General features: G+C 43.6%; 3 protein-coding genes across 4 annotated transcripts; 1 reads left to right on the top strand and 2 right to left on the bottom strand.

The window, feature by feature from the left end:
- Positions 1-969: 969 nt before the first annotated feature.
- coa7 (cytochrome c oxidase assembly factor 7) lies at positions 970-2103 on the bottom strand (the record flags this gene model as incomplete). Its single annotated transcript, XM_084185419.1, is given in 8 exon segments — positions 970-1034; positions 1037-1052; positions 1054-1191; positions 1193-1363; positions 1367-1401; positions 1626-1641; positions 1645-1766; positions 1991-2103. Coding segments are annotated over 8 exon segments (669 nt in total). The 5' UTR covers positions 2097-2103.
- Positions 2104-13078: 10975 nt separating this feature from the next.
- zyg11 (zyg-11 family member, cell cycle regulator) lies at positions 13079-46063 on the top strand. 2 transcript variants are annotated; one of them, XM_084185978.1, is made up of 18 exons: positions 13079-13472; positions 13942-14107; positions 14289-14500; positions 14593-14910; positions 15594-15707; positions 16147-16263; positions 16373-16513; positions 16671-16847; positions 18138-18202; positions 26131-26230; positions 26334-26384; positions 42592-42753; positions 43381-43428; positions 43655-43852; positions 43962-44014; positions 44113-44210; positions 44330-44527; positions 44628-46063. In XM_084185978.1, the coding sequence occupies exons 1-18, from the start codon at positions 13449-13451 to the stop codon at positions 44642-44644; spliced, it is 2259 nt and encodes a 752-aa protein (XP_084042104.1). In that variant the 5' UTR covers positions 13079-13448; the 3' UTR covers positions 44645-46063. The 2 variants fall into 2 exon arrangements, with proteins under 2 accessions (XP_084042104.1, XP_084042105.1); XM_084185979.1 differs by having other exon boundaries at positions 13090-13472; positions 42595-42753.
- Positions 46064-46624: 561 nt separating this feature from the next.
- echdc2 (enoyl CoA hydratase domain containing 2) lies at positions 46625-79964 on the bottom strand. Its single transcript, XM_084185980.1, has 10 exons — positions 79359-79964; positions 77671-77738; positions 70064-70151; positions 69844-69930; positions 69402-69494; positions 49070-49126; positions 48757-48944; positions 48278-48328; positions 47861-47908; positions 46625-47783 (listed from the first exon to the last, which is right to left on the bottom strand). Exons 1-10 carry the CDS (start codon positions 79597-79599, stop codon positions 47706-47708), a joined length of 999 nt encoding a protein of 332 aa, XP_084042106.1. The 5' UTR covers positions 79600-79964; the 3' UTR covers positions 46625-47705.
- Between the last annotated feature and the right edge of the window lie 31510 nt (positions 79965-111474).

Genomic DNA, 111474 nt, shown 5'->3' with positions numbered 1-111474 from the left:
CCACTAGAGATCCTGGTTCAAATCCAGGCTCTGTCGCAGCCGGCCGTGACCGGGAGACTCATGGGCAGCGCACAATTGGCCCAGGGTAGGGGAGGGAATGGCCGGCAGGGATGTAGCTCAGTTAATAGAGCATGGCGTTTGCAACGCCAGGGTTGTTGGTTCGATTCCCACGGGGGGCCAGTATAAAAAAACAAAATGTATTCACTAACTGTAAGTCGCTCTGGATAAGAGCGTCTGCTAAATGACTAAAATGTAAATGTAATAATGGTGTTGATGTGAGCCATGACCAGCCTTTCAAAGCACTTCATGGCTACAGATGTGAGTGCTACGGGTCGGTAGTCATTTAGGCAGGTTACCTTAGTGTTCTTGGGCACAGGAACTATGGTGGTCTGCTTGAAACATGTTGGTATTACAGACTCAGTCAGGGACATGTTGAAAATGTCAGTGAAGACACTTGCCAGTTGGTCAGCGCATGCTCGGAGTACACGTCCTGGTAATCCGTCTGACCCTGCGACCTTGTGAATGTTGACCTGTTTAAAAAGGTCTTACTCACATCGGCTACGGAGAGCGTGATCACACAGTCGTCCGGAACAGCTGATGCTCGCATGCATGTTTCAGTGTTACTTGCCTCGAAGCGAGCATAGAAGTAATTTAGCTCATCTGGTAGGCTCGTGTCACTGGGCAGCTCGCGGCTGTGCTTCCCTTTGTAGTCTGTAATAGTTTGCCATAGAGTCCCCCATAGAGAGAAAACACATCTACATGTATTGCAGAGCCCCATATAAATCATACATATGCAGGTTAAAACACACACATTAGTGAATCCTTCAACCTTTCGCCAGCACTAAACAGACATGTCTATGTAGCATGTCAGGGCAAGAGGAAGCACCAACTGCCCCTGATATTCCTTCAAAACAAATTGCCCATTTGGAACAAAGATTTATCGAGGCGACTTCCCTCTGACCGACCCCTTCATTCCCCAAACTTGAGATGCCTCTCTTTCTCCTGGAAGTGCAGCTCTTTAGCTCCTCTGCTTACTTCTCATCCTTCTCCGCCACCATCCCCCAGTTTATACATACGGCTGGAATTGGAACAGCCCCAGACGTGACCTAGCCCACAGGCCCTCGTGGCATACCTCATGGCCAGGCCCATGTCCTTACTCGGCCCTGGAGAGTCCTCAATATACATGGCACTGGAGGTTGAAGCAGGAGGGAGTGAACCACCCGATACAGGCCTTCTCATAGTACTGCCTGGCCGCCCCCGGGTCAGGGCCGGCTGTCATGACTCGACCGTCGTGGGTGTGGAGACCCACGTTTTGACACGAGTCCACAGACTTCTTACAACCACTGCTGCAGGCCGTCATGAATCAGGAGTAGGCCATCTTCAGATTCTCTGCAACTTCCCCTGGTGGAGAGATTTAGAAAATGGTGAGCTTGACCACTTGGGGAATGGATTCAGGGTCTGTCTTATCACCCTTATTAATAAGATGACATGTCTGAAAACATGTTTTTGTCATGACATAATCTAATCTTTCAAATTACTTGTCTGATAAATGCAAATTGTTACAGACTTTGCTGTTGTAGTCTTCTAGTGAAAGGGATTACGTTTAGTGGAGTGGAGTCATGTACCTTTCCCTTGGACATCCTAAGCCCCAAGCTTGTAGCAGCCTTCACCATGTTTATTCATCTCACAGTTGTGTTTGAGCACCTGGGTGGTAGCCTCAACGTTTTTCTTCACTCCTTCCATGTAGTCAGCAAGCCTTTGACAACAGAATACATACATGCAGAATGAGGTTAGACACATTTATGAGGTGAAAGGTGGAAAGCTTATAGTACAAGTACACGAGGCATCAAAAAAAACTCAACACCAACCAGAATCAGTGGTTCAGCACTCCAGTTATGGGACAGTGAATGAGTAATCATGAGCTGAACACTGAGTGACCCAAACACTCACTTCAGCACCCGTGCATGAGACAGCGCACATCATGCCTTACCTTCAGGGTTCTTCTGTCTGTAACACTGGTAGCTGAATTCTACACCTATGTTATCCAAATACTGCTTTACCTCCTTTTCGTCCTCAAAGTTTATGAGTCCAGCCATGATTCGAATGGAGGAGCAGTGTCGTAAAAATCACACGTGTTGAAAAAAGGATTTCAGAGAGTCTGGTCCCATTGAACAACAATGTAATATTAAGAGATCACCTTGATTAAGGCTAATGTGACGAACATGCAGTGAATTACAATCTATTTTCAAATAGAAGTTAGCTAGAGATGCTTGTTTTAGCTGATATCTTCCTGCTTTTGTAATCCGCACTAAAGGAGAACGGGGTAGCTGCAGCATACTTGCACTAAAGGCCTTCTGTAGTCCTGCCCCCTTGCCCAGTGAGCTAGGAACATACCATAGAGAATGATAGAAGCCTCTAGTGGCCTAAAGGCCATATTCGCATGGGCAGCGCCATTGAGGGCTTCCACCATTTTATTGTAGTCAACTGGGTGGGACTTCCAACTTCATTGGCTGATCCCTGCTGGTGACGCTGTAGGAGTCATGTCCAACTGGGTCATCAGGAGGGATGAGCCAATCGTGAATTAGAACATTGACTACTTTACAATGGAGATAGCCTCAATGGCACTGCCCATGCAGTCACAGACGCTATAGAGAGAAATAGTAATGGCGTCTTTTTGTAGGCACTAACTTCGCCATGGTTCATTGGACAAAGCCTATGGGAAATTAATGGCGTTTTTGTAGGGTTTTTGGATAAACACAGAAAATAAAGTCTGTGGTAAACACAGGCTTAGGAGATCATATACGTTTTGTTCTTGTACATTTTAAATCAACTAACGTCACAGCTAACATTAATTTTGAAGCATTTACAGTGCATTCGGAAAGTATTCAGACCCCTTGACTTTTTCCACATTGTTACGTTACAGCCTTATTCTAAAATTACATTGTTTTTTCCCCCTCAATCTACTCACAATACCCCATAATGACAAAGCAAAAATCAGGTTTTTAGAAATTGCGGCTAATTTCAACAAAAAAACAGGAAATATGACATTTACATAAGTATTCAGACCCTTTACTCAGTACTTTGTTGAAGCACCTTTGGCAGTGAATACAGCATCGATTCTTCTTGGGTATGACACTACAAGCTTGGCACACCTGTATTTGGGGAGTTTCTCCCATTCTTCTCTGCAGATCCTCTCAAGCTCTGTCAGGTTGGATGTGGAGTGTTGCTGCATAGCTATTTTGCAAAAGCGCGAACCACCGCATTTAACCACGGCAAGTTGACTGGGAATATGGTCGAATACAAACAGTGTAGTTATTCCCTCCATAAGGCAATCAAACAGGCAAAACATCAGTACAGAGACAAAGTGGAGTCGCAATTCAACGGCTCAGACACGAGACGTATGTGGCAGGGTCTACAGACAATCACGGTTTACAAAGGGAAAACCAGCCACGTCGTGACACCGACGTCTTGCTCCCGGACAAGCTAAACACCTTCTTCGCCTGCTTTGAGGATAACACAGTGCCACCGACGCAGCCTGCTGCCAAGGACTGTGGGCTCTCATTCTCCGTGGCCGACGTGAGTAAGACATTTTAAGCGTGTTAACCTATGATCCCTAAATGACTATAGCCCCATAGCACTCACTTCTGTCATCATGAAGTGCTTTGAGAGGCTAGTTAAGGATCATATCACCTCCACCTTACCTGACACCCTAGACCCACTTCAATTTGCATACCGCCCCAATAGAGCCACAGACCATGCAATCGCCATTGCACTGCACACTGCCCTATCCCATCTGGACAAGAGGAATACCTATGTAAGAATGCTGTTCATTAACCATTAAGCTCGGGGCCTTGGGTCTGAACCCTGCCCTGTGCAACTGGGTCCTGGACTTCCTGATGAAGTGGAAACAACACCTCCACTACGCTGATCCTCAACACTGGGGCCCCACAAGGGTGCGTGCTCAGCCCCCTCCTGTACTCCCTGTTCACCCATGACTGCGTGGCCACGCACGCCTCCAACTCAATCATCAAGTTCGCAGATGACACAACAGCAGTAGGCCTGATTACCAACAATGACAAGACAGCCTACAGGGAGGAAGTGAGGGGCCTGGCGGAGTGGTGCCAGGAAAATTCCCTCTCCCTCAACAAAATGAAGGAGCTGATCGTGGACTTCAGGAAACAGCAGAGGGAGCACGTCCCTATCCACATCGAAGGGACCGCAGTGGAGAAAGTGAAAAGCTTCAAGTTCCTTGCTGTACACATCACGTTTTACAGCCCTCTAACCAATTGTACTATTATGTGTGTTTTTCCGCGTTATTTGTAATTTATTTTGTACATAATGTTTCTGCCATCATCTCTTATAACCAAAAAGAGCTTCTGGATATCAGGACAGCGATTACTCACCTCGTATTGGACGAAGATTTTTTCTTCAACGAGGCGGCCGTGAAGGATATCATACAGACACCCGACAAGGCCCAAATCCCCGTCATTCGCATGAGGAAGAGACGGAGATATCGTGGACGTAGATCGGGGTGCCTTGTAAGGATCCAACGGCGAGCGAGTAAACTGCCTCTTCCATCAATCCTATTAGCCAATCTTCAATCATTGGATAACAAATTGGATGACCTAAGATTACGGTTATCCTACCAACGGGACATTAAAAACTGTAATATCTTATGTTTCACCGAGTCGTGGCTGAACGACAACATGGATAACATACAGCTAGCGGGCTATACGCTACATCAGCAGGATAGAACGGCTGACTCCGGTAAGACAAGGGGTGGCGGTCTGTGTATATTTGTAAACAACAGCTGGTGCACAAAATCAAATACTAAGGAAGTCTCTAGGTTTTGCTCGCCTGAGGTAGAGTATCTTATGATAAGCTGTAGACCACACTATTTACCAAGAGAGTTTTCATCTATATTTTTCATAGCTGTCTATTTACCACCACAAACCAATGCTGGCATTAAGATTGCACTGAATGAGTTGTACAAGGCCATAAATCAACAGGAAAACGCTCATCCAGATGCAGCGCTCCTAGTGGCCGGGGACTTTAATGCAGGGAAACTTAAATCCGTTCTACCTAATTTCTACCAGCATGTTAAATGAGCAACCAGAGGAAAAAAAACTCTAGACCACCTTTACTCCACACACAGAGACGCATACAAAGCTCTCCCTCGCCCTCCATTTGGCAAATCTGACCATAACTCTATCCTCCTGATTCCTGCTTATAAGCAAAAACTAAAGCAGGAAGCACCAGTGACTCGGTTAATAAAAAAGTGGTCAGATGACGCAGATGCTAAGCTACAGGACTGTTTTGCTAGCACAGACTGGAACATGTTCCGGGATTCTTCAGACAGCATTGAGGAGTACACCACATCAGTCACTGGCTTCATCAATAAGTGCATCGATGATGTCGTCCCCACAGTGACCGTACGTACATACCCCAACCAGAAGCCATGGATTACAAGAAACATCCGCACTGAGCTAAAGGGTAGAGCTGCCGCTTTCAAGGAACGGGACTAACCCGGACGCTTATAAGAAATCCCGCTTTGCCCTCCGACGAACCATCAAACAGGCAAAGAGTCAATACAGGACTAAGACTGAATCGTACTACACTGGCTCTGACGCTCGTCGGATGTGGCAGGGCTTGAAAACTATTACAGACTACAAAGGGAAGCACAGCCGCGAGCTGCCCAGTGACACAAGCCTACCAGACGAGCTAAACCACTTCTATGCTCGCTTCGAGGCAAGCAACACTGAAGCATGCATGAGAGCACCAGCTGTTCCGGATGACTAGGTGATCACGCTCTCCGTAGCCGATGTGAGTAAGACTTTTAAGAAGGTCAACATTCACAAGGCCGCAGGGCCAGACGGATTACCAGGACGTGTACTCCGAGCATGTGCTGACCAACTGGCAAGTGTCTTCACTGACATTTTCAACATGTCCCTGACTGAGTCTGTAATACCAACATGTTTCAAGCAGACCACCATAGTCCCCGTGCCCAAGGACTCTAAGATAACCTGCCTAAATGACTACCGACCCGTAGCACTGACGTCTGTAGCCATGAAGTGCTTTGAAAGGCTGGTCATGGCTCACATCAACAGCATTATCCCAGAAACCCTAGACCCACTCCAATTTGCATACCGCCCCAACAGATCCACAGATGATGCAATCTCTATTGCACTCCACACTGCCCTTTTCCACCTGGACAAGAGGAACACCTACGTGAGAATGCTATTCATTGACTACAGCTCAGCATTCAACACCATAGTGCCCTCTAAGCTCATCACTAAGCTAAGGATCCTGGGACTAAACACTTCCCTCTGCAACTGGATCCTGGACTTCCTGACGGGCCGCCCCCAGGTGGTAAGGGTAGGTAACAACACATCTGCCACACTGATCCTCAACACGGGGGCCCCTCAGGGGTGCGTGCTCAGTCCCCTCCTGTACTCTCTGTTCACCCATGACTGCATGGCCAGGCACGACTCCAACACCATCATTAAGTTTGCCGACGACACAACAGTGGTAGGCCTGATCACCGACAACGATGAGACAGCCTATAGGGAGGAGGTCAGAGACCTGGCCGTGTGGTGCCAGGACAACAACCTCTCCCTCAACGTGACCAAGACAAAGGAGATGATTGTGGACTACAGGAAAAAAAAGAGGACTGAGCACGCCCCCATTCTCATCGACGGGGCTGTAGTGGAACAGGTTGAGAGCTTCAAGTTCCTTGGTGTCCACATCACCAACGAACTATCATGGTCCAAACACACCAAGACAGTCGTGAAGAGGGCACGACAAGGCCTATTCCCCCTCAGGAGACTGAAAAGATTTGGCATGGGTCCTCAGATCCTCATAAAATTCTACAGCTGCACCATCGAGAGCATCCTGACTGGTTGTATCACCGCCTGGTATGGCAACTGCTTGGCCTCCGACCGCAAGGCACTACAGAGGGTAGTGCGTACGGCCCAGTACATCACTGGGGCCAAGCTTCCTGCCATCCAGGACCTCTATACCAGGCGGTGTCAGAGGAAGGCCCTCAAAATTGTCAAAGACTCCAGCCACCCTAGTCATAGACTGTTCTCTCTGCTACCGCACGGCAAGCGGTACCGGAGTGCCAAGTCTAGGTCCAAAAGACTTCTCAACAGCTTCTACCCCCAAGCCATAAGACTCCTGAACAGCTAATCATGGCTACCCGGACTATTTGCACTGCCCCCCCCACCCCATCCTTTTTACGCTGCTGTTACTCTGTTAATTATTTATGCATAGTCACTTTAACTCTACCCACATTTACATATTACCTCAACTACCTCAACTAGCCGGTGCCCCCGCACATTGACTCTGCACCGGTACCCCCCTGTATATATAGCCTCCCTACTGTTATTTTATTTTACTTCTGCTCTTTTTTTCTCAACACTTTTTTTGTTGTTGTTTTATTTTTACTTTTTTTGTTTAAAATAAATGCACTGTTGGTTAAGGGCTGTAAGTAAGCATTTCACTGTAATGTCTGCACCTGTTGTATTCGGCGCATGTGACCAATACAATTTGATTTGATTTGATTTGACAATCTGAAATGGTCCACCCACACAGACAGTGTGGTGAAGAAGGCACAACAGCGCCTCTTCAACCTCAGGAGGCTGAAGAAATTAGGCTTGGCCCCTAAGACCCTCAAACTTTTACAGATGCACAATTGAGAGAATCATGTAGGGCTGTATCACCACTTGGTATGGCAACTGCACCGCCCACAACTGCAGGGCTCTCCAGAGGGTGGTGCCGTCTTACCAACGCATCACCGGGGCACACTGCCTGCCCTCCAGGACACCTACAGCACCCGAAATCACAGGAAAGCCAAAAAGATCAATAAGGACATCAACCACCCGAGCCACGGCCTGTTTACACCACTATCATCCAGAAGGCAAGGTCAGTACAGGTGCATCAAAGTTGGGACCGAGAGACTGAAAAAGAGCTTCTATCTCAAGGCCATCAGACTGTTAAATAGCCATCACTAGCCGGCTACCACCCATTTACTCAACCCTGCACCTTAGAGGCTGCTGCTCTGTGTACATAGACATGGAATCACTGGTCACTTTAATAATGTTTAAATACTGTTATACTCATTTCATACAGTTGAAGTCGGAAGTTTACATACACCTTAGCCAAATACATTTAAACTCAGTTTCACAATTCCTGACATTTAATCCTAGTAAAAATTCCCTGTCTTAGGTCAGTTAAGATCACTACTGATCAGTTTCACTTAAGGACCAAAGGATTGACAGCCGTCCCATATAGATTGCAAAATAGTTGGGAAGAGATTTTTGACGTACCGATCCCATGGCATAGTGTTTATGAACTGACACACAAAACGACACCGGATTCAAAAATTAGAATCTTTCAATTTAAATTATTATATAAAATTCTTGCTACCAATAGAATGTTATTTATATGGGGGATACAATCTTCCCAGCTCTGCAGATTTTGCTGTGAAGAGGCAGAATCATTAGATCATTTGTTTTGGTTCTGTCCATTTGTAGCGTGTTTTTGGACACAGGTCCAGGAATGGCTAAAGGATTGCAATATTTACCTGGAGTTAACCTTGCAAATAGCATTACTGGGTGATCTGAAAAGTCATAGTCAATCAATCAATAATATAATAATACTTTTAGCAAAAATGTTTATTTTTAATTCACAATCTGTAGAAGCAATGAGAATAGAAAGGTTCAGAACTTTTGTAAAACATCACAGTACGGTTGAAATATATATGGCAAATAGAAATCCTATATGGATGGTGTTAAGAGATAGATGGGAGGTATTGAATAGAGTTGGAGGATGGGACTAATAATAACAAAGATAGCTAATAATGTAAGCATACTGTGTCCATAATAAGTATATAGGTTGTATGTTGGGAGCTTTTGGGAAAGAGCACAGTTAGAAAGATATGGCATATAGAAGCAAACCGGATGGACATCATGAAAATGATCGGAGAGGTTGAGAGTAGAAGAAGTTCAGGAGCAAAAAAATAAAAAATAATAATATATAATAGAATTATTGTAAAATTAACTGTGTCCATAAGGTGTAGATAGTAAGTATAGACCGGAAGTAGAGGCCTGGGCATTGTTGTTCACTAATTAACTCCAAGTAGGGAAAGGATGGCGGGGTTGAAAAGTAATAAAGGGGAGTATATATATATATATATATATATATATATATATATATATATATATATATATATATATAAAACCATGGGGGATTGGAAGTGATGCAGACAATTACATTGATAGAAGATTCAATCTATCTGCAATATTAAGCTGATCCACCCCCCCCAAAAAAAAAAAAAAAATAACCACTTTATTTTAATAATGTGAAATGTCCGAATAATAGTCGAGATAATTATTTATTTCAGCTTTTTATTTATTTCATCACATTCCCAGTGGGTCAGAAGTTTACATCCACTCAATTAGTATTTGGTAGCATTGCCTTTAAATTGTTTAACTTGGGTCAAACGTTTCGGGTAGCCTTCCACAAGCTTCCCACAATAAGTTGGGTGAATCTTGGCCCATTCCTCCTGACAGAGCTGGTGTAACTGAGTCAGGTTTGTAGGCCTCCTTGCTCGCACACGTTTTTCAGTTCTGCCCACACATTTTCTATAGGATTGAGGTCAGGGCTTTGTGATGGCCACTCCAATACCTTGACTTTGTTGTCCTTAAGCCATTTTGCATGTCGCTCTGAATAAGAGCGTCTGCTAAATGACTTAAATGTAATGCTTGGGGTCATTGTCCATTTGGAAGACCCATTTGCGACCAAGCTTTAACTTCCTGACTGACGTCTTGAGATGTTGCTTCAATATATCCACATAATTCTTCTTCTTCATGATGCCATCTATTTTGTGAAGTGCACCAGTCCCTCCTGCAGGAAAGCACCGCCACAGCATGATGCTGCCACCCCCCGTGCTTCACGGTTGGAATGGTGTTCTTCGGCTTGCAAGCCTCGTTCTTTTTCCTCCAAACATAGCGATGGTCATTATGGCCAAACAGTTCTATTTTTGTTAATCAGACCGGAGGACATTTCTCCAAAAAGGACGATCTTTGTCCCCATGTGCAGTTGCAAACCGTAGTCTGGCTTTTTTATGGCGGTTTTGGAGCAATGGCTTCTTCCTTGCTGAGCGGCCTTTCAGGTTATGTCAATATAGGACTTGTTTTACTGTGGATATAGATACTTTTGTACCCGTTTCCTCCATCATCTTCACAAGGTCCTTTGCTGTTGTTCTGGGATTGATTTGCACTTTTCGCACCAAAGTACGTTCATCTCTAGGAGACAGAACGCATCTCCTTCCTGAGCGGTATGACGGCTGCGTGGTCCCATGGTGTTTATACTTTTGTACTATTGTTTGTACAGATGAACGTGGTACCTTCAGGCATTTGGAAATTGCTCCCAAGGATGAACCAGACTTGTGGAGATCTACAATTCTTTTTCTGAAGTCTTGGCTGATTTGTTTTGATTTTCCCATGATGTCAAGCAAAGAGGCACTGAGTTTGAAGGTAGGCCTTGAAATACATCCACAGGTACACCTCCAATTGACTCAAATGATGTCAATTAACCCATCAGAAGCTTCTAAAGTCATGACATAATTTTCTGGAATTTTCCAAGCTGTTTAAAGGCACAACTTAGTGTTTGTAAACTTCTGACCCACTAGAATTGTGATACAGTGAATTATAGGTGAAATAATTTGTCTGTAAACAATTGTTGGAAATATTACTTGTGTCATGCAAAGTAGATGTCCTAACCGACTTGCCAAAACTATAGTTTGTTAACATGAAATTTGTGGAGTGGTTGAAAAACGTTTTAATGACTCCAACCTAAGTGTATGTAAACTTCCGACTTCAACTGTATGAGGCTATGTATTTTTGCAGCAATTCATGGACAGTTTTGAAAAAGTCATACAAATAAGCATTGGATATTGAATGCTCCAGGCCTCATATAATTTTTGGACATTTTAGTATTTGTGCACATGCTAGGCAGAGATGGTAGGAGGACTCACAACTCATAAACGCATCATATTTTGTCTATGTAGAGTAAGATGATGGCAAGGATCTTCAACTAGTTGGCATAAACCACCTGAATATTCATTCGATTTTTCTTGAAGGTCAGGTGATTTAGAGAAATGAATTGTTAGAACAAGAAGATTTTCAAACACTCAGCACTTGGGAAACATAGATCAGGGGTGGCCAACCCTCCTGGAGCGCAAGCAGGGTTTACCCAAATTACAAAATGTTTGTGTCCTTACCTTGAAAACAATCTATGGACAAGGAGACTGCAATCTATGATTTGGTTACCCACTGCCATTAACCATTAATATTAGTATTTATTGATCAGAGCCTTGGTGAAGTGGTTAAACTCCCCGGCATGTGTCGCATAAAACTTTCCACTTGAAAACAGGAATCAATCCCTACTTCCAACCTTCCCACTGTTTCTCCCATTTGCATGTCTCCCCATCTCATTTCATTACTGTCTGAATAAAGTGTCAAACCACCTCAATAATATGTTTAAAAAATAATACTTTACATTTCATCACCCAAAAATCTCAAAGTAACAAAGATGTCAAATGTTGAGTATTCATTTAATGCTCAAAGCATCCTGAATACACCTTTATATTATTAAAATGTTCCACCCTGGACATAGGCCTAAGCCATGTCAAAATACATGGAATGACAGAAAATTAGCTTTAAAACAATACACATTTCCTTGGGGGGGGGGGGGGGGGGGGGACCATCAGACTGCCCATCTAGGGGTTGTGCAGTGGCGATTTTAGCATGTAAATCTTGGTGGGGCAAACAAAACAGTGGGAGGCCCTGGTGCTCAGTTGTGCACCAGGGCCTCCCACTCCTCTTTCTATTCTGGTTAGAGCCAGTTTGCGCTATTCTGTGAAGGGAGTAGTACACAGCGTTGTACGAGATCTTCAGTTTCTTGGCAATTTCTCACATGGAATAGCATTCATTTCTCAGAACAAGAATAGACTGACGAGTTTCAGAAGAAAGTTATTTGTTTCTGGCCATTTTGAGCCTGTAATCAAACCCACAATTGCTGATGCTCCAGATACTCAACTAGTCTCAAGAAGGCCAGTTTTGTTGCTTCTTTAATCAGCACAACAGTTTTCAGCTGTGCTAACATAATTGCAAAAGGGTTTTCTAAGGATCAATTAGCCTTTTAAAATAATACACTTGGATTAGCAAACACAACGTGCCATTGGAACACAGGACTGATGGTTGCTGATAATGGGCCTCTGTATGCCTATGTAGATATTCCATTAAAAATCAGCTGTTTCCAGCTACAATAGCCATTTACAACATTAATAATGTCTACACTGTATTTCTGATCAATTTGAAGTTATTTTAATGGACATAAAAATAGCTTTTCTTTCGAAAACAAGGACATTTCTAAGTGACCCCAAACTTTTGAATGGTAGTATATATATATATATATATATATATATATATATATATATATATATATATATATATATTTTACATTGTTTGCGAACTGATATGTGACATGACCCTGCATGACGGGTCGCCACTGGGGTTGTGCCAGGGGGCAATTAAATTTAAATAGCAAATCTCAATCCAAGCTTAATTCAAAAGTTGGCAGCCCTGAAGCTAGGTGACACTGCATGCTGCAGTTGGTGAGAAGCAACTGCAGTCATGGCCAGAAGGTCATTCATTACCTTTTGTCAAATTAACATCAGATTTGACTTTTCGTAGCAGGTTTGGAGAATTAACACAACAGATTAGGTTAAGGTTTGGGAAGGGGTTAGAAAAAAATCAAAACAAATATACTTGTGTGGTTATCTCATAAAAGCTGGATCCCTTCTAGTCATGACCAGCGATTTGAAGGCGACTTTATCAAAAACCGCATGACCTTTGATCACATCAACATGTAGGCGCAGTCGGACAATTTGTATCCCCATAATGCAACAACCTTTGAAACGGACTAGACAACATTTATCCTCTCGAAAGCGCCCTGTTCCTAGCATAGAATGTAAATAATAGGTTCCTAGCCGGTGATGTACTTCCTGTGTCATGACCTTTGTTTACTGTCTGTTAACAAAAATAGCTAGATCTATCGTTTTCCCCGGTGAATGTTTACGTTCAAACTGGCTGTATGTTGATTAAGAGAGAAGTGTCAGCCTTGTTGACTAACGGACATGGTCTGAAAATGAAATCGGAAAATGTTCACAACTATCCATCGTTGCAGGAACATCTATTTTCTATCTTCGTAACAACAAGTTACCTAGCAGCTAGCTAGTTGTTAGCTCCTCGCAACAACTATTTTCAGCTAGATTAGGCTATCTAGGTAGCAAGTTAACAAGACAAACCGAGCCTATAGCTATATTTATTTTTGGTCAGGTGTCAAGCCTTCCCGTCTGTTTCAACTATCACTGTGTGCATGATATGGCCTGCAATTTTTTTAACATGGTGAGTTTTTTATCGCTATCATTTTCTAACATTCAATCGTGCATTGTTCGAAAAATGCATACAGGTAGCTAGCCTATTCATAGACACTAACTAGCTACTTTGGGATAAGGCAGAATGCCTTGATTATAATGCCTTGTGTTTTCGAGAGCAAATCGGTAACTAGCAAGCGAGGTAACTATGTAACGTTATCTGCTGAAATGTAATCCACGACGATGGCTAGTTAAACCTTTCTTAGCTGGAGGTGCTCGTTATTTTAATTATTTTTTTATTTATTTTTTACAATTGACCATCACCAGACATTCTCTACCTCCTGGGTGTATCTGGATATCAGGTCTCATTGGCGACCATTTTAACTTAGCCATTATAACTATTTAAACGCTTGGTATGCGATTTGGGAATGCTGCCTGGAAGTGGCTGGGGCATAATTGTCTAATGGTGATCTCTTACTGTGTGTGCGCACTTGTTCCAGGATGAGGCGTCCCCTGCATCTCTGACGGACCTGTGTCTGTCCTATGTCAGTAGGAACCTGGAGAGGTTCTGTGTGAAGCATGCTGATGGATCTCTCTGTCTCAGAGACTCTCTGCTGTTTCCCCAGGAGCTAGCTGACCAGCTGCTGGCTAAGATGGCCACTGAAGGTGAGCAAGGAGGATGAAGTAGTCAACGGTCACAGATCCAAGCTCAGATCCTTACTTTGATAATTAGTAGAAAACACAAAACAGGCATTTAATTCAGTGTCTAGAGCAGTAATGGGCAAATTCCATTCCTTAAATGATTTTGTCTCAGCTCTAACAAAAAAGTGTGTGTGCATGTTTCCAGGTCTGTTGAATGACAGTACAGTAGGAGTGTTTCGTAGCAGTGAGTACCTCCGGCTGCGTCGTGCATGTATCCGTACGGCCCGTATCTCTGCCGAGGCGTTCCAGAGAGCTCTCTGTCCTCACCGCCTGCTGGAGCTGGACGCTGCCAGGGTCAACGCTGACCTCACCGTCTCTGACATACTACATGGCCTTGCCTCCAACAAACACTGCCGGGTAAACACACTAATAAGAGAGCCTCCAGCAGGTACAGACACCCACAAACACTCTCCTTCTCTCACTCTCCCCCTTCTCCCTCTCCCCCCCAGGAGAGCTTGCAGCGGTTGGTCCTTACAGGTCTGACCATGTCCTCTCTGGAGGAACCATCATGTCACTGTTTCAGCTCTCTCCAGGGGCTCCGCTCCCTCTCCCTGGCCAATGTGGATTTCTACGACTCTGGGCTGGCTGACGTGTGTTCCCTGTCCCGCCTGGAGAGCCTGGACCTGTCCAACACCTCAGTTACCAACCTCAACCCTCTACTGGGTCTCAGAGAGAGGCTGAGGTCACTAACACTACACCAGCTGAAGAGGCTGGAGATGAGCACTGCACAGCTACTGGCTGTCATTGGACAACTGGAGGCACTGCAGGTGGATGGGGACAGCTCTAATGCTGAAGTTCTGCATTGATTTGCTCCACTATAAAGAGCATATACACTATATATACAAAAATATGTGGACACCCGTTTAAATTAGTGGATTCGGTAATTTCAGCCACACCCGTTGCTGACAGGTGTATAAAATTGAGCACACGACCATGCAATCTCCTTAGACAAACATTGGCAGTAGAATGGCCTTACTGAAGAGCTCAGTGACTTTCAACAGGGAACCGTCATAGGATGCCACCTTTCCAACAAGTCAGTTCGTCAAAGTTCTGCCTTGCTAGAGTTGTCCCGGTCAACTGTAAGTGCTGTTTTTGTGAAGTGGAAACGTTTAGGCGCAACAACGGCTCAGCCGTGAAGTGGTAAGCCACATAAGCTCACAGAACGGGACCGCAGAGTGCAGAAGCGCGTAGCGCGTAGGAATCATCTGTCCTCTGTTGGGGTACCAACTCCATATTAATGCCCATGATTTTGGAATGAGATGTTCGACAAGCAGGTGTCCACATACTTTTGGTCATGTAGTGTACATTGCTGAGCCAAGTTTCTGAAACATTATTAGCGATCCGTCACTGTGATTGTTAGCTATCCCTGAACGTTACTTGCGGTGCTCTAATGGGTTTACTTCTGATACTCATGCTTCTGATACTTTTGTGTGTGAACCTACCCATGCAGCACCTGGACATCAGTGATGATAAACAGTTCACATCAGATGTGGCTCATCAGCTGCTGGGTGAGCCTGGGATCCTGCCTGCTCTGGTCTCGCTGGATGTGTCTGGACGCAAACAGGTACTGGAGACAGAGTATGAGTTTAGTTGACTAGAGTTGTGAGTGGGTGTATTGCAGACCTGGCTGTGTGTGTAGAGCAGGGTTCACCAATAGGTGGCCCCATCAAAAACATGTTATATATTATATATCTTTTTTTATTTTGTGGTTTTTGCTGTTGGACATAAAGACTGTAAAATCACAAAAGAATCAGCTCTAAGTGATTTTCATTTATGAAATCTGTTCCCAGGTATCCCCACTCATAAATACAGAGGCATCTGTTGTTAAATCAAATGTTAAATCTTTTGGGGACTCTTGCGGTCAATTTGCAGTTTACAAATTATTTATAACTATGTTCTGGCCCCCCAAACATCCGCTCAAGGAAAATTTGGCCCGCGGGTGAATGTAATTGGGGACCCCTGGTGTACCGGTAGATTGTTTACCTGTGTGTGTGTTATGCCAGGTGACAGATGCGGCGGTCAAGGCGTTTGTAGAGGAGCGTCCAGGGATGACCTTTGTTGGTCTACTGGCTACAGACGCTGGCTTCTCTAACTTCCTCAGTGGAAAGGGCAGCCTCAAGGTGGGTCTTGCTGTCTCTCTCTCTTTGTCTCTCTTTGTCTCTCTTGCTATGTTTTCTTTGTGTAGAGGAAGCAGCACACTACGTGTTGTGTGTATGTCTTCTGTGGCAGGTGACAGGAGAGGCCAATGAGACTCAGATCTGTGAGGCGCTGCGTCGCTACAGTGAGAGGGAGGGCTTTGTCAGAGAGGCTCTGTTTCATCTCTTCAGTCTCACACACGTCATGGAGAAACCACGCCCTGACATACTCAAGGTACACACACACACACACATTATGTCATTCTGTCTCCTCCACCCTTCACCTCAATCTAGATCTTACTACAGCCTGGCTCTTAGTCAGTGGTACAACTTTTTATAAAGTAATTTATTCTCTTCTCCCTATTTCTCTCTGCCTCTATCTTTCTCATTAGTTGGTACTATTGGGGATGAAGAACCACCCTGCCACCCTGAACGTCCAGTTGGCAGCCAGTGCATGTGTGTTTAACCTGACCAAGCAGGACCTGGCAGCGGGCATACCTGTTAGACTGCTGGGTACAGTCACTCAACTACTGCTGGAGGCCATGAGGACCTTCCCTAACCACCAACAGGTACACACACACACACACACACACACACACACACACACACACACGCACTCACCTTCTCCGTCATATTGTTTACACATACAGTGCCTTCGGAAAGTATTCAGACCCCTTGACTTTTTCCACATTTTGTTACATTAAAGCCTTATTCTAAAATTGATTAAATAGTTTTTTTCCCCTCATCAATCTACACACAATACCCCATAATGACAAAGCAAAAACAGGTTTTTAGAAATTTTTGATAATTTATCATTTAAAAACAACTGAAATATCACATTTACATAAGTATTCAAACCAGATGTGACGCTTGGCATTCAGGCCAAAGAGTTCAATCTTGGTTTCATCAGACCAGATAATCTTGTTTCTCATGATCTGAGAGTCTTTATGTACCTTTTGGCAAACTCCAAGCGGGCTGTCATGTGCCTTCTACTGAGGTGTGGATTCTGTCTGGCCACTCTACCAAAAAGGCCTGATTGGTGAAGTGCTGCAGAGATGGTTGTCCTTCTGGAAGGTTCTCCCATCTCCACAGAGGAACTCTAGAGCTCTTTCAGGTTCTTGGTCACCTCCATGACCAAGGCCCTTCTCCCCCGATTGCTCAGTTTGGCCGGGCAGCCACCTCTAGGAAGAGTCTTGGTGGTTCCAAACTTCTTCCATTTAAGAATGATGGAGGGCACTGTATTCTTGGGGATCTTCAATGCTGCAGAATGTTTTTGGTACCCTTCCCCAGATCTGTGCCTTCGACACAATCCTGTCTCTGAGCTCGACAGACAATTCCTTCGACCTCATGGCTTGGTGTTTGCTCTGACATGCACTGTCAACTGTGGGACCTTTTATAGACAGTTGTGTGCCTTTCCAAATCATGTCCAATCAATTGAATTTACCACAGGTGGACTCCAATCAAGTTGTAGAAACATCTCAAGGATGAGCAATGGAAACAGGATGCACCTGAGCTCAATTTCGAGTCTCATAGCAAAAAGTCTGAATACTTATTTTAATAAGGTTTTTCTATTTTTAATAGATTTGGTAAAATGTATTAAAACCTGTTTTCGCGTTGTCATTATGGGGTATTGTGTGTAGATTGCTGAGGATTTGTATTTATTTAATCCATTTTAGAATAAAGCTGTAACGTAACAAAATCTGAAAAAAGTCAAGGGGTCTGAATACTTTCCGAAGGCACTGTATCCTGTTTCTTCCCATCTGCAATCAGATGGGCTAGGGGCTATTTGAGGACCAGGCCAGAGTGTGTGTTTTGTTCTGTTTGGTCTCTGACCGCCATCTTGGATCCTCTCTCTCCAGTTGCAGAAGAATTGCCTGCTCTCTCTGTGCAGTGACCGGATACTGCAGGAGGTCCCCTTCAACAGGTACACAGTTACGTTGACTTACTGTAGATGCCTAGGTCAGCATCCCGGAGTCGCCTCTTCACTGTTGACGTTGAGACTGGTGTTTTGTGGGTACTATTTAATGAAGCTGCCAGTTGAGGACCTGTGAGGTGCCTGTTTCTCAAACTAGACACTAATGTATTTGTCCTCTTGCTCAGTTGTGCACCGGGGCCTCCCACTTGCGCTGTTCTGTGCAGGGAGTAGTACACAGCGTTGTACGAGATCTTCAGTTTCTTGGCAATTTCTCGCATGGAATAGCCTTCATTTCTCAGAACAAGAATAGACTGACGAGTTTCAGAACTGTATTTCTGATCAATTTGATGTTATTTTAATGGACAAAAATTGTGCTTTTCTTTCGAAAACAAGGACATTTCAAAGTGACCCCAATCTTTTGAACGGTAGTGTATGTAGCTATAGCCTACCATTGCCGTTGCCCGTTGATATGGCCAGTAGTGACTTTGCCACTTGAAATGTCAACAAACAGGCAAATATAGCCTAGAAGTGGATTCAGCACCACTGACAGCGATCGGAATTCGGTCCAACAGAGGAAAGTGGAAGATACATCATTTTGACGAAAAACAATAAGTGACTGACTGTATGTTATTGTTAATGAGGGATAGCTGGAGAAAATCGGACCTCTCTGACATGAAAATAGATGGCCCTCCCTTCAGTAAAATATACTTTTACCTGAACCTCCCATAACACTTTTTTTTAAAAACAAGTGACCCTACCCTATACCCAAAATAATAATGAAAACACAAAGTGCATAGCAGAGAACATGCCTAGAGTTTACCCTCACTCCTAGGACAGACCAGAACCTTAGATATTCCGTTTTTCATCGTTTTGTAAGCATTACATGGCAAAGTAGCTAGAAGGTTGTGGATTCGCAGACCACCGCAGACAAGGGTAGGGGTGAAAAGATCTCCATTATAATAAAAGCACTGCATGAATCTATCATCTTATTTGCTGTCTGAGAAAAAATAGCCTTTTATAAACGTATTTCATAAAATTTTATGTCATTTTACATGACTGGAGACAAGCAGAATCTTTTTTAATACCACAACAGAGGATGACAACAAATGAGCACATGTTGCAGCACCGGAGACATTTTGATTTGTATACAGGCTATTGTTAAAAAAGATGATAGACAACTTTAGCACCGTTCTTAGCTTAGACCAGGGGTGTCAAACTCATTTTAGCTCAGGGGCCACATGGAGGAAAATCTATTCCCAAGTGGGCCGGACCGGAAAAATCATGGTGTATATATAACTTAAAAACAACAACTTCAGATTGTTTTCTTTGTTTTAATACGATCAACATACAACATAAAGCTGGAGCCTGAGGACAGTGTCCAAAATAGTACAAGCACAACATCACTATTAATCATAAAACACGTCAAGTTTATTTGAAAATTCTAAAGAAAAAGAACACACAAACACACAATTCCTCAGTGATTAACAGAACTGTTTCACAGATCACAGAACTATATCAGGGTGTCATTTCTCAGGCAGAAATGTAGATAAAAATAATGAAATCCTGTTCCCCAAACAAGTGCAAGAACCACAGAGTCAAGAATAGGTTAAATATACAAATAAAATAAAATCAATTAAAAACAATAGCACATCAACATAAAAACATATAAACATAAAGCTGGAGCCTGAGGACAGTGTCCAAAAGCACAACATCACTATTAATCATAAAACACCTCAAGTTATTTGAAAGTTCTGAGGACAAAGAACACACAAACACACAATGCCTCAGTGATTCACAGAAGTATATCACAGATCACAGAACTATATCAGGGTGTCATTTCTCAGGCAGAAATGTAGATAAAAATAATATAATCCTGTTCCCCAAACAAGTGCAAGAACCACAGAGTCAAGAATAGGTTAAATATACAAATAAAATAAAATCAATTAAAAACAATAGCACATCAACATAAAAACATATAAACATAAATCTGAAAGCGTTGCTCAAACTCCCGTAACAGTCCCGTTATTTTATCTTTGAACCGCTTCATGTCTGCCACATGTTGGGTCGCGCACACATTTTTCAGACAGGGGAAGTGAGCTGCATCACCACCGGCAAGTTGCGTCTCCCACAATGACAGCTTCAACTTGAAAGAACGTATGCTGTCATAATACTGCGTGACAACTTTGTTGCGCCCTTGCAGCTGTTTGTTCAAGTTATTCAGGTGCTCTGTAACATCCACCATAAATGCAAGGTCCTGCATCCATTCTGCGGAATGAAATTCTAAAACTGGTTTGCCCTTTTCTTCCATGAACTGTTCAATTTCTTCTCATAAATCAAAGAAACGCCTCAGCACAGCACCTCGGCTTAACCATCTTACCTCAGTGTGGTATGGCAGGCCATAGATGTGGTCTTTCTCTCTGAGAAGGCTGTCAAACTGACGGTGATTCAGGCTTCTGGATCGGATGAAATTAACAGTTTGGATGACCACCTTCATGACGTTATCCATCTTTAATGACTTGCAACACAAAGCCTCCTGGTGCAAAATACAGTGAAAAGTCAAAAAATCACATCCTCCATTTGCAGATTGCACTTTCTCTCTGAACTTTGTCACAACGCCTGCTTTTTTCCCGATCATTGAGGGCGCACCATCTGTAGCCAGGCTGACAGCGCGGGACCAGTCCACTCCGACCCTGTCCAGCGCGCCGACGAGTGCGGTAAAAATATCAGCTGCTGTCGTTGTATCTGTCATCGGCACCAACTCCACGAACTCCTCGGTGACGGTCAATGTGTCATCAACTCCGCGGATGAAAAAATGGCCAGTTGTGCAACATCTGTAATGTCCGTGCTTTCATCAATTGCAACCGAAAACGCAATAAATGACTTTACTTTTTGCTTCAACTGGCTGTCCAAATCCACTGAAAGATCGGAAATCCTGTCTGCAACTGTGTTTCTTGTCAGGCTGATATTTGCAAAAGCCTGCCGCTTTTCAGGGCACACAATCTCCGCTGCCTTCATCATGCATGTTTTTACAAATTCACCCTCACTAAATGGTTTTGAAGCCACTGCGATTTCATTAGCAATGAGGTAGCTAGCTTTCACTGCAGCGCCACTGATGTCTCGGCTGTGAGTAAACACAGACTGCTGTTTCTTCAGACCCGCCAACAGTTCATTCACCTTCTCTCATCTCCGCTGTCCTTGAAAGTTGTCATATTTGTCGGCATGAAGACTCACATAGTGGCGACGAAGGTTATATTCTTTCAGCACTGCAACATGCTCTGAACACACCAAACATACAGCTTTCCCATTCAATTCCGTGATTAAATAGGATGACAATTTTTCTTGGAACACTCTGCACTCTGCGTCCACTTTTCTCTTTTTTGACAGAGACATATTGGGGCAATGAGGGTGCCAAAGCACATAATGTTAAAAGTAGAAGTCGTAATAAATATCGCGGGCAAAACAAAGTAGCTCATTGGCTGCACGTGCTTGACCTACTTGCTCTGCCCCGGTATAAACAGTTTGCTTGCTTAACACAATTGCTATTGCGCCATCCAGTGGACGCAATTGGAACAGCAGTTTATTTTATTGAAAAATTGCAGCGCATTTTTATACTTTACAAATTTAATAAAACAATTTTTTAATTTATTTATTTTAATTTATTTTTAAAAATCATCTCGCGGGCCGGATTAAACCCGTTTGCGGGCCTGATCCGGCCCGCGGGCCGTACGTTTGACACCCCTGGCTTAGACTATCAACTGTAAAAATGTAGCGCAACAGAACCAGTTACAACTAAAGTATCTGATCATAGTCATAGTCCCCTGTAGCTCAGTTGGTAGAGCATGGCGCTTGCAACGCCAGGGTTGTGTGTTTGTTTCCCACGGGGGGCCAGTATGAAAATTTATGCACTCACTAACTATAAGTCGCTCTGGATAAGAGCGTCCGCTAAATGACTAAAATGTAAATGTAAATGATCATCATTGAATTTGAGAAAAAGCCATTTGTTTTTTAACACTGCAGCCACATATCATCAGGTAGGCCTATATGCACTTGTAACGTTTTTTTCATTTGGGAAACTATCATTTTCTAATTGATTCTATTTTATTCCATGATATTGTTGTAAAAAAATGTTTTGGTGTTGACTGTGATTAGGGCATGGAAATATAAGAGCATCTGCTAGGCTAAATTAATAAACTAGGCATGCATAGCGCACAACATGATCCTCAAACTAAGGACTGGCCAAACTCGTGTTTCTAAAAGTGAATTCAAAGGCACTGTAGAAATTGTGTATAGCCTAATAAGGCATTTTTCGTTTCATTATTATTGATTTATAAGTAAAATAAAATAAATGTCATTTTATACAGCCTAAATGCGAAATGTATAGTCATGTTGTTGAAGTGCTGTTGTGTTGAAATGCTGAGCGCTCCTGCCAGCCTGTAGCGTGTCACAAGTGCTTCACTATTTATTTATTTATTTATTAAATCTCAGGCTATAGCCTTTAAATAATAATATAGCCTAAATAATTCAATTTCGTTCCTAGGCTACCTGGCTTGCTACTGACTGATTTTAGAGTTAGTATGTTGTTTAATAGCCTGTTGAAATGTTGAACGTGAATTGATAGTGACTTCCCAAACAAAGTTTAAAAAATGTGTCTCCTCGGCTAAAGAAGGGTTATAGTGCAGCCTCTTAATGTCATAGAGACAAACCAAAGATATCCCATTTACATCGGAGTCACGTCTTTCCCTTGCATTTTACAGCTTGTTTCTAGCATTGCGGACTAAAGCGTCATTATAGATCGCTTTATATAATCAGGTTCATTTGATTTTTAAGCTAACAAGGGGTAGGCCTATGCTTTTAGACATTTTCTTTAACATAAGCCACAATACCCTCACATGCCCCCCAATTTGAGCCCTGGGTTTAACACACCAAGCCCTTCACTGACACAGATATCTAAGGCTAGCATGGTGACGAATTGGCTGACAAAGTCTATGGATAGTAGACTATAATTTAGTCTGTCAAACAGGTAAGGCCTACCTCGTATTTCTTGAATAGGAAGAAATAGGCTCCAACACAAAGCCCTCTTGTTGTTAGTAGCCTAAAGTAAAATAAAAATGAAGACTACTTAAATGAATTAGGCTGTCTCAAATTAGCCTACTTTCAGCAACCCATGCACTGTCCATCTCCGCGGCTGCCGCTTCATAGTAATGTAAGTTATGTACATTACTCGAATATGGCTTATTGTGAGGTCAATAACTCTGATAAATACTGTAGCTTCATTATGGGCAACGAAACATATATTGTTTTTCTTAAATCAATTATAGCAGTAGCAAGCTTACCTCCGGTCCTCCTCATCTTTGCGCTTTCCCTCTCAAACTGAACAGGACATCAGTAGGTCTAGTCCGCACACACAGATATTGAATTTTTTGGCCAGGGCTCATGATTGGGATAGCCTATCCATTGCAGTGTGTAATGCATTGTAGCCTAGTTTTACAGTGCCTTCAGAAAGTATTCATTCATACCTCTTGACTTATTCCACATTTTGTTGTGTTACAGCCTGAATTCAAAATGGATTAAATCGTTTTTTTCTCTCTAACCCATCTAAACACAATACCCCATAATGACAAAGCCAAAACATGTTTTCAGAAATCGAATTTACATAAGTATTCACACCCCTGAGTCAATACATGTTAGAGTCAACTTTGGCAGCGATTACAGCTGTGAGTCTTTCTGGGTAAGTCTCTTAGAGCTTTGCACACCTGGATTGTACATTATTATTTTTACAATTCTTCAAGCTCTGTCAAGTTGGTTGTTGATCATTGCTAGACTGCCATTTTAAGTCCAAACTGTAACTAGGCCACTCTGGAACATTTAAATGTTTTCTTGCAACTCCAGTGTATATTTGGTCTTGTGTTGTAGGTTATTGTCTTGCTGAAAAGTGAATTTGTGTCCCAGTGTCTGTTGGAATACAGAACCAGGGTTTCCTCCAGGATTTTGCTTGTGCTTAGCTCTATTCCGTTTATTTGTATCCTAAAAAAAACTCCCTAGTTCTTGCCGATGACAAGCATACTCATAACATGATCCAGCCACCACCATGCTTGAAAATATGAAGAGTGGTACTCAGTGATGTGTTGGATTTGCTCCAAATATATCACTTGGTATTCAGGACATAAAGTTAATTTCTTTGCCACATTTTTTGCAGTTTTACTTTAGTGCCTTATTGCAAACAGGATGCATGTTTTGGAATATTTTTATTCTGTACAGGCTTCCTTCTTTTCACTCTCATTTCGGTTAGTATTGTGGAGTAACTACAATATTGTTGATCCATCCTCAGTTTTCTCCTATCACAGCCATTAAACTCTGTAACTGTTTTAAAGTCACCATGGGTCTCATGGTGAAATCCCTGAGCGGTTTCCTTCCTCTCCTGCAACTGAGTTAGGAAGGACGCCTGTATTTTTGTAGTGACTGGGTGTATTGATACACCATCCAAAGTGTAATTTATAACTTTACCATGCTCAAAGAGATTTTCAATGTCTGTTTTTTTTTTTTTACCCATCTACCAATAGGTGCCCTTTGTGAGGCATTGGGAAACCTCCCTGGTCTTTGGTTGAATCTGTGTTTGAAATTCAATGCTTGACTGAGGGACCTTACAGATAATTGTATGTGTGGGGTACAGAGATGAGGTAGTCATTCAAAAATAATGTTAAACACTATTATTGCACAGTCCATGCAACTTATTGTGACTTGTTAAGCGCATTTCTACTACTGAACTTATTTAGGCTTGCCATAACAAAGGGGTTGAATACTTATTGACTCAAGATATTTCAGCTTTTAATTTTTAATTAATTTGTTTAAAAAAACAATGATTCTTTGACATTATGGGTTATTGTGTTTGTGTGTAGGCAAGTGACACAAAATCTCAATTTAATCAATTTTATATTCAGGCTGTAACAAAACAAAATGTGGAAAAAGTCTAGGGGTGTGAATACTTTCTGAAGGCACTAGTATAGGCTACACCATCCCAGCAGCGCAGGAAGGAAGTACATTTTCTTCAAAATCTAACTTTGCCCTGTGCCTAGCTGAGCATCCTCTTCGTATAGCCTAGGCCTATAGCCAATAGTATAGGCTATGGATCATTTGATTGAGGCCACATTAGGCGCACTTGATATTGCACACCCAGCAGAGAATCAGGAATGACGGGCATTATCAGGCACACTTCGAGATATAATAAGCAACTCATTCTCAAATACGAAACAATACATTTAATTGATTACAAATTACATGACCCTCCCCTGGACAAAAATAATAATACTAAACCCTCCCCCTGACTGAAATTGAAAAAGCATGACCCTCCCATTTTCCTCCGTGTAACAATTGTGTACATTTATACCGCTCCCTAAGCTGTCTTTTTAAATAACTTCATGTTCCTAAACAGGCTTCCTACAGTCAGACACCGTTCATGCAATGGCATCGCATATAATGAGTCCAAATGTTTCACAGAAGTCCAATATTGATAAAAAAGGGGAATATATGTTTTGCTGCTCGTGATATTTTAATACAACATTGGTGATGACCATAAGGCTACTGTGTGCGCCTCCACTGGCAAAATCCATGCCATAACCAATTGCATTACCACTAAGACCAGCTTTTGGTCGGTCTTAAATATCCTGGCTCACGTTTTTAAGAACACACCTCAAATATTTTCACCCCTCCCACCTCAGCGCAAGCAAGCTGATGAAGTTAGACAGGGAAATTGCCGAACCTGGTATAAGGGCTGTAATGCCAGTGCGTCAGTTTTTACATGACGAAATTGCAAACTAACGTGCGTTTGACACTTGCGCCTTCTTACCGCCAGACGAAAATAGAGCCCTATATCTCACAAGAAATGTAGTATGTACAGTGTATATGCATATCCTTTGTACAGTGTGTGGTCTATATTTCAGGTTTGAAGCGGCTAAGCTGGTGATGCAGTGGCTATGCAACCATGAGGACCAGAACATGCAGAGGATGGCTGTGGCTATCATCTCTATACTGGCTGCCAAGGTAAGAGTGTGTGTGTGTGTGTGTGCATGCATGCATGTCAAATAAGGCATTAGAAATGTGCCTACGGTTTAGCCTTTACTAACTTTTGTGTGTTTGTCTTCAGTTGTCTACAGAACAGACGGCCCAGCTGGGAGCAGAGCTCTTCATAGTGAAGGTAAAACTGTTTTAATTATTTTTAGTTTTTACTTATCTATTATTTTTTACTTACCACTTTTTTTTCTTCTTAAAACTGCATTGTTGGTCTACACCTGTTGTATTCGGCGCATGTGGCAAATAAAATGTGCTTTGTTCGCTAAACACATTTTACACCCTCCGTTCAAACAGCTGCACATTGCCACATACACCGAGTGTACAAAACATTAGGAACACTTTTGCCCTCAGAACAGCCTCAATTCGTCGGGGCATGGACTCTACAAGGTGTCAAGTGTTCCACAGGGATTCTGGCCAATGTTGACTCCAATGCTTCCCACAGTTGTGTCAAGTTGGCTGAGTGTTCTTTGGGTGGTGGACCATTCTTGATACACACGGGAAACTGTTGAGCATGAAAAACTCAGCAGCATTGCAGTTCTTGACACACTCAAACCGGTGCGACTGGCACCTACTACCATACCCCGTTCACAGGCACTTAAATCTTTTGCCTTCCCCATTCACCCTCTGAATGGCACACATACACAATCCATGTCTCAAGGCGTAAAAATCCTCCTTTAACTTGTCTCCTCCCCTTCATCTACACTGATTTGAAGTGAATTTAACAAGTAACATCAATAAGGGATCATAGCTTTCACCTGGGTTCACCTGGTCAGTCTATGTCATGGAAAGAGCAGGTGTTCCTAATGTTTTCTACACTCAGTGTACACTTTCCCCTTCTAAATAATCGACCCTTCGCTAAGCCCCGCCCCAGAATTTTGGGCAACCAATCGCAGAGTTGTCTTTTTTTTAAAATGTTTAAATGGCTAAATACATTTAACAAAAATATAAACGCAATATGTCAAGTGTTGGTGCCATGTTTCATGAGCTGAAATAAAAGATCCCAGAAATGTCCATGTGCACAAGAAGCTTATTTCTCTCAAATTTGGTGCACAAATTTGTTTACATCCCTGTTAGTGAGCATTTCTTCTTTGCCAAGATAATCCATCTACCTGACAGGTGTGGCATATCAAGAAGCTGATTAAACAGCATCATCATTACACAGGTGCACCTTGTGCTGGGGAAAATAAATGGCCTTTCTAAAATGTGCAGTTTTGTCACACAACACAATGCCACAGATGTCTCAAGTTTTGAGGGAGTGTGCAATTGGCATGCTGACTCCGCGAATGTCTACCAGAGCTGTTGCCAGTAAATGTAATGTTAATTTCCTCTACCATAAGCCGCCTTCAACGTCGTTTTAGAGAATTTGTCAGTACGTCCAACCGGCCTCACAACCGTCGACCTTGTGTAACCATGCCAGCCCAGGACCTCCACATCTGGCTTCTTCACCTGCAGGATAATATGTGACCAACCACCCGACAGCTGATGAAACTCTGGGTTTGCACAACTGAAGAAATTCTACACAAACTGTCAGAACCCGTCTCAGAGAAGCTCATCTGTGTGCTCGTCGTCCTCACCTAGGTCTTGACCTGACTGCAGTTCGGCGTCGTCTTCGATGGCCACTGGCACGCTGGAAGTGTGCTCTTCACAGATGAATCCCGGTTTCAACTGTACTGGGCAGATGGCAGACAGTGTGTATGGCGTCGTGTGGGCAAGCGGTTTGCTGAAGTCAACGTTGTGAACAGAGTGCCATGGTGGTAGCGGGGTTATGGTATGGGCAAGCATAAGCTACGGACAATGGACACAATTGCATTTAATCGATTGCAATTTGAATGCACAGAGATACCGTGACGAGATCCTGAGGCCCATTGTCATGCCATTCATCCGCCTCCATCACCTCATGTTTCAGCATGATGATGCACGGCCCAATGTCGCAAGGATCTGTACACAATTCCTGGAAGCTGAAAATGTCCCAGTTCTTCCATGGCCTGCATACTCACTAGACTTGTCACCCATTGAACATCCCAAACGTGTACGACGGTATGTTCCAGTTCTCGCCAATATCCAGCAACTTCGCACAGCCATTGAAGAGAAGTGGAACAACATTCCACAGGCCAAAATCAACAGCCTGATCAACTCTATGCGAAGGAGATTTGACGTGCTGCATGAGGCAAATGGTGGTCACGCATCCGTTGGTCAGTTTTTCTGATCCACGCCCCTACTTTTTTTTTAAAGGTATCTCTGACCAACGGATGCATATCTGTCATGTGAAATAAATAGATTACGGCCTAATGAATATATTTACATTTATTGATTTCCTTATATGAACTGTAACTCAGTAAAGTCTTTGAAATTGTTGCGTTTATATTTTTGTTCAGTGTAATTGAATAGGTCAACAGGGGTACTTGCTACTTTGATTCCTGAGTTGCAGAGCCTGTTTAAGGAGTATTTTTCGATTCCGAAATTATACTTTTGTTACATTGTTTGCTAGCTCAGCTGGTTAGCTAGCGCTGTCTCATTGTTTGACCACCAAACGTTGCTAACGCTAGCTAGCTAGCCACTTAATATAACTTGTTTTCTCAAAATGTATGTTAGTAATGTTATGAATACAACTCCAATCTGCTGTCGATGTCAGGATACGATTTACATTTACATTTACATTTTAGTCATTTAGCAGACGCTCTTATCCAGAGCGACTTACAGGAGCAATTAGGGTTAAGTGCCTTGCTCAAGGGCACATCGACAGATTTTTCACCTAGTCGGTTCGGGGATTAGAACCAGCGACCTTTCGGTTACTGGCACAACGCTCTTAACCACTAAGCTACCTGCCGCCCCCACATTTGAGAGCACTAGTTAGCTCCAAAAGTAGTTATTAACTTTGACTGCATGCTGACAGTGAATTCAGAGCCATTCAGTGGCTAGCTACACTACAAACATAATTCACCAGTTTCCTGTGAAGCAATTGTAATGACAGTCCACCACAACATTAACAAAGGGTAGTCTGTGTTTCCTTTCATTGTGTATTAGAAACAGAGTTTGAGATCATTGTGAGGGGATTTCACCAGTGGTTGAATGGGGAGTTGGGCTTCCTGGGGAAAATGTTGTGCGAGGCTGCAACAGTAACAAAGGGGCCGGGGCTTAGTGAAGGGGAGTAACAGCGAGGAGTAACAGCATAGACTACGTTGCTACCATGAAAAAGACCAAAGCCGGTGGGAGTACTGTTGAGGACAGTGGTGTCTCTCTATCACAGGTGAAGGATATTTTAAACAAACAAAAATAGTTCTACAAGTAGATGTTACAACAACAAGAAAATAGCTTCAAGTGTTGTCCAAATACTGGTGGAGTCAACTAATAAAATAATGGATGACCTGACCAGAGACGTCCAGGACCTGAAGAACAGTTTGCAGTTGTCACAGGGTCAGCTCGATGAGTTTAAACAGGAGAACGGCAAGATGACAGCAATCTGAAAGTCATTGAGAGAGGACATCAGTTCTGTATGTGAATCCATGATAACAATGAAGTCTGATTTATCTCGAGGGACAATCAAGGCGGAACAACATGGTTGTGGACGGAATTGCAGAATCTCCACGAGACATAGACGGAGTCTGAGGACAAAGTGAGGGAAATGATCTCGGAGAAACTGAAGATGGACCACAGGAAGATTGAGGTGGATCGCGCCCACAGGACTGGAAAATCCACCACCGACCCAGGTGACAGGCCCGATAGTGGTCATGTTCCTGAGGTTCAAGTACAAGGTATTTGTTCTGGAAAGAGCCAAGAACTTGAGAGGAACGTACATCTTCCTTAACGAGGACTATCCTGAAGCTGTGCGCCAGAAGAGAAAATAACTTATCCTGGCCATAAAAGCTGCCAGAGGACGTGGGGACATTGCTTACATCCGCTATGACAGGCTCATTGTCCACCCTCCCTCCCAAAAGCCTGGAAGGGATGAGAGAGCCAAGCCTATGGGTTCATAGCTTCAACCTCCGCAGCGCACACACACACACTTACTCACACACACACACACACACACCAACTGATTTAATGAACTGCTGATTTTTGTTTTTTTCTCTTGCTTTGTTTGTTCTTTTCCATATTATGGCCACTCTACCATAAAGGCCTGATTGGTGGAGTGCTGCAGAGATGGTTGTCCTTCTGGAAGGTTATTCCATCTCCACAGAGGAACTCTGGAGCTCTGTCAGACTGACCAGCGGGTTCTTGGTCACCTCCCTGACCAAGGCCCTTCTTCCCCAATTGCTCAGTTTGGACGGCGGCCAGCTCTAGGAAGAGTCTTGGTGGTTCCAAACTTCGTCCATTTAAGAATTATGGAGACCACTGTGTTCTTGGGGACCTTCAATACTGCAGAAAGTTTTTGGTACCCTTCCCCAGATCCTTGCCTCGACACAATCCTTTCTCTGAGCTCTCCGGACAATTCCTTCGACCTCATGGCTTGATTTTTGCTCTGATGTTCTCTGTCAACGGTGGGACCTTATATAGACAGGTGTGTGCCTTTCCAAATCATGTCCAATCAATTGAATTTACCACAGGTGGACTCCAATCAAGTTGTAGAAACATGTCAAAGATGATCAATGGAAACACGATGCACCTGAGCTCAATTTCAAGTCGCATAGCAAAGGTTCTGAATACTTATGTCAATAAGGTATTTCTGTTTTTTATTTGTAATAAATGTGCTAACATTTCTAAAAACCTGTTTTCACTTTGTCGTTGTGAGGTATTGTTTGTAGATTGATGAGGATGTTTTTTTATTTAATCAATTTTAGATAAGGCTGTAATGTAACAATGTGGAAGAAGGGAAGGGGTCTGAATTTGATCCGAATGCACTATATTGTTTAGAGAAGAGCTCATGTCAAGTGTTATTGAAGTCCTGTGGTTGCAGATTCACCTGCCTCATCTAAAGCCTAGTCTTTTGGAGTGTTGCTATAGGCCACTAAGTACTAACAGTCAGTATCTTAATAATGTGTGTGAAATGCTTGATAGTGTATGTGATGTAAACAGAGTTCTACTTTCTTGGGGACCTGAATATTGACTTGTTTTCATCAAGCTGTCCCCTCAGGGGGTAGCTTCTCACTGTAACCAGTGCCTGTAATCTGGTTCAGGTTAATAATCAACCTACCAGGGCGTTAACAAACACTACAGGAACAAGATCATCCACATGTATAGATCACATTTTTACTAATACTATAGAACTTTGTTCTAAAGCTGTATCTGTACCCATTGGATGCAGTGATCACAATATAGTGGCTATATCTAGGAGAGGCATAGTTCCAAAAGATGGACCTAGAATAGTGTATAATATTTTGCTGTGACTCATGTGGATGATGTAAAAAATATTTGTTGGTCTGATGTGATTAATAAGGAGCATCCAGATGCTGCACTTCCAATTATTGATGCTGCACTTCCAATTATTGATGAACATGCACCTGTTAAGAAACTGACTGTTAAAACGGTTAAGGCTCCATGGATTGAAGAGGAATTAAATAACTGTATGGTTGAAAGAGTTGGGACAAAAGGAGTGGCTAATAAGTCTGGCTACACATCTGACTGACTGACTTACTGCAAATGGAGAAATGTGACTAAACTCAACAAAAAGAAGAAGAAACTTATGAAGCCAAGATCAATTATATAAAGAATGATGGAAAGATCTTTAAAGTACTTTAAATTAAATTATGGGCAGAAAGAGAAATTCAACTTTCATCAAATCAGATGTCTTATTCATCACAAAACCATTTGATGTTGCCAATTATTTTAATGATTACTTCAATGGCAAAGTGGGAAAACTTAGGCAGGAAATGCCAATGTCGTGGAAATTCTTACACAGGGACACTCAAAGTAAATCTTAAATGAATCATTGTTTGTCAGCGCGCTGGAGAGGTTCCAACAAACTTAATGCACCATAGTGAACGTCTGTCAGAAGCTCCGCCGGGGCAGTCTCAGCAGTTGCCTTATATACGGCTATACACAGACAAGTTATATTTGCATGATTTAGCATAATTAATTAATCATTGCCGGTGGCTCGCACATTTGACTGACCAATACCTCACGAGGCTCTCTCTCTCTCCAAGTTGAGACCTTGAAACTGAGATACCTTGGTTGTTCCCATAGCAATATTATGGGCGTACTGGCAAGTTGAGGATCAGTGATAGTGAGGATTCCTCCATACACGATCAGTCAATCACCTGCATGAATCCATCTAATTGGTTACAAGAAGTAGCATTGATTTTGATACACAAACATAAAATGTCCCTTACATTCCCTCCTCTTATCACTCTGATAATTATCGTAAATGTTTATGTAAGCATTAGATTATAGCTTCTATCAAAGGAGGTTCTATCAAAATATTTATATTAAAGTAAGTGAAATCAACACACAAAACCAGACACTTCATCCCTTCAAACCCTTCACTCTGGGTTTTACAATCTAAAATACACACATACACAAGGGGTCTGTAGACTCAGAGGTGACTAAATCTCTCAATGTTGAACCATTGTTTACATAATTCTTACCACAATCGGGTTGCAGTGACCAACAAGAGGACAACCTACTGTTCTTATTAACACTCCTGTGCTAATGCAGAGGAGGGCCACACTGCACCACCGGAACTGGCGAGGCCCCATCTTCTCCTGGATCAGGAACTCGTCTGCAGTGCGACACGTGGATCCAGGTATCTCTCTCAGCAACCTTCACAGCAGTGGGGGTGGTCAGAAGAACTTGGTATGGCCCTCTCCAACGGGGGTCCGTCCAACTCTTTCTCCTGAAGTCTTTGACCACCACGAAATCACCTGGGCTCAAACAGTGCTCAGCTCCACCTGCCAACTTCGGCAAAGACGCCTTCACTCGAGGAAAGAGAGTCTTAAGAACACTGTTAAGGATGACACAATACTCAACCATGTCTTCCTCCATTCCTTGCAGGGACAACCTGTTCTGGGCGAAGGGTGTATTCGTCATTCGCATGGGACGGCCAGTCAGCACCTTGTGTGGAGAGAGACCAGTGGCTGTATGGGATATGCCTCTCATACTCATCAGTGCCAATGGAAGCACTTTCACCCATGTCAGGCTTGTTTCACCATTCAATTTGACTAATTTAATTTTCAGAGATTGGTTTGCCCTCTCTATCGCCCCCCCCCCCCCCCCAGTTTGAGGATGATGGGCGCAATGTGTTCTCAAATCAATCTGCAAAGCCTTTGACAAGGACTGGACAATCTCATTCACAAAATGTTGACCATTGTCGGAAGAGATTTTTGATGGCAGACCACCTGGGTATGATCTCTCACGAGTGCTTTCGCCACAGAAACCGCTGTGGCTCTCCTGCAAGGGAAAGCTTCAATCCATTTAGAAAACATGTTCCCCTCACAAGGGGTCAACTCAATGAAGTCCATCATTAAGTGCTCAAAAGGTCCTTCAGGCCTTGGATGGGACGCGGGGGATACTGAAATGCCGCGTCCAATATTATTAGTCTTGCAAATCAAACATTTCTTGCAGACATTTTCTGCAAACACAGTAAAACCTACTACCTACCTACCAATATTTATTTACAACAACTTGGCAAGGAAATGGAAAGTACAACAGGGCATGGCTGATCTGCTACACTCATCCAGCCATACACCCGAGGCGTCTTTACGACAGCACCCAGCCCACTTGCATCTCTCTGACTCAACAGCCTGCAAAGCAACGACGTCATCAACAGAGAAAGGGTTGGTGGGAGCTGGAACTGCTGCCATCTGCAGGAGGGGGAAACGAGGAAGCAGCCAATTTAGCTGCACAGTCAGCTTTAAGGTTCCCCAGAGAAATGTTGTCGTTAGAGGAAGAATGTGCTTGACACTTGATTATAGAAACAGAGGAGAGTAGCTGGACAGCCTGTAAGAGAGACGAAACAAGGTTACTGTGTGCAATATGTTTTCCAGACAAGGTAAAAAACCCTCTAACCCTCTTCTTCCACAATGTTCCAAAATCATGCACAACACCGAACGCATATCTTCTGTCAGTGTAAATGTTAACAGAGCTGTCCTTTCCCAAAATACAAGCTCTAGTCAAGCCAAAAAGTTCTGGCGCCTGGGCTGATAAGTGGGAAGGGAGTCGAGCACTCTCCACAGTTTCCAAAACAGTCACAACGGCATAACCAACTAATTGATCCCCTTTTTCATTTCTTTGGGCAGACCCATCTACAAAAAAGTCTGGATTGTCTAACGGGGTTTCTCTCAAGTCTAATCTAGGGCTACAGTCAATTTCAATAGCTACGTCACAGTCATGATCTTCACCGGCATCTGCTGTAGGGAGAAGAGTTGAGGGGTTAAGAATTGTACATCGTTTTCAGAGTAACATGAGACATCATCAACAGAATGTTCTGATAATCTAGTAGTCTCGCAGGCGTCAAATGAGCCGTTCTTGCCTGTGTAATAATTGTGTGCACAGCATAGGGCACATGGACGGTTAGGGAAGACATAGCCACAATATCAGAACATGCCAAAACAGCTTCAGTAGCAGCCGCTACCGATCTCAAACAGGAAACCATTCCCCTGATCACACTATCTAATCGTTTTGAATAATAACCAACAGGTCTACAGTGAGGGGAAAAAAGTATTTATCCCCTGCTGATTTTGTACGTTTGCCCACTAACAAAGACATGATCAGTCTAGAATTGTAATGGTAGGTTTATTTGAACAGTAAGAGACAGAATAACAACAAAAAAATCCAGAAAAACGCATGTCAAAAATGTTATAAATTGATTTGCATTTTAATGAGGGAAATAAGTATTTGACCCCTCTGCAAAACATGACTTAGTACTAGGTGGCAAAACCCTTGTTGGCAATCACAGAGATCAGACGTTTCTTGTAGTTGGCCACCAGGTTTGCACACATCTCAGGAGGGATTTTGTCCCACTCCTCTTTGCAGATAATCTCCAAGTCATTAAGGTTTCGAGCCTGACGTTTGGCAACTCGAACCTTCAGCTCCCTCCACAGATTTCCTATGGGATTAAGGTCAGGACACTGGCTAGGCCACTCCAGGACCTTAATGTGCTTCTTCTTGAGCAACTCCTTTGTTGCCTTGGCCGTGTGTTTTGGGTCATTGTCATGCTGGAATACCCATCCACGACCCATTTTCAATGCCCTGGCTGAGGGAAGGAGGTTCTCACCCAAGATTTGACGGTACATGGCCCTGTCCATCGTCCCTTTGATGCGGTGAAGTTGTCCTGTCCCCTTAGCAGAAAAACACCCCCAAAGCATAATGTTTCCACCTCCATGTTTGACGGTGGGGATGGTGTTCTTGGGGTCATAGGCAGCATTCCTCCTCCTCCAAACACGGCGAGTTGAGTTGATGCCAAAGAGCTCCATTTTGGTTTCATCTGACCACAACACTTTCACCCAGTTCTCCTCTGAATCATTCAGATGTTCATTGGCAAACTTCAGATGGGCCTGTATATGTGCTTTCTTCAGCAGGGGGACCTTGCGGGCACTGCAGGATTTCAGTCCTTCATGGCGTAGTGTGTTACCAATTGTTTTCTTGGTGACTGTGGTCCCAGCTGCCTTGAGATCATTGACAAGATCCTCCCGTGTAGTTCTGGGCTGATTCCTCACCGTTCTCATGATCATTGCAACTCCACAAGGTGAGATCTTGCATGGAGCCCCAGGCCGAGGGAGATTGACAGTTCTTTTGTGTTTCTTCCATTTGCGAATAATCACACCAACTGTTGTCACCTTCTCACCAAGCTGCTTGGCGATGGTCTTGTAGCCCATTCCAGCCTTGTATAGGTCTACAATCTTGTCCCTGACATCCTTGGAGAGCTCTTTGGTCTTGGCCATGGTGGAGAGTTTGGAATCTGATTGATTGATTGCTTCTGTGGACAGGTGTCTTTTATACAGGTAACAAACTGAGATTAGGAGCACTCCCTTTAAGAGTGTGCTCCTAATCTCAGCTCGTTACCTGTATAAAAGACACCTGGGAGCCAGAAATCTTTCTGATTGAGAGGGGGTCAAATACTTATTTCCCTCATTAAAATGCAAATCAATTTATAACATTTTCGACATGCGTTTTTCTGGATTTTTTTGTTGTTATTCTGTCTCTCACTGTTCAAATAAACCTACCATTAAAATTTTAGACTGATAATTTCTTTGTCAGTGGGCAAACGTACAAAATCAGCAGGAGATCTAATACTTTTTTCACTCACTGTAGTCACTCAATTTTTCATCAGTTCCCTGTTTGGTGGAATGGATTTTCTGTCAGTCTGTGTGTTTGGGGAAAGCAGCCTTTATAGCGGTAAAAACTGCATCCAGCTGGTCACCACGATCAGCGACTGGTACATCGCAGTCCCTTCCATTTTAATTTCAAGCAGCGGCGGAGTATTTCTTCAATTTCTCTGGTGGTGGGGTTGTACATGGAGATGATTGCTTTTACCTCTTCCTCAAACCGCACAGCATCCTTTGCTGGGTCAATGACATCGCCCACTATTGCTTTTATTTCGTCACATCCCACGGTTTCTCCATTTCCAACATCCCACCTCCATTGGGGTTTGGGTAGCGTATTATTGGGAACATTCCCTCAAGCTTCTTTTTGGGGGTTTTCTTTTTATCCTTCTTATATTTTCTGCTTTTTCCTTCGTTGCTGTCCTCGCTGCTGCTCCTTTTATCTTTGTGTTGGCTACTTTCTTCTTCACTGATGTCATTCTTCCTGCTTGCACTCCTTAATTTGCCTCTTGTTTCTCTACTTTCTTCTTTTCTCATACGTTTCTCCAGTTATTTTCTGAGCTCTTCTAGCTCCTCTTCTTCACTTCCCTCTCCTCTGTTCCTCTCTGCTCGTTCGCTCTGGTCCTTGTTTTTGCTGTTAGCTTTCTGTCTTCAGTTCCAGCACCTGCAGCTCCTCCAACAGCCCCTAATCCCACAGCTCCTCCACCTGGCACAGGCCCAACCCCAACTGAGTTAGGAGGGGGTGGTCTCTGTCTGCTGGTGGAGGATTCGGCAGTGGCGGAAACAAGGGGGGCCCCATAAAAGGTTTCCCCTCAGAGATAGGCCAGCCAGGCTTCTTCTTTTTCCTTTTTTCACCTTCCTCTTTCTTCTCCGGTTCCACTTGCTTTACCATCAGTCCTCTTACAGCTTTATCTTTTGCAATTTCTGCTTCTCTCTCCCACTTTCTGAAATCGTCCCACTTCACTTTAACTTTCTTGTGTTTTCTTTCTTTACTTTAAAGTAGGTCTCTCACAGACTCCAGTCTTTCTGTGCTCAGTGTCCCATCAACAGGGAAATGTCCATCTGTCCATTTTGTCCAGTCTTCTGTTTGGTTCAATACCCCCCTACCAACAATTTTTGCCATTAGACTACACAGCCCTTTTGGTTCCCAGCACGGATCCTCCATCCTACTCTTACTATTTTCCTTTCCCATACTTAAACCCTTTGTTGAACTCTTTAGAAAAAAACATCCAGCTTAACACGTCATCACACGCTCACACAACTCTGACACCGGGGCTAAACCCCTGTTCAGTTAATTAGTCAAGCACACAATACTCTCATCCACATTCACTTAGTACTATTCCCAAACACACTCAGTAATCTCCCTAATTACTTGTCGTTACCGCCTATGCATACATTTGTATCTTCTGCAGTTCCTCTACAGTCTCCATAGTCGCCATAGTCTCTATAGTCTCTGTGTCTATACTCTCAGTAGTCTATGTAGTCTACAGTATCTAAACTCTCTACAGTATCTATAGTCTCGCTCCCCTATAGTCTGTCTCTCTAGTCAGTAGTTTATGTAGTCATAAATGCTATAGTCTCTATAGACTCTATTGTCTTGCCGCTTCCCATACATACAGAATAGCACATTGTGCACCTTATGCTATTCCCAATGGTTCCCCGACACTTCTCAATGCCTAAAATAACACCTCATGCTATTATCAGTGGTTCTCAGACCACGTAGACACTTCTCATATAAATGCCTACAGACAATTGTCAGTGGGGCCTCTCCTGCCCTCACTCTAGCCTTCTCCTAAGACTAGTTCTAGCCGTCTTCTAAGACTAGTGGTACCCTTCTTGTACATCTTTATGTTCAGTTGTATTGGTTTTATATATTTTTTTCATACAAATTAATTTAAATAGATTTTCTGAAATTCAGTAGACGTGTCCCTCAGAGGTTCGCAGATCAGGTATCTTCCCCCGGGCAGCTCACAGTAGAAGTCTGGTCTGGGCAGATCCTGCCGTCTTTGGTCCCTTGCACGCCTTCACACGGAATGCGCCACTGGTGTTCCCTCGCAGACCTTCACTGGGATGCTCCACAGGTAGAATCACTGATCCGGTTCGTGATGCCAAATTGTCGTCGAAATTCTTACACAGGGACACTCGAAGTCAATCTTAAATTAATCATTGTTTATTGTCAGCGCGCTGGAGAAGTTCCAACAAACTTAATGCACCATAGTGAATGTCGGTCAGAAGCTCCACCGGGGCAGTCTCAGCAGTTGCCTTATATACAGCTATACACGGACAAGTTATATTTGCATGATTTAGCATAAGTAATTCATCATTACCAGTGGCTCACTCATGTGACTGACCAATACCTCACAAGGCTCTCTGTCTCTCTCCAAGTTGAGACCTTGAATTCTGAGATACCTTGGTTGTTCCCATAGCAATATTCTGGGCATACTGCCAAGTTGAGGATCAGTGATAGTGATGATTCCTCCGTACACGATCAGTCAGTCACCTGCATGAACCCATCTAATTGGTTACAAGAAGTAGCATTGATTTTGATACACAAACACACAATTTCCCTTACACCAACAACGAACAGTGAGCATCGTAATCTTGCATTAAAAAAATAATAATAATGAAAGGAAAGCATTGTAAGTTAGAATTTTGTAAAGTTAGTGTGGGAGACTTGGAAAAATTGTTGTTAGCAATCGATAATGACAAACCTCCTGGCATTGACAACTTAGATGGAAAGCTACTGAGGATGGTAGCTGACTCTGTGGCCACACCTATCTGTCATATCTTTAATCTGAGTCTAGAAGAAGGTGTTTGTCCTCAGGCCTGGAGGAAAGCCAAAATAATTCCGCTACCCAAGAGTGGTAAAGTGGCCTTTACTGGTTCTAACAGCAGACCTATCCGCTTGCTGCAAGCTCTTAGCAAACTGTTGGAAAAAATGGTGTTTGACCAAATACAATGCTATTTCTCAGTAAACAAATTGACAACAGACTTTCAGCATGCTTATAGAGAAGGGCACTCAACATATACTGCACTGACACAAATGACTGATGATTGGTTGAAAGAAATTGGTAAAAAGAAGATTGTGGGAACTAGATTGGATTTAGATTTCAGTGCAGCCTTTGATATTATTGACCATAACCTGTTGTTGAGAACTTATGTTTTATGGCTTTTCAACCTCTGCCATATCGTGGATTCAGAGCTATCTATCTAATATGGAAGCTTAATGGAAGCTTCTCTAATGTCAAACATGTAGGATGTAGTGTACCGCAGGGCAGCTCTCTAGGCCCTCTACTCTTTTCTATTTTTACCAATGACCTGCCACTGGCATTAAACAAAGCCTGTGTGTCCATGTATGCTGATGATTCAACCATATAGGTGTCAGCAACCACAGCTAATTAAGTCACTGAAACCCTTAACAAGGAGTTGCAGTCAGTTTTGGAATGGGTAATAAACTGTTCCTGAACATCTCTAAAACTAAATAAAATAAAATCAAATGTTATTTGTCACATGTGCCGAATACAACAGGTTACAGTGAAATGCTTCCTTACAAGCCCGTAACCAACAATGCAGTTTTAAGAAAGAATACCAAAAAAAAATCACACAAAAATACAATATAAAATAATACGAAATTTAAAGTAACAAGTAATTAAAGAGCAGCAAGAGCATTGTATTTGGTACAAATCATTCCCTGAAGCTCTAGACCTCAGCTGAATCTGGTAATGAATGGTGTGGCTGTTGAACAAGTTGAGGAGAGTAAATTGCTTGGTGCTACCTTAGATTGTGAACTGTTGTTGTGGAAATTACAACCAAGGACACCTGAAGTCAAACTTAAATGAATCATTCTTTGTTAACAAGAAGCTGGAGAGGTTCCAACCAACTTAATGCACCATACTACACGTCGGTCGGGAGCTCCCGTTAGTTCTTATTGGGGATTTTTCAATAGAAGCTATATTTTCAATAGAAGATATAAAAATAGGCCATCCATGTTGTTGCCAGGTAACAGTGTGTGTTTATCAAACTAATGGAATGGTGTCTCCTGGGTCATAGTATTGGGGATTTTTCAGTAGACTGTTTCTATCTGACCTGACCTCGGGTCGAATTCCTCGCTCCTCCCTAATCCACGGCTGTCCTGCCTTATCAGTGACTGAAACCAGACTGTTGCCCTTTGCCTCTCTCCTTAGGCATATTCCTGAAACAGAGCCAGGGTTGAACATAGTTCAGACTAAACATGGTTAATCACAGCATGAGGGGCGTTGGGACTGAGTGGTACAGAGGGAGGAGGCTGGTATATGTTTGAGAAATTGATTATGGACCTGCCATGTTTTAAGCCATGTTTAAGTATCGATTGATAGGTTTGGGAATCAATTAGGGGGTCAGAACGGAGCCAGGAAAGGGCTCTGTTATTTTTGCATGACAGGGCTTGGTCCCACCACTATTGTTTCCAGACACGGAACCAGAAGGGAGGGAAGTCAGATACCGCCATTAAGGAAGTGGGCGGAGCGGTCAAGAGGTGAAAACTGGAGACAGTGGTGGAGGAACCAAAGAAGGAGGGATTAAGCTAAAATGTATGTAAAATGAGTATATAAACTAAGAGCTGAGAAGATGGAAAGTTAATGCTCTGCAGACCACCTCGGCTATATTATCTGTAATAAAGTCTATCTTAATTCTACAAAAACTCTTGAAGTACTTTGTGTTTGACTGAGGACAAAGACAATTTTCTACAACATTATCTTATATACTGCTTACACAGTTATATTTACATGATTTACATTATTCATAATTATTTCATCATTAACGTTTGGTTCATGCATATGACTGACCAATAGCTCACAAGGCTTCTTCTTTTTTTTTATGTAACCTTTATTTAACTAGGCAAGTCAGTTAAGAACAAATTCTTATTTACAATGACGGCCTACACCGGCCAAATCCGGACGACACTGGGCCAATTGTGCGCCGCCCTATGGGACTCCCAATCACGGCCGGTTGTGATACAGCCTGGAATCGAACCAGGGGGTCTGTAATGACGCCTCAAGCACTGAGATGCAGTGCCTTAGACCAAGCTGAGACCTTGAAACTGAGACACCCCTTTCGGTCCTCAAAACAATGTTCTGAGTGTACTGCCAAATTGCTAATACTGATAGTGAGGATTCCTCCCAGGCACGATCAACCCAATCAAATTGGTTATTAGAAAAGCACAAACATAAAATTTTCCTTCACACTGTCATGGTCAAAACATATAGATTCAATGGTTGTAAAGATGGGGAGAAGTCTGTCCATAATAATGAGATGCTCTGCTTTTTTGACACCACACTCCAAAAAGCAAGTCCTGCAGGCTCTAGGTTTGTCTTATCTTGATTATTGTCTAGTCATGTGGTTAAGTGCTACAAAGAAAGACCTAGTTAAGCTGCAGCTGGCCCAGAACAGAGCGGCACGTCTTGCTCTTCATTGTAATCAAAGGGCTAATATAAATACTATGCATGCCAGTCTCTCTTGGCTAAGAGTTGAGGAGAGACTGACTGCATCACTTCTTCTTTTCATAAGAAACAATGTGTTGAAAATTCCAAATTGTTCGCATAGTTACACACAGCTCTGACACACACACACACTTACCCCACCAGACATGCCACCAGGGGTCTTTTCACAGTCCCCAAATCCAGAACAATTTGAAGAAAGTGTACAGTATTATATAGAGCCACAATTGCATGGAACTCCCTTCCCTCATATTGATCAAATGAACAGCAAACCTGGTTTAAAAGGACAGATAAAGCAACACCTCATGGCACAACGCCTCTCCCCTATTTGACCTATTGATAAGTAGGCTACGTGTGCTGTTTTTACATTTATGTAGTTCTGACCTTGAGCTGTTCTTGTCGTTTAATGTTCTGTATTATGTCATGTTTTGTGTGTACCCCAGGAAGAGTAGCTGCTGCTTTAGCAACCGCTAATGGGGATCCTAATAAAATACCAAAAAGGGTCAATTGCTGTCTGCAGGGTGTAAAACAATTAATAATAATAATTTTAAAAGACTAATGTTCACCATCTCTATCCCACTTCACACTCTTTCTCTCTACCCCCACCCTCTCTTTCTCTCTCTCTCTCTCGCTGTCTGTGTCTCCCTCCCTCCCTCTGCAGCAGCTTCTCCACATTGTGCGTCAGAAGGCTACTCAGGGCGTGGTGGACGCCACCCTGAAGTTCACACTGAGCGCGCTCTGGAACCTCACTGATGAATCACCAACCACCTGCCGCCATTTTATAGAGAACCAGGGACTGGACCTGTTCATCAAAGTACTGGAGGTAGTACACACACACTCGTGATGCGTGGGTTGACTCATAACCCGCAGTCCCCGCAGTTATATCCGTAGGGTTTAGGGTCATTAAATATTGTGTTGAAGAAGGGCGGGCGGCGGGTTGAATAAAGAGAAAACAACAATACCTTAAAAGATCCATAAATGTATAATTCTTGTGCAATTTGTATCTATCTATAGGCTACTTTGAGGATTTTCTTTCATTATTTTAGGCTAACTGGCAGTACGTAAGCCTTAAATATTTTGTCTTGCCCATTCACCCTCTGAATGGCACACATACACAATCCATGTCTCAATTGTCTCGAGGCTTAAAAATCCTTCTTTAACCTGTCCCCTCCCCTTCATCTACACTGATTGAAGTGGATTTAACAAGTAACATCAATAAGGGATTATAGCTTTCACCTGGTCAGTCTATGTTATGGATATCCTTAATGTTTTGTACGCTCAGTGTATAGTCGGGCGGTTGCGGATGGGTCATTAGCAATTGCGGGTGAAAAAACACACACAGTAACACACTCACAGACCCAAGAGCTGTTTATCTACTAGTTACACTCTCTCTGTCACCCTAAAGTGCAAGCTGACTCATTCATGCCTCTATCTTTCTTTCTCTCTGCAGTCGTTCCCCTCTGAGTCTTCCATCCAACAGAAGGTGTTGGGGCTGCTGGTGAGTCATAGTGAACCCGGGATGAATCAGTGTATTTATTCTAGTGGTCATCCAACCCTGGTAGCCCTAGGTGGCCAGAGTGCATAGGGGGTTGTTTCTGGACAGGGTCGTAGGGAATTCAGCTGAAGCTGTACTGACAAAACCGTTGTTTTAGTGTTTGAATCATCCTGTTTGAAGTGGTGTAGAACAGTGGAGGAGCTGAGTTTGTGGCTCTGTCTCCCCTTAGAATAACATAGCAGAGGTTGGGGAGCTGCATATGGAGCTGATGGTTCAGGGCTTCCTGGATCACATCTGCTCCCTGCTCCACAGCCCTGAGGTGGAGGTGTCCTACTTCGCTGCTGGGATACTGGCCCACCTCACCTCCAGAGGAGAGGCTGCATGGACACTCAGTATCACACTGAGGTCTGACCTGCTAGAACAACTGGTACGTGGGGGGAAGTGTGTGCGTGTTGTCAAAGTGAGTTGTAATGTTATCCCACCTCCTGCATGTGTTCATAAATGTGGCTCATGTTCTGTGTCTCTCTCTCCTCCAGCACTCTACCATCCTGAAGTGGCCTACACCAGCGTGTGAGATGGTGGCCTACAGGTGAGACCCCAGAACACACCTTTATAACCCCATGCACTCGCAGTGTTAATGCTCTCCTCTCTCCTCCACCTCTCATCCCTCTTTCCCCTCCTCTGTAGGTCCTTTAACCCTTTCTTCCCCCTGTTGGAGTGTTTCCACACTCCAGGAGTTCAGCTGTGGGCAGCCTGGGCCATGCAGCATGTCTGCAGCAAGAACGGTGAGACACACACATCTCCCTATCTGCCTGTCTCCAGTTTAGAATGGTGAAACAAACATACACCACTATCTTAAAGTTTATATAATTGATCTGAGGAAAATCTCTCTGAACTCCCACAGCCCCTCGGTACTGCAGTATGCTGTTGGAGGAGGGAGGTCTGCATCAGCTGGAGAAGGTCCAGACACACCCCGACACCCACGCAGACGTCATGCGATTGGCCGAGAGCATTCTGGCGAGCCTGCAGCGCCACCAAGCCCGCACCGGGCAGATCACACACACGCACACCCACTGCCCGCTACAACCCCACACACACAAAGGTGAGACACACACACACACACACACACAAAATGATTTGAAGTGTGTGATTTCAGAACATGTTAAAAGTAATGTTAAAAATGTTCTGTTTTCCTCCTCCAGAGGGTGACAAGCCCTGATCAGAACCTATCCCACCGCTACCGTCAGGACAAGAGGCCATTGAGTGTGTGTGTGTGTGTGTGTGTGTGTGTGTGTGAGGTTGCCCTGTGCGAGCTTGGTGGCGCTGTAACTAGTGTGCATTCATTAGACAGGGGTGAGGACAGACACCATGTCACCCCCCCATCCTGTCTGAAGGTGGCGCTATAAAGTGAATGAGAGAACAGAAACTATGCATTTCTTTGCACACACACCTTGCTATGTTTTCTTGTGTTTGGTAAGCAAAAGTACTATGTGGCTACTTATGTGTGCTACTGAAAAGCAAATTGTGATTCTAAAAAGAAATTGCTGAGAAAATAATGAATTGTTGGTTATAAACCCTAAGGTCGATGTCCGTGCCCCCACGTAAATCAAATTAGCATAAGTAGAAAATCCCCATAAAAATCTGTCAGTTTAAGCTAGAGATATCTATGTTTTGCATTGGATGCGTCTCAATCCACGGCATCCACCTATGTAACACTTCTGCATCTGCGGTGAAAGGTGACAGAGCTAGAGCAGTGTTTGTCAGACCATGAGACATCCCGAAAATCGGTCTTCTCACAAAATCGTCTGTAGCGTCCGAATGGTTTGGCCTACAAAACTATTATGACACCTCTATGGAAAGATGAGACTCTCACGAACACGATGGTGTTCTCTGTTTTGCACTACAACCCCCACAAGCATCTTGGAACAAGTCGGTACAGCCGATCTGCCAACTTCTGTCTGTAGCGTCCGAACAGTTTGGCCTACACACTAATATGACCCATCTGAGTAAAGGTGAGACTCTCACAAACACGTACATGTCGGTTGTTTTGTTCTAGGATGCCCACAGCCTCACAAGACTCGTCTGAAGGTCCCCCGGTACCAGTTTAAAAAATGTATGGAAGTATATATGGAGACTGTTTGGTGACAACAATAAGGGGTTAAATACATGTCACACAAAAAAAATGGTCTACTGATCTTTCTTATATCTCTCAGATATAGGATAGACACTTCAGAACAAACTTCCTTTAGATTTTTTATCTGTTGTTCCATGTAGTGAATCTGTTATTCAATGCGTTTGTATGGGCTAATAGTAGTAAGGCCCCCTCCTCAGTTGTGGGGTTGAGAGAGTCAGCTCCTCTTATTGGCTGATTACCTAATACATGCGCATGACAGTGTGATTTCCCAGCATGCTTGAGTTTGTCTGAATTATGTTTAGATTTTCCCAGATGCTTAGGTCTATTATTTGGACACCAGTGAGTTTGTAGCAGGACATAGTGCGCACTTCTTTTCAGTCTGGTAGTTTAATTGATTCATGTAAATGTATGAATCAATTGTGTGGTCCTCTGTAGCTCAGCTGGTAGAGCACGGCGCTTGTAACGCCAAGGTAGTGGGTTCGATCCCCGGGACCACCCATACACAAAAAAAAAAAAAATGTATGCACGCATGACTGTAAGTCGCTTTGGATAAAAGCGTCTGCTAAATGGCATATTATTATTATATTAATTGAAAGGCCACAGAGTCCACACACCTGGGATCCCAGGTCTGAATCAGTCCCTGATTAGAGGGTTAGGTGATGAAAATCAGCAGTACTGTGGACCTCCAGAATTTGAGTTCTGATTTCTGTTAATAGAAATTCTGTTGGGAAAGTAAATATGGTTTCCCCTGTGGACACAAATGGCAAATATATTGGTCAATATTAAGATAGAATACAACATTATACAGTATGAAGAGTTCTGTATATTTCTGTATGTTGGTAGTGGTTCTGTGTGTGCTTGTGTGCGCTTGTGTGCGTGGATCAGTGTATAGGTGTGTGTGTGTTTGATGCTGGTTGTACTAGTGTCAGTACATTCAGGAGCATGTATGGGGCTGAGTGTGAGGATTCTATTTTGTACATGCTGTATATATCTGGATTGGGGGAGATGAGAAACTACAGTCGTTATAACGATATGTTTAAAGTGTTGCACGGAAACAATATAATACATGTTTTTGATTGGTTTATTTCCAAATGAGGTACTTAATAGAACAAAGAAGTCGAAACTGAGGGGGGAATTCTGCAGCAGAGAGAGTAGCTCAATCCCAAATCGACCCTTAGCCTTTACCCTTTAGGCACTTAATTTAGAAGAATTGAATAGGTGTAAGCAAAATGTCAGTTTCCCCACCTTGCTCTGGATTTTTGCCATATTGCTTAACCCTATACAGTCCTTTCAGATGTACACAAGTGTATAGAAGGCTTCAGTCAATTTGGAATTGTATCTTGATTGCGCTCTCCCATCAGGGCCTTGTTCAGGCACAACGTTGTGGAACATTCTGAATCAGAAATACACTGTGTGTAACACACATGCTTCTGACATGGAGAGTAAAGGAATCATGTCAGCTCTATTCATGGCAATTCTATTTGCAACGTTCTGTACGTTGCACCCTCCTGAGCGTAATCCTGGTTGTGATTATAATGCTATAGGCTACTGCTCCTGTCTCCATTCTCTATGCAACTGAGACTGACGTTACATTACATTGCTGCTGGCAAATCTCAACATGCTTGATTTCAATCAGCCTACGTGCTTGCTGCTTGTATGTGCTTGCTACTGCTGCATGGGTCATACTATCCCTCTATGGCATCAAGGGCAATGTACAGAAGAAACTAAACTGCAAACTAAAGTCAGTATCCTAATCTACATTATACTGACAGAATATGAAATGTGAGTTTTCATCCTCACTGTGATTGAAGCTGTGGGAAAGTTTAGTCTTGTCTGTACATTCCCCTAATGTGACAGTCGGTTTCTTCTTTCAGTATGGGTATTTCATGAAACTGGGTGGATCTAAGGGGAATCTATTTGCATATGTTGCTGCTGAGGGTCATGTTTTCATGTTTCTGAAATAAAGAATGTACACCCCCATCGGCTGTAAACTAGTACTGTATCAGTTTTACTATATACCTTTATCTCAAACACTCATCCATGATCCATCTGCTAAAATATATTACAACTGCAGTTAAAAAAACATTTATTAAAGGAATGAAAATTAGGTTTGTGTACAATCACGCAACAGCAGTCTCCATGTGTGTTACTCTCCAGTGTAGCGTGGGGGTCTCTTCTCTATAAAGGCAGCCATCCCCTCCTGTCTGTCTCTTGTCGGGATCACCTGGAGAGAGCGAGAGAAAGATGATTAACCACTACAGTTTGACCTCAGACAATGCACATGAGCATTTGACTTCTTACCCTGGCGTAACACATCCTCTCTATGGCCATCCCTGATGTGATGTCCACCTGAGCGAGACAGACAGGTTACAGACATACCTACTACTAGCACACAGAGACAGGTGTCATCATTCAAATACATGGAGATAATGAACTGGGTGTGAGCTGGGATGTGTGTGTGTCCCAGATAGCATATGAACACATCGTAAGGAAATGGCAAAATGTGTAGGATTGCAGGAAAATAGCTTTAAAAATGCAACATTTTCTCTCCGCCTCGTGGCAAACTGTAGAATAGCATGCGATTAGCTATAAAACTGCACATTTTCCTCTCTGCCCCATGGAAAAAATGTGTAGAATTGCAGGAAGTTAGCCGCGCCCCAGATGTGGTGGTCCGGCCATGAGAACATGTGTAAAAGTTCTGTAGTAAATCAGCCATACCTCCATGCCTCTGTTCATAGCCTCCTTGGCCATCCTCACAGCGATGGGAGCCTGGAGAGAGAACACACTGGGGGTGAGAAGGACCACGGACACACATGATGAGTAATCATGTCTAAGACCTGAACTTGTGTTAGCTCCCTGAGATAATGCCAAGGCTTTAGCTCAGCAGATGACCCAGTTTCAAACACTGTGTTGTCCATGTCCCTTACAGTGGTCAGTTGGTGTCCTGGTTTGGTATGACTGGTCTGGTGACAGTGTACTAACTGACAGGATGAGATCAGAGAGACAGCAGCTGTCTATGTAACCCCAGTGTCAGTCAGTGTGTGTGTTTGTGTTAATTGAAACCCAAGCAATCAGTCAATGTGTTAATCTTGCTTCCCCTCATCCCTTGTAACTCATTTAATCTAACCACCTATCAATCACTCATCACTATGGAATGGAAAGAAACAATGAGTACGATTTTTTTGTGTTTGTGTAACCTGTGGTAGGATCTCTCTAGCCAGACTCAGTGCCTCTCTATAGGCAGCGTCTCCGTCTGGATTCTGCTCCGTAGCTCTGTTGACCAGCCCTATGTCCACAGCCCTCTGTCCATCCACTTTCCTGCCGGTGAAGATCAGCTCTTTGGCCAGGGCAAATCCCACTGCTCTGGGCAGCCTCTGACTGCCCCCTATAGGAGAAAGGATGTAGAGAGGGAAAGAGGTTGAACTCATTATGCCAAACAAACCATGAGAAGACATGAGGGTAACTGGTGTGTGTTTGTGTTTGTGCGCATATGACTTCTGGTTGTCTTACCCGCGCCTGGGAGCAGCCCCCGCGTTGTCTCAATCAGACCCATCTGTGCAGAGTAGGCTGAAACACAACACACACACAGAGGACAGTTGAAGGTCTGCCTGGCTGTGTGTCATTAAGCAACATTGGGAGTACAGACTGACTGATGTGTCTGTAAAAGCGAGACGTACGCGCTCATACACACACCTGCTCACCTCACGCCTCTGCCTCAAATCTATTACCAACCATATTTTCTCTAGATGTTAGCAGTTCCATAACTTGTCAAATATATATATATTTTATGTATGATAAGGTACCCCTGTGGGAAAGTATGTTGGTGAAACCGTAAAATCATGTTGAGTGTGAATACATTTATCATTCAAACATACATTATTTACATTTAAATACACTGGTATGCTATACAAAATGTACAACAAATAGCAACAAAATGTGCTCGCTTTACAAATTATACAAACTAAGACTCAGTGTAATCCAAAACTAATTTCTCTCAGAATTTACATTCACATACACATATTTCTGGTCACCAAGTAAATTGAACTATGAATAAATCCAGATTTTTTTGCTAATCATTATCATGTGAAAGGTGTTTCAATAACCTAAGATTTAAGCTACTCTGTTGGGCTGTCCAAAAAGAAAATGTTTACAATGCACAATGGTCATCATACTGTATGTACTGTTGTGTATAATAATGTGTATTTTAATGTGTATATGGATATGCAGTTTAATGTGTATATTGTATTTTGATGTGTATTGTTGTGATATATAGGGCGCATTTGGAAAAGAGAGTTTGGTCTCAGCATTGACTCGCTGTCAAAATAAATACAATGAGCATTTCACTCATAACAAACCAAATAGGGTCAAAATAACAACCCAGCTAGCACATTTGGTTCCTTGGAACATATATTTTGGTTTCTGAAAGTTTTTTAAAAACATTCTGAGAACAGAAGTAAAAATGTTGCCTGTTCTGGGAATGTTTATTTTTAGGTTGCAGGGTGGTTCTGAGAACATTTTACTCTGGTTCCCTGAACAATTTCCTGGGAGGTTTTATTAACACTGAGAATGGAAATTATAGGTGATTTGATTAACGCTCTGAGAACATTTTCTGAAAGTCAGGGCAGTAGCTACATACAGTGCATTCGGAAAGTATTTAGACCCCTTGACTTTTTCCACATTTTGTTACGTTACAGCCTTATTCTAAAATTGATTAAATATATATATTTTGATGAATCTACACACAATACCCCATAATGACAAAGCGAAAACAGGTTTTTAGAAATGTTTGCTAATTTCTTTTTTAAACATACCTTATTTACATAAGTATTCAGACCCTTTGCTATGAGACTCGAAATTGAGCTAAGGTACATCCTGTTTCCATTGATCGTCCTTGAGATGTTTCTACAACTTGATTGGAGTCCACCTGTGGTAAATTAAATTGATTGGACATGATTTGAAAAGGCACACACCTGTCTATATAAGGTCCCACAGTTGACAGTGCATGTCAGAGCAAAAACCAAGCCATGAGGTCAAAGGAATTGTCCGTAGAGCTCTGAGACAGGATTGTGTCGAGGCACAGATCTGGGGAAGGGCAGCATTTAAGGTCCCCAAGAACACAGTGGCCTCCATCATTCTTAAATGGAAGAAGTCTGGAACCACCAAGACTCTTCCTAGAGCTGGCCGCCCGGCCAAACTGCACAATCAGGGGACAAGGGCCTTGGTCAGGGGGGTGACCAAGAACCCGATGGTCACGCTGACAGAGCTCCAGAGTTCCTCTGTGGAAATGGGAGAACCTTCCAGAAGGACAACCATCTCTGCAGCATTCCACCAATCAGGCCTTTATGGTAGAGTGGCCAGACAGAAGCCACTCCTCAGTAAAAGGCACATTACAGCCCGCTTGGAGTTTGCCAAAAGGCACCTAAAGGACTCTGACCATGAGAAACAAGATTCTCTGGTCTGATGAAACCAAGATTGAACTCTTTTGCCTGAATGCCAAGTGTCACGTCTGGAGGAAACCTGGCACCATCCCTACGGTGAAGCATGGTGGTGGCAGCATCATGCTGTGGGGATGTATTTCAGCAGCAGGGACTGGAAGACTAGTCAGGATCGAGGGAAAGATGAACGGAGCAAAGTATAGAGAGATCCTTGATGAAAACCTGCTGCCGAGCGCTCAGGACCTCAGACTGGGGCGAAGGTTCACCTTCCAACAGGACAATGACCCTAAGCACACAGCCAAGACAATGCAGGAGTGGCTTCGGGACAAGAAGAATGGGAGAAACTCCCCAAATACAGGTGTGCCAAGCTTGTAGCGTCATACACAAGAAGACTTGAGGCTGTAATCACTGCCAAAAGGTGCTTCAACAAAGTACTGAGTAAAGAGTCTGTATACTTATGTAAATACAGTATGTTTTTTACATTTTTAATACATTTGCAAAAATTTCTAAAAACCTATTTTTACTTTGTCATTATGGGGTATTGTGGGTATATTAATGAGGGAAAAAAACAATTTAATCAATTTTAGGATAAGGCTGTAATGTAACAAAATGTGGAAAAAGTCAAGTGGTCTGAATACTTTACGAATGCACAGTATGAGGACACCGAGGTCCAGAACTCAGTAATTTTTCAGAATAAAAAAAATACATACACTGAGTCTACAACACATTACGAACACCTGTACTTTCCATGACAGACTGACCAGGTGAATCCAAGTGAAAGCTATGATCCCTTATTGATGTAATTTGTTAAATCTACTTCAATCCGTGTAGATGAAGGGGAGGTGACCAGTTAAATAAGTATTTTTAAGCCTTGAGACAATTGAGACATGGATCATGTACAGTTGAAGTCGGAAGTTTACATACAATTAGGTTGGAGTCATTAAAACTTGTTTTTCAACCACTCCACAAATTTCTTGTTAACAAACTATAGTTTTGGCAAGTCGGTTAGGACATCTACTTTGTGCATGACACAAGTAATTTTTCCAACAATTGTTTACAGACAGATTATTTCACTTATAATTCACTGTATCACAATTCCAGTGGGTCAGAAGTTTACATACACTAAGTTGACTGTGCCTTTAAACAGCTTGGAAAAATTCCAGAAAATTATGTCATGGCTTTAGAAGCTTCTGATAGGCTAATTGACATCATTTGAGTCAATTGAGGTGTACCTGTGGATGTATTTCAAGGCCTACCTTCAAACTCAGTGCCTCTTTGCTTGACATCATGGGAAAATCGAAAGAAATCAGCCAAGACCTCAGATTTTTTTTTAACTGGTTCATCCTTGGGAGCAATTTCCAAAACGCCTGAAGGTATCACTTTCATCTGTACAAACAATAGTACGCAAGTATAAACACCAAGGGACCATGCAGCCGTCATACCGCTCAGGAAGGAGATGCGTTCTGTCTCCTAGAGATGAACGTACTTTGGTGCAAAAAGTGCAAATCAATCCCAGAACAACAGCAAAGGACCTTGTGAAGATGATGGAGGAAACAGGTACAAAAGTATCTATTATCTACAGTAAAATGAGTCCTATATTGACAACCTGAAAGGCTGCTCAGCAAGGAAGAAGCCACTGCTCCAAAACCGCCATAAAAAAGACAGACTACGTTTTGGGGACAAAGATCTTACTTTTTGGAGAAATGTCCTCTGGTCTGATAAACAAAAATAGAACTGTTGGCCATAATGACCATCGTTATGTTTCGAGGAAAAAGGGGGAAGCTTGCAAGCAGAAGAACACCATCCCAACCATGAAGCACGGGGGTGGCAGTATCATGCTGCGGGGGTGCTTTGCTGCAGGAGGGACTGGTGCACTTCAGAAAAAAAATGGCATCATGATGAAGGAAAATGATGTGGATATATTGAAGCAACATCTCAAGACATCAGTCAGGAAGTTAAAGCTTGATCGTAAATGGGTCTTCTAAATGGATAATGACTCCAAGCATACTTCCAAAGTAGTGGCAAAATGGCTTAAGGACAACAAAGTCAAGGTATCGGAGTGGCCATCACAAAGCCCTGACCTCAATCCTATAGAAAATGTGTGAGCAGAACTGAAAAAGCGTGTGCGAGCAAGGAGGCCTACAAACCTGACTCAGTTACACCAGCTCTGTCAGGAGGAATGGGCCAAAATTCACCCAACTTATTGTGGAAGGCTACCCGAAACGTTTGACCCAAGTTAAACAATTTAAAAGGCAATGCTACCAAATACTAATAGAGTGTATGTAAACTTCTGACCCACTGGGGATGTGATGAAAGAAATAAAAGCTGAAATAAATCATTCTCTCTACTATTATTCTGACATTTCACATTCTTAAAATAAAGTGGTGATCCTAACTGACCTAAGACAGGGAATTTTTACTAGGATTAAATGTCAGTAATTGTGAAAAACTGAGTTTAAATGTATTTGGCTAAGGTCTATGTAAACTTCCGACTTCAACTGTATATGTGCTATTCAGAGGGTGAATGGGCAAGACAAAATATTTAAGTGCCTTTGAATGGGGTATGGTAGTAGGTGCCAGGCGCACCGGTGTGTGTCAAGAACTGCAACGCTGCTGGGTTTTTCAAGCTGTGTATGTGCTCAGTCGGGGTCTCAACTTACTGTTGAGAATAAGAATACACAAGGTGCAATTTTGAAACTTGGTTGTGCATCAGCAGTTTTCCTCTTGTTATATATGTCACTCACTGATAGTCACTCAATTAGCCCATGTCAGTTCAAATGTTTTAAATCAGTAAATTAGACTAGTTAGACTAGCCAGCTATCTAAACTTGTAGTAATCATGGCCGAACAACCGACCAGGCACGCAGGGCACGTGCCCAGGGGCCCTGACATCCAGGGGTCCCCCATTACTTTCGCTTGTCACTCTCACTCAGATATCATATTAACATAGCATAAGTCATGGCAAAATGTGTAGAATTGCAGGAAATTTGCTTTAAAAACTGCAAAGATGTCTCCCCAACCCATGGCAATATCACTCTGTATGTATGAAATTATCGTTTTTAATTCCGGTGCAGAGTTAATGAGTTAATGTGTAGTGGCTAATTGTATAGCTAATAGGCTATGTGATAGTAGATCGACTGAGGTGAATGAAGCTACGGCAACCAATGTGATAATGGCTGGGGTAATAAAATAAAAAAAGAGCTTCAACTAAAGTTTTGTGGTTTTTATGGAAGGTTTTCTTCATGTTCTGAGAACGGAATTTAGAGCTAATTGATGTTAATTTGTAGAATTCATATTTTTTTTAAATATTGCCAAGAATTAACATAAGAGACCCATATATTCTCTGAATGTTCTGAGAACATTGCTTCAGTCACTCCATTTTTGAGAACGTTCCCAGAATGTAGTAAAAACATTACATTAAATAAAACCACATAGGAAATTGTGTGGAATGTTCTGTGGAAGTACTGAAAATCCCACAGATGAAAGTTGTTTCTTAAATCTCTCTGAACAATTTGAGAACATTACTTTAAATAGAACCACAAGGAAACATTATGCTGAAGTACTGAAATTCCCACAGAAGAATGTTATTTTGTTTATTTTTATTTTACCTTTATTTAACCAGGTAAGCCAGTTGAGAACAAGTTCTCATTTACAACTGCGACCTGGCCAAGATAAAGCAAAGCAGTGAGATAAAAACAACAACACAGAGTTACATATGGAATAAACAAAAACAAAACGTACAGTCAATAACACAATAGAAAATCTATATACAGTGTGTGCAAATGTAGTAAGTTATGGAGGTAAGGCAATAAATAGGCTATAGTGCAAAATAATTACAATTTGGTATTAACACTGGAGTGATAGATGTGCAGAAGATGATGTGCAAATAGAGATACTGGGGTGCAAATGAGCAATGTAAATAACAATATGGGGATGAGGTAGTTGGGTGGGCTAATTACAGATGGGCTGTGTACAGGTGCAGTGATCGGTAAGCTGCTCTGACAACAGATGCTTAAAATTTGTGAGGGAGATAAGTGTCTCCAGCTTCAGAGATTTTTGCAGATCGTTCCAGTCATTTGCAGCAGAGAACTGGAAGGAATGGCGGCCAAAGGAGGTATTGTCTTTGGGGATGACCAGTGAGATATACCTGCTGGAACGCATACTACGGGTGGCTGTTGCTATGGTGACCAATGAGCTAAGATAAGGCGGGGATTTGCCTAGCAGTGATTTATAGATGACCTGGATCCAGTGGGTTTGGCGACGAATATGTAGTGAGGGCCAGCCAACAAGAGAATACAGGTCACAATGGTGGGTAGTATATGGGGCTTTGGTGATAAAACGGCTGGCACTGTGATAGACTACATCCAATTTGCTGAGTAGAGTGTTGGAAGCTATTTTGTAAATGACATCGCCGAAGTCAAGGATCGGTAGGATAGTCAGTTTTACGAGGGCATATTTAGCAGCATGAACGAAGGAGGCTTTCTTGCGAAATAGGAAGCTGATTCTAGATTTATCTTTGGATTGGAGATGCTTAATGTGAGTCTGGAAGGAGAGTTTACGGTCTAACCAGACACCTAGGTATTTGTAGTTGTCCACATATTCTAAGTCAGATCCGCCGAGAGCCGTGATTCTAATCGGGCGGGTGGGTGCAAGCAGTGTTCGATTGAAGAGCATGCATTTAGTTTTACTAGCGTTTAAGAGCAGTTGGAGGCCACGGAAGGAGTGTTGTATGGCATTGAAGCTCGTTTGGAGGTTTGTTAACAGTGTCCAGTGAAGGGCCAGATGTATAAAAAATGGTGTCGTCTGCATAGAGGTGGATCTGAGAGTCACCAGCAGCAAGAGCGACATCATTGATATACACAGAGAATAGAGTCGGCCCGAGAATTGAACCCTGTGGCACCCCCATAGAGACTGCCAGAGGTCCAGACAACAGGCCCTCCGATTTGACACATTGAACTCTATCTGAGAAGTAGTTGGTGAACCAGGCGAGGCAGTCATTTGAGAAACCAAGGCTATTTAGTCTGCCAATAAGAAAGCCTTGGCCAGGTCGATGAAGACGGCTGCACAGTACTGTCTTTTATCGATCGCGGTTATAATATCGTTTAGGACCTTGAGCGTGGCTGAGGTGCACCCATGACCAGCTTGGAAACCAGATTGCATAGCGGAGAAGGTACGGTGGGATTCGAAATGGTCGGTGATCTGTTTGTTAACTAGGCTTTCAAATACTTTCGAAAGGCAGGGCAGGATGGATATAGGTCTGTAACAGTTTGGATCTAGAGTGTCACCCCCTTTGAAGAGGGGGATGACCACGGCAGCTTTCCAATCTCTGGGGATCTCAGACGATATGAAAGAGAAGTTGAACAGGCTAGTAATAGGGGTTGCGACAATTTCGGTGGCTAATGTTAGAAAGAAAGGGTCCAGATTGTCTAGCCCAGCTGATTTTTAGGGGTCCAGATTCAGCAGCTCTTTCAGGACATCAGCTATCTGAATTTGGGTGAAGGAGAAGCGGGGGGAGCATGGGAAAGTTGCAGCGGAGGGTGTAGAGCTGGTGGGCGGGGTAGGGGTAGCCAGGTGGAAAGCATGGCCAGCCGTAGCAAAATGCTTATTGAAATTCTCGATTATCGTAGATTTATCGGTGGTGACAGTGTTTCCTAGCCTCAATGCAATGGGTAGCTGGGAGGAGGTGCTCTTATTCTCCATGGACTTTACAGTGTCCCAAAACTCTTTGGAGTTAGTGCTACAGGATGCAAATTTCTGTTTAAAAAAGCTAGCCTTTTCTTTCCTAACTGATTTGTGTATATTGGTTCCTGACTTCCCTGAAAAGTTGCATATCGCTGGGGCTGTTTGATGCTAATGCAGTACGCCACAGGATGTTTTTGAGCTGGTCAAGGGCAGTCAAGTCTGGGGTGAACCAGGGGCTATATCTGTTCTTAGTTCTGAATTTTCTGAATGGGGCATGCTTATTTCAGATGGAGAGGAAAGCACTTTTGAAGAACATCCAGGCGTCCTCTACTGACGGAATGAGGTCAATATCCATCCAGGATACCCAGGCCAGGTCAATTAGAAAGGCCTGCTCGCTGAAATGTTTCAGGGAGCGTTTGACAGTGATGAGGGGTGGTCGTTTGACCGCGGACCCGTTACGGACGCAGGCAATGAGGCAGTGATCGCTGAGATCCTGGTTGAAGACAGCGGAGGTGTATTTAGAGGGTAAATTAGTCAGGATGATATCTATGAGGGTGCTCATGTTTACGGATTTAGGGTTGTACCTGGTAGGTTCCTTGATAATTTGTGTGAGATTGAGGGCATCTATTTTAGATTGTAGGACGGCCGGGGTGTTAAGCATATCCTAGTTTAGGTCACCAAGCAGTACGAACTCTGAGGATAGATTGAGGGCAAGCAATTCACATATGGTGTCCAGGGCACAACTGGGGGCTGAGGGGGGTCTGTAGTAAGCGGCAACAGTGAGAGACTTATTTCTGGAAAGGTGGATTTTAGAAGTAGAAGCTCAAACTGTTTGGGCACAGACCTGGATAGTATGATAGAGCTCTGCAGGCTATCTCTACAGTAGATTGCAACACCACACACTTTGGCAGTTCTATCTAGACGGAAAATGTTGTAGTTGGGGATGGACATTTCTGAATTTTTGGTGGCCTTCCTAAGCCAAGATTCAGACACTGCTAGAACATCAGGGTTAGCAGAGTGTGCTAACGCAGTGAATAACTCAAACTTGGGGAGGAGACTTCTGATGTTAACATGCAAGAAACCAAGGCTTTTACGGTTACAGAAGTCAACAAATGATAGCGCCTGGGGGGTAGGAGTGATGCTGGGGGCTACAGGGCCTGGGTTAACCTCTACATCACCAGAGGAACAGAGGAGGACTAGAATAAGGATACGGCTAAAGGCTTTAAGAACTGGTCTTCTAGTGCGTTGGGTACAGAGAAAGGGTGCAGATTTCCGGGCGTTGTAGAATAGATTCAGGGCATTATGTACAGACAAGGATATGGAAGGATATGAGTACAGTGTAGGTACACCTAAGCATTGGATAACTATGAAAGAGATAGCATCACTGGAGGTACCAATTGAGCCGGTCTCCGCGTGTATGGGGGATGGGACAAAGGAGCTCTCTGAGGCTTGTTGAGCTGAACTTGGGGCTCTACAGTGAAATTGTATAATAAGAACTAACCCAAACAGCAATAGGCTAGGCATATTGACATGGGAGAGAGGCATAATGCAATCACAGGTGTTATTCGACAGGGCTAAGACAACAACTGGTAATGGCGACGAAAGTTTGGGCTGAGGCTAAACAGATAAACAGGATGGGGTACCGTGTAAAGGAACAGTCCAGCAGGCATTAGCTGTGTAGCTGAGTGATCATAAGGTCCAGTGAACAGCACTAAGTAAGTCTGGGAGCAGACCGTAGGCTGCTAAAGCACAGGCGAGCAGGAGGCACGGCTGTTGATTGCGCGTGCTAGCTGGCTGGGGCTAGCAGATGGATCTTCGTGGTCGTCGCAACGGGAAGCCTGTTGAAACCATATCAGACGATTACGTCGGCAGACCAGACGTGATGGATTGGCGGGGCTCCGTGTCGACACTAGGAGGTCCCGTCCGGTTGACAGAGAGGTAGATAGCCGGGAGATGGGCCTGGCTCGAGGCTAGCTCAAGGCTAACTGGTACGTCGGGAAGTGGATATTAGCCAACAACAGCCATTCGGTTGCAGCTAGCTAGTTGCGATGGTCCGGTGTTAAGGTCCAGTGATTCAGTGATTCCGGCAGAAAATCAGATATGCTCTGGGTCAATAGCACGCTGTGCAGACTGGCCGATAATTTTCCAGGCTAGAGCTGGCTGGTAGGTAGTGCATGCCACGGACAGTGGTGAAGACCGCTAACGGAGGCTAATAGCAAGTAGCTAGTTAGCTGGCTAGTTTCAGCCGTAGGTTCTTGATAAAAAAATAAAGAAATAATAGAATCCGTTCCACATTGGGTGAGGCGGGTTGCAGGAAAGTATATTTAGTTAAAGGATGAAAATGTGAGAGAGAAATATATACGAATAAAATCCAAAAAAAACAGGCTATTTACACGAGGACACAACACAATACACGACCACACTACTACGCCATCTTGGATTAAGATGTTGTTAACGTTCTTAGAACAATGAGAACATTACTTTAAATAGAACCATGAGTAAACCTGTAGGAAATGTTATGCTGAAGTACTGAAATCCCCACAGAAGAATGTTGTTTCTTAAAATTCTCTGAATTATTTGAGAACATTCCCAATGTCAAACCAGTTGGAGAACATTCCTAAAACATCACCAAAAATGTAATTAAATGTAACCATGTTTGAACTTTTAGGAAAAGTTCTGTTTATGTAATGAAATGTGAAGAAAATGTGCTGAGAATATCCCAAAGCCAAGCAACTATCCTGCACCATTCCCAGAAAGTTGTTGCAAAATAACCATAGGACAACCACGCTGTCACCAAGCTCTAAGAAACATATGGTTCTCAGAATGTTATGTGCTTGCTGGGAAAGCTTCAACATTTCAGTTAAGTGGACTTATAGCAGAGAGGAAGAGGCAAAGCAAGGGGGTTTACCACAGATCATCCTTTATATTGACGAGATACTCCAGTGGCCGCTCTAACAATGAAAATAAATGTCTTCAAAAATGGAAGGCAGTCGGGAGGAGGCAAGATCAAATGCAACCATTCTAGCCAATGAGAGGACAGATACGCGTGTGACCAACAAGCACAATGGTTTCCATTAGTTAGCACAGCCACAAAGTGGGCTATATTTACATTTTACATTTTATTCATTTAGCAGACGCTCTTATCCAGAGCGACTTACAGGAGCAATTAGGGTTAAGTGCCTTGCTCAAGGGCATATCGACAGATTTTTCACCTAGTCGGCTTGGGGATTAGAACCAGCGACCTTTCGGTTACTGGCACAACGCTCTTAACCACTAAGCTACCTAAAATGTAAATATAGCCCACTTTGTGGCTGTGCTAACTAATGGAAACCATTGTGCTTGTTGGTCACACGCGTATCTGTCCTCTCATTGGCTAGAATGGTTGCATTTGATCTTGCCTCCTCCCGACTGCCTTCCATTTTTGAAGACATTTATTTTCATTGTTAGAGCGGCCACTGGAGTATCTCGTCAATATAAAGGATGATCTGTGGTAAACCCCCTTGCTTTGCCTCTTCCTGGCAGAATTCATGAAAACAAACATTTCCTTTTTGGTCTTAATTTAAGGTTAGGGTTAGGCATAAGGTTAGCAGTATGGTTAACGTTAGGATTAAAATCACATTTTAAGAAGATCAATTGCAGAAATAGGCGGGGTTTATGACTTTGTAGCGGTTTTAACTAGTGACGACCAGGCACAACTCCAATATAAAAGTGTTTTTTCTCAAAGTTGACGGGATGTCACGTGTCCTGCTTATATCAGTACACTCGTAACAACCTAATCATTCTGAAACGTCTATTCGATCAAATAAGCCACACATAGCAAATAAGCCATAATTGTGTTTTTTTTGGCCAACTGCTGGAGAAGACCGATTTTGGGCCCAGTTATCGCTCGCGCCTCTTCCTCTCTGGGTTTACTCCTCCCAAAATCAGTCCACGTTAAGCAGATCATTTATTATTAAGCAAGTGAGGAGTTTTTGTATGGGGGGCAATGAGAGTGTAGAATCTGGTCAAGATAAAAAATGAATTGCCATTTTGAAACGTGAGGCTTATTTAATCTAATAGAAGTTTCGTAATGCTTAGGTTGTTACAAGTGTACTGATAAGTGTGATGCATGTGACATCCCGGCAACTGAGTTGTCCCTGTTGAAATTCAAGACTGTCTATGCCTATTCATGAGGCTAGCATAGCATCTCACTCTCCATTGAATACAGGCGGTTGACGTCAACACCCCTCATTGAATATTTAAAAAAGTATTCAAATAACTAGATGTATCCACCAATCCAAAGAGAGGAATAGGCGAGAGCTTGACAGCCCCCTGTTCTGCTCTGTGGACAACGAATCCCATTGTTAGGGCGGTAACATAGGCATCTTGTCATTATATCCAGTATCTCTGCTTATAGTGGCATGTGGATGATGGTTTAAAGGAAAAATCCACCCAAAACCACTAATTCCTATAATTTACAGTGTTAAATAACACTAATGTGAGAACAATATTTTGGGGGAACAAATGTTTAATTTTGTTGTTATAATAAGGTTGGTAGCAAAATGTGAAAATCGTTGTGGAAAACTGTTGCAGCTCAAGCCGCAATGCAATGCTCTCTCTATAGGCTGGCTGGCAAGCTCGCTAGGTAGCTTGCAAACGTAGCTACCCACAATAATACCAATGTCAATATCAGCATGTGAAGTAGCTAGTTAGCTGTAAAATCGCCTAAACAAACTGCACTATCAATATAGGAGTCTACAATCTCACCATGTTCAACCTGCAGATCGATGTGCCTCGCAACGGCATTCGCAACGGCCATGCAATGCAACCTGGACTGAAGAGGCAGACAAATAGGAGAAATGTGGTGGACCCTCTTAAATTACACATTTCTCGAGGTAGGAATATCGCAAAAATATGATCAATGGCTCATTCGAGAGAAGACAACCTCCCACGTTATGACATCGGCCAGTATTGAAATCTGACATGTATGATAGACGTTTTCACAAACTAAAAGTCGTATTCCTATTTAACTTCCAGTGTAGTGAGAGCGGCTTTATCGCAATGCTACGTCATACCGGCCGAATTTCTGCCTGCTTGAACGGCAATAGCTCAGACACACATGAAGACATTAAATGACCCAGGGAACTGATAAAACATCGCTCAGAGATGCACAAAAACAATATAACATTCAAAAATGGGTGAATCTTTCCTTTAAGGGTTGGTCACTAAAATCTCATGAAAGAAAGCTGAATTTAGTAGGCTACAAAGATAATAAATTCATCAGAATAGCTAACAAAACATCCCTGTCATTTAGTAATATGTTCTTATTTCAATTTCACAATATACAATTCCACTGCAATCATTTTTCAGTGTCATGGCTACAGACCCGGACACTTCTCTTGATTGGAGGTTGTGATGATATCGTTGCTGGTCTCAGGGACAGACTTGCCCTCCTTATCAGCCTTCTTCCGCAGTACAAGGTAGGTTGCTAGGAAGCCACAAAAACAACATTTGTGTCAGAGTATCAAAAGAGGAGAGTAAAGAGTCTCAGTTCACATACACAAACACCCACTGTATAAAAATGTGATGGGCCTATACTGGCTCCCTACATTGTCACTGACTTGAGCATAGAGGCTATTCACACACACACAATTAAAAAACCCATAACAAACAAGTCAAGCTAAGAGGGGCTAGCCATGCAGGGTAATGTGTGGTTGTGGTAACCACACCATAAGATCTGTGAGAAACAACTTAATGGATATTATTATTATGTAATATACAATAAAACATAAGTGAAAGTACAAAAACATAATTCCATAAACCACAAAACGATATGGTCTGAAGATCATGCACTGAATACTGAGAAGGTTTGCCTAGTGTAAGATTGTCAACAAATACAATAAAATAAAATATATTTAGACTAAAATATGTATTAATTCATTAATATTAGAGAGTAAAGTTTAAATTTGAGAGATATTCTAGGAGATAGATAATTGTGCACCACATTCATTTGGTGTGTAGGATATGATGCCACTGTCCAGTGTTTCTCCTGTATATATTTAGATAGTTGCCGCCACTCCAAAAGATATGATAAAAAAAAAAAGGATATATATATATATATATATATAAAATCTCCCATCTTTTGGTACCATACCCCAGATCTGTGCCTCGCACAGATCTGGTGAAGGGTACCAACAAATGTCTGCAGCATTGAAGTTCCCCAAGAACAAAGTGGCCTCCATCATTCTTAAATGGAAGAAGTTTGGAACCACCAAGACTCTTCCTAGAACTGACCGCCCGGCCAAACTGAGCAATCGGGGAAGAAAGGCCTTGGTCAGGGAGGTGACCAAAAACCCGATGGTCCCTCTGACAGAGCTCCAGAGTTCCACTGTGGAGATGGGAGAACCTTCCAGAAGGACAATCATCTCTGCAGCACTCCACCAATCACGCCTTTATGGTAGAGTGGCCAGACGGAAGCCACTCCTCAGTAAAAAGGCACATTACAGCCCGCTTGGAGTTTGCTAAAAGGCATCTAAAGGACTCTCAGACCATGAGAAACAAGATTCTCTGGTCTGATGAAACCAAGATTGAATTCTTTGGCCTGAATGCCAAGCGTCACGTCTGGAGGAAACCTGGCACCATCCCTACGGTGAAGCATGGTGGTGGCAGCATCATGCTGTGGGGATGTTTTTCAGCGGCAGGGACTGGGAGACTAGTCAGGATCGAGGGAAAGTTGAACAGAGCAAAGTACAGAGAGATCCTTGATGAAAACCTGCTCCAGAGTGGATACATAACTATACTGAACAAAGATATAAATGCGACATGTAAAGTGTTGGTCCCATGTTTCATGAGCTGAAATAAAAGATCCAAGAAATGTTCCATATGCATAAAAAGCTTATTTCTCTCGAAGTTTATGCACAAATTTGTTTACATCCCTGTTAGTGAGCATTTCTCCTTTGCCAACATAATCCATCCATCCACCTGACGGGGTGGCATATCAAGAAGCTGATTAAACATCATGATTATTACACAGGTAAACCTTGTGCTGGGGACAATAAAAGACCACTCTAAAATATGCTGTTTTGTCTCAAGTTTTGAGGGAGCGTGCAATTGTCATGATGACTGCAGGAATGTCCACCAGAGCTGTTGCCAGGGAATTCAATGTTCATTTCTCTAGGATAAGCCACCTCCAACAACGTTTTAAAGAATTTGGCAGTACCTCCAACCGGCCTCACAACCGCAGACGACGTGTAACCACGCCAGCCCAGGAGCTCCACATCCCGCTTCTTCACCTGCGGGATTGTCTGAGACCTGCCACCTGGACAGCTGATGAAACTGTGGGTTTGCAAACCGAAGGATTTCTGCACAAACTGTAAAATAACGTCTCAGGGAAGCTCATCTGCGTGCTCGTTGTCCTCACCAGGGTCTTGACCTGACTGCAGTTCGGCATCGTAACCGACTTCAGTAGGTAAATGCTCACCTTCGATGGCCACTAGCACGCTGGAGAAGTGAGCTCTTCACGGATTAATCCCGGTTTCAACTATACTGGGCAGATGGCAGACAGCGTGTATGGCGTCATGTGAGTGAGCGGTTTGCGGATGTCAACGTTGTGAACAGTGTCCCATGGTGGCGGTGGGGCTATGGTATGGGCAGGCATAAGCTACAGACACAATTGCATTTTATAGATGGCAATTTGAATGCACAGAGATACTGTGACAAGATCCTGAGGCCCATTGTCGTGCCATTCATCCGCCGCCATCACCTCATGTTTCAGCATGATAATGCACGGCCCCATGATGCAAGGATCTGTACACAATTCCTGGAAGCTGAAAATTTCCCAGTTCTTCCATGGCCTGAATACTCAAACATGTCACCCATTGAGCAAGTTTGGGACGCTCTGGATCGACGTGTACGACAGCGTGTTCCAGTTCCGGACAATATCCAGCAACTTCGCACAGCCATTGAAGAGGAGTGGGACAAAATTCCACAGGCCACAATCAACAGCCTGATCAACTCTATGCAAAGGAGATGTGTCGCGCTGCATGTGGCAAATAGTTGTCACACAGATCCTGACTGGTTTTCTGATCCACACCCCTACTAATCTGTGACCAACAGATGCATATCTATATTCCCAGTCATGTGAAATCCCATAAATTAGGGCCTAATGAATTTATTTAAATTGACTGATTTCCTTGTCTGAACTGTAACTCACTAAAATCTTTGAAATTGTTGCATGTTGCGTTTATATTTTTGTTCAGTGTAGTTCAGATATGTGGAGGAGTCTGAATATCAGAGTGAGTTAAAAACAAGACAGTTGAAATGGGACAGATAAGAATGTCAGTCATAGTGATACAGGTGTAGTGGAGCCTCTCACCTTTGACTAGCATTCCCTGGTGAGAGATGAGACTTCTCTCAACCCAGCTTCAGGATTTGGCGCTTGTTGAGCCATCCTGGGGAAACTCCTGGTTACAGGGTCAGGGTCACAGTTCAGTCTGGTGTTAAGTGGGCTGCTTCACCAACACAAAACTATTAATGCAGAAAGTATTGTTTGTCAATCAACACTTACACTACCGTTCAAAAGTTTGGGGTCACTTTGAAATGTCTTTGTTTTCGAAAGAAAATCAATTTCTCTGTCCATTAAAATAACATCAAATTGATCAGAAATACAGTGTAGACATTGTTAATGTTGTAAATGGCTATTGTAGCTGGAAATGGCCGATTTTTAATGGAATATCTACATAGGCGTACAGAGGCCCATTATCAGCAACCATCAGTCCTGTGTTCCAATGGCACATTGTGTTTGCTAATCCAAGTTTATCATTTTAAAAGGCTAATTGATCATTCGAAAACCCTTTTGCAATTATGTTAGCATAGTTGAAAACTGTTGTGCTGATTAAAGAAACAATAAAACGGGCCTTCTTGAGACTAGTTGAGTATCTGGAGCATCAGCAATTGTGGGTTCGATTACAGGCTCAAAATGGCCAGAAACAAATAACTTTCTTCTGAAACTCGTCAGTCTATTCTTGTTCTGAGAAATGAAGGCTATTCCATGCGAGAAATTGCCAAGAAACTGAAGATCTTGTACAACGCTGTGTACTACTCCCTTCACAGAACAGCGCAAACTGGCTCTAACCAGAATAGAAAGAGGAGTGGGAGGCCCCGGTGCACAACTGAGCAAGAGGACAAATACATTAGAGTGTCTTGTTTGAGAAACAGATGCCTCACAGGTCCTCAACTGGCAGCTTCATTAAATAGTACCCACAAAACACCAGTCTCAACGTCAACAGTGAAGAGGCGACTCCGGAAGTTGACCTTCTAGGCAGAGTTGCAAAGAAAAAGCCATAATAACACTGGCCAATAAAAAGAAAAGATTAAGATGGGAAAAAGAACACAGACACTGGACAGAGGAAGATTGGAAAAAAAGTGTTATGGACAGACGAATCGAAGTTTGAAAAGTTCGGATCACAAAGAAGAACATTTGTGAGACGCAGACCAAATGAAAAGATGCTGGAGGAGTGCTTGATGCCATCTGTCAAGCATGGTGGAGGCAATGTGATGGTCTGGGGGTGCTTTGGTGGTGGTAAAGTGGGAGATTTGTACAGGGTAAAAGGGATCTTGAAGAAGGAAGGCTATCACTCCATTTTGCAACGCCATGCCGTACCCTGTGGACGGCGCTTGATTGGAGCCAATTTCCTCCTACAACAGGACGATGACCTAAAGCACAGCTCCAAACTATGCAAGAACTATTTAGGGAAGAAGCAGTCAGCTGGTTTTCTGTCTATAATGGAGTGGCCAGCACAGTCACCGGATCTCAACCCTATTGAGCTGTTGTGGGAGCAGTTTGACCGTATGGTACGTAAGAAGTGCCCATCAAGCCAATCCAACTTGTGGGGGGTGCTTCAGGAAGCAGGGGTGAAATCTCTTCAGATTACCTCAACAAATTGACAACTACAATGCCAAAGGTCTGCAAGGCTGTAATTGTTGCAAATGGAGGATTCTTGGACGAAAGCAAAGTTTGAAGGACACAATTATTATTTCAATTAAAAAATCATTATTTCTAACCTTGTCAATTACTACATTTCCTATGCATTTTGCTATATTTCCTATTCACTCATTTCATGTATGTTTTCATGGAAAACTAGGACATTTCTAAGTGACCCCAAACTTTTGAACGGTAGTGTACCTATTAATGCAGAAAGTATTGCTTGTCAATCAAATGCACACCATTAATGCTTAAATGTTTTTGTGATTCATTTGATTATACACTGAGTATACCAAACATTAGGAACACCTTCCTAATATTGAGTTGCCTCACCCTTTTGCACTCAGAACAGCCTCTATTCGTCATTTTTGATACACACAGGAAACTGTGGAGCGTGAAAAACCCAGCAGCGTTGCAGATCTTGACACAAAATGGTGTGCCTGGCACCTACTACCATACCCCGTTCAAAAGGCACTTAAATTATTTGTCTTGCTCATTCACCTAAATGGCACTCATACACAATTCATGTCTCAATTGTCTCAAGGCTTAAAAATCCTTCTTTAACCTTCCTCCTCCCCTTCATCTACACTGATTGGAGTGCATTTAACAACTGACATCAATAAGGGATCATAGCTTTCACCTGGATTCACCTGGTCAGTCTGTCATGGAAAGAGAAGGTATTCTTAATGTTTTGTATACTGTGTATGCGTGATTGTACTCATAGAATCACCACAAAGATACACTTTTAAAATATCTGAATTTGAAACCCTACAACTAATCATTAGTGATTATTATCATTGACCAGCATACTCTCAATAATCAAAGAAATAGAAAGATTGATCCTCAATAACAAAGTAACATTTTCCCATAGAACTTAGTCAATTAATTGATAAATTAATAAACAAGTCATAACTATAGTAACACCATTTAATAAGATATAAACTAGTCAATAAAAGAAGGATGTGTAACATAGATATTGAGAAGACCAAGATTATAATTTAATACAAATAGTTGTATACCATCTACTTATAATTAACTAATTTGTTTCTCAAGATTCATTAAGATCAGTGTTCAATACTCAATTGTAAAATCTCAAAATATCAATTAGATTTTTACTGGCTGTTTATGTTAAACAAAATAACAAATTGTTCATACTGTACCTCAAGTCTTTGGGTGAAGAGTTGTGTCTCCATCTCCGAGGCAGTGGATCTAAGAAGTTGTCTGAAGCCTAGGTTTGAAACCCATATTTGTATTCCTCTAATGGTTGTGTTTTCTACTTGTGTACTTTCTGTTTATCAGGTTAACAGGTTTTATTAGGTTATTTATTTCCTCCAATCTAAATCACCTGCATCCCTCATGTACACCACATGGCATTTCCCCCTTAATTTCACTGATTAATGGAAATCATGCAACGTTATGTTCTTCTTATGAATCACATGCCCTTAGCAGGGGTGACCAAAGTGCGAACAAAGTGTCTTGGTATAGAACTGGATTTCAGCCCGATCATTTCCCTACACAACTGAACTTGACAGTGGCTTGTCAAGACACATTTTGAGGTGGCCAATAATGATACAAATAATAATAATAATAATAATATATGCCATTTAGCAGACACTTTTATCCAAAGCGACTTACAGTCATGTGTGCATACTGTAAGTACGCACAATCAATTTGAAAATGAACTTTAATGAATTTGAAAACAAACATGTATCATTAAAAATATGCAATACTGCATCTCCTCTGATTTCCCTTTGCAAGCATTTCCACCTGTCGGACAGTGTAATGCACATTTAGTGCAGCCCATTGCGTTCACCTATGCATTAATTAGCCAAGGGATGAGCAACTTTGATGGGGTTGTGGCCACAAAAAATCTGAACTCATCATGAGGGGCCACAGTGGCTCGCGGGTCTGCATACCCACACACGCAGTCAGAGCCGACCTTAGCCTTTTGAGGGCTCCAAGTTAAATGTTATTGTTTGAATTTTTCTTAAGTGACATTTTGTTTTCTCCACTCTTGATAGCGGAGAGAAAACGTTGAAGTTTTAGAGTAATTTCCTGCAATTCTACACATTTTGCCATGGGGCGTAGAGAAAATGTTGCAGTTTTAAAGCAAGTTTGTTGCAATTCTACACATTTTGCCATGGGCAGAGATAAGATTTAGCAGTTTTAGAGCTCATTTCCTGCAATTCTTCACATTTTGCCATAGGGTGGAGAGAAATGTTTGCAGTTTTTAATATGATATCTGAGTGAGAGTGACTAACAAAATCAATGGGGGGCCCCCCGGTTGGTAATTCAACCATGATTACTACAAGTTTAGATATGTAGCTGTCTAGACTAACTTACCAATCTAAAAAAATGTTAGCTGACGGGCTAATTGAGTGACTGTCAGAGACTGACATAACAAGAGAGAAACTGCTGATGCACAACCAAATTTCTAAATTGCACCTTGTGTATTGTACTACTCTAACTCTCAACAGTAAATTGAGACTCCGACTGAGTTCCAAAATTTTAAATAATTTTAAATATATATATTTATGTGTGGGGGGGAGAGAGCTTGATCCGCTGCCCTAAAAAAGTGGGTCCGCAATGCATTTCTCTCATTTTTAAATAGCATTGTAATTGCTAAGTGCCTTTACATGCACTCAATGCATGTACATATTAATCTAGAGTGTCTTTATTTGTCACAAAAAGGGATGGCTCCCTGTTAGAGGTGAGAAGTGAGAGGCTAATGGTGATAGGTTAGGTAAGAGGTTAGAGGTCACTGACCAGCTGTGCGAAGGTCACAGGCAAGCGCCAGCTCCAGACCCCCTCCAAGGGCGAAGCCATCCACCGCTGCAACCGTCGGCATGGGCAACAAGGCTGCGATACCGATGTAACATCCATAGAGAGACGACATGTGGAGAGATCAGACGATGTAGTTACAGACTATGAACGCACGCATGCACACACAGTACAATGCACAAACACACTAACTGTTTGTGCTAACTTTCTAATTGTGTCTAAACTCTTGAACTGTGTAGTGGAGGCCTATGAAGTGATTTCAGAGAGAGGGAGAGAGAGCGAGAGAAAATTGAAGTTTTTGGGGCATTTTGGGATGTTGAGTGAGATATACTAGCATGAGAACAGGCTGAAGGCTGAATAAGACTAGGGGTAGCCCCTAGTCTGCACACATACAAACACACACACATACTTTACACACACCCCTCACCGATTTCAGTCATGAGTGAGCGCAGGCCGTGAACAAACAGATCGGAGTCAGAGTGGTTCATCTCAGCTCTCTCCTTCAGATCAGCTCCTACAGAAGACACAGAGAAGACATCAAATAAATACACACCCACACACACACACACACACACACACACACACACACACACACACACACACACACACACACACACACACACACACACACAAACAAAAGGACAGACCTGCACAGAAGACCCCTTGTACCAGACTCCTGAAGACCACCACCCTCACAGCTGAGTCATGGTGTAGAGAGGACACCAGCTCCCTCATCTAGAGAGAGAGAGGGGTAGAGAGAGAGAGGGAGTGGGAGAGAAAAGTATTTCTAAAAACAGTTATCATACTCTGTTAGATTAATAGCATAGGTGGGACCAGGACACTATTATTCGAGTCACTCATAAGCAAAAAAAAGTCCCAGTATCAAGTCGAGTTCCAAGTAGAACGGGTCGAGTCTCGAGTCAAGTCCAAGTCTTGCATTCTAAGAGCAAGTCGAGTCGAGTCAAAGGTTTTTTTCCAAGTCAATACTCAAGTCAAGCAAAAATTAAATCTATACAGGCAATGACTTGTTCAACTACACATCTTTGTTTATTTATTGAGGCTAACAGACAGCCCTTTTCATTATTTTGTCTAAAACACATTTTGATTATGTAATAATACATTTTAACATCAAATTCCAAATGCAAGCTTCATAAGTAAATGATACATTTCAAGCAATTTTGACATACCAAAAGACCAGTAGGGCTATGATAGTAATTGTTGTTTGGTATTGCTGGTGAGCTTGGAATGTTAACAGTTTATATTATTGATCAACAAACAGTTTGTGGAGCAAATCTCACAGGAGGTTGGTGGCACCTTATTTGGGGAGAACGGGGTCGTGGTATTGACTGGACCAGAATGAGTGGAATGGTATCAAATAAACTCAGCAAAAAAAGAAACATCCTCTCACTGTCAACTGCGTTTATTTTCAGCAAACTTAACATATATTTGTATGAACATAACAAGATTCAACAACTGAGACATAAACTGAACAAGATCCACAGACATGTGACTAACAGAAATTGAATAAATTGTCCCTGAACAAAGGGGGGGTCAAAATCAAAAGTAACAGTCAGTATCTGGTGTGGCCACCAGCTGTATTAAGTACTGCAGTGCATCTCCTCCTGGCAAATATGTTGCAGTCCATGAGTTCTTGCTGTGAGATGTTACCCCACTCTTCCACCAAGGCACCTGCAAGATCCCAGACATTTCTGGGGGGAATGGTCCTAGCCCTCTCCCTCCGATCCAACAGGTCCCAGACGTGCTCAATGGGATTGAGATCCGGGCTCTTTGCTGGCCATGGCAAAACACTGACATTCCTGTCTTGCAGGAAATCACGCACAGAACGAGCAGTATGGCTGGTGGCATTTTCATGCTGGAGGGTCATGTCAGGATGAGCCTGCAGGAAGGGTACCACATGAGGGAGGAGGATGTCTTCCCTGTAACACACAGCGTTGAGATTGCCTGCAATGACAACAAGCTCAGTCCAATGATGCTGTGACACACCGCCCCAGACCATGACGGACCCTCCACCTCCAAATCGATCCCGCTCCAGAGTACAGGCCTCAGTATAACGCTCATTCCTTCGACGATAAACGCGAATCCGACCATCACCCCTGGTGAGACAAAACCGTGACTCGTCAGTGAAGAGCACTTTTTGCCAGTCCTGTCAGGTCCAGCGATGGTGGGTTTGTACCTATAGGCGACGTTGTTACCGGTGAGGTCTGGTGAGGACCTGCCTTACAACAGGCCTACAATCCCTCAGTCCAGCCTCTCTCAGCCTATTGCGGACAGTCTGAGCACTGATGGAGGGATTGTGCGTTCCTGGTGTAACTCGGGCAGTTGTTGTTGCCATCCTGTACCTGTCCCGCAGGTGTGATGTTCGGATGTACCGAGCCTGTTCAGGTGTTGTTACACGTGGTCTGCCACTGCGAGGACGATCAGCTGTCCGTCCTGTCACCCTGTAGCGCAGTGGCGCAGCAGTCTAAGGCACTGCATCTCAGTTTGAGGCGTCACTACAGACCCCCTGGTTCGATTCCAGGCTGCATCACAACCGGCCGTGATTGGGAGTCCCATAGGGCAGCGCACAATTGGCCCAGCGTCGTCCGGGTTTGGCCGGTGTAGGCCGTCATTGTAAATAAGAATTTGTTCTTAACTGACTTGCCTAGTTAAATAAAGGTAAAATAAAATAAATAAACAGTATGGACATTGCAATTTATTGCCCTGGCCACATCTGCAGTCCTCATGCCTCCTTGCAGCATGCCTAATGCACGTTCACGTAGATGAGCAGGGACCCTGGGCATCTTTCTTTTGGTGTTTTTCAGAGTCAGTAGAAAGGCCTCTTTAGTGTCCTAAGTTTTCATAACTGTGACCTCAATTGCCTACGGTCTGTAAGCTGTTAGTGTCTTAATGACCATTCCACAGGTGCATGTTCATTAATTGTTCATGGTTCATTGAACAAGCATGGGAAACAGTGTTTAAATCCTTTACAATGAAGATCTGTGAAGTTATTTTGATTTTTACAAGTTATCTTTGAAAGACAAGGTCCTGAAAAAGGGACGTTTCTTTTTTTGCTGAGTTTACATCAAACACATGGTTTCCAGGTGTTTGATTACATTCCATTTGCACCGTTCCAGCCATTATTATGAGCCGTCCTCCCCTCAGCAGCCTCCTGTGACACTGGCAATCCTCTCTCCCTACAATTTGACATTTGCGCTGCACCCAAACCTACAGCTGTACAGCAAATCAGCAACTTGTTCGCTAGCTCAGTGGTTTTCAAACTTTTTGACCCGCGACCCCCAAAAAGGAATGGTTCAAAGCTTGCGACCCCCGTGCAAGCACATGCAAGCGTGCACAGGGTGTACACGCACACACAATATAGCCTGTCATTACAGCCATAAACGGTGATGCCTTTTCAAAACGCAAGATATAGAAATAAACTGAGTCATTCACCTGCATTTTGAGCTGAAAGTCATTCATGTTAGCAGTCAATATCAACTAGGGATATCATGTCACATTGCCACTTCTCTGGAATCCAGAGCAAGCAGGATCATATGGCCTACCTGTATGCAGCGGAGGTTGCAGGATCGGATGGAAAGCATTATCTGTCTGTAACCTTTTTCCTCCTCACAAATATGGTAATTGATTGGTCAGAATATGTTACATCTTCATCCCATAAGTATTGAAGTTTGTGCGATGTTACAACTATCTTTAGACATACAGTGAGGGAAAAAAGTATTTGATCCCCTGCTGATTTTGTACGTTTGCCCACTGACAAAGAAATGATCAGTCTATAATTTTAATGGTAGGTTTATTTGAACAGTGAGAGACAGAATAACAACAAAAAAATCCAGGAAAACGCATGTAAAAAATGTTACAAATTGATTTGCATTTTAATGAGGGAAATAAGTATTTGACCCCCTCTCAATCAGAAAGATTTCTGGCTCCCAGGTGTCTTTTATACAGGTAACGAGCTGAGATTAGGAGCACACTCTTAAAAGGGAGTGCTCCTAATCTCAGTTTGTTACCTGTATAAAAGACACCTGTCCACAGAAGCAATCAATCAATCAGATTCCAAACTCTCCACCATGGCCAAGACCAAAGAGCTCTCCAAGGATGTCAGGGGCAAGATTGTAGACCTACACAAGGCTGGAATGGGCTACAAGACCATCGCCAAGCAGCTTGGTGAGAAGGTGACAACAGTTGGTGCGATTATTCGCAAATGGAAGAAACACAAAAGAACTGTCAATCTCCCTCGGCCTGGGGCTCCATGCAAGATCTCACCTTGTGGAGTTGCAATGATCATGAGAACGGTGAGGAATCAGCACAGAACTACACGGGAGGATCTTGTCAATGATCTCAAGGCAGCTGGGACCATAGTCACCAAGAAAACAATTGGTAACATACTACGCCGTGAAGGACAGAAATCCTGCAGCGCCCGCAAACTCCCCCTGCTCAAGAAAGCACATATACAGGCCCGTCTGAAGTTTTCCATTGAACATCTGAATGATTCAGAGGAGAACTGGGTGAAAGTGTTGTGGTCAGATGAGACCAAAATGGAGCTCTTTGGCATCAACTCAACTCGCCGTGTTTGGAGGAGGAGGAATGCTGCCTATGACCCCAAGAACACCATCCCCACCGTCAAACATGGAGGTGGAAACATTATGCTTTGGGGGTGTTTTTCTGCTAAGGGGACAGGACAACTTCACCACATCAAAGGGACGATGGACGGGGCCATGTACCGTCAAATCTTGGGTGAGAACCTCCTTCCCTCAACCAGGGCATTGAAAATGGGTCGTGGATGGGTAATCCAGCATGACAATGACCCAAAACACACGGCCAAGGCAACAAAGGAGTGGCTCAAGAAGAAGCACATTAAGGTCCTGGAGTGGCCTAGCCAGTCTCCAGACCTTAATCCCATAGAAAATCTGTGGAGGGAGCTGAAGGTTCGAGTTGCCAAACGTCAGCCTCGAAACCTTAATGACTTGGAGAAGATCTGCAAAGAGGAGTGGGACAAAATCCTTCCTGAGATGTGTGCAAACCTGGTGGCCAACTACAAGAAACGTCTGACCTCTGTGATTGCCAACAAGGGTTTTGCCACCAAGTACTAAGTCATGTTTTGCAGAGGGGTCAAATACTTATTTCCCTCATTAAAATGCAAATCAATTTATAATATTTTTGACATGCGTTTCTTTCTGGATTTTTTTGTTGTTATTCTGTCTCTCAGTATTCAAATAAACCTACCATTAAAATTATAAACTGATCATGTCTTTGTCAGTGGGCAAACGTACAAAATCAGCAGGGGATCAAATACTTTTTTCCCTCACTGTATACATATACTATACTATATACTTCAGAAAGTATTCACACCCCTTTACTTGTTCCACATTTTGTTGTGTTACAGCCTGAATTTAAAATGGATTAAATACATTTAAAAAATGTCACCGGCCTACACACAATACCACATAACGTAAAAGTGGAATTATGTTTTTAGACATTTTTTTAAATGTATTAAAAATGAAAAGCTGAAATATCTCTAGTCAATAAGTTTCTTAACAAGTCACATACACGGAACAAAAATATAAACGCAACATGAAAAGTGTTGGTCCCATGTTTCATGAGCTGACATAAAATGATCACAGACATTTTCCATCCACACAAAAAGCTTAATTTCTCTCACATTTTGTGCACAAATTTGTTTACATCCCTGTTAGTGACCATTTCTCCTTTGCCAAGATAATCCATCCACCTGACAGATGTAGCATATCAAGAAGCTGATTAAACATGTTGATTAATTACACAGGTGCACCTTGTGCTGGGGACAATAAAAGGCCACTCTAAAGTCTGCAGTTGTCACATAACAATGCCAAAGCTGTCTCAAGTTTTGAGGAAGCGTGCAATTGGCATGCTGACTGCAGGAAAATCCACCATAGCTATTGCCAGAGAATTGAATGTTAATTTCTCTACCATAAGCCACCTCCAACGTCGCTTTAGAGAATTTGGCAGTGCATCCAACCGGCCTCACAACCGCACACCACGTGTATGGCGTTGTGTGGGCGAGCGGTTTGCTGATGTCAACGTTGTCAACAGAGTGCCCCATGGTGGCGGTGGGGTTATGGTATGGGCAGGCATAAGCTACAGACTTTTATCAATGCCAACTTGAATGCACAGAGATACTGTGACAAGATCCTGAGGCCCATTGTCGTGCCATTTATCCACTGCCATCAACTCATGTTTCAGCATGATAATGCACCGCCCCATGTCGCAAGGATCTGTACACAATTCCTGGAAGATGAAAATGTCCCAGTTCTTCCATGGCCTGCATACTCACCAGACATGTCACCCATTAAGCATGTTTGGGATGCTCTGGATCGAGGTGTACGACAGCGTGTTCCAGTTCCCGCCAATATCCAGCAACTTCACACAGCCATTGAAGAAGAGTGCTGAAACGGAAGACCTAAGCACAGGAAAAATCCTAGAGGAAAACCTGGTTCTGTCTGCTTTCCAACAGACACAGGGAGATGAATTCACCTTTTTAACAGGACAATAACCTAAAACACAAAGCCAAATCTACACTAGTTGATACCAAGAAGTAAATGGGCAAATGTTGCACAATCCAGGTGTGGAAAGCTCTTAGAGACTTACCCAAAAAGCCTAACAGCTGTAGTCACTGCAAAAGTTGCTTCTACAAAGTATTGACTCAGGGGTGTGAATACTTACGTAAATGAGATATTTCTTTATTTCATTTTCAATACATTTGTCAACATTTCTAAAAACATGTTTTCACTGTCATTATGATGAATTGTGTGTATATAGGTGAGAAAAACATTCAATTTAATCAATTTTGAATTTAGGCTGTAACACAACAAAATGAGGAATAAGTCAAGGGGTATGAATACTTTCTGAAGGCACAGTAGTCACTACCACCACTAAGGTATATACAGTGCCATTGGAAAGTATTCAGATCCCTTGACTTTTTCCACATTTTGTTACGTTACAGCCTTATTCTAACATGTATCAAATAAAACATTTTCCTCATCAATCTACACACAATACCCCATAATGACAAAGCGAAAACAGGTTTTTAGAAAATGTTGCTAATTTATTAAAAATAAAAAATAAAATTTACAGAAGTATTCAGACCCTTTGCTATGAGACTCGAAATTGAGCTCAGGTGCATCCTGTTTCCATTGATCATCCTTGAGATGTTTCTACAACTTGATTGGAGTCCACCTGTGGTAAATTCAATTGATTGGACATGATTTGGAAAGGCACACACCTGTCTATATAAGGTCCCACAGTTGACAGTGCTTGTCAGAGCAAAAACCAAGCCATGTCAAAGGAATTGTCCGTAGAGCTCCGAGACAGGATTGTCTCGAGGCACAGATCTTGGGAAGGGTACCAAAAAATGTCTGCAGCATTGAAGGTCCCCAAGAACACAGTCTCCTCCATCATTCTTAAATGGAAGAAGTTTGGAACCACCAAGACGCTTCCTAGAGCTGGCCGCCCGGCCAAACTGACCAATCGGGGGAGAAGGGCCTTGGTCAGGGAGGTGACCAAGAACACGATGGTCACTCTGACAGAGTTCTAGAGTTCCTCTGTGGAGATGGGAGAACCTTCCAGAAGGACAACCATCTCTGCTGCACTCCACCAATCAGGCCATTATGGTAGAGTGGCCAGACGGAAGACACTCCTCAGTAAAAGGCACAGGACAGCCCGCTTGGAGTTTGCCAAAAGGCACCTAAAGACTCTCAGGCCATGAGAAACAAGATTCTCTGGTCTGATGAAACCAAGATTGAACTCTTTGGCCTGAATGCCAAGCGTCACGTCGGGAGGAAACCTGGCACCATCCCTACGGTGAAGCATGGTGGTGGAAGCATCATTCTGTGGTGATGTTTTTCAGCGGCAGGGACTGGGAGACTAGTCAGGATCATGGAAAAGATGAACAGAACAAAGTACAGAGAGATCCTTGATGAAAACCTGCTCCAGAGCGCTCAGGACCTCAGACTGGGGCGAAATGAGTGACAAAACGTAACAAAACCTGGCCAGATAATTTGAAGTCATCAGTCTCAAGTCAAAGTCGAGTCCCGAGTCTTGAGGCTCCAAGTCAAGTCAAGTCTCAAGTTATTTTATTTTCTATCAAGTCAGACTCCAGTCCAAGTCATGTGACTTGAGTCCACACCTCTGATCAATAGTTATCAATTCGGTGTGTGTGTGTGTGTGTGTGTGTAAGAATCAATAAGAGATAAAAACCCACCTGAGAGACAAACACACGGCCCAGAGCGTTCCTTGCCTTCTGACGGCACATCAACACCTCAGCTATACCTACAGAGAGAGAGAGAGAGAGAGTCACGTGTACTTCCTCAAGAAGATAGACACGTGTATGTGCCCCCGCACATTAGATAGACACGTAGCCGGTGCCCCCGCACATTGACTCTGCAACGGTACCCCCCTGTATATATAGCCTCCCTACTGTCACTTTATTTTACTGTATATATAGCCTCCCTACTGTCACTTTATTTTACTTCTGCTCTTTTTTTCTCAACACTTTTTTTGTTGTTGTTTTATTCTTACTTTTTTTGTTTAAAATAAATGCACTGTTGGTTAAGGGCTGTAAGTAAGCATTTCACTGTAATGTCTGCACCTGTTGTATTCGGCGCATGTGACCAATACAATTTGATTTGATTTGATTTGATTTGTGTGTGTTATTGTTTGTGCATTTGAGATATGAGCAGATGCACAGGCCTAGGTGCAGATGTTGATGATATTGTCACTTTAGATTTGAGGATCGATGGAGGGAGTGGGAAGGAGAGGAGGTGATGGAGGGAGGAAAGGAGGGAAAGAGACAGGAGGTGATTGCCTGAGGCTGTGTCTGACCTGTGGCTAGGCTGAAGGCTTTTTTTATAAACAGCATCTCCCCTGCATGTGTGTGTGTGTAAATAGGTCAGTGTTTACCTCAGTGTTAATTATTGAACAGTAGACTGGACAGAAATGGTTGTCACTCTGTACAGAAGCTCCTGCCACACAACACTCCCTGTATCAAAGTGGCTACTACTTATTCTGCCTCTACCAAGAGGTCTGGAACTTTATGGCACAGCAGGTGGTGCGCTTACTTCCCCTGTAACTTCAGGTAGTTTTATTTAATTTCAGGATAAGCTTATTCACCTCAACTACCTATGGCTCTCTGGTGATTCTCAGCATTGTCAATCACAGCCTGGTCTTATACACTAGGCGTAACATAGTAACCGTAAATCCGGGACACTCAAATTAGTACGATTTGGTACGTTTGGTATGGTTACAAATGACAGATTAGGAAGGTTTGTCGGGGTGGATGGGTGGGATTATAGAGCGAACATCTAGCAACCCAAAGGTTGCGAGTTCAAATCTCATCACGGACAACTTTAGCATTTTAGCAACTTTTCAACTAAATGACTTACTACATTTTAGCTACTTTGCAACTACTTAGCATGTTTGCTAACACTTCACTTAACCCTAACATTAACCCTATTAGCTAATCCTTCCCCTAACCCTCTAATCTAACTCCTAAATTTAACCTTAACCCCTAGTCTAGCTAACATTAGCCAGCTAGCTAACGTTAGCTACCTAGCTAGAATTTGTAACATATCATACATCTTGCAAATTCGTAACATATAGTACGTTTAGTGAATTCGTTACATATTGTACATTTTGCAATTCGTAACATATAATACAAATTGGGTGATGGACATCCACAAATGAATACATACCATACGAAATGTAACATATCATACTAAATGTGGTGTCCTGGATTTATGTACAGAATAATACGAAATGCTCTGAGACCAGGTTGTCAATCATGGTGAAATTGTGGAACTTAAGACTCACAAAAATTGTAAACCTTACTACCGGTCAACTAGGTTTCCTGGTAGTGGAAATCATAAAGATTCAAATAGCGTCTTTTCCTACCAGTGTCCTCCCCATCTAGTCGCTTTAGATCCACTTCTACGGGCTCTGGCGTCTCGGTGTGTAGCCAGCGGGTGTGTGTGTCATTGTATCCGGTGAAAGGGCGTCCTCCGCCGGGCAGCGTTTCCACTCTCAGCCGGTGTAACGTTACCGAGCCTGGAGCTCCAAGAGACGCCGGGGATAGAGCACCCAAACCGCGGGAGAGAGAGCAGTGCCTAGTCGCAAACCTTCGAAGGAAAGTCATGGTTGTATTTCTCTTTTTTCTTATGTGTATGGAGCTATTTCGTTTCAAAGAAAACAAGGAAGTAGACTACAACCAATTGACTTGTTTTGTAGTTTCAGCTCCGGGTATAAATGCCCCGAGGGATCTAGGACCCGATCTAGGATCAGCTACATTCCATTTCCTTCGCTAATTCAAGGGGGACGCAAAACTGACTTTATATCAGTATGTCTAAAGCCAACTTTTTTTTATTCCACTTTCACTGTGCTTGGAGTTTTTTGGATAGGAACGGATATCCCGCCTTCATTTGAGCAACCTTAACCGTCCTTGAACCTGTTTGAGCGCCCTCTTTTTTGAATGTAATGTTTCTCTTTTTTCATAGTGGGATCATCGCCTTGGTTACAAACTGACACACACAACACTGACTAAGCATAAAGCCTTAGTTGCCCATGGCTTGAACCAATAGATTTCATAGTTGATTAATAATACCACAGAACGGAAGTGTTTTTTTAATCGGTATATTATAACATTGCGATATTAAATAGGCCTACATTATTCTCAAAAGTATTTATGGTCATTGATTGGCAACGTAAATGTTAAGCAATATCTAAAGTAGTCGCCAGGGGATGTTCTCCTCACACACACTTGCCAGAGGCACTGATGCAACCTTTACCTCCTGGCATCTGTTTTATTACAATTAATCATGATTAATGAGCCAACGGTTTTATACTGTAACGACCCGGTATTGTGTTCTGTGTTCGTGGGTGTGTTATCGTTCTCATGGGTGCTAGCAGGGGTTAAATATGCCAGGACAGATGGAAAGGGTGGGGGGGTATGATGGGTAATCCCGCGGGGTTTTGGAATGCTTAAATAGGGGTTACGGTCTCATCTCTCTCTCTTCTGTTTTGGGACCCTTGACTTGACATGTTATATTTGTGTATGTTCGAGGTTTAGCGGCGTGGGCTGTGGCCTGAACAATAGCCCATTCAGGAATAAACCTGTGTTCTGCCTGTACACCTGGTGCCCGTCTCTCTTTTACTTTATGACCCAGCTGGGTCATTACATTGGTGTCAGAAGTGCTTTCGAACGACGGGATAGATCGAGATTAGGCGAGTTAGCTGTTTCAGTATAGGCCGTGGTTAGCTTTAGCGTGACTCGCATCTACGGTCATGATGATCGGGGCGAGGCGGAAAATTAAGGAAGAGTCGGACAAAGTGTCCGTTGTGGGCTCGGGTGTACCCGGTCGGGAGGGTCAGGCGACGACGGCTGTAGAAGAGCTGGAGAGCCACATGGCGGAAGTTAAATTGTCAGTCAGCAAGATGGCAGAACGGGCGGGTTTTCCTTCAAACCGCTCGACCAGAACAGACGTCACGGCGACGGAGATATCGACGTCACCGCGTGCGGAAATGGCTGGGCCTCCTTATGTAAACAGAGATGGCAGCGCCCTATTGCCATTAGCCACGGTAGCGGCTAAACTTCCAAAGTTCAATGGACAAGGTAAATGGGAAGTTTTTTTTCACTCAATTCGAGTTGTTGGCTAGAGCCGGGAGGTGGTCTGACGAGACGAAAGGGTTACAGCTTGCCCTGAGCCTGGCAGAGGAGGCGTCGGAATGCCTGCTAACGCTAGCCCCGGACGAGAGGGGCGACTACGGTGCGCTAGTGGAGGCATTGGGGGGCCGTTTCGGCAGCGATGCACAGCCCAACATGCTGCGGATTGAACTGAGTAACAAAAAGAGACTTCAGGGGGAATCATTAAAGGCGTTGGCAAGTGATATTCTGAGCCTGACCAGGCGGGCTTATGCAACTATGCCGATTGGGGTGCAAGACGAGCTGGCACGGGACAGTTTTATTAGAGCGCTCTCCCCCACCGAACTGGGTAAGCATGTTCAGATGTCAGACCCAGCATCTCTGCGGGCTGCAGTGGAGATAGCCAGGAAGAGGGAGCTGATCTGGGGTGAGGGAGTGAGAGTGGAGGTTGCCAGTCAACCAGAGGTGAAGGCAGCGGCGGCCGGGGTGCCGGGGGTCACCAAACCAGAGTGGGTCGACGAGTTGGGCGGGTTAGTCAAGACCGCTTCGCTTGTCATTGAGAGGGGCTCCAGACAACATCGCAGTGTCAGCTCAACTCCCATTGTCTGCTGGGGTTGTGGCCAGCCTGGCCACATTCAGCGGGAGTGTGGCAGATTCTCCCGTCACCAGGGAAACGACAGCGGGTTCTCGCGCAGGGGGCACCGTGGGCCCACCCCTCCGCCCCCGAACCCACAGTAAGCAGAAGAGGTACCCAGCAGCGCAGGCAAGAGGGTGGGGACCTGCTTCCCCAGGGTGTAGCTGCCACCGTGTTTCCTAGTCTGGTAGTTGTGGTGGGACGTACCACCATTGGGGACTTCTGCAATGTCATCGTCAAGGTAGAGGGGGTGGAATGTTTGGCCCTGGTCGACACGGGCTCTACAGTAACCCTGGTGAGACCAGACATACTACCTGTTGGGGTGCGGGTGGAGCCGACCCTTGTCCAGCTACGGACTGTCACGGGGGAGCTAGCCCCCATGTTAGGGAAGTGTCGGTTGTCTGTGACTGTGGGGGGGAGAACTGTGGGGTGTCCGGTGTGGGTAGCAGCGGTACAGGACCCCTGTATACTGGGAATGGACTTTTTGAAAAACTGTGGGGCTCAGTTGGACTTAGCTTCGGGCCCTTTGAGGCTGTCGGGGGGGCCCACAGTGGGAATGTCGCCTTCGGGAGGGCCAGCAGGGGGCAGGGCTGTCCCTCCGTCTTCCTCCAAGCTTGCCGAAACTCCACTGGTCGTCCCGGCTGCTCCCTTGGTCGTTGTGCCATCCCAGCAGCTGTCTCCGGCGGCAACGACCTTCACTCCCCATAATGGTGCAAGCACAGGCAGCCCAGTAGCCCAAAACACACTGGCTCCTTCACCCCATCAGCCCGACGGGGGGAAGGAGGAAGTTATCGACGCTGTTGAGGCTGTGTGGCTGAAAAACTGTCAAGGTCTGGATGAGAGACAACAGAGACAGTTAAAGCAGCTGCTGTTTGACTTTAAAGATAGCTTCGCTTGGGGGGAAGATGAGGTAGGGCAAACGCACATGGTTCAGCACGACATCGACACTGGGGACAACCAACCCATTAAAATTCGGCCCCGTCGCATTCCCCTTGCCAAGAGGGAAGCAGCAGCCACAGCTATTGCTGACATGTTGCAGGCTGATTTCATTGAGCCATCAGATAGCCCATGGTCCGCGCCGGTCGTCATGGTGCCTAAGAAAGGGGGTAAACTTAGGTTTTGTGCGGACTACAGGGGCCTAAATTCTGTCACCACTAAAGACTCTTACCCCATACCGAGGATCGATGAGTCGCTAGACCACGTCAGAGGGTCCTCGTGGTTCTCTTCCCTTGATCTGCGCAGTGGCTACTGGCAGGTGCCCCTCTCGCCTGGGGCACATGAAAAAACTGCCTTCTCCACGGATAGGGGCCATTGGCAGTTCAAGGTGCTGTGCTTCGGGCTTTGTAATGCTCCTGCCACCTTTGAGAGGCTCATGGACAGAGTGCTGGCGGGGATTCCGAGAGACGAGTGTGTTGTGTACCTAGACGACATATTGGTGCACGGCACATCGTTTGAGGGGGCACTGGGGGCACTTAGGCGAGTGCTGGAGAGGATCTCGGAGGCGGGGCTAAAATTACACCCGGAAAAGTGCCATTTCATGCAAAGGGAGGTGGCGTTCCTGGGTCATCAGCTGGGTGGTGAGGGCATCAGCACGATGCCAGACAAAGTGGAGGCTGTGAGGGGGTGGCCAATTCCAAGGGGGAAAAAAGAGGTTAAGAGCTTCCTGGGTCTGGCATCCTACTATCATAGGTTTGTGAAAGGGTTTGCGGGGATAGCAGCTCCTTTGAACCACCTTCTCAAGAAGGACACTGTTTTTCAGTGGACCGAAGAGCACCAGCGGGCGTTTGAGGCCCTCAAACGTGCCCTGGTGGAGGCCCCTGTCCTGTCCTCACCAGACCCGAACCGTCCGTTTATCCTGGACACCGACGCAAACAATGAGGGCTTGGGGGCTGTGCTGGCTCAGCGTGGTTCTGACGGGGAGCACGTAGTAGCTTATTACAGCAGAACTTTTGATAAGGCTGAAAAACGCTACTGCGTGACAAGGAGGGAGCTTTTGGCTGTCGTGGCAGCAGTATGCCATTTCAAGTACTACCTGGGGGGCCTGCCGTTTGTGGTGCGGACGGATCACTCCGCCCTGCAGTGGCTTCTCTCCTTCAAGGAGCCAGAGGGTCAGATCGCCCGCTGGTTGGAGGAGCTGCAACCCTACGACTTCCAGGTGGAGCACAGGGCCGGCCTTCGCCACAGCAATGCAGACGCCTTGTCCCGCCGCCCGTGTGCTGAGGACGGCTGTGGGTACTGCGCCAAACGGGTGGAGCGAGAGAGGGAACTGTGCATGGAGGAGGGAGTCACCGCCACGGTGAGTCAGCTGAGGGTGACAGAGTGCCGGGAGCTTGAGGCTGTGGACGTCGGGGAGTGGAGGCGTCGCCAGGAGGAGGACGCAGAGCTGCGTCCTGTGCTGGGGTGGGTGGAAGAGAGAAGACGACCGCCGTGGGGGGAAGTAGCCCCTCTATCACCAGTCACCAAAGGACTGTGGTCTAAATTCTCAGTCCTTAGAGTGGCTGAGGGAGTGCTCCAGAGGGGGTGGAAAAATCCAGCTACTGGAGAAATTACGTGGCAGGTAGTGGTTCCCAAAAGGCTGCAAGGGAGCGTGTTACAGCAGCTTCACGGGGGAGTAGGCGCAGGGCATTTTGGGGTCTCCAAAACGTTAAAGCGCGTACGTAAAGGCTTCTCATGGGCCAGGCACAGGAGGGATGTGGAGGACTTTTGCAGGCAGTGCGACGAGTGTGCTGCTAAGAAAGGACCTCCAGGTCAGTCACACGCCCTCCTACAACAATTCCCAGTAGGGGAGCCCATGGAGAGACTGGGGGTAGACATAGTTGGACCGTTTCCAACCACAGACAGCGGTAAGAGGTGGATTCTAACTGCTATGGACTACTTCACCAAGTGGCCAGAGGCTTACGCTCTCCCAGACCAGGAGGCAGAAACAGTAGCTGATGCATTGGTAAGGGGAATAATCAGTCGGTTTGGGGTGCCACAGTCTATACACAGCGACCAGGGGAGAAACTTTGAGTCACGGGTGTTCTCAGAGTTGTGTAGACGGTTAGGCGCGGAGAAGACGCGCACTACTCCGCTTCACCCCCAGAGTGATGGGCTGGTGGAAAGATTTAACAGAACATTAGCACAACAGCTGGCTATCGTTACCTCAAAACACCAGAGAGATTGGGACACCCACTTACCGTTTATTCTTATGGCATGTAGGTCGGCTGTTCAAGAATCGACTGCGTGCTCCCCAGCGCTACTAATGTTAGGTCGTGAGTTGCGCACCCCAGCCGAACTGACGTTTGGCCACCCTCCTGATAACGACGACGGGGTTTTGCCTGGCCCGAACTATGTTTGTCGTCTGCAGAACCGGTTAGAAGCGGCTCACACCTTCGCAAGAGAGCAACTCGAGAACGCAGGAATGCGCCAAAAGCGCCACTATGACTCACGCACTAGGGGGAGGCACTTTGGAGCGGGAGAACGCGTGTGGCTTCACAACCCCACGCGCAAGAAGGGGCGGTGCCCAAAGCTGGACAGTGCCTGGGTGGGGCCGTGCCTGGTGATAGAGAGAGTGGGGGAGGTGACGTACCGGGTGGAGGTTCCCCCACGGAGCAGGAAGGTGGTGGTCCACCGGGACTGATTGGCGCCCTACAGAGGGAGGAAAACGGTAGGGAATGGAAGTGAGGACTCTGATGTGAGCACACGGGGACAGTCTAGCGAGGAGACTCTAGCGCAACCTGAGCCTGGAACGGGGGCTGCCTCTTCGGAGGGCGCTGGAAATAACATTGGGGCAGATGAGTGTTCTGGGGGTCCACCAGTGAGAGTCAATGGGAGGCACAAGAGACTGATGCGACCTCCGGGTCGTTTTAAGGATTTTGTTTTGTAACCCTAGGGGCTAGGGTTTAGAAAGGGGGGGGCTATGTAACGACCCGGTATTGTGTTCTGTGTTCGTGGGTGTGTTATCGTTCTCATGGGTGCTAGCAGGGGTTAAATATGCCAGGACAGATGGAAAGGGTGGGGGGGTATGATGGGTAATCCCGCAGGGTTTTGGAATGCTTAAATAGGGGTTACGGTCTCATCTCTCTCTCTTCTGTTTTGGGACCCTTGACTTGACATGTTATATTTGTGTATGTTCGAGGTTTAGCGGCGTGGGCTGTGGCCTGAACAATAGCCCATTCAGGAATAAACCTGTGTTCTGCCTGTACACCTGGTGCCCGTCTCTCTTTTACTTTATGACCCAGCTGGGTCATTACAATACATTATACTTTACATACATTGAGAATTTCAATCAGGTACATGATTTAACACAAAATATATTATGGACCTTTACATTGAGCAGGTCTCAAATGCAGGGCTGGATTACCGAACGGGCACGCACAATTATCTCTCAGCCCTATGGCAAAATGTGAACAAAAGCATGAGATGAGCTATAAAACAGCAACAAAATCCTCTGCCCCATGGCAAAAAGTGTAGAATTAAAGGAAATTTGCTTTAAAACTGCAACATTTTCCCTTAGCCTCATGACAAAATGTGTAGAATAGCATTATAAAACTGCAAATTTTCTCTCTGCTCCATGGCGAAATGTGTTGACATGTAAGTTAGCTGACATAGGTCGATGCCCCGGGGGCCCAAATACGTTAGTCTGGCCCTGCTCAAATGGTACATTCACGGATAGAAATATGGAACATTCATAGAGGCACATTGAATAAGATGCATTGTCAGTTTGGCACAGAACAGGTGTATAACAGACCAAGGCCCTGTTCAGTATGGCACAACGTAGTCGGTTGGAATGGATCTAATGCTTATAGAGGTGTCCATTACATTTACATTTTAGTCATTTAGCAGACGCTCTTATCCAGAGTGACTTACAGTTAGTGAGTACATACATTTTTCATACTGGCCCCCCGTGGGAAACGAACCCACAACCCTGGCGTTGCAAGCGCCATGCTCTACCAACTGAGCTACAGGTTACTACTGCATGTAACGACTTCTGAGGCCTGTTTGACCCATAATGACAGTTACATTTGATGGCTGCCTACCTTTTGGCAGGAGCATAGAAAAATACTAACAATACCGTTCAGGGAGGTCAGGAAACATGTCTTAAAAAAACTAATTTAGCCCTTTTGTGATGATCCTCCATAAAAAATGTTGCCTCTTTCAGCTCTTCATTGTTCCTTTCCCTCTGCAAGAAATAATGTTTATGGGCAGATACGTGGTTCCAGCAAATTATGGCTAATGAAGTTTGGTAGCCTAGAAACCATACTGATATGCTCCATTTCACCAGCATATCAGTTTGAATTCCAGGCTTTAAAAAAGTCAAAGAATGAAAGTGTTTTTAGTGTTGTTGCCTACCTGTCACATTCAATCCTGTGAGAAGGAGGGCTCAGCTATTTCAGAGTCTGGGGTGCTGCTGCTGCTCCGATCACTGTACGTGTCCCGTGGAGACAGATGCATAGTCACTTTAACCCTACCTACACGTACAAAATTACCTTGACTAACCTGTACCCCCGCACATTGACTCTGTACCGGTACCCCCTGTATATAGCCTCGTTATTGTTATTTTATTGTGTTAAGTTTTATTTTATTTTTTACTTTAGTTTATTTAGTAAATATTTCCTTAACTCTATCTCTTGAACTGCATTGTTTGTTAAGGGGCTTGTAAGTACGCATTTCACATAAGTAACCTTGCCTGAGCAAATATTAAGGCTTTTGCTTAGTGGGCCAACACAGTGTTTACCAAACTTGAGATGGGGTCCCCTGAAATTGAAATGGCTGGAGAAAACACTTATCAAACAAATGGGTACAGATTGTCAACTAAGGGCCTTTTACACTATTAAATGTGCTTTCATGTCATTATCATGTTCAGACAGCCTGCAGGACCTAACATTTAGTGAATATGAACAAATAGTGTTATATAGGGAATAGGCCTATAATTTTCCCAAGTGGGGTCCCATGCATTTTCTAGTGCAAATATGGGGTTGTGTGCAGAACATTTTTGGGATCCCCTCGACACATTCTTGAGGTCTTAGGTTAAAGCAAACCCGTCAGTAGGTCACACTCACAGGAATGTTTTTAAGTCTAACAGAATTGCTTTCAGAATCTGTGGTTGGAACCCGTGTTGCCCCTGGCGAATATGTCAGTGATTGACAGCTCTCTCTTGCAGGGGGATAGACCTCGGTGATGGATGTAGCGAGCTTTACGAGCCTCGGCCAGTGATTTCTTTTAAATCAGGAAGGAGGTGGATCGTCCTGGGCCGACCATCAGGAGCGAGGGAGTCAGAGGGGGCAGGAGGAGGGGGAGGGAAGGAGGGGAGGATAATCATTATTTCTCTCTGTCTGTCCTCCCATTCGCTTCCTCCCTCTCTTTCTTTCGCACTGCCCTCCCTTCTCTCCCCCTCACATCTTCACTCTCCCGTTCGGCTCTCCTCTCCTCTCCTCTCCTCTCCTCTCCTCTCCTCTCCTCTCCTCTCCTCTCCTCTCCTCTCCTCTCCTCTCCCTCCCTCCCTCGCTCCCTCCCTCCCCCAGCCCAGTGCTGGTCAGTGCAGCTGCAGGCTGCAGTTTGAGGTCTGGCAGGCAGAGACAGAGAAAGAGAGTGGGAGAGAGAGAGATTGAGAGCGAGAAAGAGAGAGAGAGAGTCAGTCGGACAACACATGCACGCATGCAGACACAATCACACACACATGAACGCTCGCACACACATGAACACACACACACAAACGGTGGTGTGGCCAGCTCTGTGGATTCAGTAAAATGCTGCATTGAACAGAGAAAGAGATAGAGGGAGAAGAAAGGAAGCCAGGAAGATGACTATAAATCCAATAGAAGTTGGCAGAGGGATGCACCGTAAAATAAAAATTAGTTTAGAATCAGTCTGTTAAAAGAGCCAGCATGGATCCCTGCCTAGTCACAACACAGAGAAAACAGAGACACACACACACACATCAGAGGAGCGGGAGGGGGGGGTGGGGGGGTGGGGTGGTATGGAGCTGTAGCATAGATATGGGATTTGAGCTGAGAAATAGTTATAATTGTGATTCTCTCTGATTCTCACACACTCATTTCTATCTCTCTTTCTCTCTCTGACAAAGTCTCATATTTTCTCACAGAGACTATCTCTCTCCAGAGGATAACAGTGGTACCCACACCGGCAGAGAACTCTGTGTGTGTGTGTCTCAGTGAGGTATTAAGCATCTCGTTATCTGCCCACTGGATTAGCATAATTAACCAGTCCGCTCACTTAGAATCCTCTTCCTCCAGACAGCTCGCTGCAGGGGCCATTCGAGAATAATTAACCAGTCCACTCGCTTAGAATCCTCTTCCTCCAATCAGCTCGCTGCAGGGGCCAGTCGAGAAAATGGGGGGAGGGGGGGCAAAGGACTGAACTGTGTGTCTGTATGTGTGTGTGTGTGTGTGTGTGGGTGGAGCTTGGTACGATTATCTCATTATCAGAGTCAGTAAGATGAGGGTCTAAGGGCCCGGGGCTGGGTTTCTACTTAGCTAACATATAGAATTGTTTTAAGATGGTCATACCAAGGATCATTTAGCTATTTTATGGTATAACAAAAAAATATATACAAAAATGATTTGATGAAACATTGAATTTGGTCAAACAATAAATCAAAGGGAAGTATGTTTTGTAGTGTCTGTCCTATATCTGAGAGATATAAGAAATCTCAGAAAAAATATATATAAACTCAGCAAAAAAAGAAACGTCCTCTCACTGTCAACTGCGTTTATTTTCAGCAAACTTAACATGTGTAAATATTGTATGAACATAACAAGATTCAACAACTGAGACATAAACTGAACAAGTTCCACAGACATGTGACTAACAGAAATTGAATAATGTGTCCCTGAACAAAGGGGGGGTCCAAATCAAAAGTAACAGTCAGTATCTGGTGTGGCCACCAGCTGCATTAAGTACTGCAGTGCATCTCATCCTCATGGACTGCACCAGATTTGCCAGTTCTTGCTGTGAGATGTTACCCCACTCTTACACCAAGGCACCTGCAAGTTCCCGGACATTTCTGGGGGGAATGGCCCTAGCCCTCCCCCTCCGATCCAAAAGATCCCAGACGTGCTCAATGGGATTGAGATCCGGGCTCTTCACTGGCCATGGCAGAACATTGACATTCCTGTCTTGCAGGAAATCACGCACAGAACGAGCAGTATGGCTGGTGGTATTGTCGTGTTGGAGGGTCATGTCAGGATGAGCCTGCAGGAAGGGTACTACATGAGGGAGGAGGATGTCTTCCGTGTAACGCACAGCGTTGAGATTGCCTGCAATGACAACAAGCTCAGTACGATGATGATGTGACACACCGCCCCAGACCATGACGGACCCTCCACCTCCAAATCGATCCCGCTCCAGAGTACAGGCCTTGGTGTAACGCTCATTCCTTCGATGATAAAAGCCAATCCGACCATCACCCCTGGTGAGACAAAACCGCGACTCGTCAGTGAAGGGCACTTTTTGCCAGTCCTGTCAGGTCCAGCGACGGTGGGTGACGACCTGCCTTACAACAGGCCTACAAGCCCTCAGTCCAGCCTTTCTCAGCCTATTGCGGACAGTCTGAGCACTGATGGAGGGATTGTGCGTTCCTGGTGTAACTTGGGCAGTTGTTGTTGCCATCCTGTAGCTGTCCCGCAGGTGTGATGTTCGGATGTACCGATCCTGTGCAGGTGTTGTTACACGGGGTCTGCCACTGCGAGGACGATCAGCTGTCCATCCTGTCTCCCTGTAGCACTGTCTTAGGCGTCTCACAGTACGGACATTGCAATTTATTGCCCTGGATACATCTGCAGTCCTCATGCCTCCTTGCAGCATGCCTAAGGCACGTAAACGCAGATGAGCAAGGACCCTAGGCATCTTTCTTTTGGTGTTTTTCAGAGTCAGTAGAAAGGCCTCTTTAGTGTCCGAAGTTTTCATAACTGTGACCTTAATTGCCTACCATTTGTAAGCTGTTAGTGTGTTAATGACCGTTCCACAGGTGCATGTTCATTAATTGTTTATGGTTAATTGAACAAGCATAGGAAACAGTGTGTAAACCCTTTACAATGAAGATCTGTGAAGTTATTTGGATTTTTACGAATTATCTTTGAAAGACAGGGTCCTGAAAAAGGGACGTTTCTTTTTTTGCTGAGTTTATTTTACAGTGAAATTATCTGTATACCTTTGACATGGAAATGCCCCATTCACTTTCATTCATTTTTCTGCCTGGTAGGGGGTTACCTTCAGACGATTCCTGTGACACTTATGGGGATCATAGAGCAAAACGGAGAAGACCATCGTGTTTGTGAGAATCTTTCCATAGAGGGGTCATATGAGTTTGTAGCTCAAACAGTTTGGATGCTACAGACATTTTCGTGAGGAGACTGATTTTCGGGATGTCTCCTGTTCTGACAAACAGCGATCTAGCTCTGCCACCTTCCACCGCATCTGCGGAAGGCCGACATCGGCGGATGTGGTGGATTGAGACGCAGCCCATGCAAAACCTGATATCTCTAGCTTAAACAGACAGATGTTTATGAAAATGTTTTATTATGCTAATTATACATAGACTCTAGGTGGTTATTAATTAAACCAGGAAATCTCCCCCGCACTTAAACACACACGCACACACCCACACATGCACACACACACGACTCCAATCTTGTAATCTTGGAAATATGCAACATGATCTCAGACACACATCCACTGACTGATCTGGCGGATGATTTTGCAGTGCTCAACAGGCACTGGCCTTTCTCTCTAATCAGAATGAACATGCCTCAAGTATGTCGACAGAATTAAGCCTTTAGATATTAATAATGATCATACATTATATTTGTCAAACATGACTGGCGTTTAGCCTATATATATGTAATTAAAAGTCTCATTAAAATTTGGCTAACTGTTCAGGCGCCTCCCTCATGTCTTAACAGAATAGCTAGTGTTCTTTAGTTTTCAAATCAATTTAAATTGGCTATTTTGGTTAATGGCCTTGGTGCCCTAGCAGATGGCCTTAGTGCCCTGGCAGATTGGGCACCTCTTGAATGCCAAATGGCCTTGCCCCTAAAATCACGAAATTCCAGGCCTGCCTGACAGCCTGTTTTCTCTTCTATGCAACTATACTGAACAAAAATATAAACGCAACATGCAACAATTTCAAAGGTTTTGCTGAGTTACAGTTCCCGCAGGTGAAAAAGCCGAATGTGGAGGTCCTGGGCTGGCGTGGTTACACGTGGTCTACGGTTGTGAGGCCGGTTGGACGTACTGCCAAATTCTCTAAAATGACATTGGAGGCAGATTATAGTAGAGAAATGAACATTAAATTCCCTGGCAACAGCTCTGGTGGACATTCCTGCAGTCAGACAAAACTGCACATTTTAGAGTGGCCTTTTATTGTCCCCAGAACAAGGTGCACCTGTGTAATGATCATGCTGTTTAATCAGCTTCTTGATATGCCACACCATGATGATCTTGACAAAGGATAAAATGCTCACTAACAGGGATGTAAACAAATTTGTGCACCAAATTTGAGAGAAAGAAGCTTTTTGTGCGTATGGAAAATTTCTGGGATCTTTTATTTCGGTTCATGAAACATGGGACCAGCACATTACATGTTACGTTTATATTTTTGTTCAATGTATTTCTGAGCCACGAGATAGTAGTTAGGTGTCAGGAGTTAGGATTAAATTAGCCCTATGAAGGTCCTGTTATATAATCCAGCTCTCCACAGATTATTTTAATTCTGCCATGAACACGTTACATTAACCCTTTCACCACCCTGAGTCAAAGTCCCAGCTCCACCTTACAAGTTGTGGAGCTGTAGTGGCTCTGTAATAAACTGGGGTAGAGCTGTAATGCTGTGTTCATAATAAAATAACCCAACTACTACAGTAAAGACTCTGCTGTTTTTTTCTCATGCAGTGAAATGATTGTCTTGTGTGGTTTTGGGCTGATGCAGATTTATTTACTTTCTCCCAGTCTGCCTTAGACAGAGGAAGCTCACCTACAATGGTTTGAACCTGTGGTTGATCTCTGATGTTAAGAGAAGCTCACCTGTGTTTCTCTAGCTCTCTGCCGGCCCTTGTGATTGTGGGTAGTGTAGTCCTGTAAGGCACGGAGGGGTGGGCAGGGTTGAAAGGTCTCGTCATTAATGTTATTTATCTCTTTCATTCACATCATTCATCTCTTTTAATCTTTACTCACTGTAGCGTTTTGTTCCTCTTATTTATGAGTTATTCACAGATCAAGTCAAAATATCCTTTAAACTCCTATTCTGTCCCATGAAGGGAAATGTATGGTTGTATGTTACACACTAGTGAACACACAGACATCACTGCCATAGTTCCAAACACAGAGCGTATTCCAGTGAGAGGTGAATAAGTAATGTGTGTATTTGTTATCTCTCACGCTCTCTCTTTTTGTCTCTTTCTCTTTCTCCCCCCGCCCTCTATATTGACCACCTCTCTTGTGTTGTGGTGTTGCTATGCTGGGCTGTTAGATCATGTTGAATGTTGACTCAATGTAATCATTACAGTGGTGGGAAAAGTACCTAATTGTCATACTTGAGTAAAAGTAAAGATACCTTAATAGAAAATGACTTAAGTAAAAGTGAAAGTCACCCAGTAAAATACTACTTGAGTAAAAGTCTAAAAGTATTTGGTTTTAAATATACTTAAGTATAAAAAATAAATGTCATTGCTAAAATATACTTAAGTATCAAAAGTACAAGTAAAAGTATAAATAATTTCTTATTCCTATATTAAGCCAACCAGACGGCACAATCTTCTTGTTTTTTAAATGTATGGATAGCCAGGGGCACACTCCAACACTCAGACATAATTTACAAATAAAGCATTTGTGTTTAGTGAGTCCACCAGATCAGAGGCAGTAGGGATGACAAGGGATGTTCTCTTGATAAGTGTGTGAATTGGACCATTTTTCTGTGCTGCTAAGCATTCAAAATGTAACGAGTACTTTTGGGTGTCAGGGAAAATGAATGGAGTAAAAAGTACATTATTTTCTTTAGGAATGTAGTGAAGTAAAAGTAAAAGTTGTCAAAAATATGAATAGTAAAGTACAGATACTCAAAAAAACTACTTAAGTAGTACTTTAAAGTATTTTTACTTAAGCACTTACACCACTGAATCATTATACCATCATAACTCTCCATGGTGTCCGACTCACCCAAACAGGATGTGTGTGTGTGTGTGTGTGTGTGTGTGTGTGTGTGTGTGTGTGTGTGTGTGTGTGTGTGTGTGTGTGTGTGTGTGTGTGTGCGCGCATTTGAGGCCAGAGTCGTGGCCCTTTCTTGCGACTGTGGGAGTAGGTATGGGGCATAAAGAGAACGATGGAGAGGAGAAGGACAGAGAGAGCTTTTTATGCATGGACTTGTTTAATCAAAGTGTGTGTGTGAGCTTACACTATACTGACCACCTAGCACGGCCTGCTTTGGTCAGTGTCTGATTGTGAGACTGATGTTTCTATCAAAGCGGTCAACTCCATCAGCTGTGTGTGTGTGTGTACTCATTACCGCTCCCCAAGTGCACCCTGGGTATCTCACACACTATAGAAGTTAACCAGACCCACAGGCTATAAGCAGCTACACACCTCTCTCTCTCTCTCTCTCTCTCTCTCTCTCTCTCTCTCTCTCTCTCTCTTTCTCTCTCTCTCTCTCTCTCTCTCTCTCTCTCTCTCTCTCTCAGAACACCCACCTCTGACACACTCAGAGCTTGAACCAGCAACGCTGTGGTTACGGTGTGAATCCACTACCATCTGTGTCATAAAAGCCTGAACCTCTTGGCAGAGGCAGTAGTACCCTTACATACAGGGCGATTACATTAGCAAAAATACTTTAGTAAGACACAACAATAACCATCTCTCTGCTTCTATTAACTCCAGTGGGCTTGAATGAACCCTGAACATAGCAAGGGAGGATAATCTGAGTTCCTGGCATAAATTCCTTATTGTATCAACAGCGATCATAATTCACCATCAATAGGCATAATGAGAGAGCAGAGGGAGTCATTTTCTGTTAGTGACCCGCTATGACAAGCAATTTAGTCTCACACACTGTTTGGGAAACTGCGGGAGAGTGGAAATTAGCATTTTAAATGGTGATAATTACAGCAGAGTGGTAGTGGAGATGTTCTCCTACTCGCTTACTGATGGCTATCTCTCACACACACACAAGTTCTTTTACTATCCTTGTGGAGACCAAACAATTGATTCCCATTCAAAATCCTATTTTCCCTAACATAGCCTTTTCCTTGTGGGGACAGACAAAATGTCCCCACTTGTCCAAATTTTCCTATCCTTGTTAGGATTATTATAATTTTTTGGTCATTTAGCAGACGCTCTTATCCAGAGCGACTTACAGGAGCATTTAGGGTTAATTGTGTTGCTCAAAGGCACATAGTCCGCTCAGGGATTTGAACCAGCGACCATTCGGTTACTGGCCCAACGCTCTTAACCGCTACGCTACCCACAAAGATAGTAAAACCAAACACACAAGCGGTTTACGGGCTGCTGTAGTATTGTAATGTAGCACATTATGCTGGACTCCCACGCCTCAATCTGGGTTCAACCAGAGAGCTAGAGCTGGATACAGCTGGAGAGCACCTTTCAAACTCACACATCACACTGAATCACTGCACTAACTCCTACAATAGGCCTACACCATCAAGCACAAGCAAAAAAAACAATGTTGGCCTACCTTTTAGAAATTGTGTAAATTATGGTGTAGGCTTCGCTAAATCAACTTTGCACTAGTACATCAAGAATTGGCCCAAAAAGAAAGAGCGCACCGCTGCTCGGATCCTTATTCAAAGCTTAATGTAAATGTGTGCAGTTACATGGCTGTAAGTCTTCCAATTCAAAAAGTAGGCTATTATATTATGCGCAGCTGAATGGTTAAGAGTGCATATTCCACTAGCATGGTGGTGGATATTGGTGTTTCATAAAGAAAGTACGCATATTTTCCCAGTTATTTTCTGCTTTCATTTAATGTATTTAAGGAGGAAATGGACGCCTTTGCAGCCTGAATGGAGAATGTTTTATGTACGACCCGGTCCACGAGGGATAGGAGTGTATTGCCAGCTGCATACAATGCGTTTGGATGGTAAGATGAAACCAACCTTTGGGCTACCTGGTGTCAGTCTCTAGATCACCATGGAAACCTGGTCAGTTATCTACTACTGGGCCAGAGGGAGAGGAACAGAGTGAGAAGAGTTATGCTAAGTACTTATGCTGATTTGCATGCACTGTTAGCCTAGCGCAACAGTACACTCTTCTTCGGCTGGATCCATAGGAGAACCCTTTGAAGAACCCTTTTTGGTTCCAGGTAGAACCCTTTTGGTTCCGAGTAGAACCGTTTTGAGTTCCATGTAGAACCCTTTACACAGAGGGTTCTACATGTAACCCAAAATAGTTATCCTATGGGGATAAGAGTGTAAGCATTGAATTAGCCTAGCCTATGCCTAAACATTTATGCCAAGTTTTAGTTCAGAGTATTTGGGTCTGGGTGTGTATGGCATTGGAAGAGAGGGTTAACCTATTTGGAAGTCAATAAGGTGTGTGTCCTAAGCTGCAACCAGCTGCTGTCATAACTGTTAGATGCATGCCATCAGTTAAAATACACTACATCTATGTGACCACCGTAGGGGAATCAATCAGCAAGAATGGGATTTGAACCAGCAACCTTGCAGGACAAGTAGTGCCATCCCACTGGGCACACACTGGTTGAATCAACGTTGTTTCCACGTCATTTCAATGAAATTCCATTCAACCAACGTGGACTAAACGTTGAATTGACGTCTGTGCCCAGTGGGATACTTACTACGCTATAAGGGTCCGGACCTCATGACAGCTGCTGTGATTGCTGAGGGGTTTCTCTGTAATCTGGGTAGCAGGCTGAGGGTGTGGTTCTATTCTAACCCAGGCAGGGCAGGGGGTTTGTGGATGGATTAGGGTGATTTGGGTCAGTCAGTGATGGGATGTCAACTGTCCTGTTGGGTCCTCAGCGAGGAAAGGAGAACCTGTTTGGTTGGTAGCTGAGTCAGTAAGCTGTTATTTCAAGAAAATGATTGGAATGGTACGAGTTTCACAGTATTTCATTTGTATTACACACAAACATTTGCACACGCACACGCACACACACAGCTCCCTCACCCTGCCTGCTCTCATGTCAGATCGATAGCGAAGCATCTCGGGAGGAGGAACGAGGGAGGCTCATATAGAGGTGGAGAGGAAACACAGACTTGTATCTCCTCCTCTCCTTTATCTCGTTCTTCTCTTGTATCGATCGGTAAAATGGCATTTTTTAGCTGCTGCCTCCAGCACCATACCTGACCCTGCTCTATTCAGCTCTGAACCACACACCATCACTCTGCTGCCTGTTATGTGTGCTGTGTGTGTGTCTGTGTGTCACAGGCCAGATACCCTGGTCTCACACGGAAGAAACCAATGTCTTGGGCCGAGGGTGACACTGATTTTGAAGTCACATGCAGGGCTACCTCATCACGAGACCATGAGCCCGACTCATGTCTGCTACATGTGCATGTGCGTGTGTGTGTGTGTGTGCGTGTATGTGTGAGTCTGTTGTGTGTATACACTGAGTGTACAAAACATTAAGACATGCTCTTTCATAGACATAGACTTTCCAGGTGAATCCAGGTGGAAGCTATGATCCCTTATTGATGTCACTTGTTAAATCCACTTCAATCAGTGTAGATGAAGGGGAGCACTCTTAGAAAATAGTGTTCCAAAAGGGTTCTACGTGGAACCCAAAACGGTTCTACCTGGAACCAAAAGGGTTCTACCTGAAACTAAAATGAGTTATTCAAAGGGTTCTGCTATGGGGACAGCCGAAGAATCCTTTTGTGTGTGGATGTGTATGATTCAGGCAGAAACAAAGAAAGAAAGAAAGGAAAATAAAGAAAAAGAGAGAGTTAAGTTAAGGGAAGAGGGATAAGTAGGACAGCGACGATTAAGGGAGCAACAATAATGGTGGTAGTCTGGGGTAGTGCATTATATACAGTCATTGGTATGAATTACCATAATGAGGTTATAATTAGCATGTTTGGAGCTCCAGTAGTCTTATCAGAGAGTGAGAGAGAGAGAGCAAGAGAGATGGAGAGAGGGAGAGAGAGAGAAAAAATAAAGGGATAGATAGATGGAGAGAGAGAGAGATGGAGAGCGAGAGAGCTAGAGGGAGAGAGAGGGGGAAAGTAAGCCAGAGGTGTGTGTTTGGGCTCTAGTTGTGCTGACTCAGTGAGACATGGAGGGGGATGGAGGAAGGAAGGGAGTGAGGGAGGGAGAGGGGGAGGGGGAGAAACAGAGAGGAAACTTTACAGTGAATGCACTGCCAGGACGCTTGGTACAGTCTAGGCAAACACACACCACACACACACACACACACACACACACACAAACGCACACTCACACACACGCACGCACCACACTGTGAGTCCAGATGTGAAACCCTCAAATGTGTCAGTTTAGCTGCGTTTTAGCTGAGTGTGTGTGTGGGTGTTTTATGCTCACCATTATAAATACCCACTATATCTAGCCTCCTCTGGGAAGAGTAAGACTACACCTCACTGTTGACAACTCCATGGTATCCCCATCCCAGAGTGCAAAGAACCTTGGTGTGACCCAGGACAACACCCTGTAGTTCTTTGCAAACATCACAGTGACTCCCTCCTGCAGGTAGGGCTGTGTCAGTCATTACATTTTGTCAGCCGGTGATTGTCAAGCAAATAACTGCTGGTCTCACGGTAATTGACCGTTAATTGACATAAACACATTTAGCATCTCCTGGCTTCCATTATGAAGAATTCAATTGAACAGCTGAATAAAATAGAAAGGATCTATTCTCTGAACGAGTGCGCACATGCAGCTATTCTGTGTTGAGTGGTTAACAAAGAAACAGGTCCTCCTATATGCTTAATTTAGAGTTATTTATGCAACTTTAGTTGTGATACAAACGTTGGGCTACATGTTTTGATTTTTAATACATTCTAAGGCTGCATGATGCGACTCTAATGATGATTTGATATCAGAGTGATTAGAGGGACAATAGAGTGCTGAGTACCAGGCAGTTAGCAAGTTTGGTAGGCTACTAATGACCACCCCCCCCCCTCGCACTCCCTCCTCACCCTGATACCCACTTTATGTACTTACTATGACTAAGATATGTGGTTGTCCCACCTAGCTATCTTAAGATGAATGCACTAACTGTAAGTCACTCTGGCTACAAGTGTCTGCTAAATGACTAAAATATAAATGTACCTGGAATAGCATAAACAGCCCATCCATCACACTACTGCACTATTCCTGGGTCTGTGTGTGTGTGTGTACTGCATCGATAGTTCATCCATCTCACAACAGTATATTCCTGGCCTCACTGACTTTCTGGCTCAGCAATGTCTACTTTTCATCTTAGTATTTTTGACTCAGACTCTCAGGCTCTTCTCTCAGCGCCCAACCCCTCCTCACTCAGGACCTATTCTATACCTCTGACATGGCTGGAATTACTATTTTTGTGTCTGGTGTGGGTCTGAGGGCAACATTTTCATGATGGATAATATATATATTTTTTTTTATATAAAACTCATTAGAATCTGCTGTGTGATTTAATTTGACACTTTTCTTCAACAATGTGCATTATAAAAAGGTGATTATTTAACTAGAGTATAAACTGAACTTCCTCCTGTTCTTTGCTTAGTTCTGTCACTTTCTTTTCAAAGTGCTTGCTTTGGATGGATTCTGTTGTGGATCATATCTTGAATTAGCAAATTTTTTGTTGTCCGACTGTATTCAACCAGCTAATTAAAAACACGCTTGATCTAAATGTCAATAGTAGCTGAAGAACTCATGAGACAGACATTAATTAATCAAACATAAATGGATGAGAATTAAGACACATAGATAACGTTACTAAGGACATTATTTATGAGAAAGATCTCTTGACAGAGAGAGCCAAAGAGAGAGGGATACACAGAAAGGGGGAGAGCAAGACAGAGAGAGAGAGGCATGATTAGACCTCATTAAGGGTACAGTGATGCAGAAAGGAGTGTGTGTGTGTGTGTGTGTGTGTGTGTGTGTGTGTGTGTGTGTGTGTGTGTGTGTGTGTGTGTGTGTGTGTGTGTGTGTGTGTGTGTGTGTGTGCGTGTGTGTGTGCGTGAGAAAACGCGCATCCCAGAGTAGATCCAGAGAGCCCTTGGGAGGGCTAAGTAGGGGAACTGAGGAGATTGAGGTGGGGAATTCTCAATCAAATGCGTCCAAATCTGGAAAGGTGCCGACACGAGCCAACCTGCAATAGAACAGAGAGAGGGGAGGCAGGGGGAGGGTGGCAAGCAGGGAGGTGTCTGTGTGTGCGTGCATGCTTCTGTGTGTGTGTGCATATGTGTGTGTGATAGAGGACACAGAGGGATAAGGGTAAGGCAGGGATGAGGCAGAGGGAGGCTATGTGTGTGTGTGTGTGTGTGTGTGTGTGTGTGTGTGTGAGTGTGTGTGTGTGTGTGTGTGTGTGTGTGCGTGCGTGCGTGCGGAGAAGGAAAGAGGTGAGGTGGGTGAGGTAGAGGGGACCCAGGGGGAGTCCTCTGATAATGAGTCGGATGTCCCAGTAGGACTCAGGCTCTATAATAGGACAGAGCTGCTATAATAAGGATCAGAGGGACACCATGATGATGATGATGGTGCTATGGTTTGCTCACCTCCATCAGTTCAGCAATCTTAAGCCCCTTTCACATAGGTGTATTTTCCTGCAATCAGAGGGGGAAAACACTTTTTACAGGTAGGAATTGTACTGCCAGTGGGCACACACTGGTTGACTCAACATTGTTTCCACGTCATTTCCATGAAAGTACGTTGAACCAATGTGGAATAGACATTGAATTGACGTCTGTGCCCAGTGGGTACCCTCCAGCAATTCTCCTACTTGACACCTAGCTAGTGAATGCAGTAACTCCCTGGAAGGGGTAGTCTGCTGAGGGACGGATATTTAAATCAGGAGAGAGGAGAGAAAGAACACTGCTGGGACTAGAATGGGGTTAGAATAGAACTAACTCAACCTATGACCAGTGCTTAATTTGTAAATCAGGAGGTGTCGGAACAAAAAGTGAGCATGAGAGGGAGGTGACCTAGGGAGCTCTGAGGTACTAGAACATCACCTTTATAATAACACATTGCATGCATATCATCGCATCTGCGTAGTGGTCTAGACTAGAGTAGTAGAGCAGAGGGTCTTGCAGAATTGTTTTTGTAGCCTAGGGTCCGTGAAAAATGTGGCCTTTTATAAACGCATTTCATGCAATTCTATGTCATTTTACATGACTGGAGACTTTAGCTGAATAAATTTTAATACTGCACAAATGATTGAAATGTCAGGCTACTTTGACACTGACAAACTGAGATCACTCAAAAAAATTACCTCGTCTTGAATCAATCAATAGCCTAGGCCTAGGTGTGTGGAGGAGACACACAAATTGTAAAATATGAGGAGGAAATTATAGTCCTAAAAAAGCTTTCCAGTTTCAATGACTCACCCCATGATGTGCAGCTCACTCACCGGCGATGGCCGATGCGCTGGTGCCAAAAAACTATCTCTCTCATTTTAGTTTGTAAAAACAATGCTGTTTGCTCAATAGGCCTATTTGGAAGTTGCTCAAATATTTTCGTAGCCTACAGACAGATACAGTGCATTCGGAAAGTATTCAGACCCCTTGACTTTTTCCACATTTTGTTACGCTACAGCCTTATTCTGAAACGGATTAAATACAAAAATGTCCTCATCAATCTACAGACAATGCCTACATAATGATAGCGAAAAAAGGTTTTTAGATTTTTTTTCAAATGTATAAAAATATAAAAAACAGAAATACCTTCTTTACATAAGTATTCAGACTCTTTGCTATGAGACTCGAAATTGAGCTCAGGTGCATTCTGTTTCCATTAATCATCCTTGAGATATTTCTACAACTTGATTGGAGTCCACTTGTGGTAAATTCAATTGATTGGACATGATTTGGAAATGCATACGCCTGTCTATATAAGGTCCCACAGTTGACAGTGCATGTCAGAGCAAAAACCAAGCCATGAGGTCAAAGGAATTGTCTGTAGAACTCCGAGACAGGATTATGTCGAGGCACAGATCTGGGGAAGGGTACCAAGAAAAGCATTGAAGTACCCCAAAAACACAGTAGCCTCCATCAGTCAGGGAGGTGACCAAGAACCCGATGGTCACACTGAAAGAGCTCCAGAGTTCCTCTGTGGATATGGGAGAACCTTCCAGAAGGACAACCATCTCGGCAGCACTCCACCAATCAGGCCTTTATGTAGGAGTGGCCACTCCTCAGTAAAAGGCACATGACAGCCCGCTTGGAGTTTGCCAAAAGGCACCTAAAGACTCTCAGACCATGAGAAACAAGATTCTCTGGTCTGATGAAACCAAGATTGAACTTTTTGGCCTGAATGCCAAGCGTCACGTCTGGAGGAAACCTGGCACCATCCCTACGGTGAAGCATGGTGGGGGCAGCATCATTCTGTGGGAATGTTTTTCAGCGGCAGGGACTGGGAGACTAGTCATGATCAAGGGAAAGATGAACGGAGCAAAGTACAGAGAGATCCTTGATGAAAACCTGCTCCAGAGCGCTCAGGACCTCAGACAGGGGCGAAGGGTCCCCTTCCAACAGGACAACGACCCTAAGCACACAGCCAAGACAACGCAGGAGTGGCTTCGGGACAAGTCTCTGAATGTCTTTGAGTGGCCCAGCCAGAGCTGGGACTTGAACCCGATCTAACATCTCTGGAGAGACCTGAAAATAGCTGTGCAGCGACGCTCCCCATCCAACCTGACAGAGCTTGAGAGGATCTGCAGAGAAGAATGGGAGAAACTCCCCAAATACAGGTGTTTCAAGTTGTAGCGTCATACCCAAGAAGGCTTGAGGCTGTAATTGCTGCCAAAGGTACTTACATCTTCAACAAAGTACTGAGTAAACGGTCTGAATACTTATGTAAATATGATATTTCAGTTTTATACTTTTTATAAATGTGCAAACATTTCTAAAAACCTGTTTTTGTTTTGTCATTATGGGGTACTGTGTTTAGATTGATGAGGGGAAAAAACAAACAATTTAATCAATTTTAGAACAAGGCTGTAACATAACAAAATGTGGAAAAAATACTTTCCGAATGCACTGTACACATTTTTGTTTCAGAAGGAGCCATTTGCTTTCCAACCTGTGCTATCCCAAGATTGTATTTGAAATATTGCGAAAGGCCTGTTTTGGCTGCATGCTGTTCACTGACATTTGCCACGCGTTCCCGACTGTAGGCAATGCCTTGTGATTGGGCTACACACAATTCACTGCTAGGCTATCTTTAAAAAAAGAAGCTATTGATCCTCGTGTCTAAATTATAGGCCTACTCCTGGTGTAATATTCTGAATTATTTCATTTATTTCTGAACAGACGGAAGTCATTTTATAACTTTGGCAAATGTATTTCAATGTATCAGGGGTGCTGCAGCACCACCAGCACCCTTCCCATGGCTATGATTTATTAAGGAAATAAATGATGAAGGACAACTCTGGAGAGATGGTAGTTGCAGGCTCATGTCTATCAGAGCAGAGAGAGGGAAAGAGATCATAGAAAGTTAATCTCATTCTGGTTCTGTGAGAGAAACAGGCACCCTTGTCTCTTGCACCACAGCAACTGCCTCTAGGCTACAATGTTGCGCAAATCATAAACCCGGGCTGGCCCAACCCGAATCAGTTCTTAGAATATCAGGCGCGGGCTGAACATTTACGTTTTCACATTAGGCAATGTTTCTTAGGGGGCAGGATAATTACAGAGGAGGCAACTCGAATGAACGCTGATTGCTTTTATTAGAATTTTTTTGAATATTATGTTTGATGCCACGCGAGGTAACGGATCCTGGCAAATAGGTTATGGAATGAAACAGTCCAGAACTGAGAGGTGCCGGATCCTGTTCTGGCAGGATCCGGCTCAAATTAAGCACGGCCTATGACATAGCCTACCGAAGCTGGAATGTCAACGCTGTATACTTTCATATATAGGTTTTAGGTTTTATTTATTCGCAAAACAAGTGATCGACAAAACAGTACAGATAAAAAAACGGGTAAAAACGGTGTTCAATATAAGCCCCAAAAGGGCTTATATTGAAACCACACCACAAAAAACAATATACAAATATAAGTACAAAAAAAGTTTGTTCAATCAGTTAAACAGGGCATATTAATTATAAATGTTCATATAATATGGGGTTTCCAGATAATCCTGTAATGCTGTATGCCAGCTGCAGTATGACTGATGCACCACGTTTAATTGTCTGCTCTACCCAAAGTTATAACCAACTAATTGCAGCATCACGGCAAAAATGGAAGAGGAAATTGGAAGGGGGAAAAAGTAAGGAACTTGTCTGTCGGCCCTGCATTAAAGACCATAATTGGTTAAATGAAATTGTGATAAATAAAAAAGCATACCAGTTTAATTTAAGGACCAAATAATTGACAGCCGTGCCATATAGATTACAAAATAGTGGGGAAGAGATTTTTAACATACCGATTCCATGGCACATGGGTTATGAACTGCTATGCAAAACGACGCTGGATTCAAAACTTAATTTTTTTCAATTAAAATTATTATACAACATTCTTGCAACCAATATAATGTTATATATATGGGGGATACAACCTTCCCAGCTCTGCAGATTTAGCTGCGAAGAGACAGAATCATTAGATCATTTGTTTTGGTACTGTCCATATGTAGCTTGTTTTTGGTCACAGGTCCAGGAATGGCTGAAGAATTGCAATATTTACCTGGAGCTAACCCTGCAGATAGCACTACTGGGTGATCTGAAAAGTCATAGTGAATCGATCAATAATATAATAATACTTTTAGCAAAAAATATTATTTTAAATTTACAAGTAAAAACAAACTAAATAGAATTATTGTAAAATAGACTGTGTCCATAAAATGTATATTAGATGTATAAGCTGGAAGTAGAGGCCTAAGCATTGTTGTTCACTAGTTTAGTCCAATTAGGGGATGGGTGGTAGGGTTGGAAAGTAATAAAGGAAAATATAGATTTTTTAAAGGCTATGTATGTATATATATGTATGTATATGTATTTATATGTATGTATGTATGTGTATATGTATGTATTTATATGTGTATATATATATATATATATATATATATATATATATATATATATATATATACACACTACCGTTCAAAAGTTTGGGGTCACTTAGAAATGTCCTTGTTTTCGAAAGAAAATCAATTTTTTTGTCCATTAAAATAACATCAAATTGATCAGAAATACAGTGTAGACATTGTTAATGTTGTAAATGGCTATTGTAGCTGGAAACGGATGATTTTCAATGGAATATCTACATAGGCATACAGAGGCCCATTATCAGCAACCATCAGTCCTGTGTTCCAATGGCACGTTGTGTGTGCTAATCCAAGTTTATCATTTTCAAAGGCTAATTGATCATTAGAAAACCCTTTTGCAATTATGTTAGCACAGCTGAAAACTGTTGTGCTGATTAAAGAAGCAATAAACCGGGCCTTCTTGAGACTAGTTGAGTATCTGGAGCATCAGCAATTGTGGGTTCGATTACAGGCTCAAAATGGCCAGAAACAAATAACTTTCTTCTGAAACTCATCAGTCTATTCTTGTTCTGAGAAATGAAGGCTATTCCATGTGAGAAATTGCCAAGAAACTGAAGATCTCGTACAACGCTGTGTACTACTCCCTTCACAGAACAGCGGAAACTGGCTCTAACCAGAATAGAAAGAGGAGTAGGAGGCCCCGGTGCACAACTGAGCAAGAGGACAATAACATTAGAGTGTCTAGTTGAAAAACAGATGCCTCACAGGTCCTCAACTGGCAGCTTCATTAAATAGTACCCGCAAAACACCAGTCTCAACGTCAACAGTGAAGAAGCGACTCCGGGATGCTGAATTTCTAGGCAGAGTTGCAAAGAAAAAGCCATATCTCAGACTGGCCAATAAAAAGAAAATATTAAGATGGGCAAAAGAACACAGATACTGGACAGAGGAAGATTGGAAAAAAGTGTTATGGACAGACAAATCGAAATTTGAGGTGTTCAGATCACAAAGAAGAACATTTGTGAAATAAAATTATGCTGGAGGAGTGCTTGATGCCATCTGTCAAGCATGGTGGAGGCAATGTGATGGTCTGGGGGTGCTTTGGTGGTGGTAAAGTGGGAGATTTGTACAGGGTAAAAGGGATCTTGAAGAAGGAAGGCTATCACTCCATTTTGCAACGCCATGCCATACCCTGTGGACGGCGCTTGATTGGAGCCAATTTCCTCCTACAACAGGACAATGACCTAAAGCACAGCTCCAAACTATGCAATAACTATTTAGGGAAGAAGCAGTCAGCTGGTATTCTGTCTATAATGGAGTGGCCAGCACAGTCACCGGATCTCAAACCTATTGAGCTGTTGTGGGAGCAGCTTGACCGTGTGGTACGTAAGAAGTGCACATCAAGCCAATCCAACTTGTGAGAGGTGCTTCAGGAAGCATGGGGTGAAATCTCTTCAGATTACCTCAACAAATTGACAACTAGAACGCCAAAGGTCTGCAAGGCTGTAATTGCTGAAAATGGAGGATTCTTGGATGAAAGCAAAGTTTGAAGGACACAATTATTATTTCTAACCTTGTCAATGACTACATGTCCTATTCATTTTTCTATGTTTCCTATTCAAACTCATTGCATGTATGATTTCATGGAAAACAAGGACATTTCTAAGTGACCCCAAACTTTTGAACAGTAGTGTGTGTATATATATACAGTGGGGAGCAGGGGCGGTGTGTTCAATAGGGCGATATGGGCGACGCACTGCCAAACGGGAAAAGGAAGGGATTTTTTTTCTAATCAATTATATCACGGCAACAGTAGTTATCAGTGTTGTAATCTAGACGTCTGATCTGCCACAGTGCCACTAAATGTCCAATCAGGCTAAAGTCATGCTTCAAATGGCCCCCCCCCCTTTTGGGGCGATTTCAGTCAGGTTGAAAATCGCCCAGAAGTCTGTCATAGACTCCCATGTAAAATCTATTTTTTTCAAATATCAGAGCTTTCAATACAATCTCTATGGGTTTCTGAGGGCTTGCACTTACGCGCTTTCGTCATACGTAACATAACCATGAACGTAACTAAGAAAAGAGCGGGTAGCCTCGTCAATCAATTCACTACTACTATCAAAATGGCTAGGCTTCAGTGCAACTCGATTGTGTCTTTGAAAGAAGTTCCTTTTTGTCGGCGAACAAATGAAGATAAATTGGCAACGAAACAATTAGGACCTCCCAGACCAAATTTAATAATTCAACAGGTTTCTACTAAAGGGGGGAAGTCCTACACCCGAGGATTTTCCAAAAATTGGTACGAACGAAAAACCTGGCTAGCAGGCTGCGATGTAGCTAATGCAGTCTTCTGCTACCCCCTGCTTACTCTTTCACCCTGAAGGCGGCACGGCAGACAGCACCGCTTGGACAGCGACTGGTGTGTAACGGACATGCACCATCTTTCAGGAAAGATTAAGAAACATGAGCTGTCAAAGACCCACATGGATAGCTGTTTGAGATTGTCTGCTTTGGGGAGAGTGAACATTCCCACTCAACTGGATGAGGGATACAGGCTAGCTGTCCGCCGCCACAACGATGAGGTTAGTGTTGATAATCACAAGTTTACTGGAGAACTGAAACTGACAAGGCTGACAAGATAGGACCCTTTTGTCCATTGTTATTGGATAGGAACAGAACTTATAACCAGCTCCTGACCTAAATAGATCTTAGCACCAGTGGCGGCTCCTGAAAAAATTCTCAGGGGGGGCAATTTTTCTGATGATTTAGGTGACCTACACACATTTTAAAAAAGATATGTCCAGCAACAACATGAAGACAGGGGCAGCATATAAGTCAATACCAGAAGCATTTATTGACTGATCTCAAAAGTGTTGGCTTACCAGGGTTGGTGGAGCCCTCAGTTTCATCTTTGCCTCGCAAAGCTAACTCAAACACTCCGCAAAACTTCACACACTGGATTAGCCGGCTGAGGATGTGGCGGTTCTTGCTAATGTCGTAGTAAATATATTTGTTATAGTGAATATGGAATATGATATGTTGAGTAAAATGTTGTGCTAAGATCTATTTAGGTCAGGAGCTGGTTATAAGTTCTGTTCCTATCCAATAACAATGGACAAAAGGGTCCTATCTTGTCAGCCTTGTCAGTTTCAGTTCTCCAGTAAACTTGTGATTATCAACACTAACCTCATCGTTGTGGCGGCGGACAGCTAGCCTGTATCCCTCATCCAGTTGAGTGGGAATGTTCACTCTCCCCAAAGCAGACAATCTCAAACAGCTATCCATGTGGGTCTTTGACAGCTCATGTTTCTTAATCTTTCCTGAAAGATGGTGCATGTCCGTTACACACCAGTCGCTGTCCAAGCGGTGCTGTCTGCCGTGCCGCCTTCAGGGTGAAAGAGTAAGCAGGGGGTAGCAGAAGACTGCATTAGCTACATCGCAGCCTGCTAGCCAGGTTTTTCGTTCGTACCAATTTTTGGAAAATCCTCGGGTGTAGGACTTCCCCCCTTTAGTAGAAACCTGTTGAATTATTAAATTTGGTCTGGGAGGTCCTAATTGTTTCGTTGCCAATTTATCTTCATTTGTTCGCCGACAAAAAGGAACTTCTTTCAAAGACACAATCGAGTTGCACTGAAGCCTAGCCATTTTGATAGTAGTAGTGAATTGATTGACGAGGCTACCCGCTCTTTTCTTAGTTACGTTCATGGTTATGTTACGTATGACGAAAGCGCGTAAGTGCAAGCCCTCAGAAACCCATAGAGATTGTATTGAAAGCTCTGATATTTGAAAAAAATAGATTTTACATGGGAGTCTATGACAGACTTCTGGGCGATTTTCAACCTGACTGAAATCGCCCCAAAAGGGGGGGGGGGCATTTGAAGCACGACTTTAGCCTGATTGGACATTTAGTGGCACTGTGGCAGATCAGACGTCTAGATTACAACACTGATAACTACTGTTGCCGTGATATAATTGATTAGAAAAAAAATCCCTTCCTTTTCCCGTTTGGCAGTGCGTCGCCCATATCGCCCTATTGAACACACCGCCCCTGCTTAGCACAACATTTTACTCAACATATCATATTCCATATTCACTATAACAAATATATTTACTACGACATTAGCAAGAACCGCCACATCCTCAGCCGGCTAATCCAGTGTGTGAAGTTTTGCGGAGTGTTTGAGTTAGCTTTGCGAGGCAAAGATGAAACTGAGGGCTCCACCAACCCTGGTAAGCCAACACTTTTGAGATCAGTCAATAAATGCTTCTGGTATTGACTTATATGCTGCCCCTGTCTTCATGTTGTTGCTGGACATATCTTTTTAAAAATGTGTGTAGGTCACCTAAATCATCAGAAAAATTGCCCCCCCTGAGAATTTTTTCAGGAGCCGCCACTGGTGGGGAGAATAAGTATTTGATACACTGCCGATTTTGCAGGTTTTCCTAATTACAAAGCATGTAGAGGTCTGTAATTTTTATCATAGGTACACTTCAACTGTGAGAGACGGAATCTAAAACAAAAATCCTGAAAATCACATTGTATGATTTTTAAGTAATTAATTTGCATTTTATTGCATGACATAAGTATTTGATACATCAGAAAAGCAGAATTTAATATTTGGTACAGAAACCTTTGTTTGCAAATACAGAGATCATACGTTTCCTGTAGGTCTTGACCAGGTTTGCACACACTGCAGCAGGGATTTTGGCCCACTCCTCCATACAGACCTTCCCCAGATCCTTCAGGTTTCGGGGCTGTCGCTGGGCAATACGGACTTTCAGCTCCCTCCAAAGATGTTCTATTGGGTTCAGGTCTGGAAACTGGCTAGGCCACTCCAGGACCTTGAGATGCTTCTTACGGAGCCACTCCTTAGTTGCCTTGGCTGTGTGTTTCAGGTCGTTGTCATGCTGGAAGACCCAGCCACGACCCATCTTCAATGCTCTTACTGAGGGAAGGAGGTTGTTGGCCAAGATCTCGCGATACATGGCCCCATCCATCCTCCCCTCAATACGGTGCAGTCGTCCTGTCCCCTTTGCAGAAAAGCATCCCCAAAGAATTATGTTTCCACCTCCATGCTTCACGGTTGGGATGGTGTTCTTGGGGTTGTACTCATCCTTCTTCTTCCTCCAAACACGGCGAGTGGAGTTTAGACCAAAAAGCTCTATTTTTGTCTCATCAGACCACATGACCTTCTCCCATTCCTCCTCTGGATCATCCAGATGGTCATTGGCAAACTTCAGACGGGCCTGGACATGCGCTGGCTTGAGCAGGGGGACCTTGCGTGCGCTGCAGGATTTTAATCCATGACGGCATAGTGTGTTACTAATGGTTTCTTTGAGACTGTGGTCCCAGCTCTCTTCAGGTCATTGACCAGGTCCTGCCGTGTAGTTCTGGGCTGATCCCTCACCTTCCTCATGATCATTGATGCCCCACGAGGTGAGATCTTGCATGGAGCCCCAGACCGAGGTGATTGACCGTCATCTTGAACTTCTTCCATTTTCTAATAATTGCGCCAACAGTTGTTGCCTTCTCACCAAGCTGCTTGCCTATTGTCCTGTAGCCCATCCCAGCCTTGTGCAGGTCTACAATTTTATCCCTGATGTCCTTACACAGCTCTCTGGTCTTGGCCATTGTGGAGAGGTTGGAGTATGTTTGATTGAGTGTGTGGACAGGTGTCTTTTATACAGGTAACAAGTTCAAACAGGTGCAGTTAATACAGGTAATGAGTGGAGAACAGGAGGGCTTCTTAAAGAAAAACTAACAGGTCTGTGAGAGCCGGAATTCTTACTGGTTGGTAGGTGATCAAATACTTACATCATGCAATAAAATGCAAATTAATTACTTAAAAATCATACAATGTGATTTCTAGATTTTTGTTTTAGATTCCGTCTCTCACAGTTGAAGTGTACCTATGATAAAATTTACAGACCTCTACATGCTTTGTAAGTAGGAAAACCTGCAAAAATCGGCAGTGTATCAAATACTTGTTCTCCCCACTGTATATATATATATATATATATATATATATATATTTGCACAAAAAAAATATGGGGGATTGGAAGTGATGCAGACAATTAAATTGATGGACGCTACAATCTATCTGCAATATTAAAGCTGATCTACCCCCTACATTTTTTTTTTTAATTGTCTGGTTTAATTATTTGGTTCTAGAGGGTCAATGGGTTCAAGGTCACTGGTGGGCTGTTCCAAATCTACAGCGGGGATGGTGTTCATCATCCAGAGTTGCTGTCTCCTCCTCTCCTCTCCTTTGTCTCAATAGGCTATCGTGGCTTTATTTCCTTGCACCGATCTGAAAATGCAGGAAGGAGGAAACAATTTGATGGTTGTGCTTACCAGGACTTTGCTGTTCAGTTCTTTCAGTTCAGTGCAGAGGAAGGGAAGAAGGAGAGGAGAGGAGAGGAGAGGAGAGGAGAGGAGAGGAGAGGAGAGGAGAGGAGAGGAGAGGAGAGGAGAGGAGGAGAGGAGAGGAGAGGAGAGGAGAGGAGGGAGGAGGGGAGGGGAGGGGAGGGGAGGGATGGAGAGGAGGAGGGTGCAGAGCAAGAGGAGAGGAGAGGAGAGGAGAGGAGAGGAGAGGAGAGGAGAGGAGGGAGGAGAGGAGAGGAGAGGAG

Source organism: Coregonus lavaretus (assembly GCF_964263955.1).
Source record: "Coregonus lavaretus genome assembly, chromosome: 21".
Lineage (NCBI taxonomy): Eukaryota > Metazoa > Chordata > Actinopteri > Salmoniformes > Salmonidae > Coregonus > Coregonus lavaretus.
Note: the sequence above shows the minus strand (reverse complement) of the source record. Positions and strands in the feature narration are given on the sequence as shown.

Coding starts and splice junctions, on each gene's coding strand:
- echdc2 (XM_084185980.1), bottom strand. CDS start 79,599: ATGACTTTCCTTCGAAGGTTTGCGACTAGGCACTGCTCTCTCTCCCGC. Junction 69,495..69,843: donor CTCACTCATGACTGAAATCG/GTGAGGGGTGTG, acceptor TCGGTATCGCAG/CCTTGTTGCCCATGCCGACG. Junction 47,784..47,860: donor AGAGGATGTGTTACGCCAGG/GTAAGAAGTCAA, acceptor CGCTCTCTCCAG/GTGATCCCGACAAGAGACAG.
- zyg11 (XM_084185978.1), top strand. CDS start 13,449: ATGGCCTGCAATTTTTTTAACATG. Junction 13,473..13,941: donor CCTGCAATTTTTTTAACATG/GTGAGTTTTTTA, acceptor CACTTGTTCCAG/GATGAGGCGTCCCCTGCATC. Junction 14,108..14,288: donor GGCTAAGATGGCCACTGAAG/GTGAGCAAGGAG, acceptor GCATGTTTCCAG/GTCTGTTGAATGACAGTACA.